Genomic DNA, 144,179 nt, shown 5'->3' on the forward strand with positions numbered 1-144,179 from the left:
GGTGGGACAGGACTTCAGAGTATGTGCAAGCGCCTACGGAATCCTAGTACAGATATTCTGGAAGGATCGGGAGGAAGCTACTTATCTATTTCCTTGATCCAAAGATTCTGTATCTCATTTTTAATGTTTAAGCAAGTCTGTGGCAAATACTGACAAGAACATAGAATTAAACTTGGTTCCTAAAAAAAAAAAAGTATTCAAAGTAAAGCAGATAGAGACTTTCCTGGAAGTCCAGAGGTTGTGACTCTGCCTTCCAGTGCACGAGGCGGGTGGGGGTGGGTTCGATCTCTGGTCAGAGAGCTGAGACCCCATAGGCCTCACAGCCAAAATGCCCAAAACACAAAAAACAGAAGTAATATTGTAACAAATTCAATACAGACTTTCAAAATGGTCCACATCAAAAAAATCTAAAAAAAAAAAAGAAGCAAAACAGACATCTTCAGGTGACTAAGCATTGGGGGCATTTTTAATATGGAGCTATAAAAGATAAACATATCCATGTACACACACACATACACATACATCCACACGCGTGTATGTGATGGCAGACTTCCAAAATGAAATCTAAGAGCCATAATTTCAAGAGATGTCCTTTCTCTGCCTCTAGCAAGTAAATAATGATGTTAAGATCCTTTCGGGGAAAGGAGGACAACAATCATCTCTTTCACTGTCCTAAACAACCCTGAAGCAGGTGTTAAAAACCATCACCATCTTAGAGATGAGTCTGGCCTCCTGTTTCCTTCCTGGTGGGTCATGAAGGATGCAGGAGGGAATACGGCGTGTGCTGCTCTTTGAACCAACCGAACAGGAATTAAAGGGGCGACTTTAGAACCAGCAGATACACAGACACATCTTGGTACAACTTTCTTAAAACACGTCAAGTAACACCTTTCAAACCAACGACAATGGTTTTAGGGGGTTTGTTTTGGCTGCACCATGTGGTATGTGGGATCTTAGTTCCCCAAAAAGGGATCAAATCCAAGGCCCCTGCACGGGAAGCAAGGAGTCTTAACCACTGGACCACCAGGGAAGTCCCTAACAATGGCCTCTATTCCTGTTTCTAATCTGATTCCTCTTTTGGAATTTGCTTTTCGAGAAACCTTAGGCTCAGAAATGAGGATTCCGAAAACCAAGAGCCCCCAGATCCTGCTGAAGAACCACAGCACAACTTTCTGTGAAACTCCTAATAAACCATTCAATTTGGCTTTGAAGCTATTGAATAACTGGGCATAATTTAGAAGCTGTGTCGCAAATCATTACCCAGTGCCTCCACAGGAGAGTACCATTTACCCTGAGAAGTGTTCGGTTCCACCCAGCAAGTCCCGAGTAAATTGGCATTTCGTTCCTGCCAGGAGGGGGCTCACATCAAAGCTGTGTTCACTTCCAGGAGTCCATTCTCAGCCCGCTGCTGGTAACGGTCCATTCACCAAGCCCACCTGGTAAGTGCCTCCACTGAGAACCCAGGACCAGTCCACCAGGCCTCCGGACGGACAGTAAAGAGGGAAGCAGTGGGAGAAGAGAAGAGCCAGAAGCACCTGGAGGCTCTGTTGCCAGGGTGACACACGGTGCCCAGGAGGCCATCCTCCAGGCACACCCTGGGGTTTGAGCACACTGACAAGAAGGAAGGAAAGGGCTGTTTATTGAGCATCTACTGTCCGAGGCCCAGTGCCATGTATCCCCCCAACACCCTCTGCATCAGTAGTAACATGACCTTGCCTGATGCAGTGGGCAGCTGCAGCTCACATCATGGATGACCAAGGTAACCTGGCTAGCAAAGGGGTGAGGGAGGACTCAGTCCTTGCTGCTGAAGCCTCACACTCTTCTCACATCACCCCCAGAATGTCCTAAGCACGAGCACTAAGACGCTTTCATGAGGAGCCTGTGGAACAGGCTTTTCTCTTCCATCACCATGAGGGTGAGAGATTGAGCAGGTATCAGACACTCGGTGGATAAAGCTGAATCACAACAGCCTGTTGGTCCAAAGACGGTGTCTAAGACTGTCCACACGTTTTGGGCAGGAAAGCTTGCTTTAGGCTGGGAGAGTGGAGAGGACGAAATTAGTGTTTATTAAGAACCTGGCATGCCCTGGCCCGAGGCCCTGCCCCTGACTCCTGCCCCAGTGAGTGTCCTGGGGGCGATTGCCTCCAGGCATCCCCAGACCAACAAGCTCCTTTGAGAACCAGCCTCTGCACTTGATAAAAACTTGAGCAAATCTTTTTCCAGGGCCATGGCACATGTCTCCCTCGGAGGCACACAGAGCTTCAGCTGGAGCCCTTCCTTCCAGCAGCTACTTCATCTTCTGAGAGACTCACTCCAAGGGGCTGCATGTCCCCAGAACACGCCTTCACAGTCGGAGTGAGTCACGCAGCCCGCGAGATTAAACAAGTGCTCCTCTCCCCACAAACCTCCCCCAGTCAGCAGTGATCATGGAACAGACACCCTTGGAACAGCTGCCAGCCATCTGACTTTAGAAAGGGGCCCGTTGCATCCAGCAGGCAGGGCAGCAGACGATGCCCGCGGAATACAACAAAGCAGCCCATCCAGCCTGCACCCAAAACTCAGCTGGACTGTGCCTGCCGGCCCCTCTGCAGGACAGAACAAAGCCTGAGCTGGACCTCCAAGTCCAGGTCTGTGGTGCTCTTTGCTCACCGGTGTCTAAAGCGCTTGTGGACAACTCTTAGTTCGCTGTAACAGACCGATTAATGCCTCCTTTCTGGCCCTCTCGAGATTCTCTCCATCTTAAAACAAGCCAGTCAAATAGCATGATTTTATTGAGAGTGATTCACAGTGGGGAATGAAGGGCAAGGTGGACAAAGCCCCGGGGACTGGGGGCCAGAGGGACACTGCCCAGCCAGAGGGAAGACCCCCACAGACAGACAACACCTTCTTGTGGTCCCTGAAGAGCAAAGACTACCTCCTGGCAAAACAAGACAAACGTCCAATTTAAGGCTATTATCTCCTTTATTCAAAAAATAAATATTTCACTTTTGAATCGACATATATTTCAAATCACATGAAGCACAGAGAAGAATTACAGTCCCTTCGGAAATCGTGAACACGTGTAGCAAAGAGTCATGTTCAAAGCAACAGGGATGGGGTAAGAAGCACTGATCCCAACTGATCCGTGACCCAGAGATTCCTCCTCTCACCAGGTGAAGCTGTCGACATATCGATTAGAGGAGAGAAACACACACACACACACACCACACACACACATACACACACACGGCTTTGAAGTCTGAAAGGCACATGAAGTGGACCATAAGGTGTATGGCACATTCAGTGATAAAACGTTCCCTATTCCCTTCCCGAGAAAAGTGGAGAAACTTTAATCAAGTCACAGACCAGAGAAGACAGGGGGGCCCCTGCTTAGAGCTCAGGAGACCCTGCGCACGGAAGCCGCTCGTCTGCGCCCTCATTCGGCGCTGGCAGGGCGCGTGGCCACGTACACGAACACCACGATGAGCAGCACCACCACGGCCAGCGTGGGCAGCACCACTGTGGTGATCTGCCGCCGCGCCTCCTGCATGGCCTGCTTCCGCTCCTTCTTGTCGCGGGACGTCTCCTTCTTGGGCTTCCCCTTGAGCTGCCGCATCTTCCCGGGCTGCTAGGAGGGCGCGTCTGGAGCCGGTTCTGACGCGAGGACCACACCCCTCAGGTCAAGGCGCCGGATCTCCTGCGAGAGAACCACGGTCAAGAACCAACAGAGGCAAAGGGAAAAGGAATCCAGAGTGAAAGGCAAACGCTAAACCAGGAGGAGGATCTGCGAGTCGAGGCCCAGGGGGAAGGACAGAAGAGGCCTGACCATGCCTCCGGACGGCGGGCGGCGGGGACTGCGCAGGGATTTCCTGGGCAGTGAGACAGGGCTTCTCAGCCCCACGGCAGCCGGCTGGGCGTGGGCACAGATGGACACCAGTGCAATGGCACCCCACTCCAGTACTCTTGCCTGGAAAATCCCATGGCTGGAGGAGCCTGGTGGGCTGCAGTCCATGGGGTCGCCAAGAGTCGGACACGACTGAGCGACTTCACTTTCACTTTTCACTTGCATGCATTGGAGAAGGAAATGGCAACCCACTCCAGTGTTCTTGCCTGGAGAATCCCAGGGACGGGGGAGCCTTGTGGGCTGCCGTCTATGGGGTCACACAGAGTCGGACATGACTGAAGCGACTTAGCAGCAGCAGCAGCAGCAGCTTTCGTGGTATGAAGAGAGCGCTGACTGCCGCCTCCCCTCAGCGGGTGCAAGGCACCCTTCTCCCACCCAAGGCTCCATGTACTTACCTCGTTCTAAACCCACCATCTCCCCAGCCAAGCCCAGCGCCGTACCGCCCACGGCTCCCCCCGACCGGGGCCGCCTCAGTGGGGCTGCAGAGAGCCGAGGCACCGCTGCCTCTGCCTCTCCATGGGTTCCCTCGCCCGCCCACCCACACCTCCTATGTGCCAGGCTCTGCTCGCCGGGCTGAGGAAGGCGTGGCACCCTCGGTCTGTGCGCACGGAGAGCATGCTCCAAGGATGCACCCTGGGCTGCAGGCAGAGTGGAGAGCTGGCACAGACAGACATAATGGGAGACCGGCTGAACCCAGGGCCCCACCGCCCACTCAACCCACGTCTGTAAAGTCTGTGCCGCGGGGAGGCGCTCCGGGGGTGCAGCGGTGCTGTTGGGGGCCGGGGAAGGAAGGAAACCCGGGGGTAACTCCGTGCAAATCCCATCCTGAGTTTAAAGCAACAGAAACAGGCTGTGGCCGAGTTAAATTGAGTTTAGGCCTTGGCCTTGGGCACTGCACGGGATCAAGGACAGTGTGACAAGGGGCTTCCCTGGTGGCTCAGTGGTAAAGAACCCGCCTGCAATGCAGGAGACAGGGGTTCAATCCCTGGGTTGGGAAGATCCCCTGGAGGAGGAAACGGCAGCCCACTCCAGTATTCTTGCCTGGGAAATCCCATGGACTGAGGAGCCTGGCTGGCTGCAGTCCACGGGGTTGCAGAATCGGACACGACTGAGCACTCCGGAGCCAGCGGCCATCCCGGGAGCCCACTGACACCTTCAAGGCGGCCTCGGGCTGGAGCACAGCCTGGCCGCTGCCTGGACCCCGGCGGGGTGAGGTGGACCAGGCAGGCCGCTGTCACTGCTCCGGAGGACCCCCCGGGGCCCAGCTTTCCTGCGTCACCACGTGTGCATGACCAGACACACTGAGGCCCAGTACACCCGCAGCCCAGCCATCTAATGTCCACAGCGAGGCGAGTGCTCTCTGAGTACAGTGAAGGAGCGGAGGGTGAGTACTGGGCAGGGAAGTAAAAGAGACAAACGCCAACCAAAACCTCCCAGGCCCTGGTAGGAGTCAGGCCCTTTGGGAGGCAGAGGAGCAGCGGGCACCCAGTACTCCTCTAAGAGAGACATGTGAAGTGGCAGGACATGGAATGTGAGTTCCCAGCTGGGAAAGGACGCCGTTCTTAAGAAAGGAATAATGGCTATTTTCCAAAGCCTGATGGAAATCATACGTTTGCCTAAATGGGGCTGCCTGGAACATTTACTATTTGCTGTTGGCTGGCATCATGTCATCCCGCTACAGGAACATCAGCCCTCTTGCACTTTGAGAAACTCCGCCTGACTATGGATAATACAAAAAAGATACTGGGGTCTGGGACGAGAGGAGTGGTAAGAGACTAGGAGCCCTCTACCAACAGGCCACTACTTTTTAGGACCTGACAGGTGCAGGAGCCCCTGGCTTTACAAACTCTCCTTTTTACAAACCCTCCTTTTCAAATCTTTCAGAGAACTGGCAGGCTAACCTGGGTTCAAACTGAGGACAATCACTTGCTGGCTGAATGGTTTGGGGCTTCACAAAGCCTCAGTGTCAGAAGTTCCCCGAGGCTTAAAAAAGCCTCATTCCTGAGGATAGTGCAGGTCTGGCCAGGACTTAGAGGACAAAAACAGGCTCAGTGGTGGCCTCCCTGCTCTCAGTCACCTGTGCCATGGGCCTGAAACACAGCCTGGAGTGCTCCTTTGGCCGAAGATGGGGTGATGGGGAGGGAGGGGAAACGCCTCTGAGCTGACAGCTGAGGGGAGGAGAAAGGGTCCAGCAGGACGAAGCCCAGGGAAGGGCGGCAGGCAGAGGGAGTGGACAGAGCCCAAAGGGTGACAGGAGGGGACATGGAGATGGCAGTGAGGCCAGGCCACCCAGGGGCTGCTGGACCATGGCTAGGGGTCAGGCTTCACTCTCAGAGCAGCATGAGGGCTGCATACAGGGAGGCGCAAGCTTTAAAAAGCTCTTCAGGCCTGTCCGTGGAGACTTGGGTATAGGGGCATGAAAAGGAAGGTGCTTAGAGCTGGCCAGGGAGGGACAAGGGTGGCTCAGACATGGTGGGGACAACCAGTAGTGATAAAGACAAGGGTAAAAGTGAAAGTTGCTCAGAAGTGTCCAGCTCTTTGCAACCCCATGGTCTGTAGCCCGCCAGGCTCCTCTGTCCATGGAATTCTCCAGGCAAAAATACTGGAGTGGGTAGCCATTCCCTTCTCCAGGGGATCTCCCCAATCCAGGGATCAAACCTGGGTCTCCTGCATTGCAGGCAGGTTCTTTACCATCTGAGCCACCAAGGAAGCCAGGTTTGATACAACGAACAAGACCTAACGACAGATTAGACATGGCGCGAGAGGGAAAGAGAGTCATGGGAAGACCTCAGGTTTGGAGCTTGAGCATCTGGGTGGATGGTGACCACCCTCATTGAGGTAAAGGGGAATCATGGGAAGTGGGGCTGGATTTGAGAAAGGCCATCAGGGCTCTGCTTGCACCTATCCACACATGAGGTAGCCTGTCAGACATCAGCGTGAAGACACTCAGGAAGTGGGGAGGACAGGAGTCTACAGCTTGGCCTGGGCTGAAGGTCTGTACTGGAAGTCACCAGCGATTGAGGACGAGAGCTCAGCAAGGACAAGGCAGATGCAGAAGAGGGCCTGGCCCGAGCATCTGACAGAGAGCACAGGGAGCGTGTGTGTGTGTGTGCCTGTGTGTGTGTCTGTGGGAGTGGGGGGTTTGGGGGACGGGGGAGCCTGTGGAGAAGACGTGAGTGAAGAAGAGGAATGTCCATCAGCAGATGAATGGATAAGAAAGCTGTGGTACATGTACACAATGGGGTATTACTCAGCCATCAAAAAGAATACATCTGAATCAGTTCTGATGAGATGGATGAAACTGGAGCCGATTATACAGAGTGAAGTAAGCCAGAAAGAAAAACACCAATACAGTATACTAACACATATATATGGAATTTAAAAAGATGGTAATGACGACCCTGTATGCAAGACAGGAAAAAAGACACAGCTGTGTATAACGGACTTTTGGACTCAGAGGGAGAGGGAGAGGGTGGGATGATTTTGGAGAATGGCATTCTATCATGTATACTATCATGTAAGAATTGAATCGCCAGTCCATGTCTGACGCAGGATACAGCTTGCTTGGGGTTGGTGCATGGGGATGACCCACTGAGATGTTATGGGGAGGGAGGGGAGGGGGGTTCATGTTTGGGAACACATGTAAGAATTAAAGATTTTAAAATTTAAAAAAAAATTAAAAAATTAAAAAAAAAAAAAAGAAGAAGAGGAAAGACTCTGGAGCCCTGGGGACCAAGAGTCGAGAAGAGCATGCTGTAAAGCAGGAGCCTCTGGACCTGGTGACTCGGGGAGCTGCCAAGAGGAACTTCATTTAGGGGGCGGGAGGGGAGTGCCCAGGCTAGGGCTATTACAGGAGAGGTCACACACTATCTCTGAGCAGACAGAAGCTGTGCCTGACTGTAAATGACACACCTCCTCCTTCATGGAGAAAGTTTCACCATGAAAAAATGTCAGCTGAACCAAAGTGTTTGCAGTGCACAGCTGATCAACATCCCATCACAAACTGCTTTGTCCTGTGAGGACTCGTGGCCAGAGACTCACACCCCAGCCCTGGGCCTGGTCCTTGGACAGACAGCTGGTCTGAAGCTCTGCAGGAAGCCCCTGGGGGGTCCAGAGAGAAACGTGAGGATGTATGAGGGCTCCCACAGAAGGGAGAAAACCTCAAGGCTGAAGAAAAGGAGGGGTATCTTCAGGAGAAAGCTGAGAGCACAGAAGGACAGCTCTGCCTTTGAGAGAAGCTAAGGCAGGAGTTGGGATCCAGTGGGAGGCAAGACAAAGACGACGGGTTCAGGGGGCAGGTCTGAACGGCCTGGCAGGGATGAGAGGCTTTCCCTTCTCAGTGAAAGAGCGGAGGGCTTCCGGGGAAACCTAGGGAGCTGGGAGGTAGGCTCAAGGGAAGAGGAGGCAGGAATAATCCTGGTGGAGAGGGAGAAGTCAAGCCGAGAAGGGAAACACCAGCCCTCACGGCCAACTCCGCTGCGTCCTCTGTGTCCGTGCCCCGCCCCCGGCAGGCTGAGGACCGGCTCACCCACTCTGGCCGCAGCCGCCTGGACCAGGGGGCTAGCCAGTCCCGGGGTGGCTCCCCCACATCTGCCAGATCTTTGAAATGTGTGGCGCTGCCTGGAAAGGAAGTCGGGCCAATTCGCCTCTATTTCAGGAGTCTAAACTAAGAAACCTGAATGGACACTGAAGCTGGAAAACCATGCAGTGGCGGGAGCCAGGGAAGCAACCTGAGGCCACACGCAGCAGCGGGCAGAGGAGGCCGCGCTGCGGACAGGAGCTGGGGTGCAGGGGCTCCTGAGAGCTGAGGAGCAGGTCCGCTGCTGTCTCCAGCACAGCCTGCAAGGGCCTGCTGGCCACAGGCTCCCGAGCTGACCTGTGTACACATGCTTCTGAATCCTACCATAGACATCTCTTTGAACTGGAGTTATTTCCAGTGGGTCACTGTGGCCTCTAATGAAGGAGCCCTAGCTAAAATGATTGCTCCAGTTTTACAAACAAGGAGACCAAAATGAGGGAGTGGCGGAGTCCTAAGTCAAACCCACAGCAGTCTGACCCTGAAGCCCAACTCCTCACCATCCTCCGGTGCCTTCCCCATGGACCTTCCCAACCCTTTACCCCCTTTGCGGCAACATCACTGCTCACCAGCCTCCATCAGAGAGAAAGTCGAAGATGAAGCTCACAAGGTGCAGTCTGGCTCTTTCCCAGCAAGCAGCCCAGGCCGGATCGAGGCCATTAGCTGAGTTCTAGCTTTAGAGCCCAACTGTGACTGCCCCCTGGCCACCCCGCTGTCTCGAGCTCCCCGACCAAAGAAATGGAAGACTTCACAAACACTGGAGTTCCACCAATGCCCCTCCCCCACCAACAGGCCCATAGCAACTGGTCAGCACTGGAACATTCCAACTGGTCCCCAGTGCGTGGATAGAAGGGAGGAGGGTAGAGAAGAGGAGGAAACACATCCTTTAGTTTTGACTCGTTTTATGGATTTTCGTGAAGCTTTCCAGTCTTTCTGCTATATTTTTGTTCAGTCACTAAGACTGAACTTGTGTCTGAGTAGTGTCTGACTCTGCGACCCCATGGACTTCAGCACAGGAGGCCTCCCTGTCCTTCACCATCTCCCAGAGCTTGCTCAAACTTATATCCATTGAGTTGGTGATGCCATCCAACCATCTCAACCCCTTCTCCTCCTGCCCTCAATCTTTCCCAGCATCAGGGTCTTTTCCAATGAGTCGCTCTTTGCATCAGGTGGCCAAAGTATTGGAGTTTCAGGATCAGTCCTTCCAATGAATATTCAGGGTTGATTTCCTTTCGGATTGACTGGTTTGATCTTGCTGTCCAAGGGACTCTCAAGAGTCAAAAGCATCAATTTTTTTGGCTTCAGCCTCCTTTACAGTCCAACTTTCACATCCGTACATGACTACCAGGAAAACCATAGCCTTTTCTATATATGCGTGTGCATGTGTGTGTATATACATGTGTGCATACATGTGCTTATTAAAAGCTTTATATATATTTCTTCCAACTTAGAGATCATAATGTGTATAACATCGTTAGAATTTATGAGGGAAACAGTCAGGAGCAGAGATTAGAACGTGGGTTTGATACCAGGTTTGAGCCTCAGCTGTGCCATGTCTAGTTATACAATCCTGGACAATGTACTTAAGCTCTCATGGGCTTTCCTCTGTAAAATGGGACAAGAAAACCTGTTTTGTGGAGTTACTAGAAAAAAAAAAAAAGAGAAAGACCAAAGTATTGATTAACAGGCCAAACTAGATGCTCAAAAACAGGCCAAACTAGATGCTCGCGAGCCTCAGCCACGCCATGTCTAGTTATACAACCCTGGGCAATGTACTTAATCTCTCATGGGCTTTCCTCTGTAAAATGGGACAAGAAAACCTGTTTTGTGGAGTTACTGAAAAAAAAAGAGAAAGACCGAAGTATTGATTAACAGGCCAAACTAGATGCTCACGAGCCTCAGCTGTGCCATGTCTAGTTATACAACCCTGGGCAATGTACTTAATCTCTCATGGGCTTTCCTCTGTAAAATGGGACAAGAAAACCTGTTTTGTGGAGTTACTGAAAAAAAAAGAGACCGAAGTATTGATTAACAGGCCAAACTAGATGCTCAATAAGCTAATGCAGAGTAACACAGTCTCCAGGGATGTTTGTCCAGTGCAGATGCAGGTAAGGAGGGAGACACCAGGGAACTCTGCCCCTGTTTTGGTTTTGAACCATATAATCCCTGGATGACAGAATCCCCCAGTTTTTCTCTCTTCCCTGCTGAAAACCACCAGTTACCAATCTGCTGTTGGGCAGGTTTTCCCAGAGGTTTAATGGGAGAAGTAGGCTGGCATGGCAACTGAAGGAAGGTTCAGAATCACGGAGACCATGCCCAGCTCCCGTATCCCAGATGGGCTAGGCCTGCACTGCCCAGTATGGCAGCCAGAGTCACATGCAGCTAGCTATGAGCCCTGAGACATGGTGCAATCCAAACTGAGCTGTACTGTAATTTGAAATATTTGAAATACCCACCAGAGATTGAAGACTCAGTACTAAAAGAAAGAATATAAAAGATCTCATTAATATCTTCTATATTAATTACAAGAAATGATAGTATTTTGGAGATACTAGGTCCAATACACTATATTATTAAAGTTATTTCACCTGTTTTCTTCTTACTGTCTTAATGTGGGCTACTCGGAAGCGTCAGATTCCATGAGTGGCTCACATGGCACTCTAACTGAGCAGTCCTGTGCCTGCCCCATGCAAATAAGCACCAGGTTCAGCCCCTGAGAAGTTCCCACATCACAGCCGTAACTCACAACGGCGAGGACTTGAGACCTCTCACAGTCCAGCCTGTGGATCTCTCCAGCCTCCTCACACCTCCTGCGACCCACAGCTACCGACACACCTGAGCACTCACCCCACGCACTCACACCCCACGTCCATGGTCATACTCACGCCGGAGCTCTGTCACGCGCCCTCCCCCTGCGTAACTCTCATGCCCTTGCCCATGCACTGGCGTCCTCTCGGTGCACTCATCCGTGGTCACCCTATGCCCGGCCTTCAGCACTCCCTCCTTGGCACTGGCTCAGCACTCAGTTTATGCCTTTATTGCAGCACTGGCCTCTGAGGTTCCCACAGGACCATGCACTTCCCCTAGGCTGGCCGGATGCCTCTCACATAACAGGTGCTCAAACAAGCACCTCTGGATTGACCATCAAAGATGGAAGAGTTTAATACAAACAGTTATCTTACATACTAACCACAGAGTTACAGCAGAAAATGCCTCAGCAGAGGAGAAAAAGTTATAGCAGAAAATAACCAAGCAGCTAGCTGCCACTTAGAAATGCTCATCTCATTCTCAACACAAGGTTGGTATCCTCACTCCCATTTTATATGAAGAAACTGAGTTTCAGAAAGCATGGTGATTTGCCCACATCAAAGACTAATCAACAGAGTCTCCATCCCAGTGTAAATCCCATAATGTGTGTATGTTCAGTCACTAAGTTATGACTCTTTGCAACCCCATAGACTGCAGCACACGCCAGGCTTTCCTGTCCTTCACCATTTCCCAGAGTTTGCTCAAACTCATGTCCATTGAGTCGGTGATGTCATCCAACCATCTCACCCTCTTCTCCTCCTGCCCTCAGTGGTTCCCAGCATCAGGGTCTTTTCCAGTGAGTCAGCTCTTTCCATCAGGTGGCCAAAGTATTGAAGCTTCAGCTTCAGGATCTGTCCTTGCAATCAATATTCAGGGTTGATTTCCTTTAGGACTGATCGGTTTGATCTCCTTGAAGTCCAAGGGACTCTAAAGAATCTTCTCTAGCACCACAATTCGAAAAACATCATCACTCATTAAACACTGAATGAATGAATGGACTGAGGATTTGAACTTGGACTTAATTCCAAGTCCATGCGTCCTCTTTCCATGACCCCACAGTGCCTCTCGGTCACCCTACAATTAAGAATGTCACCTATCACATCCTGAAGACTCACTTCCTGCTGGACTACTGCACTAAACCCCTCTGCATGTATGTGTGCTCAGTTGCTAAGCTGTGTCTGACTCTTTGAGACCCCATGGATGTCTGCCAGTATCCTCTGTCCACGGGATTCTCCAGGCAAGAATACTGGAGTGGGTTGCCATTTCCTTCTTCAGGGGATCTTCCTGACCCAGGGATCAAACCTGGGTCTCCTGCATTGCAGTCAGATACTTTACCACTGAGCCACCTGGGAGGCCCCACTAAATCCCTCTACAAATACGCAAACCTATATCCCACTTTGCAGACAAGGGAACTGAGGCTCAGAGAAGAGCCAGGCCAGAGTGCATCTGGGATTCTGCCCCACCTCTGCCTGCTCCAGTCCTACAGCGGCCTCCAGGTGGCCAGGCCGTCCCTTAGAAGCACACGGAGTGACGGGGCACAGGGTCAAGGGTCCACATATGCTCCTGCCTGTTAGCTCCCGAGGGAGGCTGTGTGAAGCGGGCAGGTGAGCGGGAACCAGGCCTTCCATAGCCTGCCTCACTTGGCAGAGGGTAAAGCCTGTTCCCGACCTGCCCCGAGTCCTGGACGGTATCCTGCACACCCCCCACAGGCTGGACCGCTGTCCTGGGTTTAAAGACACACTGCCTGCTGCTTGGACTCACCATGGGTTAGGCGGCCTGAAAGGCCCCCAGGACGTCCCTGGCCGTTCAAAGGGCGCCCAAAGGAGCAGCATGTCCGGGTGACCATGTGGAGGGGCTGTGGGTTGCAGCCCTCCTCCCCACACCAGCGACGGGAGAACAGAAACCAGGCCCAGGGGCAGCCCCGGGGAGGCCACTCCCGGGGTGACGGCTGGAGACTGCCGCCCACCTCCGTGCTGTCCACCAGTTCAAAGCCCCTGGACCTCCTGTCTCCAGAAAAGGCAGTGAGCATGAGGTGCTCATGGAGAAAATGCTGCAGGCTTCTCCTACTTCCAAATCAGGAATGCAAACAAAAGAAGATCCCCTGGAGAAGGAAATGGCAACCCACTGCAGTACTCTTGCCTGGAGAATCCCATGGAGGGAAGAGCCTGGAAGGCTACAGTCCATGGGGTCGTCGGACACGACTGAGCGACTTCACTTTCACTTTCAAACAGCACAGAAGACGGGGTAGGCTTCCCTGGTGGCTAGGTGGTAAAGAATCCGCCTGCAACGCAGGAGACCCTAGGTCGATTCCTGGGTCAGGAAGACCCCCTGGAGAAGGAAACGAGAGCCCACTCCACTAATTCTTGCCTGGAGAATCCCATGGACCGATGAGCCAGGAGTCAGACACAACTGAGCGACTAACCCACCACCACCAAGAAGGGTGTCTGCGCAGGGGGCGCGAGACCTCACCAGCTCTTCTCCTGGCTGCATCACCCGTGCAGCATCAGGAGGCCTACCTGCTCCACGCTCCCGGCCACGAACCCGTCCTGAGTGCAGGGAAACGTAAGCAGCTCATCGGGGGAGCCTGCTTCACTTTCTATCCTCAGATTTAGCCACAAGGGGCCAGTGATGACCCCACTCCCGCCTGCCGGCTAGAAGGGGCAGAGCCCGGCGGATCTCCGGGAAAACTGAGCAGGCTGGGAGTCTGCACGTGCGGCTGACATTTGTGCCTCCCGGGGGCGCAGCCGTGAGTGCACAGAGACAGCCCCCCAGGCTGCAGCACCCCGCTGACCACGGCCTCGGGGCGTCGAGCAGACAGACAGACGCTGACAGACGCCAACCCGCGTGCACGCTTCTCTCATCAAGGCTAGGAAAAGAAGAAAATAGGTAATTGGGTGGGGTAAAATAGGTAATAGCAGGGTCAGCTACTCCTAAATAAAAATCTGGAACACTGAAAGAACCTCGGGGTGGGTTGCTGAATAACACAGACGTAAAAAGTTGAGGGTCTCAATAAGCGGGATGAGGAGCCTTCCTGCCAAGTGCTTCTGCCTGGAATCTGTCTCCTCACGCGGTGACTCTGCCCTTTTTAATGAGAAAGAGGAGTGTACATGGCAACTTCATGTCTGGGTTCTAACTCCCATCCTGGCACTTGTAGGGTCTAGGCAAGGAACCTTTAGTCTCTTAGACCTTCAATGACTGTTTCTAAAACAGGGATAAAAATTCCTAGCATTCAAATATTTTTTGAGCATCTATGTCAGGAGACATGGTGGGTAGTTTACAGGAACATGGGGGATGGACAACCCACAAATGAATAGACTATGTGTCAGATGATGCTATGCTTTAGAGAAAATAAAGATGAGGGAAACAGAAGCTGAAAATTTAGAGAAATCAATCAAGGAAGGTTCCTGAGAAAGTGGACCAGAGACTCCAGGAGGCGAGAAAGTGACCGAGGCAAGTCTGGAGTCACTGGATGGCTCTGCCTGTGATGAGAAGAGCAACGCTGGGCTGCTGGCTGTGGGAAGCCAGGGCTGAGGCCAGGAAAGGGGTCAGATGCCAGTGAGCCACTCAGGAGGGACGTGGTGGCTTGGTTCCTGGAGGGGCAGGTATGCTGAAAAGCAGCCGGGCACTGAGTGCTTTCTGAAGGGAGTGCCAACATGACTCACCAGCAGACTGGAAAGGGAGCGTGAAATAATACAACGACTTACGGTTCTGTGGCTCAAGAAGAGGCACACACGGGGCAGGGGAAAGATGGGGGGCGGTCATGAGGCAGGCAACGCGATGGACGCCCAGACACTGATGGATCTCATCACTAACCCGTGACGGCCCACTGCCCTCCTTTGAAGACAAGTCAAATTTACAGTGATCAGAAACTTCAAGCACAGCAATTTGTTTTAACTAGTTGACCTGAAGCAAACTCAACCACAGAAAGAGCAAAGGAGACGACTAAACAGAAGCAAAGGAATGTGAAAGTCCTGTAAGAGGATCCAAAACAGTAACTTCTGAAATGGTTAAGATGCCCAGAAAGAAATAGTTAACAGCCGCACATACCACACAAATTAAAACCAAAGTTTTACGGATGATATTGGATACGACTTAGTGACTGAACACCAATGCAACCTTATTATGTGCAGCATGCTCTGATATTTCATATTTTGTTTCCACTTCAATCCATGGAAAATGACTTGCAGTCAAAAATACACTGGAAGGAGACCAGGAAGGGCTGGTAAATATTTCAATCTCATTCCCAGAAGAAGTCGCAGAAACAGCCTGACAGCCTTTTTCACCTTGATGAATAACAAGCTCTTATGAGAATGAAATGAAAGAAACAACATGTGAAGTTACAAGCTCTTCTAGGTATTGTCATTCCTTAAGTGGCAATTCTTGATTCAAACCTGCAGGTTCCCTGAACCTCATCTGCTATTCAACTAGGTCCTCTTAGATCCTAGGTACTGAAAGTAAGCATCACTAATTTATCACTTTGGTAATGAGAGCTCAACTCTGTGACAGGTGAAAACTAAGACAAGGTTGAAGGAAAATTCCTGAAGATAATCATACCAGCCAATTACATGCACTGCACTGGATGTCTATTTTTTTAAGGCAGTGTTTCTCTAACTTTTCCATCTCAAACATGGCAGAGAGGGGTGGAGAATCAATCCTGGAGGCAAAGCCAATACAAGACTAAAATTGTAATTGTCTCCTCTTTTATTTGAACGTGTCAAGCAATTATATATATTAGCCCTTGCTGTTCACTTGGGATGTGCATGGCACTGTGCTAAGGGGGCTCTCAGTGTCCCAGGCAAGGAATGTTTTTGTTTCTTTTTTTAATTGGGCTGTGCCAGGTCTTAGTTGTGGCACATGGGTTCTTCAGTCTTTGATGTGGCATGCAGGATGCTTAGCCGCAGCATGCGAACTTAGCTGTAGCATGTGAACTCTTAGTTGGGACATGTAGGATCTAATTTCTGGACCAGGGATCGAACCTGAGTCATTGGGAACCTGAGCAGTGGGAGCTCAGAGTCCTAGCCACTGGACCACCAGGGATGTCCTGAGAAATGAGGTCTTGAAAGTCAGTGTAACTTGCCCAGGACCACGAAGCAAGGAAGTGATGGGACAGATTCAAATGTACCCAGTCTAGCTTCAGAACCCTGCTGTAACCACTAAGCTATTTGAATTCCCCTCCAACAAGGAGCCATATTTGTTTTCAGTTCAGTTCAGTCGCTTAGTCATATCCGACTTTTTGCAACCTCATGGACTGCAGCAGGCCATGCTTCCCTATCCATCACAAGCTCCAGGAGCATGCTCAAACTCATGTCCATTGAGTCAGTGATGTCATACAACCATCTTATCCTCTGTCATCCCCTTCTCTTCCCACCTTCAATCTTTCCCAGCATCAAGGTCTTTTCCAATGAGTCGGTTCTTTGCATCAGGTGGCCAAAGGACTGGAGCTTCAGCTTCAGCATCAGTCCTTCCAATGAATATTCAGGACTGATTTCCTTTAGGATGGACTGGTTGGATCTCCTTGCAGTGCAAGGGACTCTCAAGACTCTTCTCCAAAACCACAGTTCAAGAGCATCAATTCTTCGGTGCTCAGATTTCTTTGTAGTCCAAATCTCACATCCATACATGACTACTGGAAAAACGATAGCTTTGACTGGACGGACCTTTGTCTGCAAGGTGATGTCTCTGCTTTTTAATATGTTGTCTAGTTTGGTCATAGCTTTTCTTCCAAGGAGCCAGCGTCTTTTAATTTCATGGCTGCAGTCACCATCTACAATGATTTTGGAGCCCCCCAAAATAAAGTCTGTCACTGTTTCCATTGTTTCCCCATCTATTTGCCATGAAGTGATAGGACCAAATGCCATGATCTTAGTTTTCTGAATGCTGAGTTTAAGCCAACTTTTCCACTCTCCTCTTTTACTTTCATCAAGAGACTCTTTAGTTCTTCTTTGCTTTCTGCCATAAGGGTAGGGTCATCTGCATATCTGAGGTTATTGATATTTCTCCCAGCGCTCTTGATTCTAGCTTATGCTTCATCCAGCCTGGCATTTTGCATGATGTACTCTGCATATAAGTTAAATAAGCAGGATGACAATAAACAGCCTTGACATACTCCTTTCCCGATTTGGAACCAGTATGTTGTTGCATGTCCAGTTCTAACTGTTGCTTCTTGACCTGCATACAGATTTCTCAGGAGGCAGGTAAGGTGGTCTGGTATTCCAATCTCTTGAAGAATTTTCCACAGTTTGTTGTGATCCACACAGTCAAAGGCTTTGGCATAGTCAATAAAGCAGATGTTTTTCTGGAACTATCTTGCTTTTTCTATGATCCAATGGATGTTGGCAATTTGACCTCTGATTCCTCTGCCTTTTCTAAAACCAGCTTGAACATCAGGAAGTTCATGATTCACGTATTGTTGAAGCCTGACTTGGAGGATTTTGAGCATTACTTTGCTGGCTTCTGAAATGAGTGCAATTGTGTGGTAGTTTGAGCATTCTTTGGCATTGCCATTCTTTGGGATTGGAAAGAAAATTGACCTGTAACAGTCCTGTGGCCACTGCTGAGTTTTCCAAATTTGCTGGCATATTGAGTACAGCACTTTCACAGCATCATCTCTTAGGACTTGAAATAAGTCAACTGGAATTCTATCACCGCCACTAGCTTTGTTTGTAGTCATGCTTCCTATGGCCCACTTGACTTCACATTCCAGGATGTCTGGCTCTAGGTGACTGATCACACCATCATGATCATCTGGGTCATGAAGATGTTTTTTGTATAGTTCTGCTGTGTATTCTTGCCACCTCTTCTTAATATCTTCTGCTTCTATTAGGTACATACCATTTCTGTCCTTTATTGTGCCAATTTTTGCATGAAATGTTCCCTTGGTATCACTAATTTTCTTGAAGAGATATTTAGTCTTTCCCATTCCATTGTTTTCCTCTATTTCTTTGCACTAATCACTGAGGAAGGCTTTCTTATCTCTCCTTGCTATTCTTTGGAACTCTGCATTCAGATGCTTGTATCTTTCCTTTTCTCCTGTGCTTTTCTCTTCTTTTCACAGCTATTTGTAAGTCCTCCTCAGTCAATCATTTTGCCTTTTTGCATTTCTTTCTCCTGGGGATGGTCTTGATCCCTGTCTCCTGTACAACATCACAAACCTCCATCCATAGTTCTTCACGCACTCTGTCTATCAGATCTAATCACTTGAATCTACTTGTCACTTCCACTGTATAATTATAAGGGATTTGATTTAGGTCATACCTGAATGGTCTAGTGGTTGTCCTTACTTTCTTCAATTTGAGTCTGAATTTGGCAATAAGGAGTTCATGATCTGAGCCACAGTCAGCTCCTTGTCCTGTTTTTGTTGACTGTATAGAGCTTCTCCATCTTTGGCTGCAAAGAATATAATCAGTCTGATTTCGGTGTTGACCATCTGGTGATGTCCATGTGTAGGGTCTTCTCTTGTGTTGTTGGAAGAGGGTGTTTGCGTACGACCAGTACGTTTTCTTGGCAGAACTCTGTTAGCCTTTGCCCTGCTTCATTCCGTATTCCAAGGCCAAATTTGCTTGTTACTCCAGGTATCTCTTGACTTCCTACTTTTGCATTCCAGTCCCCTATAATGAAAAGGACATCTTTTGGGGGTGTTAGTTCTAGAAGGTCTTGTAGGTTTTCATAGAACTGTTCAACCTCAGCTTCTTCAGCTTTACTGGTTAGGACATAGACTTGGATTACTGTAATACTGAATGGTTTGCCTTGGAAATGAACAGAGATCATTCTCTTGTTTTTGAGATTGCATCCAAGTACTGCATTTCGGACTCTTGTTAACTATGAGGGCAACTCCATTTCTTCTAAGGGATTCTTGCCCACAGTAGTAGATGTAATGGTCATCTGAGTTAAATTCACCCATTCCAGTCCATCTTGGTTCACTGATTCCTAAAATGTCGATGTTCACTCTTGTCATCTCCTGTTTGACCACTTCCAATTTACCTTGACTCATGGACCTAACATTCCAGGTTCCTATGCAATATTGCTCTTTACAGAATCGGACTTTACTTCCATCACCAGTCACATCCACAACTGGGTGATGTTGTTGCTTTGGCTCCATCTCTTCATTCTTTCTGGAGTTATTTCTCCACTCTTCTCCAGTAACTTATTGGGCACCTACTGACCTGGGGAGCTCATCGTTCAATGTCATACCTTTTTCCCTTTTCATACTGTTCATGGGGTTCACAAGACAGGAGTACTGAAGTGGTCTGCCATTCCCTTCTCCGGTGGACCATGTTTTGTCAGAACTCTCCACCATGACCTGTCTGTCTTGGGTGGCCCTACAGGGCATGGCTCATGGTTTCATTGAATTAGACAAGGCTGTGGTCCATGTGATCAGTTTGATTAGTTTTCTGTGATTGTGGTTTTCATTCTGCCTGCCCTTTGATGGATAAGGATAAGAGGCTTATGGAAGCCTCCTGATGGGAGAGACTGACTGATGGGGAAACTGGGTCTTCTTCTGATGGGTGGAGCCATGTTCAGTAAATCTTTAATCCAATTTCCTGTTGATGGGCAGGGCTGTGTTCCCTCCCTGTTGTTTGACCTGAGGCCAACTATGGTGGAGAAAATGAAGATAATAACCTCCTTCAAAAGGTTCTGTATGTGCACTGCTGCACTCTGGGTCCCTGACCCTGCACCAGGCCACCACCAACCACGCCTCCACCAGACACTCCTGGACACTCACGGGCAAGCCTGGCTCAGTCTCTTGTGGGGTTACTGCTCCTTTCTCCTAGGTCCTGGTGCACACAAGGTTTTGTTTGTGCCCACCAAGAGTTTGTTTCCCTAGTCCTGTGTAAGATCTGGTGGCTCTATGGTGGGGTTAATGGTGACCTCCTCCAAGAGGGTTTATGCCACAGGCTGTATGAGCCAGGTCTGCTGCACACAGAGCCCCCGTGGCAGTCCACTGCTGACACGTACCTCCACAAGAGACACTCAAACACAGTTCTGGCTCAGTCTCTGTGGAGTCTCTGGGTCCTGGTGCACACAAGGTTTTGTTTGTGCCCTCTAAGAGTCTGTTTCCCCAGTCCTGTGCAATATTCTTTAAATGTTGTTTCCCTCAAACCTTTAGGTAAAACAGGACCCACATCACCCCAAGGATCTGCCCACATGATGGGCAGCACCTTGGGCATGTGGAACCCCAAGTCTGCCAGAATGCTTCTGGCTTCCTCATACTCTGTAGCCAGGTGTAGGCTACCAGCCCTTCTCTCCTAGACACAGGACACCATCCTCGTGTTCTCTTAGACATGAGCTTCATTGACAACCAACATATCACCAGCGCCAGTTGTTTGTGGCATCTTTAAAATGAAAAATTCATCTCTATGCTAAATCACAGCAAGTTAATTGCAGCACCTGGCTGATGGCAGACATACTGAGAGAGTGTGAAGCATTGACTGAAACATCAAATGCAAAGAACAACTGCAACCACATGCACCCAAGACTGCATGCCTGGGCCCTTCTCTCTGTTGTTGTTTTTTTTTTTTTTTTTTGCCCTTCTCAAGCACAGTTACTGGGGCTGACCCCACAGAGGGCCAGCCTCAGAGAGAGACGGGCAAGTTCTCTAGACCACTCATCTTTTCAACAGACACTCACTGGGCACCTAAGTGCTGGGGACTAGCCAATGACACAGAGTCACTCACTCACCAGTTCATTCCATCAAGCACTTAGCAGGCAGCTACTCCATGTCAGGCCCTGCTCGTCTGCACATACAGACAGATGAACTGACCAGTCCATCCCAACAGTCACTGATTCACCTGGGTGCATGAGTCATTATCCTGGCAGTGGAGATGGAATCACGAACAACACAAAGTTCCAGCTCTGATGGAACATACATTCCAGGAAAGGCAGACGGACGAAAGACAAATCAATACATAGCGTGTCAAGGAGTGAAGTGCTGTGAAGAAAGACAAAGCAGCATAAGGTGACAGCAGAGGGCATGCTGCAATACTAACAGCGTTACAGGGGCCCATATCAGATTAGACAGCAGAGACCTCAAGGAGAGGCAGGATTGAGGCTTGAGCAGAACCAGGGCAGGAGGGCCTGAACAGATGGCACCTTTGCAGCACCACAATGTGGGCCCACAGGCGCCTGATGCCTGGTGAACGAGAGGAGGAGCTGAGAAGGCAAGAAGATTACACCAAAGCAGAAGCTACAGACCCACAGCGAGGTCTCCAAGCCTGTTGTTTGTGCTTCACTGCAGGCCCTGACCACTGACAAAGTCCAGGTATCCTGCAAAAGGCATCAGTAAACCAGGCTGCTGTGCAGAATCTACCCAGTGGCAACACTGCCCGGTTCCCCGTATGGCATCCAGCACCCCTGACATGGTGACAGAAAGAGCCCACATGCCCTCAAGCTCACAGCTTCTCATCTCGGCCAGCTTTACTCACACACAGATGAAAAAGCCTGCCTGAGCCCCTTAGTCAAAATCAGGTGCCATTTTGCCTACATCTACATCTTTAAAATAGCCCTTCTTTGCTCCACTCTTTTCTTTTTAAAGAGTTCATCATTTTTGTCCACCTCCCCCACCAGAAGAAGTTCAGTAAGCATTTACTGAATTTTAAACCTGTTCCTCTTACTAATGTCACCCAAGGCAGAAGTTTGGGGGGTTTTTGGATGCCTCCCCTTGCCCCAGTTCCTTGTATCAAATTATCCCCCAAGACCTATGTTAGGGAAATTAAAATAGTGGAAGTCTTGTTCAGGCTTCAAAGCAGGAGAGCAGGCCTCTGACCTGCCTGGACACTGCCCAGATTCCCTGCCTGCCGGCAAACACAGCAAGTCAGGCAACACTTCAGATAAGAAAGGGAGTTCAGTTCAGTCTCTCAGTCATGTCCAACTCTTTGCGACCCCATGAATCGCAGCACGCCAGGCCTCCCTGTCCATCACCAACTCTCGGAGTTCACTCAAACTCAACGTCCATCAAGTCGGTGATGCCATACAGCCATCTCATCCTCTGTCGTCCTCTTCTCCTCCTGCCCCAATCCCTCCCAGCATCAGAGTCTTTTCCAATGAGTCAACTCTTCACATGAGGTGGCCAAAGTACTGGAGTTTCACCTTTAGCATCATTCCTTCCAAAGAAATCCCAGGGCTGATCTCCTTCAGAATGGACTGGTTGGATCTCCTTACAGTCCAAGGGACTCTCAAGAGTCTTCTCCAACACCACAGTTCAAAAGCATCAATTCTTCAGTGCTCAGTCTTCTTCACAGTCCAACTCTCACATCCATACATGACCACTGCAAAAACCATAGCTTTGACTAGACGGACCTTAGTCAGCAAAGTAATGTCTCTGCTTTTGAATATGCTATCTAGGTTGGTCATAACTTTTCTTCCAAGGAGTAAGCGTCTTTTCATTTCATGGCTGCAGTCACCATCTGCAGTGATTTGGGAGCCCAAAAAAATAAAGTCTGACACTGTTCCCACTGTTTCCCCATCTATTTCCCATGAAGTGACGGGACCGGATGCCATGATCTTCTTTTTCTGAATGTTGAGCTTTAAGCCAACTTTTTCACTCTCCTCTTTCACTTTCATCAAGAAAGCGAGTGGGTCTTGGAATTTTTGAGTCTCTGGAGGTCTGGCCAGTCCCCCAGGGTCTAACGAAATCCCATGATTCACAAACTGAAATGAACACTGTAAAATGGTTACAGTGTAAAACCAGAGCTGTGTTTTTGCATGCAAACTGATGATGATATCAGTTTGCAGCCTTGGATTACAAGTGGGAGCCCACAAAACTGCAATTTGAAATGTCACCCATGGGATGACACACCACCTTGGAACCGTTTCCCAATTGGGACCCCAGATTGCTGTTAATGAGGGCCTTTCCAGCGCTGCTGAAGTCTGGATATAGGTGGGCCCAATTTGGTGATGTTTATGCTGCTATTTCTATTGTTTCTATTTCTTTTCTTTTAATGAATGCATATTGGAATTAAGTCAAATAATCCTCTACAAAAAACTGAAATTGTTTATGTGTGTAAAGAGTGGTTTCTTTTGTTAATCAATCCTTTGAACCTAAAAGGAAAGTACAACTTTTGGCAAAACAGACCTACTAATCCCTTTTCCTAAACATTTCTCAACACATTCTCCTGCTCCATTCCCACTACCACTAGGTCAGGCCCTTGTCTGGTTCATGCAGATTTTTGCAACCTGTGTTTCCCTGCCTTGCCTTGCTACTTTCTCAAGCTCTAAGTAGTACAAACATTACTAAATCTCTCTAAAATCACTGCCCATGGATGGGTGTGGACCCACTCCACACACTTTCCCCTTCTGAGCAAAACATATGCAGTAGTAGTTGTGAAGAATCACTGTAGAAGCAAATGCAGGAGATGTACCCATTTAAGGTATGGATGACTCATTCCCTGGTGGCTCAGACAGTAAAGAATCTGCCTGCAAGGCACATGACCCAGTTTGATCCCTTGGTAGGGAAGATGTCCTGGAGAAGGGAATGGCTATCCACTCCAGTATTCTTGCCTAGAGAATTCCATGGACAGAGGAGCCTGGCAGGCTACAGGGCATGGAATTGTAAAAAGTCAGACATGGCTGAGCAACTAACACTTTCACTTTTTCACATGGATGACTCATTTAAGTCAAATGCATGTTTTAAAGTCTATGGCATCACCAACTCAGTGGGCATGGGTTTGAGTAAACTCCAGGAGTTGGTGATGGACAGGGAGGCCTGGCATGCTGCAGTCCATGGGGTCACAAAGAGTCGAACATGACTGAGTGACTTAACTGAACTGTTGGAGGTAAACAATCAACCAAATAATAATGAGAAAGCCAAGCTATCAGTGATTGATAATTAAACATCTAGATTTCTACCAATTAAAAATTGCCACAAATTCAAGATGCTGGCAACAGTACACTCTTATTACAGTGCTGTTTGCAAAAACCTATGGGAAATTCTACGGCCTGTGTAAGTTCATGCTCTATGGGAACCTGAAATGCATGACTGCTCACATGGTGAGGAACTAGCCTCCAAGTGAAGGACGAGACAGACTCATCCAGAAACTCCAGCAGGCAGGACAGTCATCCCTCAGGATCTGCAGGGCGTTGGTTCCAGGACCCCCGTCTTCAATGTGCACCCAAGTCCCTGGTATAAAATGGCATAGTATTTGCATGTAAACTATGGCACAGCCTCCCATATACTTTAAATCATCTTTAGATTCCTTGTAATACCTAACATAATGTAAATGATATGTAATTAGTTGTTGTATGTGACAAATTCAGCTTTTGCTTTTTGGAACTTCCTGGAATTTTTTTTTCTCAAATATTTTCAGTCCAAGGCTGATTAGAGTCACCAGTGGAGAACCCAAGGACAAGGAGGTCAGACTGCAACACCAATCACATTTCAGTAGCTTTTAATGACATCCTTGTGATCACAAGTAGATAGCCTGCAATCATACCTTGAACTTGGAAGTCTGTGGAATTCCGAGACCCACACCCTTAGAAACCGCTGAAAGAAACTGCATGTCTGAATCAGATCATTGCCATCCAGGAGAAACCTTTTAAGTAAAGACCCAGACTGTAGAATCCCTACTGTACAACCAAACCTCCAGGATCTCCCTTGTATAAAGTCCCATGGGGACATTCTGCAGAATGACCTAACCCATGCCCATCTTTCAGCCCCCAGCCCAGTCCACGCCTCTAACTACAGTGGTTATGCAGCCTCCTTGAGCCCTCTGGGCATGGCACCCCTTTGCTGACCACCCAGGCCTCCACTCATGCAGTTATCTGAAATGCCCTCATACACCTCTTTTCTCCCAGCCACCCTTCCACTTGGCAAATTCCTCCTTCAAGACCCAGCTCAAGGGTCACACACTCCAGAAAGCATTTCATGACTCCCCAGTCCCTGAGGTGAGTGGGGGGGCTCATCTCTGTGCTCCCATTACATCTGGGGACAAACTGAACCCCAGTGCTCACCATGCTGCGCTAAGAGCCCACGTCTGCTATTCCCATTATGTTATAATCTTTGCTTGCAGCTCATCACAGTGATTCATCCAAGTGGTACTAGAAAAAATTCCAGACTAAAGGTCACAGAAAAGTTGTCCTCATTTGAAGCCAAAGTGCACCAAAAATAAAGCTGGAATTTCAGTAATTCCCATTACCTTGACTGAAAGGCTCGAGGAGAATGGAGAGTGTCACTGGATTCAGACAGAACCCACTTTTCAGGTGGCTACACACACACAAACACACACACACACATAAGCAAAGTTCAAAGGTGAAAGGGAAGAAAGCAAGTAGGCATCACAGTAGGAGAAATGTGTATAAAAAGAAAAGCTGTGTACTGGTATTTTGTCTGTCTCTTTTTTTCCCTTGTAGAAAGTCAGTCTTTTCTTCTACTGGCTTGGAACAAAGTTTCATTCATGATTTCCTGAGCTAAAATGTTGTGTACATTTTTATGTCAAAATATTAGGGGGAGGAGCACTTGGAGAATAGCACAATATTAGGTTTTAGAATTTTTGTTAACTACATATTGATTATTTACTTGTCAAGGCTTTAAATGAAATAATGGTCCACCTCTGTGTTCTAAGCATTGATAGGGTTGATATTCTGGGGTTTGAGGAACAAAGCACTCACCATTTCCCAGAACTCCATATCCACCCTAAGTGTACCTTAGCCAGCCAGCAGGTATTTTATTGCACTAGGAAAATCAGAGTCACTTCGATCTGCCCAGGAAGTCAAAAGTGAAAGGGCAAAGCATCTCACGAGCTACTTTAATGCAACAGCAACAATGCTGTGGCATCTCCAGCCAGGCCCGGGGCCCAGACATCACAGTCCCCTCCACGGGCCCTGCTGGGTGCATGGGCTCCATCCCAGTGTGGGAGGAGGTCATTGAAGCTTTGAGAAAGAAGTGAATGATGAGAAAAGCATTGCTAAAGATCCCCTGGCTTCAACATGGTGAGCAAAATGGAGGAAAAGTAGAAGCAGGGCAACCAGTTCAAGGGCCTTTGCAGTGACCCAGGCAAACAATGACATCACCAACCTGGGAGACACATGAGGAAAGGTAGCAGATAAATTCAAGACCTGCTTCGGAAGCGCCACTCGGACTCGGCAATTTGGAGGAAGAGAAAAGTAAGGGATAACAGGTGACTCCCCAGTTTCTGGACTGAAAAAGTGAGCTATCAGTTGTGCTCCTTAATGAGATGGGGGGAAGGGAAGGCTGGAAAGAGGCTGTGGCAGAAGGGGACCAAGAGTTAAAATTGGGACGCATTAAGCTTGAGGGGCCCATGAGACAGCCAAGTTCACTAACTCCTATCAAAGGTATAAGCAGAGTGAAACCGCTGAGCTGTGGCAGACTAAGAGGAATGAGAATCAGACAGTCCTTGCCACAGGCATGCACACCCTGGACAGGGATGCAGGTCCCCTAGAAGGCACAGCAGCTGAGAGCTGGAGTTCAGGGATTGTGGAGCAATCCCAGGGAGAGGGCTGCTGTTGACTGTGGAGAGACGGATCAGGGGATGTGAGGGAGGAGATCGTGGTGGGAAATGCGGGTGGAGGAAAGCCAGGCACCATGGAAGCAAGGTGATACTGCTGAGTACACATAGGGGGTGGAGCCATCACCATAGCCACTCTCCCTACAGGCCAGGATCTGTAGGTGAACAATAGAGAGGCTGACCCATCAAACACCTGACACACTGAACTACAGGGTAGGATCCCGCTCAGGGTGCCCCTTTAAGTGACTGATGCACCAATCTACAGAGTAGGACCCCAGGCAGGGGGTCCCCTCTATGTGTCTGATGCACTGAACAACAGAGAAGGACCCCAGTCAAGGGAGCCCTCTAAGTGCTTGAATGGCTGGAGCTACAGATGAAGACTGGCCAAAGAGGCCTTCTGATCACCAGATACAAGAGGCTGGAAAAAAGACTCTCATAGAGCCATAACTCCTGCAGCAGAGGCAATCCGTGTCCCTACACACTTGATGCCACCAGAATCCCCACAAGTCAAGCAGCTGCACCAGCTTCATGCTCAGCCCTCACTGGGGCAGAGCTGCCAGAGGCAAAAGAAGTCTCTCGTATATGCCTGCAGTGTCACATCAGTCATGTCCAATGCTTTGCAGCCCTGTGGACTGTGGCCTGCCAGGCTTCTCTGTCAGCGGGTTCTCCAGGCAAGAATACTGGAGCATACTGTCCAACACTGGTCGCCATACCCTTCTAGAGCACTGTATTTCCTGCTGCCCTAGCCGCCAACCCCCCCGAGTACCTGGTGCTGCCAGAACCCCTCTCTGTGTCTATGGAATACATAAAGGCCATTGAGAGCTCCCACAAAAGAAAACACACTAGTTCTGACAGGTGTGGACACTGGCGGCAAGAACACACAGGAGCAGGACCAGATTAGACTCTGAGCTGCCCACACAGCAGGTCCAGAGGTCGGCAGAGTGCTGGAGAGCATCACAGGGAGGTGAGGGAGGCTGTGACTCCCAGCGAGGGAAAGAACTCTGACAGCAGTGACTCAAGAAAAACATTTATTTCTTATGTTTTGACTTGTTCTATAGATTCTTTTGGATTTTTTTTTCTTTTTTTCCCCTCCTCTGCCGTAGTTGTCAATTTTATTGGCACTATGAAATCTAATTAAGCTTTTGAGCTTTTTTTTTCCTAAGTCATATTTTTTACTGTTGGTAAAAACCTCTGCCTTTACATTGGGCTTTTGCAGTTCTGTGGAGTTATCCTTTTGTTTTTTTCAATACTCTTCCTTTATTTCCCACTTTTTCAAATTTTAATTTTTAATTTTTTAAACCTATTTTATTTTTTCTACATTTATTCCTTTGTTTGCTTTTCCTACTGTTCTTTACCCCTTGGAGTTAATCTTTAATGTATATAAATCTTATTTATCTACCTCTGTTTAACTTTGCATATCTATTCTTTTTTTCTTTGTTTCTTCCCATTCCTCTCAACAAATCTGTTAGTTTTGTTTTTGTCACTTTATTTCCCACATGGCACCTTGCTTCAGTTTTATTTTCCAGTTTGTGCTTTAGTTAGTTTTGTTCTTAACTCGTAAATATAATTTTTGATTTTCTTTGTTCACCAGGTCAATTTATTGTACTTTATTTTTGATAGACTGTTTTGATTTGTTGATGGGTGTCTATGTATATGCGTATATTTCATTATTTTACTTATTGTTCCCTGATTTTGTAACTGCCATTTGCCTGGGGTTCATCTTCAGTTTTTTGTTTTAGGGTATTTGTTTTAATCTCACTTAATGCCATAACAAACCGCTTGTGGAATCTTTGTTCCTGACCAGAGATCAAGCCCTGAGCCTTTGGAGTGGGAGCACTGACTCCAAGACCCTAGATACCAGAGAGCTAACCTGAGGTGCTATCAAATGCTGAGAACTCGCACAAAGGCAACCACTTGCATACAAGACCTGGCATCAGCCAGCCACCAGTAGCACCCTGTGCAGGACACCTCATCTAAACAACAAACAAAAATACAAGCCCCATCATCAGCAGAAAAGTACCACTTCACTCAACCTTGCCCATCAGAGGAAAAACAAACAAACAAAAAACTCAGCACAAACATCACCTCATACGAAGCTTCCACAACTGAGGACAGTCTCTGAGACCCCTGAAACGGCATCAAACGAACCAGCATTCAAATTACAGGGGTCCCAGAAGAAGAAGAGAAAAAGAAAGGGTATGAGAAAATTTTTGAAGAGATTATAGTTGAAAATTTCCCCAACATAGAAAAGGAAATAGTCAATCAAGTCCAAGAGGCGCAGAGTCCCATACAGGATAAGCCCAAGGAGAAACATGCCAAGATGCATACTAATCAAACTAACAGACTAAACATAAAGAAACAATATTAAAAGCAGCAAGGGAGAAGCAACAAGTAACATACAAGGAAAACCCCATATGCTTAACAGCTGGTCTTTCAGCAGAAACTCTGCAGGCCAGAAGGGAATGGCAGGAAATATTTAAAGTACTGAAAGGGAAAAGTCTACAACCAAGATTACTGTACCTGCAAGGATCTCATCCAAAATTAATGAAGGAATAAAAAGCTTCTCAGACAAGCAAGTTAACAGAATTCAGTACCACCAAACCAGCTTTACAACAAATGTTAAAGGGACTTATATAGTCAAGAAATACAACAGAAGAAAAAAGATCTACAAAATCAATCCTGAACAATTAAGAAAATGGCAAGAGGAAAAAAAAAAAAAAATATATATATATATATATATATATCAATAATTACTTTAAATGTAAATGGATTAAGTGCTCCAACCAAAAGACACAGACTGGCTGAAGGGATATAAGAACAAGACCCATATATATGCTGTCTACAAGAAATCCACTTCAGACCTCAAGACACATATAGACTATAAGTGAGAGGATGGAAAAATATATTCCATGCAAATAGGAAGTAAAAGAAAGCTTGAGTAGCAATCCTCATCAGAACAAATAGACCTTAAAATAAAGAATATTACAAGAAATAAAGAAGGACATTTATAATGATCAAGGGATCAATCCAAGAGGAAGAGATAACAATTGTAAATATCTATGCAACCAACAAAGGAGCACCTCAATACACAAGACAAACACTAACAGACATAAAAGGAGAAATTGACAGTAACACAAAAAAAGTAGGAGACTTTAGTAGGAGACACTGTGAGATGCCACTCACACCAATGGACAGATCATCGAAACAGAAAATTAATAAGGAAACACAAGTCTTAAATGAGACATTAGATAAGGTGGATCTCACTGATATCTTTAGGACATTCCATCAAAATGCAGAATACACCTTCTTCTCAAGTGCACATGAAACATTCTTCAGGATAGACCACATCTTGGATCACAAATCAAACCTCAGCGAATTAAAGAAAATTGAAATTGTATCAGGCATCTCCGACCACAATGCTATGAGACTAGACATAAACTATAAGAAAAAAACTGTAAGATACAGAAACAAGTGGAGATTAAACAACACATTCCTAAATAACAAGTTATTGAAGAAATCAAAAGGGAAATTAAAAAATTTCTAGAAACAAATGGCAATGAAAACATGACAACTCAAAACCTATGGGATGCAGCAAAAGCAGTTCAAAGAGGGAAGTTTATAGCAATACAGTCTTAGCTCAAGAAACAAGGAAAACATCGAATAGATACCCTAACTTTACACCTAAAACAACTGGAAAAAGAAGAACAAAAATCCCAAAAATTAGTAGAAGGAAAGAAATCATAAAGATCTGAGCAGAAATTAATGAAAAAGAAATGAAAGAAACAATACTAAAGATTAATAAATAAACAAAATTGACAAGCCTTTAGCCAGACTCATCAAGAAAATAAGAAGAATCAATTCAACAAAATTAGATATGAAAAGAAGAGGTTACAACAGACAATGCCAAAATAAAAATAATAGACTATTATGAATGACCATATAGCAATAAAATGGATAACCTGGAAGAAAAGGACAGATTCTTAGAAAAGTTCAATCTTCCATGACTGAACCAGGAAGAAATAGAAATCATGAACAACCCAATTACAAGCACTGAAACTGAAGCTGTGATTTAAAAAAATCTCCCAAAAAACAAAAGCCCAGGACCAAATGGCTTCACAGGAGAATTCTATCAAACATTTAGAGAAGAGCTAATGCCTATCCTTCTAAAAGTCTTTCAAAAAACTGCAGAGGAAGGAACACTTCCAAATTCATTGTACGAGGCCACCATCACCCTGACACCAAAATCAGACAGAGACAACACACAAAAAGAAAACTACAGGCCAATATCACAGATGAACATAGATGCAAAAATCCTCAACAAAATTTTAGCAAACAGAATTCAGCAACACATCAAAAAGCTGATACACCATCATCAAGTTGGGTTTATTCCAGGGATGCAAGGATTCTTCAACATATGGAAATCAATCAATGTGATATACCATAGTAACAAATTGAAAGATAAAAACCATATGATCATCTCAATAGATGCAGAAAAAGCCTCTGACAAAATTCAGCACCCATTTATGATTAAAACTCTTCAAAAAATGGGCATAGAAGGAGCCTACCTCAACATAGTAAAGGTCATATATAATAAGCCTACAACAAACATTATTCTCAATGGTGAAAAACTGAAAGCACTCCCCCTAAGATCAGGAACAAGACAAGGGTGTCCACTTTCACCATTATTATTCAACATAGTTCTGGAATTCCTAGCTAAGGCAATCAGAGAAGAAAAAGAAATAAAAGGAATCCAGATCAGAAAAGAACTAAAGCTCTCACTGTTTGCAGATGACATAATACTGTACATAGAAAACCCTAAAGATACTATCAAAAAATTACTAGAACTAATCAGTGAATTTAGCAAAGTTGCAGGATACAAAATCAATACACAGAAATCACTTCCATTTCTGTATATAACAATGAAAAATCAGAAAGAGAAATTAAGGAATCAATCCCATTCACCACTGCAACAAAAAAATTAAATATCTAGGAATAAACTTATCTAAGGAGACAAAAGAACTGTACGCAGAAAATTATAAGACACTAACGAAAGAAATCAAAGATGACATAAACAAATGGAAAGATATTCCATGTTCTTGGGTAGGAAGAAACAATATTGTGAAAATGACTATACTACCAAATGCAATCTACAGATTCAATGAGATCCCTATGAAATTACCAATGGCATTTTTCACAGAACTAGAACAAAAAATTTCACAATTCATATGGAAACACAAAAGACCCCGAATAGCCAAAGCCATCTTGAGAAAGAAGAATGGAGCTGGAGAAATCACCTTCCTGACTTCAGATTATACTACAAAGCTGTAGTCATCAAGACAGTATGGTATACTGGCACAAAAAGAGAAACACAGACCAATGAAGAAGATAGAAAGCCCAGAAATAAACCCACGCACCTGCGGGTACCTTATGTTTGATAAAAGAGGCAAGAATATACAATGGGGCAAAGACAGCCTCTTCAATAAACGGTGCTGGGAAAACTGGACAGCTACATGTAAAAAAATGAAATTAGAACACTTCCTAACACCATACACAAAGATAAACTCACAATGGATTAAAGACCTAAATGTAAGACCAGAGTGTAACTCTTAGAGGAAAACATAGGCAGAGCACTTGGTGACATAAATCAAAGCAAGACCCTCTATGACCCACATCCTAGAGTAGCAGAAATAAAAACAAAAATAAACAGGTGGGACCTGATTAAACTTAAAAGCTTTTGCACAGCAAAGGACACTATAGGCAAAGTAAAAAGACAACTTTCAGAATGGGAGAAAATAATAGCAAATGAAACAACTGACAAAGGATTAATCTCCAAAATATACAAGCAGTTCATACACCTCCATACCAGAAAAACAAACAACCCAATCAAAAAATGGGTAAAAGACCTAAACAGACACTTCTCCAAAGATGACATACAGATGGCTAACATATACATGAAAAGATGCTCAATATCACTCATTATTAGAGAAATGCAAATCAAAATTACAATGAGATATCACCTCACACCACACAACAAACGTACATCTCGTCAAAGCTATGATTTTTCCAGTAGTCATGTATGTATATGAGAGCTGGACTATAAAGAAAGCTGACCACCGAAATATTGATGCTTTTGAACTGTGGTGTTGGAGAAGACTCTTGAGAGTCCCTTGGACTGCAAGGCAATCAAACCAGTCAATTGTAAAGGAAATCAGATCTGCCTATTCACTGGAAGGACTGATGTTGAAGCTGAAACTCCAACACTTTGGCCACCTGATGCATAGAACTAACTCATTTGAAAAGACCCTAATGCTGGGAAAGATTGAAGGCAGGAGAAGGGGACGACTGAGGATAAGATGGTTGGATGGCATCACCAACACAATAGACATGAGTTTGAGTAAACTCCAGGGGTTGGTGATGGACAGGGAGGCCTGGCGTGCTGCAGTCCATGGGGTTGCAAAGAGTCAGACGTGACTGAGAGACCGAACTGAACTGATCACCTCACACTGGTCAGAATGGCCATCATCAAGAAGTCTGCTGCTGTTGCTGCCGCTGCTGCTGCTAAATCACATCAGTCATGTCCAACTCTCTGCAACCCCATAGATGGCAGCCCACAAGGTTCCTCTGTCCCTGGGATTCTCCAGGCAACAACACTGGAGTGGGTTGCCATTTCCTTCTCAAATGCATGAAAGTGAAAAGTGACAGTGAAGTCTCTCAGTCGTGTCTGACTCTTAGCAACCCCATGGACTGCAGCCTACCAGGCTCCTCTGTCCATGGGATTTTCCAGATAAGAGTACTGGAGTGGGTCGCCAGTGCCTTCTCCTCAAAAAGTCTACAGACAATAAATGCTGGAGAGGGTGTGGTGGAAAGGGAATGCTCTTGCACTGTTGGTGGGAATGTAAGTTGATACAGCTACTATGGAAGACAGTATGGAAATTCCTTAAAAAACTAGGAATAAAATCATCATATGACCCAGCAATCCCACTCCTAGGTATATACCCTGAGGAAACCAAAACTGAAAAAGACACATGTATCCCATTGTTCACTGCAGCACTGTTTACAATAGCTAGAACATGGAAGCAACCTAGATGTCCATTGACAGATGAATGGATAAAGAAGTTGTGGTACACATACAGGATGGAATATTACTCAGCCATAAAAAGGAGTACATTTGAGTCCGTTCTGGTGAGGTGGATGAACATAGAACCTATTATACAGAGTGAAGTGAGTCAGAAAGAAAAGAAAGAAATATCATATTGTAACACATATATACGGAATCTAGAAAAATGGTACTGAAGAATTTATTTGCAGGGCAGGAAAGGAGAAACAGACATAGAGAATAGAATTATGCACATGGGAAGATATATGGAAAGAGTAACCTGGAAACTTCCATTACCATGTGTAAAATAGATAGCCAATGGGAATTTGCTGTGTGTCTCAGGGAACTCAAACAAGGGCTCTGTATCAATCTAGAGGGGTGGGATGGGGAGGGACTGGGAGTTTCAATAAGGGAGGGGATATATGTATACCTAATCCCAGGGATGGGGGAGCCTGGTGGGCTGCCGTCTATGGGGTTGCACAGAGTCGGACACAACTGAAGCGACTTAGCAGCAGCATGGCTAATTCATGTTGAGGTTTGACAGAAAACAGCAAAATTCTGTAAAGCAATTATCCTTCAATTAAAAAATAAATAATTGTTTTAAAAAAAGATACAAAAAGAGCCGTGAAGCACAGAGGATAGAGTAATGGAAGCCTTGGGCGGATCTCACAAATGATCATTCCTGCCCTTCTCTCGGGGTGCTCATATGACCACCTCTGTGCCAGCTCAAGGTGGGGTGCACCTCATGGGGAGCTCATGTGGCCAAACTCAGCCAGGACACGTGCAAGCTACTTCTAAGATGACCTTCAGTAAAGCAGACGCCAGCTTTGGGGCTAAGAAAACAGTCCTGTTAATGATAAAATGGGCTTTGCATCACAGCACAATGCGAAGTAGAGCGTGTGTGTGTGTGTGTGTGTGTGTGTGTATGCTAAGTCACTTCAGTCCTGTCCAACTCTTTGTGACCCCATGGACTGTAGCCCGTCAGGTTCCTCTGTCCGTGGGATTCTCCAAGCAAGAATACTGGAGTGGGTTGCCATGCCCTCTTCCAGGGGATCTTCCTGACACAGGGATCAAACCTAGGTCTCCCACATTACAGGCAAATTCTTTATCATCCGAGCCTCCAGGGAAGCCCGAAGTGAAGTATACAGCCTGGTATTTTTTTCAATTACAATCATCGTAACAGGTGTGCTGATTTCCTGACACTGACATTTTCAAGGCGTCCAGGCAGAAGGGTCTCAGCATCTCGCCCTGTGTCCTGACAGTTACGTCGCTGGGGATACTGCCTTGTTTGGGGGATTCCAAATAGAACCTCCCCAGGGAAACGTCAATCTAAGGTGGTACAGATGCAGGAGAAGGTCTCACAAGAAAAAGCCCAGAGTAGATGGCCTGTTTTAGGGAAACAATGACTCTGAATTTGGCCTGTTTTAGGGAAACAACGACTCTGAATTTGGCCTGTTTTAGGGAAACAATGACTCTGAGTTCACATCCTGCTCTGAAGTTAATATGCCTTCTTCGGGACCAGCACCTGGTTTCGTATCAAAATGGATCTATTTTTCCAGTTTTGCCACCAAAGGACAAATCAAAATGCCATTCAACATTCTGTTTTCCAATTAAAAGTTGAGCCATTTCTTTAAAAACAAAAGAAAACAAAACACATTTAACCAGATAACCGCACAAGGCAATAAAGCGCTGTGCTCTGCCTCCTTGATGCATGGCCCCATCTGCAGTTATTTAAAGGCGCTTCCCTGGTGGCTCAGAGGGTAAAGCGTCTACCTGCAGTGCAGGAGACCCGGGTTCGATCCCCAGGTTGGGAAGATCCCCTGGAGAAGGAAATGGCAACCCAGTCCAGTACTCTTTGACTGGAAAATTCCATGGATGGAGGAGCCTGGTAGGCTATAGTCCATGAGGTCACAAAGAGTCGGACACGACTGAGCGACTTCACTTCAGAGGGGAGGCAGGAAGATCATTAGAGACAGCCAGATTAGGCTGCCCCAATCCCTGTTAGCGTCTTCCTGTGCTCCCAGAGTAAGACAGTGCAGCATTCATGTAAACTAACTCAATTTCCTGCATTTAAATAAGCCCGAACAAAAAATAAAATTCACGAGACTGACTGGAAGCTCTTGGGAAGAGGAGATCTACTTTTTTTTAAGAAAGTGTCCTGGCTGGGGGGTAGAGGAAACACCAGGATCAGACCTGGCTGGAGGTAGAGGAAACGCCAGGATCAGGCCTGGCTGGGGGGTAGAGGAAACGCTAGGATCAGGCCTGGCTGGAGGTAGAGGAAACGCCAGGATCAGGCCTGGCTGGGGTAGAGGAAACACCAGGATCAGACCTGGCTGGGGTAGAGGAAACACCAGGATCAGACCTGGCTGGGGTAGAGGAAACACCGGGATCAGACCTGGCTGGGGTAGAGGAAACACCAGGATCAGACCTGGCTGGTGGTAGAGGAAACACCAGGATCAGGCCTGGCTGGGGTAGAGGAAACGCCAGGATCAGGCCTGGCTGGGGTAGAGGAAACGGCAGCATCAGACAGCATCTCGGGTCAACAGGCCAAGGCTCCCCACCGAGAGGACCCTGGAGTGGGTGAAAAGGGCCCCCTGGCTTTGTGACAGAAGCAGCTTCCAAGAAGAACTAGCAAGACGGTGCCAGGGAGAGAAAAACCAGATGCTGTTCACAATGGCAACGGGCCTCACATATCCAGTACTCTGAGTTTCCGGGAATGGGAAGTTACCATTTGCCCCTGCCTATTTCCTAGGATTGGTGGGAGAAGGAACTCTGGTGGTGTGCACAGAAGCACTTTCTGAAAGGGGAAGAACTCATCAAATGTAGCAGACAACTGCTGGTTACTGTCAGGTAGGAAAGGCTGGAATGAGTCCTTTTAAGAGGATTGTGACCAACAAAACAGATAAAATAAGTAAGGAACATCTTTGGGATATTCAGCAGGTTCAGTAAAAGCAGGTGAGAAAATGAATCTACTGACAATAATTTAAAGCAAAAAAAAAAAAGATTAGGAGCAGGAAGGTGGGCTCAGATGCAACTCTCTGATGATTGAGGCAGTCTGGAGGATTATATGGATGAATAGATGGATGGGTGGGTGGGTGGAAGAGGGGTCTGCCATCCAGCAGACAAGAGGGCCACCGACACAGCATGACCAAACCCCACCTCGTGCAATCCCATTCAACACCAGCCCCAGCAAGGTGGAGTGGGGTGGGGAGCCACGCTTCCAAGGTCACTGGTTCCCTGACCTGCCCGTCACCTCCCTTCCCCTCAAGCTTCTGGACCACAGCTCTTAACGTGGAACCAAATTGCCCATGAAAAATAAAAACTAGATATGAAAGCTTTGCTTCATTTCCCCAATAGCCAAAACGCAAAAAGCAACTAGAGATTAAAAATCTCTGATGAATGCTCAAAGAATAAAATCGATTTATAGTACAGGCCCTATATGGGTCAAACGGTGGAGGTACATAGTGAATCCACATATGAGGTGACCACTGCTCATTCAATAAACATTTATGAAGGCATCTTCTATGTCTGAGGCACTGTTCAGATGCATCTTAAGGAAGTGACTGGGGGAAACACGCAAACAGGTAACTATAATCCAGTACGGAAGTGCTACAGTGGGGTGAGGGCCACAGAAAGCAGCCCCCACATCCCACCCGGCTGTAGGAGGACAGAGAGGAGAGGCACGGAGTGCCGCCCGGGATACAGGTCAGTAAGGAGAACGCGGTACAGGGGGGGTTCAAAGGCAGGAGAACCACATCAGCCAGAGGGGAAAGCCCTCATTTCCAAGATGGCAGCCACTGGTGAAGGTAAACTAGGGCGAGGCCAGGCAGAAGGTAAAATATTACATACAGGGATGTCTGAGAAACAATAGGGGCCCTCCAAACATGGGTTTCCCTCTTAAGGGGACTTTAGCAGACACGAATTTGCTTCTATTCACCTTTTCTTCAACTTCCAGGAACTGCTGCTTCAGTAGTTTCAGCAAACTGACTTCCAGGAAAGGTGATCTGGATTATTCCTGTTGAGAAATCAGAAGAGGTATAATAGGTTCGGTTGGTTTGCTTTCTGCAGACCTCCTGTGACACCTCCACCAAGTCCCTGCTGAGAGGGCAATTGCGTGGCTCCCCCGGCTGCTCCTCACCAGCACTCATCCGGCCCCACCCCGCCCTCCCTCACACCAGGCAGGACCGGAGGAGCCTGCCTCTCCAGCCCCCAGCACGCTGGTCAGGCTGTTCCCTGCATTCCTGAGGTTCCTGCAACAGACCGTCTGCTGACTTAAGCTGGAAAGAGAGCATTTCTTTTCTTGCAACCAAAAGTTACTTATTGAAAACTACAAGATCCAGGGTTAGGACTAAAAAGCAAAACACAAGTAGAGGGTGATGAAATAAAGACTTCTGAAACAAAGGAAAAATAAAAGATGAGAGACAGTGACTTGGGCCTCTCAACTACCATCCCATAATATCTGAGAGGAGAGGAAGAGAGAGAGGTGGGAAACCCAGAGAGGAGAACCAGCAAACAAGTCATAAAATCTCAGCGGTATTCAGGACTAAGATGGAGACCCAGGGAAGAGAGGGCTCCTAATATGGATATTACCCATAACAAAATAAAAAAGAATTTCAGTGAAAATATAAACATGAGAGACTCTGAAAGTGTCTACAGCACATGAATAATTGAGTAACCATACAGTGCCTATCAATACTACAATGAGAGGTGAAATAACTTACCGATAAGTCTTGATTTACTGTGCTGTCCCTTTTTTGGTCTTAATAAACATTTTATTTACTCATGGTTGGTGGGTCAGCAGTTAGTGCTGGGCTCAGTGGGGTGGTTTTTCTTCTGGTCTTGCCTGGTTTACTCATGTGGCTACAGGCATCTGTGGTTCAGCTGAGCCAGATGGTAGACCAGATGACTCAGTTCACATACTAGTGGCTGGTACTAGCTATTTATGCTATCTTTAGAGTCTATTTTAGTGAACATGAACATTTGTTTCGCTAAGATCTTGAAACATTTATGCCCACTATCCCCCTGACCTAATTTTCCATTGGTTTCTCAGTGGATCAACCATGAAATCACCTACTGCGGGGCTTCAAGACTCTAAACCCTTCTAATCCCTCTATTAGGGAGTAAGATTTTCATGAAGTTTAAAGATAAGGGCTATAAAAGGGAGGGCTGGGAGGCAGGGCTAGAAGGTAGATGGTTTTTCAGGGGGTCTGAATTTCAAGTTAAATTGCATGCATGCTCAGTCACTCAGTCATGTCTGACTCTTTGCAACCCTATGAACTGTAACCCACCAGCCTCCTCTGTCCTCTGGGATTTCCCAGGCAAGAATACTGGAGTGAGTTGCCAATTCTTACTCCAGGGGGTCTTCATGACCCAAGGATCAAACTGGCGCCTCCTGCACTGGCAGGCACATTCTTTACCACAGTACCACTTGGGAAGCCCCAAGTTAAGTTGGATTTTATTCAAGCAGCTTAAGAGTCAAGATGACTACAGGCTAATCCCATTCTCTGAGAGAATTATTACCACTCTGAACATGTAGAATGTTAAAACTGGGCTATGGAGGGAAAAGACAACCCAAAGCACCAAGACGAAAGCAGTCAGCTGGAAATTAAGTCGACGATAGCCATGGTCTTTACCCTTGACAGGGTACTTTGCCTGCTTTACAAAGAATTTCTAATAAAAACCAACTACAATAGCAACAGCTAATCTTTACATGGTAAAAACACTGTCCTAAGCTTACAAGGTGCTTAACAAACATTAACCCTCCTAATCCTCAGGTTGCTAATGTTGTTATTCCCACTTTACAGATCAGAAAATGGAGGCACCAATACTTAAGACACTTGCTCAAGATCACCCTGCTAGTAAGAGACCACACAGGGTTTTGAGCCCACCCCGTCTGGTTCAAAAGTCTATGCTCTTAAATCCTCTGACAGTCTGAATAATGGTCCCCAAAGATAATAGGCCCTAACTCTGGAACCTCTAAATGCTACCCGGGGTAGATATGGCACCTCTGCCGGTGAAGAATCTTAAGATGCAGAGACATCCTTGATCATCGGGTGGGCCCTAGATGCCCTCCCAAATGTCTCACAAGAGAGGCAGAGGGAGATTTCTTACACACACACAAACACACACAGGAAAGGCAGGTGAAAACAGAGGCAGGCGTTGGAGAGTCGGGGCCACATGCCAGGAACGCCGGCAAGCACCGGAAACTGAGGGTCGAGGGTGCACTCCCCCCAAGAGCCTCCAGGGGGCGCACCCTCCTCAGGCCCGGCTCAGACTTCTGGCCCCCAGAACTGAGGGAATCCATTTCCATGGTCTTAAGCCATCCAGTTTGTGGAAATCTGCAGCCAGAGGAAACTAATACAAGTTCCCATGCTGTAGTGCTCTCAATGCAAGATAAAATATGCTAAATGGGAAAAGGGAAAATCAAAATTTATACACAATGATCTTAATTATGCATATAAAAAGCATGCAAATGCAACAAAACGTTTTGTAGTGATTATCTCTGAATACTAGAAATTATGGGTAATTTTCAGCATTATGCCTTTTGATATTTTTCCAACTTTCTACAATTAATGTGAATTTCTTTTACAAAGAAATGAAAAAAAAACCCACTTTTTAAATTAGCAACTCATGATACTTCTGCAACTCTAACTCAATCACAAAAATGAAAACTCAAGAAACCTCCCTGAGGATTTTCCTAATTCGGTCTCAGAGCAACACCTGAAGAAACCAACCACCTGAGTGCATTTCATCTCCTAAGACTCTAGCCAAACCTCGGCCTCTCTAAAGCTTACCAGTTTCCAGACTCTGGCAGGACCTTGATGTGGCTAAAGAAGTTTCAGGCTTGGAAAGAAGAGGACAGTCTGAGTGGGTGCATGTTTTCTTATCTATCCATCCACACGAGGTGGTGGGGAGAGGGGAGCACTGGGAGAAGTCCTCACGTTCCCAGAGCCCATCCAGCTCATCCAGCCCAAACTGGCATGGGCCACACTCCAAGAACCAACAGGACTGGTTGCTAAACATGGAATGTTTGTCTTCTCTGTGGGTGACTTCACAGAGTGAAACAACACACCAAACATGGGCTTAATCTTACTGAAGTCCGGACTCCGAGACCATTCTGTTGCAAAACCATCCTGCTATCATCTGTCCAGGAAGTCAGAGGACAAAGGCCAATTTCACTGTATCGAAATTATATCCTTTGATTAAATACTTTCATATCAAGAGTGTGTTAACATCTTCTCCCAGTGTATGGACAGAACTGGATCAACACAGAAAGGAGGGCAGGCTTCACATTTTGTTTTGCATGGCAGAGAAGGTGGAAGAGTCACTGGTTCCCTACAACACAGGCTGGGTCAGACCCGAGGGGCGTGAAAAGCAGGTACAGGGCTTTATTCAGCCCACCCTGTATGGTGGAGCAAGCTCAGGCACAGGGTTGATGGGATCACAGTGTGGAGTTTATCCTTTAGTCTCTGAGCACACTTATTCACTCACTGTTCAGCCAGTCAACATACATGAACCTACTACATGCCAGGCTCTAACAGGAAGCTGGTTCACATTTCTGAAGGCCTAGTCTCCAACACGCCATCCCCTCCGATGACACGGCCAAGTGAGGCCCCATCATTACGCAGCCTCTTCATCAGCCTTCTGGATCCCAAGAATGCCAGCAGCAGCAAAATGCAGACAGGGACACCTGAACAGGCCCGGTGGAGGTTTGAGAAGGAGAAAAACAAAAAGCAAATGCTTTTGCACTACGGACCATCCACCCTGTCTCTGCAGGTTCCACATCCAAGGATTCAACCAACCGCAGATGGAAAATACTATAAAAAAGAAATTTCCAAAATGTCCCAAAGAGCAAAACAAATTTGCCACACACTGGCAACTATTTACATAGTATTTACATTGTATTTATGACTACCTGGGCTTCCCTGATGGCTCAGATGGTAAAGAATCCACCTGCAATGCAGGAGACCTGGGTTGGATCCCTGGGTTGGGAAGATCCCCTGGAGGAAGGCATAGCAACCCACTCCAGTATTCTTGCCTGGAGAACTCCATGGACAGAGGAGCCTGGCAGGCCAGAGTCCATGGGGTCGCAGGGTCAGACATGACTGAGCGACCAAGCACACATATGACTGTTTACACAGGATATACAGATGATTTAGCGTATACGGGAAGGTGCTACAAATATTCTATAGATTTAAAGTATATGGGAAGACGTCGCAGGTTTTATGCAAATACTAAGTCATTTTATGCAAGAAACTTGAGCACCTGAGGATTCTGGTATCTGCAGGAGTCCTGAGACCAATCTCCCAGGGGTACCTTCAAACATACCATCAACCTAACACCTGTAATTTGCAGGGATCAGTTGATGATACTTGAATCTCCCACTTGACCATCTACTCCACACAGTGGTGTATGAATATTTTCTCAAAGTATTTTTTCTTTTTGCTAGCCATTGAATGTCTAAATCTACCAGTGTCTAGCCTTCAGAAGTACTAACTAAATACAGGGTATAAATTAATGCATGAATAAACATGTGTAATCAATTTACTAATCTGTAAAAACTGAAAAAGGCAGTTTACACAATTATTTCCTAAAGAAAATTCCAAGGAAACTAACCCTGTGAGACATGCCAAGAAAACTTTCCTGTGTTATTCAACTGGCGAGAAATAGTACGTTCTGTAGCCTCCCATCCCGCTTAAAAATTCACAGTGCACATCATACAATGAAGAATATGGGAAAGCCTTCAATTAAACACTTTTTGAACTTCCCAAATCAACTTAACCACAGATGCCCTTTCATGCTTAACACTTGCTGATATAAAAGAACCAACATTCTAAGAAAACCCTGGGAAAATAGTAACCCAATTCTTTGTTTGTTCAAAAAACATTTATTAAGCCCTGGAAACAAAAATAATATAAGGGTGATGAAGACAGGCAACATTAAACAAGTTAATATGTAATACGAATGATACTTGGCGCTATCACCACCTATGATAAATGTGAAACCTGGCTCACGGTCTACTGTCTACTGGAAGAGACCCATGAACACGTGATGAGTAGAACCAATATTAACTGAAGTGACAGAGACAGGCACATATATGCACATATAGCTACATACACATATATGTGTATAAGTGTGTGCATTTGCACACACACGGAAAGGGAGAGGGTTTTCCAGGCAGATGAGAAGCAAAAGTGTCCAATGTGTGCAGAGGTTTTATGCACACATTAGTCTTATCCAGTGGTTTCCAAAATATGGTCCAAAACCCTCTCTGGGGGTGCTGCCAGGTCAAAACTATCTTCATTGTGTGACATTTGCACTGACGGTGCAAAAACAATGGTGGGGAAAGTAGCTGGAGCCTCAGCCAGTAATAAGGCAGTGGTATCTGACTGTGATAGCCGTCACTGTAATCTCCACCACCACACTCACACAGTTTTAAAAAAAAAGGTCAATTTCATCTAAGAATATACTAATGGAAGCAGTAAAAGTTATTAATTCCACTAAATATTAACCTTGAGTACGTATCTTTTTACTATCCCATGACAAAACGAGAAGGACACACACAGCACTTCTGCTACAAGCCCAAGCGTGGTGGTTCTTGGCAGGAAAAGCACTCGTACAACTGAGCGGCAAGCCGAACTGGCCACTCTTTTCCACTGAAGGCCATTTTAACTTGAAAGAATGACTGACAGAAAAGCTACAGTGACTCAGATCTGGGTGTCTTTAGAATGAATAAAGGGAGCTTGTTAGTTCAAGGAAAACTGACAGTATTTGTTACTAAAGAAAAATTTGAGCTTTCAAGCAAAAATTAAAATTTGGAAAAACTCTATTGGCCACTATGAGCTTTAGAGTCTTTCAATACTTTAAGGCTTTCCAGAGGAGAGTGGTAGTGACAGTAACTAATGTGATGTTATTCAAATGACTCATGCATGATGTTACAAAATGCATACAAGACGTTTTCAAATGCAAGACAGACCAAAAGATTTTAATGTAATGGAATACGAGAGGCTCTTTGATATAAGATTTCAGATTCTATGCTGCAACAAACCTTGAAGAAACTACCATTTATCAAGCTCTGATGTAGTTGCAAAGACTATCCACAATTAACTTAATAGGTTGTTAAAACATTCCTCCCTTTTCCAAGTATATCCAGGTAAGGCTGTATTTTCTTCATACATAAAACACAACAGGGCTTCTGTGGTGGCTTAGTGGAGAGGAATCCACCTGCCAATGCAGGAGACACAAGTTGGATCCCTGATCCAGGAAGATCCCACGTGCTGCAGAGCAACAAACCCCATGCGCCACAGCGGCCGAGCCTGCGCCCCAGAGGGCCGGAACCTCAGCTTCTGGGCTACGCGCCCTGCGGCCTGTGCTCAGCAACAGGAGAGACCACCACAGTGAGCAGCCTGTGCGCTCCAACAAAGTGAAGCCCCCACAACTAGAGAAAAGCCACGGAGCAATGAAGACCCAGCACAGCCAAAAATAAACTAATTTTTTTTAATTCTTAAAAGAAAAACACACACACATACAACATACTACAACAGAATGAAGGTAAAACCATTGATGAGAATCCAGCTCTCTTCCATTAAGGTAGGCAATAAAGTTATCTGGAAAGAAGCAAAACAATGCGGCCCTTCATTTTCTGCTTTGGAAACAGTTATTTTTCATTAAAAGTGTTATCTGTATTATGTAATGGATTTATTACATATTTAAACTAATAAACACTTTAAAATCTTTTCAACTTCAATTTCTAATATTATAAGTACTGCTAGATATAACCCACATTTCAGTTGAAAGCTCTTTGGGGATCTCACTAGCTTTTAAGAGTTTTAAAAGGGGTCCGAAATGAAAAGTTAGAGAGCTGTTGGTTGTGGGGGGTGGGGAGAAGAGGGTGAAGAAGCAGCTGGAGGGCCAGGAGTGACCCCCACTGTGGTGAGGGGTCAGGGCTGATCTGACAAGAGCCAGCAAAGGAGTGGGGAGCACCAAGAGGGTGCAACAGACGTGCCTGCCAAAGAAAGAGCAAGGACACGGTAGAGCTGACCAATGCTCGATGAACATCCGATTCTAAACGCCAGTCAGTCTGATGGGAAGTCAGACTGCAGGACACTGAAGGTACATTACTACAATCTAAAAAAAAAAGAAATACAAATTCCTATAAAAAAGGAGGAACAGAAAAGTATTAAAATTTAATGACAGAAGGGAAAGGAACAGGGTCTCGCAAAATAGACTTACAACCAACTGGAATTCTGCAAAATGAAGGAAATCATCAGTAACAGTATAGGGCTTTAAAGATCTAAAGATACCAAAATCAAGGTGCACTTTGGGCAAGGCTGAAAAGTAAAAACAAATGAGCAGTAAGCTGCAGCAGTAAAGAGGGGAAACGAGTGCAGCCCAGACAAGACAGATGGAGTCTTCACAAGTAAAAAGCCGGGAGGAAATCAGCTATTTCCAGAGCGTGGGCTCCATCCACTCCAGGGTGGGGCGGGGGCTGGGGAGCTGCTGGGGGAGCGGGCACAAAGCACTTGCTGAGAAAGGAGACCCCTGCAGGGTCCAGCACAGGCAGAGGCCAGGGATCCTTACCTGGAAGACCAGAGTCTTGCCCAGGAAAAGATGCATCACGCCAATCAAAAACCCAGACGACCGAGAACAGACAAGACAACTATTAGAATTTGCTCTCGAGGAGCTTATAATCATTATTTTCTAAGTCAAAAACGAAAACCAAGGAACTTCCCAGGCAGTCCAGTGAAGTCCGGTGATTAAGACTCCAGGGGCACAAGTTTGGTTCCTGGCTGGGGAAGATCCTGCAGTGCTGCAAACGAAAAAGACAAGAAAACCTAACCCCACAAACATCTTACAGGCTAGCTGTAAGGAAAATGCAAACGGCATGCTCTGAGAACAGAAGAGGTTGGCAAGTTTCTCAAACTCCCTGGGCCTCGGTTTTCTCTTCTGCCAGGTGGGGAGTTCTGTTCTCTCAAAGCCTCCGAGCCGAGGAGGTCAGCAGGACCAGGCTTCACAGGCCCTGAGACCACACAGACTGCACACCCTCCCAAAAGTGCCGGACCCTGCAACAGAGACCAGGAGCATCCAGGCTGCAAGGATGCAGGTCGGAGGTGGGAGAGGACAAGAGGACAGGTTCAGACGTCTGTCGAACAGAAACTGTCCAACTTCTGTTTTCACCACAACCTGCAGAGTGAGAAAGACACTTCACTTGGCAACCCAGCAGCGTGCGCACACACATGCGCGCACACACACACATCTCTGAGACGCAGGCTTCCAGTCTGACCCTGGTCAGTTTCTCCACTTCCCACAGTCCAGTTCCTCCCCTGTGAGTCAAGGACAGGGAAAACGACACCACAACTTCAGTTGTTGTGAAGAAATAAGTCAACGTGTGTAAAGCGCTTCATGGCGTCAACCTTTCTCTGTAAAACTCTTACTATACACAACTTTCACAAAACTAAATCTGACTATGTGTATTCCACTCTCATGCCTTCCTCCCATTCTATTTCTTCTTCTTTTTTAATACTGGCAGAGACCCTCTGGATTAACTTTGGAACCCCGTTACCAGGGTCCAGTTAGAGACAAGGGCTTGGACCTGGGTAATAGCAACAGAGGAGACAGAGCTGATAGTTTTGGGGTGACTGGTTACAGGGGAGGGGGTGTCAGATGACTCAGTCCTCTGGGATGATGACGTTGTTGGGGAAAAACCGACTGAGACCACCAACCCTGGCCAGGCACCGTAGTGACCACTTGCAGGAACAGGAGGTTCTAATAATGAACGAGGAGCTACCAAGCTGCTGCTGCTGCTGCTAAGCCGCTTCAGTCGTGTCCAACTCTGCGACCCCAGAGACGGCAGCCCACCAGGCTCCCCTGTCCCTGGGATTCTCCAGGCAAGAACACTGGAGTGGGTTGCCATTTCCTTCTCCAATGCATGAAAGGAAAAGTGAGAGTGAAGTCGCTCAGTCATGTCCGACTCTTAGCGACCCCATGGACTGCAGCCTACCAGTCTCCTCCATCCAAGGGATTTTCCAGGCGAGAGTACTGGAGTGGGGTGCCATTGCCCTCTGAGTCCATCTGCCCATCTGCTTCCTCCACTAAGTGAGCTGCTTCGGGGCAGGGACCACCCTGGGTCATGCATCCCCAGGCCTACCCAGCACGTGGCCCTGCCCACTGCCTCTGGGAGGTCCTCAATTCAGTGATTCAACGTGATAAAAACCCCCAAAAAGGCCACTTACAGTTCAGGACACTAAGATAAGGTACAGCAGATGGGACAGGCAAACAGAACCTGCCAGGAGAATTTGTGGTCACTTCAGGATGTGGGCCAACAAATTCACAGACAAAAGGAACCTGCAAAAAACTGTGAAAACGCCGCAATTCAACTGTGGATCTTCATCATAATGATGAGAGGTATTAAGCAGGTCCTGGAGGGAATCAGGAAGACAAAGGAAAAATAAAACTGGAAAGATGGGGTGTAACGTGTGTATGTCATTCGACCTCTTCCAAGGTCACCCTGGATGCTGGATTCATCTCTTCACTCCCCTTGCTATATATTTCCATCAACTTGAGGCCTTCTCAGGCGTGCCTCTGTTTCCAATCCTCTGCCATCCTCCAAAGCCCAGCTCCTTGGAGGTTATCTATTTTTCTTACATGTATGTGACTCGTTCCGCCAACCAACTGGGATGGTAATACACACCTTCTTATGCAAACACCCCCATCCTTTGCACAGACAAGGCACCCAATAGCCATTGAGTGACTGGTTTTTATACTGATTATGTTTGCATTAAATACCAAATTCAGATTCAGATTTTCTAGTCTTACCCCCTTTAGTTGCAACTGTTACTAAAGCTGTCATTTTAAATAGTAACAGCTAAATTTATTAAGCACCTACCATATATAATGCACAACTAAGGACCTTAAATACAGCATCTCCTGCAATCTTCAACCTGCAGGGTAGGGATTATTATTTCCATTTTACGGATGACAAGATTGAGGCTCAAAGAGACAAGATAGTTGAGTAAGTGGCAACACTGGAATTCAGACCTAAGGTTACTTAACTCCAAAGACAAATAAACAATCACTCTGAAGTTTCTGCCCTCATTTTCTCTGGCACAGAGGCCAGATAACAGCCCATATGATATGAAGTCCACAGTCAATACTCACCAAAGACCTAAGCAGGGCTCAACTCACAGAAAGCTTTTTTAGGCTTGAGAAAGCCACAGCTTATCAAGACTCATTTATTCATCTCTTACCAGCACATGGGTCAAGTCAAGCTTATTTTAACTCTACGACTTAAAAAAATAAATGGAATGTGCTAATGGCCTCATTTATTTCTGAAAGAACATAGGAATTCCCTGAGGGTCATGATTAGGACTCCATGCTTCCACTGAACCAGGCCTAGGTTTGATCCCTGATTGGGAAACTAGGATCCCACAAGCCTCACAGCATGGCTAAAATATATCTTTTTTTTTAATTTAAAAAAAGTGTTTTTTTAAAGAATGTTTAGTTAAACTAAGAAACTACGCTCAGACTAATCAAATTATTAGTGTCAGGTCGTTAGTAAAACAGTCACAAAACGTGCAACAGCTTCCCTATCTGCTGTGTTTCAGTCTGCCCAACTCCCTGACATGCATGACTTCATCTGAGCATCTCAGTAACTGTGGGGTGAGAACAAAGCAAGACTAAGAGACGTCCAGTGAGTCCCTGGAGGTCACAGTTCCTGTGACTCAGGACCTGGTTATAAGCTACAAAAGAAAGTGCTCTGAGCAGCAGGGTCACAGGAGAAAGAAGGAGGGCCCCGGGCAGCAAGGCTCCCAGTTCGCCCCCCACCCCCACCCCGCAGCGTCCCCCACCCCCCCGCCCCACCCCGCCCTGGACGGCCCAGACCTCCCCTGCAGACAGGAAGCCGGCACTGCAGAGCCCGCGTCCCTGCCCACCACCTCTGACAAAGGCTCTGGGGCCTGGAGTTCGGGAAGCCAGGGGGTGAGTCTGAAATGCCTCCCTGCTCCCCAGCACTGTGCTGGGTAGGGGGTGGGGGGGCGGGGGATGGATAGCCCCCAGAGGCATCCCATCATCACATCCTCTCCACGTCTGCAGCCCTCCCCTTCATCTCTCTGACCTGGCTGAGGGGTCCAAAAGTGGCAAAACCAGCGTTATGCTTTCCCCTTGTAATTTCCACACAGGAGGCTGCCTCAGGCTTGCAATGGTACAGGACAGCCCCGCACTGGCAGCTCCGGATAAACAGAGGCAGGAAAAGAAAACCATGTTAACATCCTACTGTTAGTGTGCTAGTCGCTCAGTCACGTCCAACCCTTTGTGACCCCATGGACTGTAGCCCGCCAGGCTCCTCTATCCATGGGGATTCTCCAGACAAGAATACTGGAGGGGGTTGCCAGGCCCTCCTCCAGGGGATCCTCCTGACCCAGGGATGGAACCCAGGTCATCCATATTGCAGGCAGATTCTTTACCATCTGAGCTACCAGGGAAGCCCACACGACTGCAATCACTGCCTTGGAGTGAGATACCTGGGGCTTCATAATAAATTCTTCCCTTTTACTAAAAAAAAAAAAGATTCAAGGGGAGCCCTGCCTGGCCCAAGTAGGTCAAGGGTCTACTTACAGCACAGGGACCAATCAAGAACCACTCCTGGCAGGTCCCGAGTTCCGACAGAGGAAAAGTGCTTCCCCAGAAAAACAGGAAGGGTGCACCAGTCTCCAACAAAGGAAGAAGGCGTATTTAAGGCAGATGAAGTAACACCATAATCATAAGTATGCAGAAACACTACACACACAACTGCTAAGCCACTGCTCTTCAGATCCCAAGTCCAGTAATCTCACTCATTCTGCACCACAGCTGACATTATTTGGGCACTAAATTGTAAAGCAATAACAGTACAGAACAGCCAGTGTAGAGTAAGGTGCTAATTGTGCAGTAAAGACGCTTAGTGCAAACAGCATTCAGAGAAATCAATGCACCTATTTACATCCACGGAATATTCTAAAACTAGAGATCTCTGAAGAATTGACACTTTTGAACTGTAGTGTTGGAGAAGACTTTTGAGAGTCCCTTGGACTGCAAGGAGATCCAACCAGTCCATCCTAAGGGAGATCAGTCCTGGGTGTTCACTGGAAGGACTGATGTTGAAGCTGAAACTCCAATAGTGTGGCCACCTGATGTGAAGAACTGAAACTCGTTTGAAAAGACCCTGATGCTGGGAAAGATTGAAGGTGAGAAGAGAAGAGGATGACAGAGGATAAGATGGTTGGATGGCATCACCGACTCAATGGACATGGTTTGGGTGGACTCCGGGAGTTGGTGATAGACAGGGAGGCCTGGCATGCTGCGGTTCATGGGGTTGCAGAGAGTCGGACATGTCTGAGTGACTGAACTGAACTGAACTGAGAGATCTCCACACCACAGTTTTGTGCTAGGATGAAACAGAAACCATGTTTCTTCATCAGTGAGAGCCAGGCCTGCCTCCCAGCTCCCTGCTGACTCCCTACAGCTGAGTGAAAGGTCTCTCCTTGGGTCCACGACTTTTTACTCCTCTCTGCCCAGGTGAAAACTAAAAGCCCTGCTTCTCAGGAAGGAAGCAGAAATCAGAAACACAAACCCAAGTCAACCAAGATGAAGGCAAGGGCCCAACTCTCTGAAGAGACTAAAGGGCCAACACAGGAGGCAGGGCCCGTGGGAGTGAAGGAAGTGGAGGAGCGGGGGCCCTGCAGCCCGCCTGGGGTTCCTTCTTCTTCATCAAACACAGCTCTCATCCTCGCTGCTGCTTCACAAATGTTCTTTGCTGTAGCTGCTTCCACTGGCTGCGTGGGGTTATGATGACTTCTAAAAGCAATCCAAGGAGTGGGAGGTTCTGATCCTTTTCTCAGTGGTCTGACCTAAACCTGGATCACTGGAATCACCCCCATGTCTCTGCTTCCAGCATCTTGCTTCTCTTCCTGAGCTGCGGCCACTTCATTGTCTCCCTCCACAGACCAGAGACAAACGCTGGTATTTACTGGGCGCTTCCCTGGTGGCTCAAATGAGAAGGAATCTGCCTGCAGTGCAGGAGATGCGGGTTTGACCCCTGGGTCAGGAAGATCCCCTGGAGAAGGAAGTGGAAACCCACTCCAGTACTCTTGCCTGGAGAATCCCATGGACAGAGGATCCTGGCGGGCTACAGTCCATGGGGTCGCAAAAGAGTCAAACACAACTTAGTGACTAACAGCAAACATGGTAATGCTCTGTTTAACTTTTAAGGAACCCTTTAACATGTCTTGAAAATAGGAAATGCTACAAAGAAAAGCCAGGACACTGCAAGCAAAATGCAAAACCTCAGTGAGATCAAAGAAGTTTAAAAAAAAGTTTTTCTAGTCTCACCCCTTCTTTCAATAAGCTCAAGTCTGGGCAGAAGGAACCGAAACAGTACACTTCTTCTTAAAAGGCTAAGAACACTAGCAGGAGAAAGCTAAGATATGTAATCCTTGTTGTTTGGAGCAAGCCGAGAGCGGCCCACGGTGCAGACACAGCCTCTCTGCACCTGCCTCACAGGCTTTCATGCGGCTGATCACCGCCAACGCTTTAGCAGGACAGCCAGTGGCAAGACGGAAACGGGGAGGGACTGCACCAGAAGGGGCCACGTCGACACCTTTAAATTAAGTGAAGAAGAAAATAGCTCGCTGAAGACAGAGTGAGCTAACCACAAATGACAAAACCGACTCTTCTGACACAAGCAGAACACCAGCGTGATGGGGATGGCGGCGAGCCAGGAGACAGGCAGGAGCGCCCGCGGTGCTCAGGGGCAGGGGGTCCATAAACAGCAACTCTGTCAGCTGGCTGTGCGTGGCTCCCCACAAAGACACACCTGAAACACCAGCGGTGGCCTGAGGTTAAGTCCATAGCCCCGCTTTTGGCCAAAGCAGAGTCTAGCAAAGATGCATGTGCAAAAGGCAAAAGAACTCCCAGATTAGCTCTAGCAAGCCCTTTAAAGTTCAAACTAAAACCAAGGCCAGGAAGGAAACAAAGCAAAAGGTAGCTTATTATGAATCAAAAAAAGTCATTCCTTTCTCGCGAGTGGCTCTGCCTGGTCGCTTCAGATACAGGCAGACCCGGTACTTGGACTGGGGAACGTGATAAAGACAAACACGGACGTGACTTAAAACCCAACAGCAAAGTGGGCCTCCCGGGTGGCGCTAGTGGTAAAGAATCCTCCTGCCAATGCAGGAGAAGCAAGAGACACGGGTTTGATTCTTGCCTGGAAAATTCCAGGGACAGACGAGCCTTGTGGCTACAGCCCTTAGGGTCCCAAAGTGTTGGGCATGACTGAGCATGCATGCCCGCACACATACACATAAACACACACACGCGCCCTTACTTGTAACATCCCTCATGTGTGAGCCTCTGGAAAGTCAAGACTTAACTCCCACCTACCAGGCAGACCTATGGTCTGAATACATGGGAAAGAGTATAGAAAAGCACAAGGACTCATTTGACAGAGGCAAGGGAAACAGACATACGCTGAGAATAATATAAAATCTAGGTGAAAAAGACAAAGGTTATCAGGACAGAGAGCTACAGGTCCTTGATAAAGTGGGATTCTCCTGGCACCCAGCATCACATCACTCAGGCCAGAGAAAAAACAGAACACCTGGCTGCAAAGCGGAGTATTAGACCTAGAAGGAGTGTGTGTCGTCTGTGCCCCTCCTTTGTTTTCGAGAAAACAATACTGAGGTTTGGAGAGATTCAGCAACATATCCAGGACTGACTGTTAACAACGGCAAAGCCAGGCCTGTAACCCTGGTCTCCTGGAAGGCCTTCCACTAAACAGTATTGATGATGGTGGTGCTGGCGCTGAAGAATTTACAAGCAAACATTACAATGAGGGCTTTACATGTATTATCCCATGCAATCAATCCTCAACAAACAAGAAGGCAGTAGTAGTACTTAGGTGGTGCCAGTGGCAAAGAACATGCCTGCCAAGACAGGAGACACGGGAGACCCCGGTGCAAACCCTGGGTTGTGAAGATCCCCTGGAGGAGGAAATGGCAACCCACTCCAGTGTTCCTGCCTGGAGAATCCCATGACAGAGGAGCCTAGGGGGCTACGGTCCACAGGGCCGCAAAAAGCTGGACAGGACTGAAGTGACTTAGTGCACGTGCAGTACTGTTATTAGCCCATTTCACACGTGAGGTTCAGAGAGGTTAAGCTACTGGCCCAAAGTCACACAGCTTGGTAGAAGCGAGATGTGCAACAGCATGGATGAACCTGGAAAGCATTATGCTAAGTGAAAGAAACCTGACACAGAAAAACAGATAAAACAGCATGATCTCACTGATATGTGGAATCTAAAAAAGTCAAAACCCATAGAGAAGCACAGAGCAGAATGGTGGTAGCTAGGGTGGGGGGTGGGGAGATGATGGTCAGAGAGAACAAACACTCAGTTATGAGATGAATACATTCCAGGGTGCAATGTGCAACATGGAGTCTACAGTTAGTAATACCCAATGCCTAATTTGCTACTAGCGTAGATCCTCAGTGTTCTCACCACACACAACAGCAGTGGTGACTATGTGAGGTGACACATGTTAATTTACTTGATTGTGATAATCTTTTCACAATGTGTATGTACATCAAATCACCTCGTGGTACTCCTTAAAAATATACACTTTTTATTTGTTAATTATGCCTCAGTACAGCTAGGAAAAATAAGAGGGGAAAAAAGCAGCACATGAAGGATGGAAACCTAGGTCTAGCTGAAATCCATGCTCTTGACCCTTATATTAATATCTGACTGCCTCCAAACAAGAGAGGAAGTCACATTTTTAACTAAAATGTACACCAGAAACTTATCACTGGGTAGTTTTTATTGTCTATCACCTTGCCCTTCAAGATTTAAAAAAAAAAAAAAAAAACAACCTGCACTAAGAGATATAAAGAACAAAAATATTTTACCTTTGGTGAGACGGCTTAAGACTCTCCAGCCCAGACAACAGAACTGATTAGACTCAGACCTGAAAAATTAGAGGCTGGAGCCAAAACATGTCCCTTTGGGATTTTGTCTGGCATCTTGCACTTTCAACAAGTTCCATATTTATTTTCACAGAGTTAATTCTGACTGGATAGTGGTGCTGCCAGGCCCGGTTGATTTCAGAAATCAGTGTTTACCAGATCTTGGCACTTCCACTAAAAACATCACAGAATCACCAGTTTAATCATAAGCGTGCCTACGTTTAGTTTTTAAAAAGTTATTTTTGAAAATTGTCAAAATGTAAAGAATGACATTAAATGAAACTGATGCTTTTTGATTAAAAAGCATCTGACTTTTGTAAGAAATGCCATTTATCTTCTCAGATACCACAGTGAGAGTGCCATCTCATCGTACATGGAGATGCTTCGCTCTGTAAGCTGCAGAACCAGACGTCTCCCTGCAGACACCTGGCCCAGTGCAGTACCATGACCTTTCCCTGCACGACCTTTCCCTGCACAATCCAACCGCACGCTTGGGCTTCTGGTCCCTCCACGATCTACACCCATTCCAGAACTGCAGCTCCACGAGGGCCACCTGCCGCAGGCCCCACGTGAGTCACAATCCTCAACGTGCATCACAAAGACGAGGGCAGCAGAGAAGGCTTCCTGCACGTGATCAGAGGCCCAGCGCTGTGCGAAGGCCCTGCGCTCAAACTATCTCCTTTCACAACCCCCACACTCTGCAGGAGGTGCCCCTCTTACGGCCAGCTTTAAAGACAGACACTGAAGCTCAGCAGGGTTAAGGGAGCTGCCCAGGGCCGCACACCCAGATGCTGCACACACACACAACCCAGGTCCCTCAGACGTGAGCGCCCAGCCCTCGGCCCCCTCACCCCACGGAGCTCTTCCTCCCCTCAGACATGAGTGCCCAGCCCTCGGCCCCCTCACCCCGCGGGGCTCTCCCTCCCCCCATGCACAAAGCCCAGGAAGGCCCCCCTGCCATCTCCTCAGACAGCGCAGGGCGGGTTCTCACTTCCAGTCTGAAGGGAAAATGCTAGCGGTTCTCCCAGACAAACCAGCTGGATAAAGGGAGCATAAAAGGAAGAGAAAACATCTCTGCCCTTAAGAACTCAACCGTCTAAGCTAGAGAGATCTAAACAAACCCCTGTATCTCTAGGGCATTTCCGGTCAGCAATGTATTTCCATCGTCATCGGGGACACACGCACACACATAGAGCCTGACCATGTGTGACGCGCTGACACTTCCTAACCCTCTTTCCTTTTCTTTTAATTCAAGTATAGTTGGTTTACAATATTACAGTTGTTTCAGGTGTACAACATAATGATTCAATACTTTTATAAATTATATTCCATTGAAAATTATTATAAAATATTGGGTATATTTCTGTGCTGTATATATCCTTGTGTGCTCAGCCGCTCAGCTGTGTGGGACTCTTTGCAATCCTGTGGATTGTTGCCCGCCAGGCTCCTCTGTCCACGGGATTCTCCAGGCAAGAACACTGGAGTGGGTTGCCAGGCCCTCCTCCAGGGGTCTTCCTGACCCAGTGATCCAACCCCTGTCTCCTGTGTCTCCTGCACTGCAGGTGGATTCTTTACCGCTAAGCTATCGGGGAAACTCCACAATATACCCTTGTTGCTTATTAATTTTATACACAGTAGTCTGTATCTCTTAATCCCATACTCTTAGGTCCCTTTGCTATTTTTTGCTGCACCACATGCACAGTTCATGCAGGATCTTAGTTCTATAACCAGGGTCGAACCTCTGCCCCCTGCGTCGGGAGTGAAGTCTTAACCACTGTACCGCCAGGGAAGCCCTTTTTTTTTTTCAGTGTGTCAACCTACTAAATTGACTCTGTGACTGTAGATTCTGGATGATAGCTTGAAAAGCCCTGCTCCAGAATGCCCTATTTTAGCTCTAATTTTAAAAATAAATAAATAAAACAGCAAAAAACAATCAGGAAGCTGGCCCTGACATCTAGCTTAAGTTTCTTAGGCTGCCAGGTCACTTCAATGCGCACGGCTGCACACCTCCTGGGGGCGGACTCAGCAGTGACCAGGCTGGCCGAGGTTCTGCACCTGGAGTCCTCTGACCCGCACCCAAGTGCTGCCCGAGTCCTCCAGATTCTGGCCTGTAAACTGGGAGCCAGTGCCACTCACCCCCAAGCTTGTCGCAGGCCACCTGCCCGGGAGCTGGTCCTCGATGTTCAGGAGGCCTAGGACGCGGGCGGGAGGGGGCCAAGCCTAGCCTGCGGGACAGGCCCGGACCCCGACCCCGGCCTCCGCCCCACAGCGCCTGACGCCCCCCAGTGGTCGCGGACAGCTCTGCGGCTACAGAGTGGCCTGCAGCCCCTCCACCGCGCCGAGGGCCGCCTTCAGACCTCACCTCTCGGGGAGGAAAGGTCTGTTTTCTACAGGAAGCATGACACGTGAGGTACCTAAGCTACGACGGGGCCTCGGCCAGGCGCCTGCCCTCAGAGCACGCCCTCAAGCTGGGCAGATGGACAGGTAAACAGGTGACCGTATAACCCACTGGGCCAGGCAGTGTAACTGAAACCCAGGCATCCAGGGAGAGCGCAGCTCATGCTGGAAGGCCCACTCCTAAATCCTAGCTGACTTTTTTTAGCAGGAAAAAAACCACAGCTCACAAATTGCTAATGCATTAAGAATCAGAAACTACCACCTCCAAGCCAAGTCTCAAGCCCGGAAGAAAAGCATCCTTGCCTGCTCTTGCTGTTGTTTAGTCACTAAGTTGTGTGCAACTCTTTGTGAACCCCATGGATTGTAGCCCACCAAGCTCCTCTGTCCATGGGATTCCCCAGGCAAGAATACTGGAGAGGGTTGCCACTTCCTGTTCCAGGGGATCTCCCCGACCCAGGGATCGAACCCACATCTCCGGCATTGCAGGCAGCTTCATTACCAAGCCACCAGGGAAGCCCGTCCTTGGATATTCCTACAGCAACAGCAAGCAGGACTGTCACAACTCCAGCGCTGCCTCCCTGATGTGACTGTAAGCGCTCTGAGGCTGGAAGTAAGGTCACCTGTTCAACATCACATGACAAATATCACAAGACTGGAAGTTCAAAAGATGGTAAATCACTGATTGCCTTTCCAGTTCCTCTGGAACTTGCTCTATATTTGTCCAGAATCAAAATTACAAGAGGAAGGAAGGGTGAGTAAGATGAAAGGCCTTCCATGAGGTAGTCAAAAATAAGACTGAATCTGCTGGATGCTTAAGTAGGTCTTCTGAAAGGTGAAGCCAGAGGCCACCAAGTTAGACTTTAAAAGTCATCTTAAGATTATAAAGCTACTGTATATGTGTGTACTAAAAGTATTCATGTGTCCAATGTGCACACTTGAAATGCCCGTTTCTCAGTATGAAAATTCGTTGAAAATCTAAAAAGAGGGTTACCACATGGCCCAGCAATCCCACTGCTGGGCATATATCCAGAAAAATGGAAACTGTAAAGATACATGCACCCCACCATTCATAGTGGCACTGTTTACAACAGCCAAGACATGGAAGCAACATGACAGATGAAGGGATAAGAAGATGGGTTATATATATACAAAGGAATATTACTCAGCCATAAAAAAGAATGAAATGATGTCATCTGCAGCAACATGGATGAACCTAGAGATTACCCTAAGTGAAGTAAGTCACACAAAGAGGGACAAATACCATGTGATAGCACTTATATGCAGAATCTAAAAAATCACACACACAAATTTATTTACAAAACAGAAACAGACACTGCAAATAAAACTTATGGTTACCAAAGAGGAAAGGGGAGGAGGAAGAGATAAATTAGGCATTTGTGATGAACACATATAGACTACTATATATAAAATAGATAACCCACAAGGACTGTATATCACAGGGAACTACATTCAGTATCTTAAGCTGTATGTATGTATGTATGCATGTATATAACTGAATCACTTGGCTGCACACCTGAAACTAAAACAACATTGTAAACCTACCGTGTGTGTGTTATGCTTAGGCGCTTAGTTGTGTCTGACTCTGCAACCTCATGGACTGTAGCCGCCAGGCTCCTCTGTCCCCAGGGATTCTCCAGGCAAGAATACTGGAGTGTGTTGCCATGCCCTTCTCTCGGAGATCTTCCCAACCCAGGGATTGAAACCAGGTCTCCCGCACTGCAGGCAGATTCTTTACCATCTGAGCCACCAGGGAAGCCCAAAATATCACACTTCAATTAGAAAAAAAAAAAAAAAAAACCTGTTTCCAACATCCTATTTTGGCATTTCTTCATTTTTTCAATGAAGAAATGGGCCTGGGCACTTGAGAGTGGCCTTGTGGTTAACAAGGACACCCTTAGAGCTCTGGTCCCAGCAAATGAAGCAAATGTCAGCTACCCAGCTCCCAAACCAACAACCTTAGAAAATACCTGGCTAAAGCAGGACTCTTTATGCTCCGTCCTCTCTCTCTCACTTTGGAGAAGGGAGTGTACAGGGGAGGTCAGTTACTAAGGCTCTCGGGGCGGTGGGAGCGTCTCAGGCCTCTGCACCCGAGTTAAAGGTCTATGATCTCTCCAAGTCATGCTGGCTTAAAATAAAGACAGAAAGTAGTAACCTGTTCATTGAGTTCTGGGCGATTTCATGTACGCTGTCTCGTTTATATCTACTCAGCTCCTTCAGATATTATAATGATGCCTGGCTTAGGGGACACAGACGCAGAGGTTGAGTAAAAAGCCAGGAGGTGACTGGGAGGGACACTCAGATGGGCCCAGACGCAGCCCCCAGGCCCCACAGCATGCTTGCCAGCAGGGGCAGCACACAAAGGGTGCACACGTTCACTCTCAGAAGACGACTGAGTTTCATTTTATACCCCTGCTAATACTTTGTCTGAAACATCAGAGAAGCCTAAGCAGTATGCTACCTAAAGTCTGAGGTTTGTGATGTCCCCTGAGAACCCATCCGGGGATGTCCCTGGTGATCCAGTGGCTAAAAATCTGCCTGCCGGAAGATAGGATTAGTGAAGTAGAAGATAGAATGGTAGAAATAAATGAATCAGAGAGGAAAAAAGAAAAACGAATTAAGAGAAATGAGGACAATCTCAGAGACCTCCAGGACAATATGAAACACTCCAATATTCGAATCATAGGAGTCCCAGAAGAAGAAGACAAAGTGAGAAAATACTTGAGGAAATTATAGTTGAAAACTTCCCTAAATTGGGGAAGGAAATAATCACCCAAGTCCAAGAAACCCAGAGAGTCCCAAACAGGATAAACCCAAGGCGAAACACCCCAAGACACATATTAATCAAATTAACAAAGACCAAACACAAAGAACAAATATTAAAAGCAGCAAGGGAAAAACAACAAATAACACACAAGGGGATTCCCATAAGGATAACAGCTGATCTTTCAATAGAAACTCTTCAGGCCAGGAGGAAATGGCAAGACATACTTAAAGTGATGAAAGAAAATAACCTACAGCCCAGATTACTGTACCCAGCAAGGATCTCATTCAAATATGAAGGAGAAATCAAAAGCTTTACAGACAAGCAAAAGCTGAGAGAATTCAGCACCATCAAACCAGCTCTCCAACAAATGCTAAAGGATACTCTCTAGACAGGAAACACAAAAACGGGGTATAAACCCAAACCCAAAACAATAAATAGCTATGGGACCATACTTATCAATAATTACCTTAAACATAAGTGAGCTGAATGCCGCAACCAAAAGACAAAGACTGGCTGAATGGATACAAAAACAAGACCCCTATATATGTTGTCTATACGAGACCCACCTCAAAACAAAGGACACATACATACTGAAAGTGAAGGGCTGGAAAAAGATATTCCATGCAAATAGAGACCAAAAGAAAGCAGGAGTAACAATACTCATATCAGATAAAATAGGCTTTAAAACAAAGGCTGTGAAAAGAGACAAAGAAGGACACTACATAATGATCGAAGGATCAATCCAAGAAGAAGATATAACAATTATAAATATATATGCACCCAATATAGGAGCACCGCAATATGTAAGACAAACGCTAACAAGCATGAAAGGGGAAATCAACAATAACACAATAATAGTGGGAGATTTTACTTTTGAACAGTGGGGTATTGGAGAAGACTCTTGGACTGCAAGGAGATCCAACCAGTCCATTCTGAAGGAGATCAGCACTGGGATTTCTTTGGAAGGAATGATGCTAAAGCTGAAACTCCAGTACTTTGGCTACCTCATGCGAAGAGTTGACTCATTGGAAAAGACTCTGTTGCTGGGAGGGATTGGGGGCAGGAGGAGAAGGGGACGATAGAGGATGACATGGCTGGATGGCATCACTGACTCGATAGACGTCAGTCTGAGTGAACTCTGGGAGTTGGTGATGGACAGGGAGGCCTGGTGTGCTGAGATTCATGGGGTTGCAAAGAGTTGGACATGACTGAGCGACTGAAATGAACTGAACTTAATACCCCACTCACAACTATGGATAGATCAACTAAACAGAAAATTAACAAAGAAACAAACTTTAAATGATACAATAGATCAGTTAGACTTAATTGATATATATAGGACATTTCACCCCAAAACAATGAATTTCACCTTTTTCTCAAGTGCACACGGAAACATCTCCAGGATAGATCACATCCTGGGCCATAAATCTACCTTGATAAATTCAAAAAAATTGAAATCATTCCAAGCATCTTTTCTGACCATAATGCAGTAAGATTAGATCTCAATTACAGAAGAAAAACTATTTAAAATTCCAACATATGGAGGCTTAACAACACTCTTCTGAATAACCAACAAATCACAGAAGAAATCAAAAAAGAAACCAAAATATGCATAGAAACTAATGAAAATGAAAACACAACAACCGAAAACCTGTGGGACACTGTAAAAGCAGTGCTAAGGGGAAAGTTCATAGCAATAACAGGCATACCTCAAGAAACAAGAAAAAGTCAAATAAATAACCTAACTCTACACCTAAAGCAACTAAAAAAGGAAGAAATGGAGAACCCCAGGGTTAGTAGAAGGAAAGAAATCTTAAAAATTAGGGCAGAAATAAATGCAAAAGAAACAAAAGAGACCATAGCAAAAATCAACAAAGCCAAAAGCTGGTTCTTGCAAAGGATAAATAAAATTGGCAAACCATTAGCCAGACTCATCAAGAAACAAAGGGAGAAAAATCAAATCAATAAAATTAGAAATGAAAATGGAGATATCACAACAGACAACACAGAAATACAAAGGATCACAAGAGACTACTATCAGCAATTATATGCCAATAAAATGGGCAACGTGGAAGAAATGAACAAATTCTTAGAAAAGTACAAGTTTCCAAAATTGTCTATTAAGAAATAGACAATCTTAACAGACCCATCACAAACATGGAAATTGAAACTGTAATCAGAAATCTTCCAGCAAACAAAAGCCCAGGTCCAGACAGCTTCACAGCTGAATTCTACCAAAAATTTCAAGGAGAGCTAACACCTATCCTACTCAAACTCTTTCAGAAAATTGCAGAGGAAGGTAAACTTCCAAACTCATTCTATGAAGCCACCATCACCCTAATACCAAAACCTGACAAAGATGCCACAAAAAAAGAAAACTACAGGCCAATATCACTGATGAACATAGATGCAAAAATCCTTAACAAAATTCTAGCAATCAGAATCCAAAAACACATCAAAAAGATCATACACCATGACCAAGTGGGCTTTATCCCAGGGATGCAAGGATTCTTCAATACCTGCAAATCAATCAATGTAATACACCACATTAACAAATTGAAAAATAAAACCATGTGATTATCTCAATAGATGCAGAGAAGGCCTTTGACAAAATTCAACATCCATTTATGATAAAAACTCTCCAGAAGGCAGGAATAGAAGGAACATACCTCAACATAATAAAAGCTATATATGACAAACCCACAGCAAACATTATCCTCAATGGTGAAAAATTGAAAGCATTTCCCCTAAAGTCAGGAACAAGACAAGGGTGCCCACTTTCACCACCACTATTCAACATAGCTCTGGAAGTTTTGGCCAGAGCAATCAGAGTAGGAAAAGAAATAAAAGGAACCCAAATTGGAAAAGAAGTAAAAGTCTCACTGTTTGCAGATGACATGATCCTCTACATAGAAAACCCTTGAGACTCCACAAGAAAATTACTAGAACTAATCAATGAATATAGTAAAGTTTCAGGATATAAAATCAACACACAGAATCCCTTGCATTCCTATACACTAATAATGAGAAAGTAGAAAAAGAAATTAAGGGAAAAATTCCATTCACCATTGCAATGAAAAGAATAAAATACTTAGGAATATATTTACCTAAAGGATCTAAAGACCTAGATATAGAAAACTATAAAACACTGGTGAAAGAAATCAAAGAGGACACTAATAGACAGAGAAATATACCATGTTCATGGATCAAAAGAATCAATATAGTGAAAATGAGTATACTACCCAAAGCAATCTATAGATTCAATGCAATCCCTATCAAGCTACCAGCAGTATTTTTCACAGAGGTAGAACAAATAATTTCACAATTTGTATGGAAATACAAAAAACCTCAAATAGCCAAAGCAATCTTGAGAAAGAAGAATGGAACTGGAGGAATCAACTCGCCTGACTTCAGACTCTACTACAAAGCCACAGTCATCAAGACAGTATGGTACTGGCACAAACATAGAAATATAGATCAATGGAACAAAACAGAAAGCCCAGAGATAAATCCACACACCTATGGACACCTTATCTTTGACAAAGGAGGCAAGAATATACAATGGGTTAAAGACAATCTCTTTAACAAGTGGTGCTGGGAAAACTGGTCAACCACTTGTAAAAGAATGAAACTAGATCACTTTCTAACACCGCACACAAAAATAAACTCAAAATGGATTAAAGATCTAAACATAAGACCAGAAACTATAAAACTCCCAGAGGAGAACATAGGCAAAATAGTCTCCGACATAAATCACAGCAGGATCCTCTATGAACACCTCCCAGAATACTAGAAATAAAAGCAAAAATAAATAAATGGGACCTAATTAAAATTAAATCTTCTGTACAACAAAGGAAACTATAAGCAAAGTCAAAAGAAAGCCTTTGGAATGGGAGAAAATAATAGCAAATGAAGCAACTGACAAACAACCAATCTCAAAAATATACAAGCAACACCTGCAGCTCAATTCCAGAAAAATAAACGACCCAATCAAAAAATGGGCCAAAGAACTAAATAGACATTTTTCCAAAGAAGACATACGGATGGCTAACAAACACATGGAAAGATGCTCAACATCACTCAATATCAGAGAAATGCAAATCAAAACCACAATGAGGTACCATTTCATGCCAGTCAGAATGGCTGCGATCCAAAAGTCTACAAGCAATAAATGCTGGAGAGGGTGTGGAGAAAAGGGAACCCTCTTACACTGTTGGTGGGAATGCAAACTAGTACAGCCACTATGGAGAACAGTGTGGAGATTCCTTAAAAAACTGGAAATAGAACTGCCTTATGACCCAGCAATCCCACTGCTGGGCATACACACCAAGGAGTACCCCCAGTGTTCATCACAGAACTGTTTATAATAGCCAGGACATGGAAGCAACCTAGATGTCCATCAGCAGATGAATGGATAAGAAAGCTGTGGTACATATACACAATGGAGTATTACTCAGCCATTAAAAAGAATACATTTGAATCAGTTCTAATGAGGTGGATCAAACTGGAGCCGATTATACAGAGTGAAGTAAGCCAGAAAGAAAAACACCAATACTAACGCATACTAACGTATACTAACGCATATATATGGAATTTAGAAAGATGGTAATGATAACCCTGTATGCGAGACAGCAAACGAGACACAGATGTATAGAACAGTCTTTTGGTCTCTGTGGGAGAGGGAGAGGGTGGGATGATTTGGGAGAATGGCATTGAAACAGGTATAATATCATATAAGAAACAAATCATCAGTCTAGGTTCAATGCAGGGTGCAGGATGCTTGGGGCTGGTGCACTGGGATGTCCCAGAGGGATGGTGTCAGGGGGTAGGTCGGAGGGGGGTTAAGGATTGGGAACACGTGTACACCCGTGGTGGATTCATGTTGATGTGTGGCAAAACCAATACAATATTGTAAAGTAAAAATAATAATAAATTTTAAAAAAATCTGCCTGCCAATACAGGGGACACGGGTTCAGTCCCAGTCTGGGAAGATTCTTCATGCTGCGGAGCAACTAAGCTGTGTGCCTCAACTACTGAGCCTGTGCTCTGCAACCAGAGAAGAGAAGCCACGGCCTCTGCCCCTGGAGAGCAGCCCCAGAGCTCTGCAGCTCGAGGAAGGCCACATGCAGCAACAGAGGCTGAGTGTGCTCAGTAAACAAACAAATAAAATTTGTAAAAAAAGAAAAGAAAAAGAACCAGTCTGTGAGCTGAGATCAACGGTGGCTCACTGTGAGGCAAGTCTGTGCACAGCACCTGAAAAGTGCTACACGCCCGCGACGCAGACACCACACACAGCAGGCTGACTGCCGGGGCTCTGCAAGAGGCTCAGAGGGAAGAACTGCAGAGAGACGGGCAAACACACACCCGAAAGCTTGTGTTTACTCCCCAAAAATGCAGGGAAAGTAGAGTCCTGAGGACAAAAGGATGTCCAGGCAGACAGGCCCTGCATCCTGAGGAGTGGGTGGAGATGACTCCATCACCACCTGCGTCTCTTCATGGACCTCACCGCCCCACCACACACACCCAAGGCCTTAGGCAAGAACACCTACAGAAAAAAGAGGGAAAGGGGAGAAAACGCCAACAAAGAGCAAAATTCCCATGATTCTGCGGTCCGTCAGATCAGAGAGCTGGCCTGAAATTTGGCTCTATTTGCACACAGAATGTCTGAGTTGCGAGGCCGGCGCCCCAGCGCCCACACCTGTTCCCCTCTGGGGGGAGGTCACTCCTGCCTCCAAACAGGCCCAGGAGCCGCTACCCGACTCCCTACTCCCAGATGGGCTCCCAAGAGCACGCAGAGTGAAGCAAGAGGCCACACTGGGCAGACAGACGTGGTTCCTCTGCTCAGTGTTATGCGGCAGCGGGAACGGGAAGGAGCCTGGGGGAGAATGGATACATGTACAACTGTGGCTGGGCTGCTGTGCACCTGAAACTATCACAGCACTGCTAATCAGCTATGCTCCAGTACAAAATTAAAGGTTTTAACGAAACTAAAACAGAAAGACCTGGGTTCAAATCTCTGGTGCTGCTACTTACACACCAGGTCTGTTGCCATCAGCTGATTCTTGTCTTACAAAACAGGGACAGTAATTTCGCATTTCCAAAGTTGTTGTAAGGAGTAAATAAAACAATACACCTAAAAGACTTGATCGGCAACCAGCCACTCTTACTAACATAAGCAGAAGCCACCCAGCCCTGGGTAATAACTAGATCTCATTCTTTAAAAGAAAAAGATTTCAGGAAGTTAATGAGGACTGACCATTTTCAGAAAAATCAAGGCTGCGGGGTGGGGAAAACTATACTCCCCCGCCTTCTGGAAGGATTCTGAAACCTCTCCACCACCGGCGCCCCTACCAGATGAGAAATGGCTGGGAGGTCTCCTTACCTCCAGACTCTTCACACTTTATAAATATACCACACGACCCACCAGAGAGTGCTCGCTGCCAACCTCCTGGGCAAACAAGCCCAACAATATTTGATCCGGAAATTAAACGTCCAGGCAGCCCGGCCACACTCAGTTCAAAATAGATCTCTGTGACCTACTTAGTCTTCCAGTACCATTCCCAACGCTAGACCCAGGGGGGTGGGCGGGTCCGCTGACTTCCGCAGGGCCCTGCACAGCACCCCAGTTTTCCTGTAATTCAAAACATGCACTGAAACAGTGATGGCTTGAGAAATTATCTTGGGAGGGGCCAGACAGAAACCTTAGCTTATAAACAGCTGATTCAAACAGTTGTTAAAAAGCAAAGAGTCTCAAAGTCATGACAGTGCACCCCTCTGACCAGCTCTCATGATGTATTTTCATTCATTTAAACAAAAGGACCTCTCTTGACAGTCCCTTTTCAAGCTACCTATCCCTCACCTTCACAGTTGTTTCTGGAGTATCTGTACCTTCTCCAGGACACAATGGGCTCCTCGGGACCCTGTCTTCTTTATCGTGATATTTCACAGCGTCTTGGTGCAGCGAGAAGCAAGCACTGCATTCACCACCACTGCCTCGCCAGCAAGTCTTCCAGGTCCCACCCACTCCCACGCTTGGCTCCTCAAGATTAGGGAAGAGCAAGAGACAGACTTGGCTGGCTATAAAGATGAGAAAGGCACAGAAGACCAGGGAAAGCTGCTACATAGTTTCAACCACCAGGTGCTACAAAACAGACCTCCTCTATCATAATTCATTTCACTAGGGCGGTGTGACCCTTGGGGCAGGAGATGGGGAACCAGGAAAGTGAATCCAAGGGCCTTGGCAGAGTCAAAGCCAGTAAAATCTCAGAGCATTCCAATGTACAGTACGAGGCAGACAATGGAACACTGTCTTTCACCAACTAGGCAACGGTGGAGGGAGCAAGCTGATGGCCAAAACCAAAGAGAACAAGTCAGAGCAAAGCTGCTAGTCTTCACATCCAAATCCACCCTCCCCAGGGCTCCAGCATCAGCACCATAGACTCCTCTCCCAGACTGAGCTCTCAAATACCCATCCCAGAAACTTACTTGGTAGGCCTTTAGTTTGTTTAGCACTTTGACCCCATCATGACATTTAATCCTCTGCAATCACGAGGCAAGCAGAACAAGCACTTTCATCGCCCGCTTAGAAATGAGGAAATTGAGGCCACAGCATGTCTACCCCATGGTAAAAATCAGGTCTACTGCACAGACCTTCTAACTCCAAGTTCAATGCCTTTTCTCTAAAATCACCCGCACAGTGTGCCCAGGCCTGGGAAAGCCAGGTATCTGAGCTCCAGCCCTCTGGTCTCCAGCCCACTGGCCCCTATGACTGAAAACCTTCTGGAGACAGAACGCTAACACACAGGCCACACACACACACACACACACACACACACTTCCACCTGCTTAACAAACAGGTGCAGAGAAATCATCAACCGTGGTGTCACTTATGTCAGCCACTTGTGCCCCAAGCCAGGTGACCACCCACCTCCCTGTAAACACACTAAACCCAACTCCAGAGCTTTCAAAGGAGAGAGACACACACACTGCTTTCCACAATCAAATGGCAATCACGGTGCAGGGTAGGTAATCACAGATCCCAGAGATCTCCCACAAGCCAGAGATCCTAGACCTCCGAGTACCAGCACCCTGGGTCTACATCCTGTTTCTGGGACTCCTTACTCTCTGTGACCTTAAGCATCTTTGTTTCTCTAAATCTCAGCTTCCTCATTTCTAAAATAAGGAATTCAAAAAAAGGATCTCATGGTGAATGTTTCATGTCACAGAACTTAAAAATGGTTAAAGAGATAAGTTTTGTATATTTCACCACAATAAAATAAAATGGGCTAGCATTTATATTGTTAGAGAACCTCACAGGTTCATAACAAGGATTAAATAAGAGTTTAATGGCAATTCTTCTGTGTGTAGCACATACTAAAGCATAATAAATAGCTATTTATTATTCATAGTAACTTTAATATTAATAGCTTTTATTATCTAGGCAATATGTGCTCAACATGGAAAATGCTGAAAAACAAAAAGATAAAAAGAATCTCCTTTAATACTGAAATCCAGAGGCAACCACCGAAATAAAATTCTTTATGGTATTTTTCCAAAGCATAGATATTTTGTAAATTTGGAATATAATAAATAGCCAACTTTGTCATCATGATCCATTCTTTCCTGCAAAACTGCAGAAACAACTCTCTCTACAACACCCAGAAATAAAGGGACTTTGTTCAGGGCAAGGATCAAAAGTTGCATGAAACTTGAGGCAGGAACACAGAGCTCACGCTGAACAGCTGGGGACACCTGCCCCCAAAGCCAGGAGGGAGGTGTCCATCAAACCCTGGCCACCTGTTCCTCCCTCCCCATCGACGCTCACCCAGAAAGCAAGACCCTGGGGGTCTGGCCAAGCAGGACAAGGGCCACGGAGGAGCCCGTGGGAGCTCTGCACACCATGTCCCCGCCCTCGGGAGCTCCTGCAGTGACAGAGGAGCCTCTGCAGGCAAGTCACCCTGCGGCCTGTGCCTCAGGCTGTGGGGGCACAGGAAGGAGACACGCATGACAGCCATCCCACCCAGCCCCTGGTAAGGAGGAGGTCACCCAGGCCCAGGAGACAAGTGACGGCCCCAAGGCTGCAGGGATGAGACCAGTCCTGACTTCAGGCCAGAAGGCTGAGTTCTCAGGGTCCTGAGGTAGCTCACAGATGCCCAGTTTAAAAAAACACACACAATAAAAAACAAAAAGAAACCATCAGGGCCAATATCCAGTATGTACGTACAAGTCCTTATTTACTAGGTGCTTGGGGCACATCCCCAGTGGCTCAGCATTAAAGAATCCTCCTGCCAATGCAGGAGACACAGAAGACACAGGTTCGATCCCTGGGTGGTAAAGATCCCCTCAAGAAGCAAATGGCAACCCGCTCCAGTAGTCTTGCCTGGAGAATCCCGTGGACAGAGGAGCCTGGCGGGCTACAGTCCACGGGGTCACAAAGAGCCAGACACAATCGGGCAGGCACACACTGCGAGCGTGTCAGCACAGAGACAGTGGCGCCTGGGCACAGGACAAGGAGCTTGTTTTACCCGGACCCTCAGGCTCTGCCTGGCTCCCGTCCGTGGGCAAGGCCTCTCTGCCTCTAATGCGGAAACAAGGCCAGACTCCACTGACTCCTGGGGATGCTACATGGGCCAAAACCTCCCGGAGCGCCTGGCAAAGAAGGAAGCTCTTCTGCTGGGCTGGGGAAGCAGCCCCAGGACTAACTCCAGGGAGTTAGTGGAGAAGGAACCACGATCCCACAAAACGCACTTAAAGGTTCTGTCCCCGGTGAGGCATGGCCTTCCCCCACTTTCATTTTGGATGGGTGAGTATTCTGTTGGGAAGCAGGGCCAGGGAGCGAGCGGCACCCCCAAGGCAGTTCCTGAAATCCAACAGAGGAGCAGCTGCTCCGGGCGCTGGGGAGTTCTATTTCCATCTCTGCTTACACGTAATTATCTCTACAGCGGCACTCCCTGGAGGGCTGGCAGCACCAGCGGCCCCAGGTCACCTCCTGGACCGGCTGCTTCTGCACCAGCATCACAGAGAGAGGCCTGGAAGACAGCCCAAAGCACGGCCACCCGTGGCCCACTCCTCCCAGGCCCGGATCGCAGCCGTGCCAGGCCCTTTCCTCTGGAGACGCAGAGAGGAAACCAAACGGGAGCCAGATAAGGAGCTCCGACGCCGAGTAATCCACAGTTATGAGTCCCCAGGGGCCACACAGGCCAAACCAGCCCAGACCGGGCCAGCCATGCCCGAGGCGCCTTCCTTCCAGCGATGACGGGGCTCGGACGTGGGCCCGAGTGCTTTCACAGCAAACAGGAACGACAGCGCACAGCTCTGTGCACCCACGACAAGCTGGGGGCAGGGAGGGCCTGGGTGCCCTGACGCCGCCCGGGCGCCTGGCCCGTGCCGCACTCCTCCCGGCCGTGCGCTGACTCCACTGTTCTCACAGTGACAGGGTCCACGGAAAGATGTGGGCCCTGGGTGTGCCGGCCTCAGTCGGCAGTTTCTACACCTGCTGGGGTGCAGGCACCATCCCAGGTGGTACCCCTCACACCGGGCTGGCGGCAAGACATGCCCCAGCCTCCTCTGCTCTCTCTTCTTGCCTGTGATTTCCGCGTGGGGAGCGGGTGGTGTACAGGCATCTATGAGGAGGACACACAGGAGAGGGCAGTGGGTCGAGGGTCAACAGAGCAGAGAGAGACAACTGCCACAGAATACCCTGGTGCCTGAACACTGCACTGCAGTGGCATCTAAACCCGGAAAAGCCGCAACCGGCTACCCACCTGCCAATGATTCTCTCACTGTGCTTGCGGACTCGACACTGGCTCCCATCCCATGGGGGCAAAAGGCCCCCACCCCAAACACACACATGGACACACACAAACACACACACACACGCACACGCATACATGCACACATGCACGCATGACTTCCATCTCCATGCCCCCACACCAGCCTGGCAGGCGCACGTGTCCACCTCAAGGCCTCTGTGGCAGCTGTCCCCTGGCCGGACCACGTCCCCTCCACACTACAACTCCCCTCAGACACGACTGCTCAGCAAGGCCTGCCTGGACCCACTTTCAGCGCCTCTCCACCCCCTGCCCTAGGCGCTCCCCTGACGTTTCAGCGACTATCCCCACCTCACACACTCTTCTGGGTCCACCAGTGTCCCCACAAACCCATACCCACCTGGAACCACGTGACCCCTTCTGGAGAGAGGGCCTTCAGATGTACACGGTTAGGGCAAGGTCATGTGGAGGAGGGGGCCCGCAAAGAAAGAGGGGCCACAGACACAGGGGAGGTGCCATGTGGTGACGGGAGGCCGGGAGCAGAGGACGCAGGCACCCCCAGGAACGGCGGGAGCAAGGGACAGGTCTGCCCTCAGAGCCCCAGGACAGCAAGAGAACAAGGTCCTGGTGTTTAAGCCATCTGGTTGCGGTCCTTTGTTGCAGCACACTAGGAAACTGGGACGACCATGGATTGTGACCAGCTATTTATGGTCTGTTGCCCCTCACAAGAAAATAAGCCCCAAGAGAAAAGGATTTTGATGTCTTTTGCTCTGTGTAAAACGCCCAACGCATGGAATAGCATCCACCTGAAAAAACGTATTTGCTGAATAGGTTCTGAGTGAATGAAGATAAGCCTAGAAGGGAGGTGGGGTGCTGTGCCCACCCTACAGAGGGCACAACTGAGGGGCCAGGGTCCCAGCTCCACCCAGAGACAGAAGAGCCAGAACCAGAACTGAATCAAGACCTCGTTCATTCCTTTGGGAAGCAACCTTCAGCTCCTCCAGGTGCCGAGCAAGGCACTGCCACGCGAGCCCTTGGTGAGCATGCGCGTGGAGCAGAGTGCAGGCAGCACAGGCTCCAGGCGTCCCCTGGGCAGGGCTGCGTCCTCGCCTGCAGAGTGAGGGCAGCCGGCCGGCCGGCCTGCTGGTGAGGATGCAAGCGAGGCCTGTCTTCCCACACTGCTTCCGCGAGGCCCTCAAGGGCCCAGAGGCCAGAGGACGGCTGTCCAGCGGCTGATGCAGGCGGCGCCTCTGGCGCTCTCTAAGCACTACTCTGAAGTCCAGCTTGCACTACAGGGCACTCGTGCTTGCACGCCCCACAGTCACACCCTGTCACATGCACACACGCCTAGACTCACCGCACCCGTGGCTCTGCAAGCCCCGCGGTCTGTGAACCACCTCCGTCCCCGCCGGGCGGGCGGCCCTGTTCCTCCCCCGCACACATGGGGCTCCCCCAACATGCTCTGCTCTCAGGACCAAGGTTCCCTTCTGCCCCCTGGACCCAGGCAGCCACGGTCCTCTGGAATCCTGGGCACAGCCCTGCCCACACTCAGCCGGCAGGCCTCTCTGGTTTGGGGGAACCATCAGAAAACATAGCAGGGACTTCAGAAGAGCGTGCCATCACACTTGCGTGCACTGCACACACATGTGGTCAGGGCAGGAGACCCGTGATAACAGCACCCCAGGGCCAGCGCTGTTGGGAGCACAACCAGGCAGGGGGTGAAGCGAGAGCCCCCCACCTGCGGGCTGCACTTCCTGGCCCTCCCTGCAGCGACCTCAGCTCACAGGGCCCCAGAGCAGCAGACGGCAGACTCTGCAGGGCACCCCGAACACTGCATGGTTCTATTTTCCTGCAGCTAGAAGAGGCAGCACGTGGCCCATTTACCCTGCGTGGAGAACAGGATAAAGAGCCCCAAGCCTCGAGCCCAGAGCCCCATCCCACCTGCACGCGGAGCCACCAGGCTCACAGCTGCACGTCCCCTCTCACAGCTGGGCTCAGCCTCTGAAACAAAGCGGAGAGGCTGTAAGAGGATCCGCAGGACTCAGTCACCCTAAGCAGGGGGCCTCTGCTCTGACACCCCACGGCAGGGCTGATGCAGGAAGAGAGCCCCAAACTCTCCACCCCGCGGCACTCCCACAGCCCTGCCTGACGCGGACCTGCCTATATCCTCCTCGACGTTACCAGACGATGCGCACTGCTACACTTACCGAAGCCAACACTCATTTGTTCATTTAGAAACACTAAGTAAGGAAAGGGGCTTCCCAGGCGGCTCAGACATAAAGAATCCGCCTACAATGCAGGAGACGTGGGTTCAACCTCTGGGTGGGGAAGGTCCCCTGGAGAAGGAAATGGCAACCCACTCCAGTAATCTTGGGCTTCACTGGTTGCTCAGCTGGCAAAGAATCCGCCTGCAATGCAGGAGACCTCGGTTTGACCCCTGGGTCAGGAAGATGCCCTGGAGAAGGGAATGGCAACCCACTCCAGTATTCTGGCCTGGAGAATTCCCACAGACAGAGAAGCCTGGTGGGTACAGTCCATGGGGTCACAGAGTCAGATACGATCTAGTGATTAAGCCACCTTTAAGGAAAGGAGAACACAAATCAAAGTGGCAGCTGCTTACTATTGCTGAGTGCGTGCTAGTAGTGTGCTGATCTTCACAAACATGACTCTCTGAATCCCCGCAACAGCCCTGTGGGGTGGGTGCTGATATTATTCCTGGTTTACAGATGAGGAAACGGAGGCCAGGAGAAAAGACAACTTTACTTACATCGCACAGCCACAAACGACAGAGGGGGAGCTGGAAGTGAAGCCTCCTCCCACCCCACCAGCGTCTCCATCACTCCTGCCTCCTGGCCTTCTTTGACCGGCAGGTGCAGGACGCTGTCATTAAGTCAGAGCCTCCAGAGCACACTGTGCAGCTCAGCCCACAGGGAAAGGCCAGGGGAGGCCTCAGGACATGCTCTCTGCTGGCCCAGGCAGCTCAGGGACCGCCCATCACTCTCTTCCCAAGCGAGCTGGGAGCGGGCGGAGGGGCACCGCCTGCTGCAGGGACAGCCCCGCCGCAGGGTGCTGCTTCACACCCAGAACAGAGGCTGTCCCGAAGCCAGAGCCTCTGACTTTCTGGCATGCACTTCCCTAGCTCAGCTCCCAGGCCTGGCACCTCTGCCTCGGCTACGCAGAACAGAACTGCTATCAAAGCGCTGCTTACAAGCACTTGGCTCCTTGGGGAGAGGCTTGCTGAAAGACTCTGGCAGGTCATGCCAGAATTAAAATGATCCATTACAGTGCCCAGCCTCTGGGAAAAGTGGAGAAAACATGAAACCAGAAGCACTTGCTTCCACTGCCACATTCCCACCCCTGTCTGCAGGACACCCTGAGCAGAGCCATGGTCCTGGGGGTTCAGTGTCCCCATCCTCTAGGGCTGTGATGCCTGCCCCACAAGTAAGATCTGAAAGCCAAGTGAGTCTCATAGTCACACCAGCGGTGGTGAAATGCCTACTAAACACTATCCGTTTCTATCGTCTAGCAGAATCGCAGTCCAGGGGGAAGGGGCGGCCTCATTATCTATTGGTACTTTAAACCAGCCCAGCCCTCAAGAGCGCAGCGTGGGGATTTGCTATAACAGTTCAAACATGTAGAACCTGTGGCATACTGATTCCACTCCTAGAGAAATACACATGTGTACAACAGTATGCATGTATGAAGATATAACAGCAAAACTAAGGAGTTAGATTATGTCTATCAATGGGGGACTGACTCATAAATTATGATACATCTATACTATAAAATATTTTGTAGAAAAAGTAAAAGAGAGAAGAATGCATGAGAAGATCTGTAAGACCCATTATATGAAAAGATAAAATAGTGAAATGACATATATGATGCAATGCAATTTATGCCTCAGAAGAAACAAAGCAGTATGTTTCTGGGTCTGGAGAGGCTGATGGACGTTCCAATCGGTCAGGGCTGAGGAGTTAGCAGGGAGGGGCCCCTTGAGAGAGGGGGTCCCAGGGGAAGGAGAACTCTGTATCTGCTGCTGCAGACTTCACTAAGTGATTGGGAGGGTGGGGTGCAAGAGTGTAACAAATTAATGTATGGCTTAGAAAAAAGGCAACAAACTGATTGCAAAATACCACTACCACCAAAACAGGGTTCCTTGGTGTTCTGGCTTGAAGCTGCCTCCGCAATTTGAACAAGTTTGGGGCCACACTCCAAGGTCTTCGCAAGAATGAATAATGAAGTTCAAGTGCAATCTCTAAGCCACAGGGACAGACAGGATCAGGGTTGACAGAGAAGAAGGGCAAGGTGGACGGCAGCACTGTGGGAGCTGCAGCTGTCCCCCTGAAGCCGCTGGGCTCCAGGAGCCACTGTTCCGAGACTTGCCTCCCTCTCACCCCATGGGATAAGAAGAAAGTAAGAACCAGGGTGAAGGAGAATTCCTTTTCCCACAGCAGAGGGGCGGTCATCCACTGTCAGCAGCAGAGCCACCCCCGAGTGACGCTGGAGGAAAAGGGAAAGCAGGGAACGTATCAGCTGTTAAGTTGCGTCACTCTCTGTGACCCCACGGACTGTAGCCCGCCAGGCTCCTGTCCATGAGATTCTCCAGGCCACTGGAGTGGGTTGCCATTCCTTTCTCAGGGGACTTTCCCAACCCAGGGATCAAACCCAGGTCTCCTGAACGGCAGGTGGATTTTTTACCATCTGAGCCACTTTGCTGCCAGGCTCCTGAGGCTCCAAGGACAGCCAGGCTGGCAGCCCAGCGTCCACACATTTAACTCCCTCTGAACAACCAGTCAAGCCTCACTTCACATTCAACACTGAAACTGAACCGGTACACACATCAGAGGGTTCTGCCAACAGAACAAGAACAATGTGGTACAAGGAGAGATCAATCAGTGATATCCTGGGTAAAGACAGTTACTCTTTCTGCTTGCCAATAGTAACATGTCTGTAAAATTAAAGATTTGATAAAGACCTTGTTTGCTTCCTAATAATAACTAAAACGAACACACAAGTACACAGCTAAACACAGAGCAAAAAGAAAAAGAGAAGGGCTTTGCTTAGGACATGATGTTCAGGAGGCAGGCTGACAGCTCACATCCCCAGGTCAGGTGCTTCCCTCCCATTAGTACAGGTACTCCATTAGTGCACCAAACACTCTGGGCACTGGAACAGCCCACGGCTAGGGGACCACCCTCAGGACAAGGAAGAGAAACCCCATCTTGGGGGGAAGGGGTGCCCCCTGCACAGCGGGGCAGCGGAGTCCCGTGCATGACTCACTGGGGTGAGGCCTTGCCTGCAGAAGCCGGGAGCAGGCGGGCCCAGCGAGGATCCTCGGCCCCCTCGCAGTGAGAACGCAACCCAAGAAAAGCCAGGACCTGGCCAACAGGCTGGAGCTCAGCAGGAGCTACCTGAAGAGTCCCAGTGTTTACGCAAAGAAAATGGGAAGCCTGGGCAAGTTTGCACAGACACGGGCACTGGGAGGGGAACAGCCCGGGGCCAGCGCACTCCTGACCTGCCGGCAGGCCCCGCGCGATGAGGACACGCAGGCCCGGAGAGCACAGGCACCGCGCAAGTCCCTGGGCTTTGGCGCTGCTTCCCCCAAGAACAGCCCGGCTCCCCATCGCGCTGCACCCCTCGGGCGGGGGGTGGGCTCACCTCCCGGCAGGGCCGGCCACCCCGAGAACTCGCCCACCAACCAGCCTCGGATGTGTGATGACCACCTGCCACCCGTGTCCAGAGATGGGTCAGGCCCTGGGGGACCTGTCAGAGGTGAGGCCCACAGCCGGCACAGTCCGCTGGGTCCCCCGGGAACAGGAGGGTGTGGACCCCACCCCGGGAGGTGGCCTCCACGGGGCTTTTCCCCTGCGATCCTTTCACCTGAAGTGTGAACAAGCAAGCTTGCACGTCCCTCATGGACTGGGGTCTGAGAACCTGAATTCCATCCCAAGCTGCTCCAGGAAAGGTGGCAATGGAGGCCAGGTAGGCGGGTGAAGACAGGGGAGGGCTTGGGGTTTATGCCAGCACCTTCCTCCAGCCTGAGAGAGAGACCACAGGAGGCCACCATGGTTTCTAGAGAGGCCCTCGGTCTGCACATAGCATCCATACCCTGCCTGCGGCATGAGACTGGCCGTGAGGGGCAGGGGGAGAGCGGAGACTCGGCCCCGCATCTCTCAAGCCCAGGTCCAAGGATGGAACATCGTCCATGGCCAGTGCCCCCTGTGCCCACCAGCTGCCAGCCTCAACGCCGTGAGGCCAACCCTCACGCTCTCTCAGGCCAGTTACCCTGATGGCCTCAAACCTCTGCCACCCCTTGCGGACTCCACACAGCCCCGACCCAGCCCCGTCTCTGGGACAGAGTCCAGCGCTGGCAGGGCGGCCTGACCCCCGCCTCCCAGGCTCTGGACTCACAGACATCTGGGCCGCCACGCAGGCGAACATCCCGCCCCAGCTCCGGGGACACAGGTGCTTCTGAGCCGTCTCCTCATCTGAGCAGGGGGATAACACGACTGACCTCCGGAGCCTCTGTGAATTCAGCAGAGGACACCCCGGCTCTCCAAGAAGGACCATGACTCTCCCCATCCCCAACCGGGCTCCAGAGTCTCCGCTCCTCACGACCTCGCCGTGCTGCTTCCTCACAATGAATGAACATGGGCAAGCTCAGAAAAAAGGCACATTCGCGATCTAAAGGTGAAGGGTCAGAAACATAAAAATCAGGTTCCCAAGACGTGAAAGATACCAAAATTAACTCATTATCAAAATAATGGGAGAGGAGGGAAGAGACAGGGAAAAAAGAAAAACAGCACTTCAGAGGAACTGCTTTTAAAATATACAGCTTTGCGACTTTTTCTTAGACTTCATTTTTTCCAAAGATTTAGGAAGATTACATTTCAAAAGCTCACAAAGGAGACATTTCTGGGTTTTTTTTTAATTGTTTCTTAATTAAATATCTTCAGAGAACTAAGAAGTACTTTTACAGACTGACTGAATCTTAATAAAATTCTCAGAGAAATTCTGGCATCAGTCACAACAAACACCCTCTTGGAATTTCATTTCATTTTCTGCATACAACTTACTATGGAAACTCATTTATGATGATACCACTACCAGTCAAAATCTGCCTGGAGCACAAAAACTTCAAAGTGCCACAACAGATTCCTTTAGGACTTGATGGAAATTGGTCCCATATTTAGCCAAATCCTCATCTAACAAAGAACTCCCCCATGACAAACTGTCCACTTTTTACCATCAAAATCACTTCTTCCATCCCCTTCGCAGCCCATAGCTTCCCTTCCCTCCCACCATATACTACAGCTCTAACAATGCCTCCTTCCAGCCAGAAGTCCCCAAATTCAGTCTCTTTCCCTTTTTGCACAAAACGGACACAAGGTAACTAGCCACATCCATCTTTAGCCCCTACCAAAGACCTGTTCCTTCTGGCTTCTAGTTTGCTTCAAGCCCCACCTTTCTTTTAATTCTCACCTGAAGTATAGTTGATTCACAAGGCTGAGCTAGTCCCAGCAATGCCCTCCTTTCAGATGATGCTAAGACCCCGAATATTCACTGTGTGTGTTGAGGGTGCAGTGGGAAGCCAAAAGCTAAAAGAATTATTTATAAGTACAAAATCATACTTTAAAGCCTTTTTCCCTGGAGGACAATTCCTACTGGAAGACTTAATCAATCCCATTATTCCAAGTGCCCATGGGCAAGGGGAGAGGAAGGGGTGAATGCTAACCATCACTGAGTACTTCTGCAACTCACAAGTGCATCTCATTTAGTGCAAGGCAGATATTATCATCTTAATTTTACACACATGGAAATCAGGCTCAGAGGGATTACGCAATGGGCTCAGCATGTACACCAGGCCCACCAGACACTGGGCTCCTGAGTCATGGACTCATATGCTTCCAGAGTCTTCGGGTGCTTAGTGTAGAACCTGTCCTGGGTATGAGGGCACTTTACAGTTTACACATTGCTTTCCACATATAAGATCTCATTTAATATCCCAATCCTGTAAGAAACAGTTAAGAATTACTTTTCCATGGCAGAGGAGCTTGGGGGAGAAGGGGTACATGCATACGCATGGCTGAGTGCCTCTGCTGCTCACCTGACACTACACAACGTTGTTAATCACTACATCCCAAAACAAAATAAAACATTTAAAAAAAGAATTACTCTTCCACTATCATAAAACATTACATGCGTGCAGCCTGTCATGTCCGACTCTTCGTGTCCCCATGGACGGTAGCCTGACGGGCCCCTCTGACCATGGATTCTCCAGGCAGGAACACTGGAGTGGGTGTCATCCCCTCCTCCAGTGGATCTTCCCCACCAGGGATCAAACCCACGACCCCTGCTGCATCTCCTGCATCACAGGCAGATTCTTTACTGCTGAGCCCCCGTATCTTGTCCTGCCTGATACATGGTAGGGGCTCAAATGACAACTATTATTAGCACCAGGATTTTTATTAATTTAATAGCTCTCAGTTACAGTAAAAATGTATACAAGAAACTGACAGAAAAGGATTACTGAAAATGATGTGGTCAAACCCAATATGGATTTGAAAGCTACTAATGGAAGAGAACAGAAAGACAGAAGCATTCAGTTATGATAAAATACACACACACAGAACTCTTCCCACCCACCAGCACCATGACTTGGTCATGAATGTGCCATTTGACCCAGCCATGGCATTTCAACCTCTCAGCATCCAAAACAAGATGGGCAGGAAGTGCCTCTGAACTTCTACTGAGAGGTTGTCCAGAGGATCTAGGGAATAGGGGTGGAGCAGACACATTATTACCTTGAGCTATTTTTAATGTGCTGTATCTAATGCACTATTTGCCTATTAATTTCACTCACTCGAAACCTGGGAGGTTCAGAAATGTCACATGCAACAGGAATCAGCTCCCCACTTCTCAAGTCAGAACAGAAAAGTTGACAGAAGTGTGGTGGTACAAGGACGGCAGCATCAGTCAGACAGAAGGAAACCTATGGTCATATGGCAACGAGAGAGGCTTCCGGGCGGCTCAGTGGTAAAGCATCAGCCTGCAGTACATGAGACCCAGGTTCAATCCCTGGATCGGGAAGATCCCCTGGAGGAGGGTATGACAATCCGCTCCAGTATTCTTGCCAGAAGATCCTACGGACCAAGGAGGCTGGTGGGGTCCTCCGGTACAGAATGGGGTCACAGAGTCGGGCACGACTGAGCACTCACCCACGGCAAGGAGAGATCCTGGGGGTATTCTTCGAGTAAGGCTGCTCCACGTGGAGCCACTGCGCATCCACTTCAGGCTTGAAGGTTCAAACAAAAGAAAAATTTCAGGTCCTCAGATGAGACATACATAGTTTTTTAAAACACATTTAACTACTTTATGATAATGATAGCTGAACAGGCAATACACTAATCGTCTGCATAAGAACAGTATCCTGACTGCAAATCCAGTACCAAGTATTATTAGTTTTTGGTTTTGTTTTGCCTTATGCAGCCTCTCTTGCTTCTGAGCTGTGTTAAGTCCATCCTAATTTCTTTATAATAGGCTGAGGTGGACTTTGTGTGGCTGATCAAGGTTCACAAGGAAAAAGGTTCCCTCAAACACCTACTCCTGCCACCTGAGACTGTCTAACTCATTCTGTATACCGAATTTTGCAGATAAAGAAACTGAGTTCCAAAGAGGGGAAGTGATGCATTGGAGGCCATCAGCTGAGTCGCTCAGTCATGTCTGACTTCGATCCCATGGACTACAGCAAGCCAGGCCTCCCTGTCCATCACCAACTCCCGGAGCTTACTCAAACTCATGTCCATCAAGTTGGTGATGCCATTATTGGAGGCCATAATCCTTGCTAATACATCTAGGACTAGGACAAGGTCTCAAGGCCTACAGTGTGGGTCTCCAGCTCTACCACTGTTGCAAATGACCTAGTGCGCTTGTGTCTTGAATACAAAATTTATTTGAAGGGGAAAAAAAAAAAAGCTAACATGAGTCATCTCCACTGTCAAGGGGCACCACACAGATTATTCCAATAAAGCATCTGCAGAACCACTTGTTTCTGAAATAGCCAGCCTCAGCCCGAGAATCAATGGCCGTGTCTTTCGCCCCTTCAGGATGACCCTGACTCTAGGAACAGAGGGGCTGCTAGGCTTTGCGGATCCGTAGCCGAACCCTGGGAATACCGACGTGGCTTGCGCTGGAGAGGGGAATGGGGGTGGGTGCGTGGGTGTTAGAGGGGGTCAGAGCTGCGTTCTCTCCTGGCAACGGTTAATGATTGCATGCAGCCCAATCCTACTGCCCACGGGACCCCTAAATATCCCATCCACTCAGGGGTCCCTCGTCAACTTCCCAGACAGCAGCGCCGCAGTCGGGGAGGCGAGTCTGGCAGACGGGGAGGGGAGGTACTTGGCCCAGGCGGTAGAGGAAGCGCGGCTCGGCCGCCTCCTCCAGCAGTTCCAGGAACTCCCCACCGGGTCTCCGGGAGCCCACGGGCGTCCCCAACTCTGAGCCCGACCCCTCCCCCGCGTCCGCCGGCAGCGGGGAGGGGGCAAGCCCACCGCCGTTCCACTCTGCCCCCCGGCCCCCGGCGCACCCAGCGGGCCTGCCTTCCCCTGCTCACCACCGGCCGCGCCGGGCACCTGCGGGCTCCAGCCGGGGACCCCAAGCGCGCCCCTCCCTCTCCGCGCGCAGAGCACCCGCGCCCGCCGCCTCCGGCGCCCCCCGTGCCCCCGTCCCCCGGGGCCGCCGCGCGCCCGCACTTCCCGCCCGGCCCGCGGGGCTCGCGGTCCGCCCCAACTTTCCCGGCCGCGGCCCCAGCCGGCAGCGCGGAGACCCCGGCCCCGCGCAGAGACGCGCGGCCCCGCGGCCCCCGCCCGCGGCCGGCGCGAGTTGCGCTCGGGACGCGCTCGGGGCCCGGGCCTCGGCGGCCGCTTGGCTCTGCGCGGGGCGGGCGCGGCGGGAACCGTGGGGCCGCCGCCCCCAGCCCGGCCCGGCCGGGCCCGCGCCGCCGCTCACCTCCGCCCGCGCCGCCGCTGCCGGGAAGACGTGGCGGTGGCCGCCGCTCGCGCTCCCCGCCTCGCCTCCCGGCGCCCGGGCGCGCGGCCCCGGCCGGCAGTGCCAGGCGCCCTCTGCCGCCGGGAAGCCGAATCCTCCCTCCCTAACCCTAACGCGCCCGCCCAGCCCGGCCGCCAGCCCGCGTGGCGCGGCCCCTCGCCCCGCTCTCTACCGCCGCTGCTCCGAGACGCTCCGCCGGAGGCCGCGGGCCCGACTCGGGGAGCCCGCCTCCGGGCGCCCGTCCCGGACAGCCGCCGCTCGCCGCCCGCCCGCGCCCCGCCGCCGGTGCGGGTCGCGCCCCAGCCGGCTCCATACCGTTTCTGCTTCCCTTAACCCTAACCCTTGCCCCGGAGAAAGTCAAGTCAGGCTGGGGAGCAGCCGGCTCGCCGTCCCCTCTCTCCTAGTTTAGCGCCCCGCCCGGAATACCCAAGTGCGCCACAAACACTTCTTACGGGATCCAAGGAGCGAATGAATGAGGACAGACTTTGGCAGCTCTCCACCACGCAGGCTTCTAAACTTCCAGAGAACAGATACCCGGACCTAGATTTGTTTTTTCGTTTGTGAATTACACACTCAGACACGTGCTCAACGTTGCATAAATAAATAAGATTCACAGTTCCCGAACTCAGACCAGCACGGAGCGGCACAGGGCCCACCGCCGTTACTCCTGGCTTTTAGTCGAACAGACTTAGGATTTAGATCTTCCACTTAAAAGCTGGGAGCTCTTGGGAAAGCTAATCTCTCTGAGCGGGTTACCTCGTCTACACACAGAGAATAGTAAAACCTACTTCCCTGGGCTGTTGTGAGAGCATTGAGACCTTGCATTGTATGTTAAGTGCCTTGCTCGGCCCCTCCACCCACCTATGCTGCAGAGCTAAGTGGTAGAAGCCGTTATTACGATCATTAACAGGTAGCTACTGTTACTATTATTACTGATCCGGTAGGTAATAAAAACTATATGCAAAATGTAAACTAACGGCCACCTTTTCATCTGAGAACACCCCTTGTGAGTGTGGAATTGTCACCTACCCAACAGGGCCTCTCCAGTCCCTCCTCTTCCCCATCCCCAAGAATTAACGAATTGGTACTGGGTTTTTTGAAGACCTGTAGAACCAGCTCTCCTACTGGTTTTCCACCTGGGTTTTGGTGGCCAGTCTCTTAATTAACAGTGTTTATTTTCTTGTAAAGGCAGTGAATGCTTAAGGGTTCTGCAAGCTACAGCCTCTACTGTTTCCTCATTGCCCCTCTCTCAACACCTGGAGGTGTCTTTTCACTTCTGACAGTCTCCTTCCTGCTCTGCATGGAAAACAGCAGTGAGTGCAATGAAGTCGCATTAGACAGAACTGGGCTGGAATCCCAGCCTGTCCACCTTCGGTTTTCTGTGCCTCAGTGCCCTGAGTTGTAAACTGTGGAGAATGATCCATCTGTGGCATTGAGAGATTGGTGATCCAATCTGTGAGTGAAGTGCTTGGAACATAAAGGTGTTTACTAAAAGGCAATTGTTGATTTGTTTATTTAATCAGCATTTAGGGAGCATCCTAGGTGGTGCTAGTGGTAAAGAATCTACCTGCTCGTGCAGGAGACGCAGGTTCAATCCCTGGGTCAGGACAATCCCCTGGAGGAGGAAATGGCAACCCATTCCAGTATTCTTACCTGGGGAATCCCATGGACAGAGGAGCCTAGTGGGCTACAGTCCATGGGGTGGCAGAGAGTTGGACACGACTCAGCATCGGAGCCTAGCATAGCACAGCTCGAGGAGCATCCACTGAGTGTCATACATTCTGGGAGAATGAGAGAAAGAAACATGGGTGAGGTAGGATTCCTGTCCTCAAAAGAGACTGAGGTCTGCTCGACGAGAAGGGCACCCACATCCTTGGGCAGAGGGGTTGGGAGGACATAGACGCTGCTAATATGAAATTAGAAAGCCTTAGTTCCAAACTGAGACAGTGGTACAGCAGTAAAGATTGCTTTAATTCATTATAATTGCAAATGATATTTTCTTCTAAATATGTACATAACTTTCCAAGGCAACTGCAAAAATTAATGAATAATTTTATGAGGCAAGCAGAACCACTTGATGTAGGATTTAGTCCCTTAATAAGGTGACTCCAAATGCTTCCTTATACTAGTAATAACATGAACATTGTGTCTTTGTGAAACCACCATATAGGTTAAACTTGCACGTCTTGCAATGCATATCTAAGAGGGACAGTTCACACAGTCACCCTAATGGCCTCTGATGACTCTCACCTCCTTATGCATGTCCTTGGTGTCGAGCCTCCTCTGTTAAGCCTGGGCTTGGCCGCTGGGACATCCACAGACATGGCAAACGAGGGCTGTTTGACGAGCACTTGTGCCTCGCTCCTTGCCTTCTGGAAATGCTATGAAGAAAGTGAAAAAAACCTGGTCCAACCTCCTCAAAAATGAAAGCCTGAGGCAGAGAGAGGTTTGTCATCCCAGCTGTAGCAGTTCCCCAGCCAACCCACCAGCTGAATGCCGCCATATGACAGAGGCCAGGCAAGTCTAGCCAAAATGACCCAGCCGTCCGAAGAGTTGTGAGAAATAAAATGGTGGATGCTTTAAGCCACTGAGTGTTAGCAGCAATAGATAAACTGATAGATGATGCAGGAGGAGAAGGGGGTGACAGAGGACAAGATGGTCGGATGGCATCACCGACTCAATGGACATGAGTTTGAGCAAGCTCTGGGAGTTGGTGAAATCAGGGAAGCCTGGTGTGCTGCAGTCCGTGGAGTCGCAGAGTTGGACGTGACTTAGTTACAGAGCAGCAGCAGACATATCACACGCAGCCATTTCCACAGTTCCAAGATCTTGGCTAAATTCAGCCAAGAGTCAATACTCTCACTCGTGTTTTCTGTCACGGAACACTCAGTTGAAGTTAGTATGTCTCAGCTTAACAGAGTATCACACTTCAAGTACTGCCTTCTCTCAAAGTTCTACATTGAATGACTACTCAGCCTGGTTAAAATCCTTCTGCAGCCAACAAGACAATGAGCTGGCAAAACCAGCTTAGAAACCACTTTAAACATAGATCCTTGGAATACAGCAGGGGTTATAGAGGTTGGGTGTTCGTATCTCCCGTTTGATTATAAACTTCTTGATGATGAGCACTTCATTCTATTTGACAGGGTTTCTCTGTAGATCATGAAACATCCAAGGAGAAAGGGAAATTAAAGGTCAGCTAATCCCTTACCTCATTTTGCAGAGGAAGGCACTGGGGCTCAGAGAGATTAGAGATGAGAAGAGCCTGACAAATTCTCAGGGTCCTGGAGCTAGCTTAGGGCAGAACTGAGAAGACCAAAGATCTTCACACTGTTCATTGGACTGGATTGTTGGTTGGGTTGTTTTTCCCCTGTGACACTGGTTGCTCCCAAAAATATCCTCCCTATGCTCAAAATAGCTTTACAACTTTCCTTTGTATTTAGGATAAAATCCAAAGCCTTCATCTGGCCCCACGAAGCCTGGTGCAGCCAGCCCATCGTTTCAGCTCCTGCTGTCACTCGGCACGCCCTGCCCTCTCTGATTGTCTTCCGTCCTGTGTCACTCCGCTCAGAGTCCAAGCCCTCAATGAAAGCCAGCTTGACCTGGCTTGGTCACATGACCTAGCTTGATCACAGCACCAACCTAAGAAGAATGGGACTCCCATAAAGAAAGCCCCCAAAGACAATCATCAAGTGTTGTCATCAAAAGAAGAGAAAGCGAACCAAAGGTGACCAAAACCAGTGGACATCTACTACATTATCTCAGGCCTCAGCTCAGCAGTAGCTTTCTCAGGAAAGCGTCTCTCACCTTCTGCATCTCTTACTCTGTCATAACACTCCTGACATTTCACTGTGCTCATCACATTTCAAGATTACATATTTGTTTGTTTGTCATGTTCTCCCCCCATGCGAGAAGCGACTGTGCTGTTTGCCCACTGCTGTATCCCTGTAACCTGACGTAAAGCCTGCTGCATAATCGGCTCTCAAAATTTATTAAATGAACAAATCAATGAACGAATAATATAGGCCTTTGACTCTTCTGACTCATTCTATATGACATTAGCTTTATAGAAATGGCGAAAAAATAAAGAGAATGTGGTGGGTATAGATTTGTGGAAGACACACCATGCTGGGTCCATCCGTGATCCTGTGAGGAGGACACGTACTCACACTCAGGGTGAAGGAGGAAATGATATCTTGCACATCCGAGATGGGCCGTGTTGTGCTGGACCATGCCAGTCTTTCTTTTTTAGTTGTATTTCTTTATTTTCAGCCGTGCTGGGCTTTGGTTGCTGTGGATGGCTTTCTCTAGTTGCATCAGGCAGGGGCCCCTCTGTTGCAATGTGGGCTCCTCAGCAGGGGGACTCCTCTCATTTCGGGGCTTGGGCCCTGGGTGTGCGGGCCTCGGGAGTTGGGACTCACAGGCTTAGCTGTCCTCGACATGTGGGGTCTTCCCAGACCAGGCATTGAATCCATGCCCTGTGAACTGGCAGGCAAACTCCTAACCCCTGGACCACCAGAACAGTCCTGTGCCAGTCTTGGGGAATGAGTTCTAAAAGCTGAGAAGTAAGAAAGGGCAGGTCTGAGGAAGCAAGCCTGGGCGCTCACAGACAGGAGTCCTCAAAACTGAGACTGGGCGCACCCTGGCTACAGCCGCCGGAGCACAGCTCAGCGCCTGGTCACGAACCTGGTCCCTTAGGCCTGGCCCTGCCCAGCTGTGTCATCTCTACAGTAGGATCCCAGGCTCATTGCTGATGGCTGCAGACCCGTGGAGAGGTTTCTGCTACTCAGAAGCAAAATGAGAACTTGTTAGAGCAATGTAAAGCTAAATGCATTCAATCTTTATATCAGTGAATATTATACTCATGATGGCTTAGGGTTTTTTGTTTTCAGCAAAATAGAACATTGACAGTCTCAGTTTGCCCCTTAAATATTTTCGTAATGTTACAGGGCTGTGCCATCTGAAAGCCTTGGACGTGACTGCCTTACAATCACAGAGATCTGGGTGACCCCCGCAAAGGCTCAGCAGACTCAATACACCGTTACTCGTTCAACTGCTATTGTCTGAATCATGCCTCTGTCTCCTTCTCTCTCACCTACGTGGCGGACACATTAGCAGGTTAGAATATGGAGCCTCAAGAGGCATCGCTCCAGGGACTGCGTCCGTGGCTCTGGGTTAGGAAGAAACTGGGGGTGACTCAGGACTGAGACTTTGGGCTTGGGGTTTGGTCAGTGACAGAGTATGTGTGTGTACGTGTGTGTGCCCACGCATATGTGTGCACCCTTATAGGTGTGTGCTTGTGGCAAGGGGAGTCCTTCTCAGGTCACCAAAACTGTTCACCAGAGGGAGGCTACTTGACCCTAAGAGAAGATGTTGTTTTAATCTTACAAACGGGGAACTTCCCAGGCGGCTCAGCAGTAAAGAATCCACCTGCAATGCAGGAGCCACAAGAGATGCGAGTTCGATCCCTGGGTTAAGATCCCTTGGAGGAAGGCATGGCAACTCAATTCAGTATTCTTGCCAGGATAATCCCATGGACAGAGGAGCCTGGTAGGTTAGAGTCCATGGGGTCACAAAGAGTGGGACATGATTAAGGTGACTTAAAACCCACCCTTACAAAGGGGAAAACTGAGGCTTAGCACGTTTGAGACCAAGCCCAGCTGAATACAGAGGCCAAACACTCAACACCTTCGACAATGCTTCCTTCTGCAGGTACTCAACTGGTTAAAATTAAATCCGATGTGAATTCCCAGAAGCTGACATTTCAGAAAGACTCTTCTAGAGCTAAAAAAGGGGTGAAATTTATCTTCCCTAAGCTGCGAGAGGAAAATATCCAACTTCTTGTGTTTTCAAGAGTAGCATAAAGTCCCAAACTTTCACATTCTCACCAGGAGCAAGCCTACCCATGTCATACACTTAGCTGGAATTTTTGAATTCCACAGAGAAGACTGCTGCATAAGTATCAAGTCTCACAATAAAAATGTCTTTTTTCTCACTGATAGTAATATCAGACATACATAGTTTCTAAAAACTAAATAAAAAGACTTTGAGCCAAATTATACCTACTCAGTTCTACAGTAAAGGAAGGCTTGCTCATTTTTATAAAGCTGTAAAATCCCATATAAGGAAACTTTCAGGATCTCTGCTTTCAAGAGTCTGCCTGCAATGCAGGCGATCCAGCTGGGTCAGGAAGATCCCCTGAAAGAGGAAATGGCAACGCACTCCAGTATCCTTGCCTGGAGAATCCCCATGGACAGAGGAGCCTGGCAGGCTACAGTCCAGGGGTCGCAAAGAGTCAGACGTGAGTGACTAACACACACATTGGAGCAGTAATGCAAAGTTCAACCAAGACCTTTATGCTCACTGCCTCTGATTTTTGAAGTTTAAGTCTTCAGCTAAAAAATGGAAAGGAATCCCTGCTCCACCCCACTGCCAACAACCAAAGCAAACTCTCAAGCCAGGAATGCCAGTGGATTCTTTCAACTTCAGTTCTTCACAACTTTCTACCTGCTGGCAAATGTTAAGTTTCTGTTTGAAGAGAAATAAGAGTTTCATTAATTTGCCTGTCTTTGTAGTCGTCTGATTCCTTTCAGTGTTTTATGGCTTTTTTTTTTTTTTTTTTTTTTGGCTTGAGAAAATAAGACCACAGTAACACACAGCTCCCCAGAGTTCCATTAAAGGCAGAACAGTTGAAACAGTTGGCATGGATGCAACAGAGCAGGAGCCTGTCCACTTTATTCCATAGGTTGTATTTCACTACAGGTTTTCAGCTCCAAACCGGAAAGCAATGTTTCTTAATTGCCTTAACTCTCAGATTCATAACCCTTAAGATCTGCATCAGTGACATATATACCAGCTGTCCTTTTGGTCTGGCACAATTTTAACATCAAACGATGTTTCCTGTCAGTGGTGCCCTTGTCCTCAACTGAACCTCATCATTATCAGAAAACACTGACATGGTTTCTGAAACATAAATCACTCAGTCATGTCCAATTCTTTGTGACCTTGTGGACTGTAGCCTTCCGTGTCCACGGAATTCTCCAGGCAAGAATACTGGAGGAGGTTGCCATTCCCTTCTCTGGGGGATCTTTCCAACCAAGGGGTTGAACCTGGGTTTCCTGCATTGCAGGTGGATTCTTTACCACCTGAGCCACCAGGGAAGCCTGTAGCCTACACTTAAATCTCTAATCACTCTGCACGTATTTCCTGAGCACTTCAAAGATGCAGACACTGCACTGAGTTTTGTGAATGCAGAGGCAAGCAAAAAAGACACAGTCCTTTGCCTACCTAGAAAACCTTGCAGACCAGGAGAGAGAAAAATAAACATGTAATTACAAATGATCTTAAGTGTTTTGAGGAAAAACACAAGGTACTATGAGAAAGTTTCATAACAGGATTTAGTTCTAAATTGAGAGGGTGGAGAGGAACTTTCTGGAAGTGACCTTAAAGCAGAGACCTGGGAGGTAAACAAGGGGTTGGCCCTGTGAGGGGCCCAGGGGCCACATGGTCTTCCTTACTCAAAGATTCTGTGTTTCTTGTATCATGACCAAGACAAGGAGTGCAACCTCTCAAAGACTCGTTGCTTTCAGAGAGATGTCCAGAGAGCCCCGTGTGCACACAGGCACAGACCCAGGACAGGATGCCCAGGGTCTTGCTTTGCTACTCAACCCGTCCCCTGCTGTCTCAATTCCTGACTCCCAGCAGCAGCTCGTAAAGGCTCACCTAACCATAAAGAAGGCTGAGAGCCAAAGAATTGATGGTTTCAAACTGTGGTGCTGGAAAAGACTCTTGAGAGTCCCTTGGACCACTAGGCAATCAAACCAGTCCATCCTAAAAGAGATCAATCCTGAGTGTTCATTGGAAGGATTGATGCTGAAGCTGAAACTCCAGTACTTCAGCCACCTGATGTGAAGAGCTGACTCCTTGGAAAAGACCCTGATGCTAGGAAAGACTGAAGGCAGGAGGAGAAGGGGACGATAGAGGATGAGATGGTTGGATGGCATCGCCGATTCAATGGACCTGAATTTGAGTAAGCTCTAGGAGATGGTGAAGGACAGGGAGGCCTGGTGTGCTCCTGTCCATGGGGTCTCAGAGCAACATGGGGACACGACTGAGCGCCTGAACACCAAAGTGTGCATCACTTAGGCTAGCAGTCCAGATGAGTGCTGTACCTGGTTCCTGTGTGTGTGTGCAGCCTCCACACCTATGCTGTAAGCTCTCAGGGAGCAGGTGACTCTGCTTTATTCTCCCTGTCTGATGCTCACAATGCTCAGAAAAGAGCTGAATTGGTAGCTGCTCTTCAGAGGACACCTGCTTAATTGAATCAGGCTTCATCTCAGTGTTTAGTCATATGGTAAACATCTGATATGAAAAAGGAGCCAAACTAGACAAATAAAGTATGCTTTAGAAGAGCTAAGATGAAAAGAAAATAGCATGAAGAGAATAGGAATGGAAGGACTTTCTGAAGCTTCTGGAAATGTAGCTTGTATGACTCTGTGAGGCCACAGTTCTAAGACTCAGCTGTAAGACACAAAACTGATTTGATATAACAGCAGTTTACTTGTCTGGGCGTGGGGAGAAGAGTTGGGGTGCTTTCAATGTGTGTTTATATTGAGAGTTATATCCTGATTGCAGAAATATTAAAATGTTCCCAGAAAGTATCTTATAATAATAAAATAGTACTTGTCTATGGTTTTCATGGAACTTAAAAAATTATTTTCTCTTTTTTCTGCCTCATATCCACAGCAATTTTTTTTCTGTTCTTTCTGTGTGTGTGTGTGTGTGTGTGCCTCAAATTCCTTCTGAGAAATGCTTCTTCCTCATCACAGACAGCCTGCTGAGGTATCTGATCAAGGTACCCAGTTCTCCTCTAGTGCAGCAATGGGCTCCTAACCCGACCGAGGACACGCAGATGTTGGAATGATGATTGAGGGTCAAAAGCCTGGCCCCAGATGGAACCTACTTATTCTAGATGTGGAATGCAGATAAGACTGTCTAGAAGCTTCTGCTACAGCCATCCTCTAGAACTGCACTCTCCAGGCAGTTATCTACAGCCAAGAAATGCTAAGACATACAGTGCCCTTGACTATTGGTGCAGGTAAAACTGGTGGTCTTAACCTGGGGTCCATGGGCTTGGAAATGGTCCACGGACAGGTGTCAGGAGGTCCACAGACATGATGTAATTTTTGTACATGTACTTGTACATGATGTAAATTTTGTACTAATAAATGCATTTGCAGGAGGGTGAGATGGCGTACAGATAGCTTTTGTTAGATTCTCAAAGACATCCATGGCTGAAAATAGATTAGAAACCATTGACTCCAGAATAAGGATTCTTAAGCAACATCAGTGGATGAACTTGGTTGGGGAAAAATGATAACTTTGTTTCCCCTAGCTTCCATGCATGTTCCTTTCCATTATGAATATAAGTGACAAATCACAGTAATATTAGCAATATCTGTGACTTCACCACCAACATAAGATATTTTCATACCACTTTGTAGTGTTACAGATACCTCCAAATATAATTTGCACCTCTCCCTACTTTAAGATTACAGTATTACTAGACCCACAACTAGGTCTCCTTATTCAATACATTAATAAAGAAGCATTAAATAAAACACGATCACTAAATACTTTAATATTTTATAACTGAATCTCAATATAATTAGCTTCCTTTGTAATCCTCTATGCTCTATTTTATCCAAATCACCATCCTGAGAGAAAGTCCAAGAGCTTCGTCAGACTGCCAAGGGGTTAGTCACTAGTCATACAAAAAGGTTAATAGCCTCGCTTGGGAAAAATTTGGTAGGATGGGAGGACCATCTCCCGCCTTGCCTGTGTTGGCTTCTGCAGCGTTACCTGTGTAGCATCCTCCCTGCAGTCCCTCTCCTTTCAACAACTTGATGTCTTGGCGACCATTTTGCAATCTCTGAATCCCTCCAAAACAGCAGGCATTATTGCCTGTGGTCCAGAGAAACACACAAACACTTCTATGAATCATAAGACAGAAACAAAAGCCAAAAATTAATAAGACATTTAAAAATAGAAGGGTCTGGAATAGGTAAATCCATGGAGACAGAAAGCAGATGAGTGGTTGGTTGCCAGGGGCTGAAGCGAGGAGGAGAGGAGGGGTGACTGCTTAATGGATGCAGGGCCTGCTTCTGGGTGATGAAAATGTTACAGAGCTAGGAGCCGATGACGGTCGGAGAGCACAACCCTGTGCATGCACTAAATGCCGTTGTATTACCCACCATAAAAGGGCTAATTTTATATGAATTCTCTCTCAATAAAACATAAGATAAAATAATAAGTGCAAAGAAACTCCATTATAAAGTCACCTGGGAATTCAAGGCCCTGCTTAGGGGGATAAAGTAAAAAGGTCCCAAAGTTTCAAGCTCTTTTGCTCCCTCTCCTCCCCATCCCGCCCCTCAGGCGGCCCATGGACACTCGTGAAATTGCTAATGTGTACCCTAGGCTACACATGAAATTCTGGTCTGCACTTATGCATATTAAAACACACCACTAAATACTCATCTGACAAGCTATATTTTAAACTTCAAACAAGGCTTTATTGTGCCTGGATGCATTTTAATATACCTACTAAATTTTCACTGGAGTGAAAAACGGCTGACAGTGATGACTGAGAAGGGAGGAGAGAGTCTCTCCCATCCTACCCACACATTCTGCTTTCGCCTTGAGGAACTAGGGATTGGCAGCCCCTACCTCCTGAGAGCTCTAGAGAGTTTTCAGGGAAGGTTTCCAGCATGATCTGATGGACTCAAGCAGGGTCTGAGACGTCACTGGAAGGCTTCCCATTCCGGTAGCTCTAGGACTTCTGCGTCTCCCACCAGGGTTCTCAGTCCTTGCTGGCCTCCGTCAGAGAAGGCTAGGATTAACCTTCCACAAGGCCCTCTCACATCCTTTATAATTCCCTTTCTGCCTGAGCTTTGAAATCCTTTTCCTGTTCACCAGCTCTTGTGACTCCACACAGCCTGTGGGATAATGCCCAAGTATCTCAGGTTGAAACCGTTTACCTCAGATTGGGACTCGAACTCACAAGACCAAGACACAAACCCAGTCCAAACCCATGGTCCTCCAACTGAGATCACAGACCTGCTTTCAGGACCCGGTGAAGCTCAGGTTCTTACTGGCTTGTGGCAGAAAGAATTCACTGAGAGACAAAGTGAAAGGTAAGGAGTGGTTTTATTCAGAGAGAAACACTCCACAGAGCGTGCTGCAGAGGCTGTTGCAGAGGACAAGTGCAGCCTCAGAACGTGCTGTGGTTACTTTTCATGTTATTGTTGTTTAGTCGTTAAGTCATCTCCGACTCTTTTGCGACCCCATGGGCTGTAGCCCACCAGGCTCTTCTGTCCATGGGATTTCCCAGGCAAGAATACTGGAGTGGGCTGCTATTTCCTACTCTGCAGGATCTTCCCGGACCAGGGATTAAACTCACTCCTCCTGGGTCTCTTGCATTGCAGGTGGATTCTTTACCACTGTGCCATATGGGCTGGGTAATTTCATAGGTTCATGAGTGGGAAAATTATTCCAACTATTTTGGGGAAGGGACGGACATGACCAGGAACTGGGCCACTGCCCACTTCTTATCTTTGACGGTCGGCCTTGGAACTGTCATGGCACCTCTGGTGTCAAGACATTCAGCTTGCCGATGTCACAACAAGTATATACTGAGGGTCCAGGTCTAGTCGAAGCTGACTTGTCTGTCATTCTGGACCCATTTGATTCTAACTAGTGTACATCGTCGGAGAAGGCAATGGCACCCCACTCCAGTACTCTTGCCTGGGAAATCCGGTCGACAGAGGAGCCTGGTGGGCTACAGTCCATGGGGTCACGAAGAGTCGGACACGACTGAGTGACTTCACTGTCACTTTTCACTTTCATGCATTGGAGAAGGAAATGGCAACCCACTCCAGTGTTCTTGCCTGGAGAATCCCAGGGATGGGGGAGCCCAGTGGGCTGCCATCTATGGGGTCGCACAGAGTCGGACACGACTGACGTGACTTAGCAGCGGCAGCAGTGTACGTTGTGCCCTCAGGCTTCCAAGGTTGTGCCCTGTCTCCTCTCTTCCTGTTTCGAGCCCAGAACTGTCGTTTCAGGAGGGCCCAGACAGTGCTGGTTGCTGGGCTAGGTTTCCAATTGGGTGTCTTCAGCAATGCTTGTGAACATCATGGTTTTCTCACGGTCGTTCACAGATGCAGAGACTAGGCTGGGGTCGCACTCGTCAAGCCCTCCCCGTGTCCCGCCACCTCCCTTCCATCCTCTAGCTTCCGTTCCTGTGCTCAGCTTCAGCCGGGCTTCCCCTCCTTGGCCCCTGACTGTATCACAGCGGCTTCACCCAGACTGTCTCTCCCCTCTGCACCCCGAACCCCCTCATTCCTCAGGGTGTGGCTCCCCCTCTCCAGGAAGCTTTCTCAGCCCATTGGGGTGCCGGCCTCCTCTGAATGCACTTCTTACACCAGCACACACCAAGCATAGCAGGCGTCATCTGCAGCCATGCTGGGTCTTGCCTCCCTGCCCTGCCCCATACCACGCCCAGAGCAAACCCCTCACTCAGAGCAGGGCCTGTGTCTTTCTCCTTTGTCTTTACTGCATGCAGTACCTGATAGAATTGAGAGATGGAAATCGCTTGCTTCTCTCCCATCAGCAGGAGATGGATTTTTTTTCAGACTGAAGCTTCGGGCCTGTTTCCCTGGCCCCTTTCCTTGCACCGGGAGGACTGACAGGGCTCCGAGTTGCTCTACACCGCCTCCCCCCTTCCACCCCCCCCCTCCCCCCCCGCACAGGGGAGCCGGCCACACTCAGGGCTTTGTCCCTGCTGCAAGGCCTCTCCCAGATGTGGCCTGTTGCCTTTGCAGCTGGACGATGAAAAGGGCTTTCTCCCTTTACGTGTCCAATGGCATCACCCCTCTCCGGCAGGGACATCGGGGGATTCACGGAAGTGAAGCATGGCTGCTTATTCGGAGAAGGAGCAGGTTGGGCCCTATGTCCCAGCGACAGCAGGCTGCCAAGCAGGTGGAATGTGAGAGGCAGGGGTAGAGAGGCTCCGGGTTGAGCAGCTGGAGTTTGTCGTCTAAGGATAGATGTTCTAAGAGGAAGATAACAGGAGGATAATAGGAGAGACTGAGCCCTGCCAATAATAATAGAGACAAGATACTTCTCATTCTTGATGTCAAGATCATTCCAACCACACATGCACAGAAAAACTCCTTGGAGGTCAAAAGGTGAGTGATGACAACCCCATAAGCCTCTTCGCTGGAATCCACCTTGGCTAAGACATTCAAACGCACACCTAAGAGGATCCTGAGATCCACCAAGTACAGACTTGGAATCAGACAAGGGAAGGTGATTGGCCCAAGGAAATCTGGAAAAAACACCCCATATAAGTGATTTGAACTTCCACGTGGGCGCGATGCTCTCTGAGTCTGCCTATGTGTCTACTGACACACACTGTACTCTTTTTCTTCGTAACAAACACTTTACACGTTTTATTACTTTCCGTCTTTGTGGGAGTTCATTTCTGCAAGGTCAAAGGGCCTGAGCCTGTCATTGGGCACCGGTCCCAGGTGTGGTCCAGCGGTTAGGATTCAGCACTCTCACTCCCATAGCCTGACTTCAGTCTCTGGGTGGGAACCAAAATCCTGCTTCAAGCCACTTGAGACCACGAAAGATCATGTGGATCATGCTGGCAAGAAGAAAGGGTTCAGTGGCATTAGGCACCCACAGGAGAGGACAGGCCTTGGGTGGAGGTGGTGCACCGGAAGATTTCACCAGGCGATTTCACCAGGCGGAAGACCCTGCGGGGCTCCTACCACGTTCCTCTGACCTTGTGATGGTTTCTTCTTCTTCCTTTCTGGGCTCAAATCTCCTACCATGTTCAGTTTTTCTCTGTTTTATATTATGTGGCTTCTTCCCTTCTACACTGTCTTGCCTTAGACCCACATGTTGTTGGCAAGGGTAATTAGGAGCAGAGTGGGTATGATGACACGTGTTTTCTGAGATGGGTCCAGCTGGGAAAGGGCAAGAAAGCCCAGAATGAGTAGGCTTCACCCAATTTCCACACAGGACTGATCGTCCGGCTGGAGACACTCTGACAGGTACCGGCAGTCAGGGGTACAGTAGGAGGGGAAGGCAGCGTCTGTGGGGGAAAGGGCGTGAGACGAGGGGCAGGGGGACAGAGGAAGCGTCTGACGCGGGTCAGCCTGAGCAGCTCCCTGGGACAGGCAGCACCGGCCACGGAAACTCCGCCCTGCAAGGTCAGGCTGAAGATGAGCGCTTAGAAGGGGAGCAGGTTTCTGGCGGGATCGCAGAGCGACGGAGGAGCAGCCCGCCTACAAGCAGGCAGGAAGTCGGAATGAGTGACGTCATGCACCCGCCCACCCCCGCCCCTGTTGGAGGACAAAGCTCCAACCCAGCCCCTGTGGGGAGGGGCGAGGCCTGGAGGGGCGAGACGTGGGGGGCTGGCGTTAAAGAGTACAGCCCGTGCTGCAGGGGCGGGGACTGGAAGGCTGAGCAGCTTTTCCACAGAGAAATCGCTGTGAATCAGGGACACAGCAGAAGCACTGTTGTATGAGAGAAACAAGGTGTGAGGTTTTTTAAATTATGGCAGGATACACATCACCTGCCATAAACTGATAAAATTTATCAGTTTAACTGATTTAAAGTGTACAATTCAATGGTATTCGTTACATTAACAGTGCCACGCAGCCAGCAGTACTGTCTAGCTGCAGAACATTTTCCACACCCTGAGCAGGAACCCTAGGCTTCCCATGTGGCGCTAGAGGTAAAGAACCTGCCTGCCAGTGCAGAGAGATGTAAGACACACGAGTTCGATCCCTGGGTCGGGAAGATCCCCCGGAGTAGGAAATGGCAACCCACTCCAGTGTTCTTGTCTAGGGAATCCCATGGACAGAGGAGGCTGGCGGGCTACAGTCCCTGGAGTTGCACAGAGTCAGACATGACTGAAGTGACTTAGCATGAAACAGAATCCCCGTACCCACGAATTAGTCACTGGCATTCCATCTCCCCACCAGTTCCTGGGCTGCCACTAGTCCGCTTTTTGTTTCTCTGGATTTGCCTGCTCTGGACATTTCATTTAAATGGAATCACACAACAGGTAACCTTTTGTGTCTGGCTTCTTTCACTTAGCATAATGGTTTCAAGGTTCATCTGTGGAGTAGTCTGTGATGGTTAATTTCGTGTGTCAACTTGACTGGGCCATAAGAGGCCCAGATATTTGGTCAAACATTATTTCTGGGTGTGTCTGTGAAAGTGTTTCTGGATGAGATGAACATTTGAATTGCTGGACTGAGTTATGCCCCTTTCCCTGCAGAGTGTGGGTGGGCCTCATCCAATCCACTGAAGAGCTGAATAGAACAAAAAGGCTGTGCAAGGGAAAATTCGCCCTCTCTCTCTCTGTCTGCCTGACTGATTTCAAGCAGGGATGCTGGTCTTTGAACTTGGACTTAGACTGGAACTTACAACATTGATTGTCCAAGTTCTCGTGCCTTTGAACTTGGACTTAAAACCATACCATTTTGGTTCCACTGAGTATCGGCTTGCAGGTTGCAGATCTTGGGTCTTGTTAACCTCCATCACCGTGTGACTTATTTCCCCATTTTGTAGGGATAACATAGTATGAATATATAATATATTAATATATTTTATATATTTTCCCAAAACTTTTTATTTTGGATTGGGGTATAGCCAATTAATAATGTTGTGGTAGTTTCAGATGAACAGCAAAGGGACTCAGCCATCCATACACACGTATCCATTCACTTCCAAACCTACCTCCCATGCAGGCTAGCATATAATATTGACCAGAGTTCCATGTGCTATACCATAGATCCTTGTTGGTTATTCATTTTAAATACAGCAGTGTGTACATGACCTTTTGAAAGTCACTAACTACCCCTTCCCCTTGGCAGCCATAAGCTCGTTCTCTAAGTCTGTGAGTCTCTTTCTGTTTTATAAGTAAGTCATTTCTGTCACTTCTTTTTAGATCCCACATATAAGGGATGCCATACAATATTTCTCCTTCTCTGTCTGACCCAAGTATATATTGATATATTAATATATTTTATATATCTCCTAGTGGTAGATGATATGTAGGTACATAGGTATACCAATATTAATATATTTAATTATAAAATGTATATTTTATACATATCCTATTTGTTCCATTTCTTTGGAGAATCCTGACTAATACATAACATGGATCAGTACTTCATTTATTTAAATGACTGAATACAATCACATTGCAAGGATATACCATGTTTTGTTTATCCATTCACCAGTGGATGGGTATTTGGGTTGTTTCCACCATGAACCAGATTTTGAATCCTGGTTAAGTTGAGTCACTTAATTGTTCTAGGCACCTGTTTCATCACACGTGATGTTTTTTATGAAGAGTAAACCAGATAAAGCATGTAGAAGCCTGACATAGATAGGTCAATCAGCAAGTTGGTTTCTTTACCTGGAATCAGAACCCAGATCAGAATGAGTCCAACAGCAGAGCTAACTTGCAAGGGACCTGGGTTCCTTAACTTTGCCCTCAAATCAGAACTGGGCCTGGAGCCAGGGCAGGGTAGACACCTCCAGGTGGAGGACAAGCAGTCTTAACTGTGAGTGTAAGAAGTCAAAACCTCCCTTGACCTTCCTGCTCCCAGCAGCATCCTTGAGGACTGAAGATTCTAAATCAGGGCTCCAAAGATGAGTATGGCTTTGTTTCACAGCATCTCAGACCAATAAATACTGTGAGGAAATATCTCACACTTGCACCATTAGAAATACCACACATTTTGCCAACATTTGAAAGATAAGGGACACACTGCCATCACACCTTATCCTAGAAATAAATACTCTTCAGGCTTATTTACAACTTTTGTTCAGATTATTCCAGAGCATGCATTCACATTACATAAAACTTGAGAAAAAATAACACCTATCATTCCCGAAATCACAGTAATATCAAAAGTTTACACTTACATTCACTTTTTTTCACGTGTTCTGTAACTGCAAATGCTGCTCTATAGATATCATAAAAGGCCATCTGAAAAGTGAGTTTAAATGCACTGAGCCTTCTTTGCTCCAGGTACACAGATAGAAGAGCTTACCACCTACTTCACATGCATGAGTGACCAGGTCAATACCAACCTAAGAGCTCTCAAGGCCCGTGTGATGCTCCGGGGGTCGTGCACATGTCCCCTAATGGCGTGGAGCCTGCTTCTGCACCTGGGCAGGCTATTCACTCAGCAGCACTCACCGGGGATCACAGGGAGCCGCCCACTAGGCCAGGGTCTGGGTTACAGAAGAAAGGAAGAGCTACACCTTCTGCTTTCACAGACCCAGTCAAGCAGTGATTTAGCTAGCACACTCAAGGTCTGACCATGTGCCAAGGGCTGTTCTTGCATTTCATACATATTAACTCATAAGATCCTTCCCACATCCCTACAAGTGGATACCATTACTCATACTATTATTACCTTCATTTCACAAATGAGGAAACTAAAGCACAGGGTGGTTCAGTAACTTATCTGGCTAGTAAGAGACCACTGTGCAGGCACTATGGGAAACAGAACTACCCCGTGATCCAGCGATTTCACTCCGGGGTATAGATCCAGAAAAAATAAAGACACTAATTCAAGAAAATTCATGCAGCATTATTTGCAATAGCCAAGATATGGAAGCAACCCATCAACAGATGACTGGGTTAAGGAAATGTGTATCTATTGTTGTTGTTATTCAGTCGATAAGTTGTGTCTGACTCTTTGCAACCCCATGGACTGCAGCAAACCAGGCCTCTCTGTCCCTCACCATCTCCTAGAGTTCACCCAAATTCATGTTCACTGAATCGGTGATGCCATCCAACCATTTCATCCTCTGTTGCCCTCTTCTCCTTTTGCCTTCAACCTTTCCCAGCATCAGGATCTTTTCCAATGAGTTGGCTCTTCACATCAGGTGGTCAAAATATTGAAGATTCAGCTTCAGCATCAGTCCTTCCAATGAGTGTTCAGGGTTTATTTCCCTTAGGATTGACTACATATATATGTGTGTATATGTACACACACATACATACACATGTATATATATACACTTTGTAAACAAAGAGTGTGTGTATATATATATATATATATATAGGAATATTACTCAGCCATATAAAAGAATGATATAATGCCATTTGCAGCAATGTGGATGGACCTCGAGAATATTATCCTTAGTGACATAAGTCAGAGAAAGAAAAATACTGTAGATATCATTTATATGTGAAATCTAAAAAATAATACAAAGGAATGTATATGCAAAACAGACCTACAAATATAGAAAACAAATGTCTGGTTACCAAAGGGCAAAGGGACAGGTGGGGGCAAATTAGGAGCATGGGAGCAATAGATACAAACTATTATGCATAAAATAGGTAGACAATAACAGTTGAGTGTATAGCACAAGGCATTATACCCCTTATCTTGTAATAACCTATAATGAAATATAATCTGCAAAAATGCTGAATCACTATGCTCTGCATCTAAAAGTAACACAAAATTGTAAGAAGTCAACTAAACCTCAGTTTTAAAAAAGAATCCACTCTGGACTATCCACTCACTGCAGACAGTGCCCCAGTGAGTATTCACATAATAGTCCTCCATCCAAATGACACAGAAACAAAGAGCTGAGATATTGATTTTACCTGAACAAAGGTAGGGGAGGCATCAGACATGACTCTGTATCTTGGCCAAAAAAATGAGTAGGGTCTCAGCAAGCAGGGAAAGGGGAAAGAAATCATCAAGAGCACAACTCTGGAGGTGGCGCACATGTGACATAGTCAGGGAATGCTAAGAAAGCCCTGGTGAAAGCAGCAAGGCTGCACAGGTGAAAATGAAGCACAGGACACAGGCCTACTCTGAAGACCCTTCTGGTTCTCAATACTGTGCCTTACTTACAAACTGTATCTATGATCCTTCATTCAAGGACACGCAATGCTTGTCTATCATGCTGGCCTTATGGAAGTACATACCTCTCTATCCCAACACCCAGATTTCCTTTAACCAGTTCATATGATATGTTGTATAATTCATCATGCATATTTCTAACATCTGCTGTTTCCTGAGCAAACACGTAGAGCATGAACCCAGTGCCCAGACCCTCTCCATTCCTACTGCACCGTGGGCCTCACATCGTGCCAGCAGGCTCTCTCTCTGCAGTCCGTGTCCTCTCTCCTACGTGGCATGGATCCACCATTCTCATTTCCTAAGCTCTTCCAACTTCCACAACCAACCACAGCTTCCAGTGCAAAGTCTGGCCTCTTCAGCATGGTACTTAGTACTTCTCCCCACCTTCTGTGTCTAACCTGCAACCTCGTCTCCTGCCTCCCCTCACCCCTCCATCCCCACTCCATCCTCCCCAAGGCCCACCCACATCAAACCACCCCTATCCAAAGAGCAAACACTGTCTTCATTCCTTGGGGCCCAGATGGCTGTCACTGCTCCATCCCACAGCTCTGCTCCTAAATGCACGGCAGTGCCCGCCTGACCATCCAGTTACCTCTGAAACACTGAGGTGCATTTCCCCAAATCTCCCCTGACCTGCTTTCTGTATGGTTACTCAGGCAACAAATGCATGCCTATCGAGGACCATACTAAAACAAGTCATGCTAATTTATGAATATTAACGTGGTTAGGTGGTCACTACTTACAAAGAAATGTTCGGGATATTTTTAGAATGTATTACTTAATATTCTTAAGACATTTACCAAATACATATTGAGCTTACCAGAGGAGAAGAGGGGAGGGATAAATGGGAGATCCAGACTGACATATACACACTACTGAATATAAGAAAATTAGAGATACCAAGGGAACATTTCATGCAAAGATGGGCTCAATAAAGGACAGAAATGGTATGGATCTAACAGAAGCAGAAAATATTAAGAAGAGGTGGCAAGAATATACAGAAGAACTGTACAAAAAAGATCTTCATGACCTAGATAATCACGAAGGTGTGGTCACTCACCTAGAGCCAGACATCCTGGAATGTGAAGTCAAGTGGGCCTTAGAAAGCATCACTATGAACAAAGCTAGTGGAGGTGATGGAATTCCAGTTGAGCTATTTGAAATCCTGAAAGATGATGCTGTGAAAGTCCTGTACTCAATATGCCAGCAAATTTGGAAAACTCGGCAGTGGCCACAGGACTGGAAAAGGTCAGTTTTCATTCCAATCCCAATAAAGGTAATGCCAAAGAATGCTCAAACTACCACACAATTGCACTCATTTCAGAAGCCAGCAAAGTAATGCTCAAAATCCTCCAAGTCAGGCTTCAACAATACGTGGATCATGAACTGCCTGATGTTCAAGCTGGTTTTAGAAAAAGCAGAGGAACCAGAGATCAAATTGCCAACACCCGCTGGATCATCAAAAAAGCAAGAGAGTTCCAGAAAAACATCTATTTCTGCTTTATTGACTATACCAAAGCCTTTGACTGTGTGGATCAAATAAGCTGTGGAAAATTCTGAAAGAGATGGGAATACCAGACCACCTGACCTGCCTCTTGAGAACTCTGTATGCATGTCAGGAAGCAACAGTTAGAACTGGACATGGAACAACAGACTGTTTCCAAATAGGAAAAGGAGTACGTAAGGCTGCATATTGTCACCCTGCTTATTTAATTTATATGCAGAGTACATTATGAGAAATGCAGGGCTGGAAGAAGCACAAGCTGGAATCAAGAGCGCTGGGAGAAATATCAATAACCTCAGATATGCAGATGACACCACCCTTATGGCAGAAAGTGAAGAGGAACTAAAAATCCTCTGATGAAAGTGAAAGAGGAGAATGAAAAAGTTGGCTTAAAGCTCAACATGCAGAAAACGAAGATCATGGCATCTGGTCCCATCACCTCATGGGAAATAGATGGGGAAACAGTGGAAACAGTGTCAGACTTTATTTTTGGTGGCTCCAAAAATCACTGCAGATGGTGACTGCAGCCATGAAATTAAAAGATGCTTACTCCTTAGAAGGAAAGTTATGACCATCCTAGATAGCATATTGAAAAGCAGAGACATTACTTTGCCAACTAAGGTCCGTCTGGTCAAGGCTGTGGTCTTTCCAGTGGTCATGTATGGATGTGAGAGTTGGACTGTGAAGAAAGCTGAGCGCCAAAGAATTGATGCTTTTGAACTGTGGTGTTGGAGAAGCCTCTTGAGAGTCCCTTGGACCGCAAGGAGATCCAACCAGTCTATCTTAAAGGAGATTCGTGCTGGGTTTTTATTGGAAGGACTGATGCTGAAGCTGAAACTCCAATACTTTGGCCACCTCATGCAAAGAGTTGATTCATTGGAAAAGACCTTGATGCTGGGAGGGATTGAGGGTACGAATCGCAGCATGCCAGGCCTCCCTGTCCATCACCAACTCCCAGAGTTTACCCAAACTCATGTCCATCGAGTCGGTGATGCCATCCAGCCATCTCATCCTCTGTCGTCCTCTTCTTCTCCTGCCCCCGATCCCTCCCAGCATCAAGGTCTTTTCCAATGAATCAATTCTTCACTTCCATCTTTCAGCTTCAGCATCCATCCTTCCAATGACACCCAGGACTGATCTCCTTTAGGATGGACTGGTTGGATCTCCTTGCAGTCCAAGTCTTCTCCAACACCACAGTTCAAAAGCACCAATTCTTTGGTGCTCAGCTTTCTTCACAGTCCAACTCTCACATCCATACATGACCACTGAAAAAACCATAGCCTTGACTAGACGGACCTTTGTTGGCAAAGTAATGTCTCTGCTTTTTAATATGCTATCTAGGTTGGTCGTAACTTTCCTTCCAAGGAGTAAGCATCTTTTAATTTCATGGCAGCAGTCACCATCTGCAGTGATTTTTGGAGCCACCAAAAATAAAGTCTGACACTGTTTCCACTGTTTCCCCATCTATTTCCCATTAAGTGATGGAACCAGATGCCATGCTCTTAGTTTTCTGCATGTTGAGCTTTAAGCCAACTTTTTCATTCTCCTTTTACTTTCATCAAGAGGCTCTTTAGTTCTTCTTTGCTTTCTGCCATAAGGGTGGTGTCATCTGAGTATCTGAGGTTATTGATATTTCTTCTGGCAATCTTGATTCCAGCTTGTCCTTAATCCAGCCCTGCATTTCTCATAATGTACTCTGCATATAAGTTAAATAAGCAGGGTGACAATATACAGTCTTGACGTATTCCTTTTCCTGATTTGTAACCAGTCTGTTGTTCCATGCCCAGTTCTAACTGTTGCTTCCTGACATGCATACAGAGTTCTCAAGAGGCAGGTCAGGCAGTCTGGTATTCCCATCTCTTGAAGAATTTTCCACAGTTTGTTGTGATCCACCCAGTTAAAAGCTTTGGCATAGTCAATAAATCAGAAGTAGATGATTTTCTGGAATTCTTTTGCTTGTTTCCTCTGCCTTTTCAAAATCCAGCTTGAACATCTGCAAGGGCACAGTTCATGTACTGTTGAAGCCTGGCTTGGAGAATTTTGAGCATTACTTTACTAGCGTGTGAGATGAGTGCAATTGTGTGGTAGTTTGAGCATTCTTTAGCATTGCCTTTATTTGGGATTGGAATGTAAACTGAATTTTCCCAGTCCTGTGGCCACTGCTGAGTTTTCCAGATTTGCTGGCATATTGAGGGTAGCACTTTACCAGCATCATCTTTTAGGAGTTGAAACAGTTTAACTGGGATTCCATCACCTCCACTAGCTTTGTTCATAGTGATGCTTTCTAAGGCTCACTTGACTTCACATTCCAGGATGTCTGGCTCTAGATGAGTGATCACACCTTCGTGATTATCTGGGTCATGAAGATCTTTTTCGTATAGTTCTTCTGTGTATTCTTGCCACCTCTTCTTAAGCAACTATACTCCAATAAAAATTTTAAAAATTACATATTGAGCGTCTCCTCTGTTCCTTGAGCACACTAGGTGCTGGTGATAGAGTAGTGGGCAAAACTAGTGAGAAAGCCACCATGAAGAGCTTACAAAATGTTCCAAGTGGAAAAGCAGATGAACACAAGGAAAGAAGTAGACATGACCACAGCAGGCCCTAATAAGTCTTCATCATCTGGAAACAGCTTACACCATCAGAACAGCCTCTAAGATGAGGTGACATTTGCGCAGACTCCTGACTGGGTGCACAGGAGCCAGTCATGAGAACTGGAATAGAGCGTCCAAGGTCCAGGGCACAGCAAATGCCTAGGTCCAGATTGGGAAAGGGTTCTCTAGGTATTTGGAATAAAAAGGAGCAGAGTGTGTGTGTAAATTTGAGGACAGGAGAGCTAGAGAAACAGCTAGGAGAGCTGTTGAAATGAGTCAGTGAGAGAAAGTGTGTAAAGTGCATCATGGATACTCAAAAAGTGCTATCTGTCTATCAGCTGTCATCATCATACGAGTTTGTAGAGTTAGGTCACCATGCAGGTCACTGCAGCCCATAGGAAATCTGAGTTTTAATCTAAAAACAACTGCAAGTCATTGATTAAGAGTTTGCAGGTAAGTGACATGGTCTAAGTCATTGTTTTGAAAAGATCCAGGGCTGCTCAGTGCAGCGAGATTAGAGCAGAACAAGAGTGGAAGCAGAGAGAGGAGTTAGGAGGCCTTTATAAGAATCTGGATGCAAGGTTTTACAACATAAAATGTCTGAACACCCATCTCTTATTTTGATCTTTACACAATTCATAAAAATCAAACTGTATGTACTTCTGAGTTGACTGCCCACTTTTGACAAATGTTTGTATCTTCTGACATTCTTCATGTTTAAAGATCAACAGCTTTACGTTGCTCTCTCAAGAAGGCCACCGGCGTGTTTTCCAACACCAGTGACCCATTCCGAGTCTCCAGGCACCAGCTGGGGAACCCACAGGTCAATTCTGATGCTACCAACCTGGAGTTAGCATCTGATCCCTGGTGGCTCAGTTGGTAAAGACTCTGCCTACCATGCAGAAGACCCGGGTTAGATCCCTGGAGAAGAAAATGGCAACCCATTCCAGTATTCTTGCCTGGGGAATCCCACGGACAGAAAAGCCTGGCAGGCTATCAACCAGGGGGTCTCAAGAGTTGGATGTGACTTAGCAACTAAACCATCACCACTCACAGTGCAGCGAGCTCAGTTCCTTAAGGCTGCCTGACTTCAGATGTCCATCACAAGTCCTGGGGCACCTGTACTTCTGAGTGATGGGCTTTAAGGTGGGAGTTCCCACCTCCCCCTAGTCAGCTTGATAATTTGCTAAAATGGCTTGTGGAACTCCTAAGACACTTCACTTATGATTATCAATTTAATATAAAAGCTAGAAATCAGGAAGAGCCCAAAAGAGGGCTCCCTATAGCTCAAGGTGTTTGCTTACTGAACCAGAAGCTTTCCAAACCCTGTTGCTTAGGGCTTTTTTTTCCTGGAGTTTTCATCAGGTAGGACTGATGGGTTAGTAATCTAACCCATCTAACCCAATCTCTAGCCCCTCTCCCTCCCCAGAGGCTGGGGAATGAGGCTGAAATTTCTAGACTTCTAATAAAGATTTGGTCTTTCTGGCAACACGCCCCCATCCTGAAGCTATCCAGGGGCCTATCAAGAGTACTTCATTAACATTCCTTGCATCCTTATCACTCAGGAAATTCCAAAAGATTTAGGAGCTCTGTGTCCAGAACTGGAAATAAAGGACACATAGATATTTCTGATTATGCTACACCCATCGTTGGACTAATCTAACTATTTTACCTGAGAATAACAGTCTTGCTCATTGAGTCTAAGACAATACGTCTTAATAGTCTGTAGATAACCGCTCAGATCTGCGGGCAGGGCATGTGTCGTGCCAGGCAGTCTTGGTTATTCTGTAAAGTCATCGAAGAAAGAAAGAAAAGTGAAGTCACTCAGTCATGTCTGACTCTTGGAGACCCCATGGACTGGGGCCTACCAGGCTCCTCTGTCCATGGGATTTTCCAGGCAATAGTACTGGAGTGGATCGCCATTTCCTTCTCCAGGGGTTCTTCCCAACCCAGGGATTGAACCCTGGTCTCCCGCATTGTAGACAGACGCTTTACCATCTCAGCCACCAGGGAAGGCCTATAGGACAGTTAGCTGCTCCCAAAGAACAGACCTGGTGATCTTTTTGTCTTTCTCTTGGCAAATACTTAGCACAGTTCCTAGTACATAATAGGTCCTCAATAAATGTTTCCCAAATGCACCAATGAATATTATGTATTATGGACTGAATGCCTGAGTCCCCTTCCCAATCTGTACGTAAGAAAAATATTGTATGACATCTCTTGTATGTGGAATCTAAAAAGAAATGATACAAATGAACTTGCCTAGAACATAGAAAGAGACTCACAGACTTAGAGGATGAACTTATGGTTGCCAGGGGAAGGGATAGTTATGGAGTTTGGGATGGACATGTACACACTTCTGTATTTAAAATGAATAACCAATAAGGATCTACTGTATAGCACAGGAAACTCTGCTCAACATCATGTGGCAGCCTGGATGGGAGCAGGGTCTGGGGGAGAATGGACACATGACTATGTACAGCTGAGTCCCTTCGCTTTTCACTTGAAACTATCTCAACATTGTGACAGTTATACCCGAATACAAAATAAAAAGTGTTAAAATAAAGAACTCCTAACCCTCCACGTGATAGGATAAGGAGGTAGGGTCCTTGGGAGACTTGAAGTCATGATCAGGTCTCACCCGCCATGGACTGGATCTGTGCCCCTATAAGAAGGGAGAAAGGTCTCTCTCTGCCTGCACCCATCAAGGAAGAGGGCGCTCAAGAAGGATCTGATCAGGCTGGCACCCTGATCTCCAGCCTCCAACCTGAGAAATAAATGCCTATTATTTAAACCACCCAGCCTGTGGTATTTGTTACAGAAATCCAAGATGAAACAGACATTATGGGAGCACCTTGGTAAGAAATGGTCCCTTCCCTCAAGGAGCTTGTAGTACATTCAGGAAGGAAAAAAGAGACCTGAACCCTTATATAGTAATTCTTTTTGTGACCCTCACTCAAGAGAGGTGCTGATATGTGGTCAGAGCTCTTAGACCCGGAATTAACTCGGGTACTGTTCACCCCTTGGTGAATTGCTCCAGCTCTTTGAGCTTTCCTGTCGCTTTCTGCAAAGGGCAGCTGGGAGAAGTAGAAAATCTACAGAAAGTGCTTAGATAAGCACCTGGAACATAGAAAATGCTATCAATTTAAACCCCACAGAGGGGATAATTTTTGTGCTGAGTAGCACAGATGTCAAGGCTAAAGTGTTTGTTTGGGTTAATAAGAAACAAGGTTGATAATGAGATGATGGAAATCACGTGTGACTTGGCATCCTGTGACCCTCACAGGCATAATCCCAACCCACACAGAGGTGTCCGGTCCTCAAAAGAGCAACTGGCGTTGGCACCCCCTCTAGGTGGCCCGGACCTTGGCTGGGCCCTCCGTGGTTCCCTGCTGCAAAGCGTCCGCCGGGGAACAGTCCAGGCACGACTGTGACTGAACCATCTCCAAGAAGTCAGTCACTCTGCTTTTGGCTGAAGGGAGGTTTGGGTGGCCACGACTGCCAAGTTTAGCTGGACGCTGGCCACATGCTGTCAGTGAGGCTGTGGGAAAATGTGACCTCTTGCTTCATTCTCTTCTGCACGGGCGCATCTCCAGAGCTTGCTTTCTCTCTGGCATGGAGCTGGTGCAGAGCAACAGAGCAGCGGCCGCTCCTCAGGAAAACTGACTCACCAGCCTGGGCTCCATGCGGGTGACCAAGGAGGGGCCTCCTGCCCATCTGATCTCTCTTCCAGACCCTAGCCAGAACATGCTGCCCTCCCAGAACTCCACCCTAGCTGTTGTGGCAATACAGAGAACTGAAAACACCTCAGCAAGACTCAGAGCCAAAGGGGCAGGCTCCTCCCTCACTCTCACCCCAACCCCTTCCAACTATTGCCATCAGAGGTATGTCACACTTCAGGAAACACACATGGAGAAGCCCCGCAGAAAACAAAGGAGATGCGGCAAAACACTCAACCTATCAAATTCTTCAGCTGCACTGAAAATGGTACCTGACACATTTCCAGAGCAGAACACTTTACATAAAACTGGATACGATTACAGGGCAACATGCCCATCTTCTAAAGCTTTTCTTTCTGCCCCAAATCTAATTCAATGGCAGTCTACTACTCTTCCTTTGAATCATCTTTCACTTTTCTCTACTTTTATATCATTTAAATGGAAATTTATCCTATATCTTATGTTTATTATGTGCTAAGTTGCTTCAGTCATGCCCAGCTCTTTGCGATTCCGTGGACTGAAGCCCACCAGGCTCCTCTGTCCATGGGATTCTCCAGGCAAGAGTACTGGAGTGGGTGGTCATTCCCATCACCAGGGGATCTTCCCAGCCCAGGGAGCAAACCCATGTCTCTTCCATTTCCTGCTTTGGCAGGTAGGTTCTATACCCCTAGTGCCACCTGGGAAGCCTCTATGTTTATTAGAGGGAGGCAAAAGATCATGGTGATGGAGTCTGTTTGGGTTGGAATCTCAGTCTCACCACTTACCCACCAGTGACTGGATCAAGTCCCCTAACGTCTCTGCTGCACTGTCTGTAAAAATGGGGCTTTTATGAGGCACAAATTAGATCATCTTAAATTCCTTAAGAGGAGCACCTAACATAGAAAGCCCTCAGTGAGAATTTATCAATAATACTCTTCTTCCTAAAGTTTTGGTCAGTCATTCATATCATCCCCTCTTTTCCTTCTTTAGCTCCACTGACTACTAGCATAACAGGTATTTAGCTCATTCATTTATCATGCTTTTTAATGGATGAGTTATGTACTTTGATTTATGGTCATAATATTAACTAGCAGCAGTTAAATTTATTTAGTGTTTCCCATGTGCTGGGCTTTATGCTCAGCTCTTTACATGTATCATCTCATTTAATCCTCATAATGAATAGCTTCCAGAGGCCAGACATGGACCAGAGCTGGCATGAGACTAAAGTTTCCATCAGTCTAAAAATAAAGCCATTGGAAAACACTGTTCTTTCAAGCTATGTTCATTTAAAGAAATTAACTTTTCCTACTCTTTTGGTGTTAAAATACTCTTATCGTGAGGATAGATGATAGCTTATTTTTTGAAATATTCCTATCTGAAAAAAATAAAAGATTGGCAACCATGCATGAGTCACTAGACTGTTTTTGGCCCATTGAATCCAATAGTCTAAAACCTGTTCCTCACAACTCTAATGGATAGATATTACTCCTATTTTACAAAGCAGAAGCCAAGGCTCAGAGAGGTTATGGGACTGCCCAAGGTCACACAGCTAGAAAAAGGCAGAGCCCAGCACCCTAGCTCTAAGTCCTTAGTAATAACAGCTTACTGAGTAGCTACTGCATGCAGGACACACACCTCGTTTTATTCTCATAGCTGCTCTGTGAGGAGGTGTGATTCCCCATTTTACAGAATAATGAAATATGGGGGGTTTAAGAATTTGCTAAGGTTGTAGAGTCTGAAAATACAAGAACAGGGTTGGAGCAGAGAATTCTCTGATTCCAGTTCCTGTTCCCTCAGCACCTACAGTGTGCCAGACACCCTGAAGCACGGCCTGTGACAAACTCACAGAGAGCTGAAAGACGCGCTCCCGCCTCAGGGACTCACAGTCTCCACAGCTATCATGGTGCCCTGAGAAGCACTGAGAAGGTGAGTCTGCGAAACTTGGAGAGCGCAAAGAGGAGGAACTTATTTTAAGGCCCCTGGAAACATTTCTCCTGTACCTTTAACAGTGCCAGTTTGGAACTTTGGGAAAAGACTAGAAAGAACTTGATTCTGCTTCCCTTCGCCAGACTCAGAGCCACATTCTGAGTTTTATTTAATAGTTTGTAAATAATGAAATAGGAAATACAAACAGTAACTGAAGGTTAAATTATACCAGGTCAAAAGAGAAGTATAAAAGCTAAATTTCACTCTAAGCCCCAAAGAGGTAGCAGGTGAAATGTCTTCAGGCCAAATCCTTTGCTCCAAACTGCACTGCAGAGCCCAAGTCAGATGCTCTGGGCCTAAGGAACTCCCTCTGACGTCACTGAATACTTGGCGACAGGCTGTTAAAGCTACAGGCGGGCATACGGCAGCCCTGACAGCAAATCCTTGCCCTTGGACTTTGCCGTTGAGGGTTAATGTATCACCGTGCTTTCAAAAGTGTAGGCAGCCAGCTGGCTTCTGACAGGGTTTCGGGAATTGCTAAATCCCAACCTTTGAAGAGAAATATATTTTCTGACCTAATAGGATAGATGCCTCCACAATGTACAGTGTCCTTGAATCTTGTTCTTTCAAAGTTAAAGATTCTTTGACCCAAAACTTAGAAGCTAGGCTTGCATCATCCTATTTTACTTTATTTTATCCATTTCCAGCAATCTATTCATGATGCTCTTTAACAAATATTTGTTGAAGGACTTGCTATGGCACATGGAGAAGCCAACAGAGACAAGCATGTCTAAGCTGCACGAAGCTGAGAGTCTAATTAAAAGCCGGACATTAAATCAATCAAGTCAGTCACACTAGCTAATGTGTGCTACTGAATCCACAGACTCCGGAGTGAAATGACATCTTTAAGAGGGAGCAATCAGGGGCCCTGGCCTAGAATGAGGAGTTAGGAGTGGAGAGGGTGAGGAAGAGGTTTCCAAGCAAAGGCCAGGAAGCCGGGGGCCGAGAGACCGGAAAGCAGGCAGCTGATGGGAGGGGAGCTGAGAGCCGGGCGGAGTTAGCTCGAGCGGGGCCGTCAGGGCTCTGTGGTTCGTCTGGTCCTCGTCCTAAGTTCATATCTGATCAGACAGGCCTCTTGGCAAGACACCCTGGCAGCTGTGCAGAGAAGAGGAGGAGGGAGGTGGTCAGATTGTGATGTGGGAAGACCAGTTAGGAGACTCTAGTGGCGGTCCAGCCAAGGCCTGAAGACGCCTTGGCTGGGAAGATGGTAAAGAGAGTGGAGAGGAGAAAGGGGTATTTAAGTTAAATGTGATGAGGCTGAAGACGGTTGGATATAAGCCTGAGGGAGAAGGAGTCTTAAGGATGGTGCCTTGGCGTCTAGTTTTTGGAACTGGGTAGATGCTGGTGCCATTTAGTGAGATGGGAGCCCTATAGAAGGGCCAGATGCTTCAGTGGAAGGTCATTCCGTCTCAGCCACAGGGGCTCTATGGTATCTTGAGACAGATTAGTAAGGATGGCTGTCTCAGCACGAGACTGGAGACAGGCAGGCCAGAGCTGGAGGTGGAAACTTGGGCGTCACCAGGCAGTCGTGGATGTCTGAGATGTGAATGGAATCCTCCAAGCCAGGAGAGAAAAGGGTTTGGGGGTGTCTTCAGGGATTTGACCATGCAGCTTGGAAAAAGCAGATGAGTGTAAAAAGGCCTGAGGTGGTTTTGCCGGGAAATAATTCTCCCACTGGTATAAGCCCCATCCAAGGCCTTTTATTCATAATTTTGTATTCTTTTAAAGAAAGACCCCTAAATTGAAACTCTTTCTGTCTCCACAAAATCTGGTCGCACCTCTGGCATTCTTAGAGGTAGGAGGAAGTTCAGGAAAACAAACAATACACAAAACCAGCAGAAGATAGTGTCTTGTGCAGGAAGACTGGTTCCAAGCGTGTGAGGGTGCTGAGAGATTAAGTGAGGAGATGGCCACACAGGGAGGAGGCAGGCCGCGAGGCAGGAGAGAGGACCCTGGGCAGGCTTCCAGCTTTGGGACCGGGTGGGTGGTGTGCACAGGCAGGAATTTAGAAAGAGGAGCAGGACTGGTTCAGCCCTCTCTTGAGGCCACGGAGAACTTCTTTTCCATCATGGAAATCAAATGTCAAGATCCCTGTGGGCCTCAACCTCTTTTCTTGAAAGCAACACTTTTCCTTCAAATATCTTCATTACTTTCTTCTGATCAAGCTCCACATCCAGAAACTGAAGCCTGCCTCCCTGTGTGGTCCAAGCAGCCCCAAGAAGCATACTCCATTACCAAGCCCCCTCATTCCATTCTTCATCTCAGCAATTCCCAGCTGGGGCTTCCTTTCACAGCCTTGCTTGCTTGTCAACTAAAAAAATCCCATTTTCTGCTCATGTTTTGCTTCTAAGCCACATCTCCCCCTTACATTTGTGCCATTGGATTTCTTTTACCCCAATGTAGCATCTTCCATTTGTCTTCATTAAATTTCAAATCTGTAGATTCAGTCCATCTCCATAGTTTATGAAAGATGCTTTCCAGTCCTGATTCTTCATGTAATGTGTCTGCAGAGATATCTGTCCTGTACTGTGACATGGTCTCCAGTACAGCAGACAGTAGGCAAGCTAATGATGTCTCGTATTGTTGCAGGCAAATTAAGAGAATCATGACCGCACAGCATAAATCTGTTCTCTGCTTACAATGGGTTACACCTCATTTAACATTTATGCAGGCATATGTATTTTACATCACTTATATTAGAGTTGCATGTAGCAACATGGATAAATCAAAATATCATGTTGAGACAAAACAAAAGAACAACTTACAGAATAATATGTGCAATATTATATTATTTGTACAAAGTTTAAGTATGTAAAACCATCATGCACTGTTTGTGAATTCACTCATACATGGTATGCTCCTGCTGCTGCTAAGTCACTTCAGTCATGTCCAACTCTGTGCAACCCCATAGACGGCAGCCCACTAGGCTCCTCTGTCCCTGGGATTCTCCAGGCAAGAACGCTGGAGTGGGTTGCCATTTCCTTCTCCAATGCATGAAGGTGAAAAATGAAAGTGAAGTCGCTCAGTCGTGCCTGACTCTTCGCGACCCCATGGACTTCAGCCTACCAGGCTCCTCCATCCATGGGATTTTCCAGGCAAGAGTACTGGAGTGGGTTGCCATATAAAAATTTACAAATAAACAATAAATACAAAATTTAAGAGAATGAGCACCTTTGAGAGTGAGGAAAGGGGAAGGGAGACTTCAACTGTATCTACAAAAGTTCTGTTTAATTTTTCTAAACCTCTGAAGCAAATAGAGCAAAAATGCTATGATTTGACAAGAATGGGTACCTGGGAGTTTATTATTCGTTATACACTTTGTAAGGTGCTTAGAATATTTTGAAACTTTTAAAAAGCCCCAATCAAGTGGAAAAATGAAAAGCAATATAAAAGAGGCATTATTAAAAGATTATAGGAGGATAGGAGAAGAAAAAATTAATTCCTACAGGAGCTTTTATGATGCTAACTTCATCATCAAAAAAATATATGGCCAATGTGTCTGGTTCTTCTAATTCAAACAATATTTATTAAGCACCATCATGTTAGTTATTAGAGGCACAGATATGGCTATGGCATCAGATCATACAGTCTAAAAAGGGAACAGTCTCACAGATAGTAAAATGATAACTGGGCGATGTTACTTTAGGGGTAAGCAAAAGGTTTTGAGACACACACATCTGCCTGTAGATGGAGGAAAGCTTCACAGAGTGTGAATCTCTAAGAAATAGAAATCAATAAGAAGAAAGCACATGCATACTCAGTTGTGACTATTTGTGACCCAAAGGGCCATGGCCCACCAGGCTCCTCTGTCCATGGAATTTTCTAGGCAAGAATACTGGAGTGGGTTGCCATTTCCTACTCCAGGGGATCTTCCTGACCCAGGGATGGAACCTGGGACTCCTGTGTCTCCTGCATTGGCAGGAGGACTCTTTACCGCTGAGCCACCTGGGAAGCCCAAGAAGAGAGAGAAGGAAGAGCAAACAGGTGACAGGTATAGAAGGTACAAAGAAACGGAGTTGTGAAAGCTCCCAGGGACTAACAATGAGCCTGGAGGGAGACCAGGCCGTGAGAGGCTCCAGCCAGGGAGCATCTGTGAGAGCAAGAAGGGAGGGAGGAAGCGGAAGCATTTGTCTCAGCCTGTCAACAGAGTGCATCCAACGGGAGCGACTTCATAGGGAGTGCACGTGAACAGGAACAGTGTGGAGGAAAGCACTGGCTGGAGTTGAGGGGAGAGGGGTTGAGGAAAGACTGGAGGCTCTCACCTCAGCCCAGGGAGACTCTGAGGACCTGAACTAAAACCCAGGGACAGAGGGTGAGAGGAGAGATACGTCTGGGGAAAATGTCTGAAGTCAAAGCAGGAGACTTGAATAAATGATTAGTTGGAGGAGGTGACAAAAAAGAATAGAAGGAAGAGGTTGAAAAGTTCTTGTTGGCTGGTTAAATTAACTCTACAAAGTTATGCTTTACATAAAGTTAAAATGTGTCAATTTTGATATATGATTTTGATAAGTTTTGACAAATATCTACATCCATGTAACCACAGCCAAGACCTGAAATATTTTCATCATCCCAAAGGTTCTCTTATGCTCTCAGTCAGTAAACAGTTCCCCTGCCTTGCCCAGATTGCATCCAAGTACTGCATTTCAGACTCTTCTGTTGACCATGATGGCTACTCCATTTCTTCTAAGGTATTCCTGCCCGCAGTAATAGATATAATGGTCATCTGAGTTAAATTCACACATTCCAGTCCATTTTAGTTCGCTGATTCCTAGAATGTCAATGTTCACTCTTGCCATCTCCTGTTTGACCACTTCCAATTTGCCTTGATTCATGGACCTGACATTCCAGGTTTCTATGCAATATTGCTCTTTACAGTATCAGACCTTGCTTCTATCACCAGTCACATCCACAGCTGGGTATTGTTTTTGCTTTGGCTCCATCCCTTCATTCTTTCTAGAGTTATTTCTCCACTGATCTCCAGTAGCATATTGGGCACCAACCAACCTGGGGAGTTCCTCTTTCAGTATCCTATCATTTTGCCTTTTCATACTGTTTATGGGGTTCTCAAGGCAAGAATACTGAAGTGGTTTGCAATTCCCTTCTCCAGTGGACCACAATCTGTCAGACCTCTCCACCATGACCCGCCTGTCTTGGGTTGCCCTGCGGGCATGGCTTAGTTTCATTGAGTTAGACAAGGCTGTGGTCCTGGTGTGATTAGATTGACTAGTTTTCTGTGATTATGATTTCAGTGTGTCTGCCCTCTGATGCCCTCTTGCAACACCTACCATCTTACCTGGGTTTCTCTTACCTTGGATGAGGGCTATCTCCTCACCTCAGCCCCTCCTGACCTTGAACATGGAGTAGTTCCTCTTGGCCCTCCTGCGCCTGCTCAGCCACCACTCCTTGGATGTGGGGTTGCTCCTCTCGACCGCCACCCCTGACCTCGGGCGTGGCATCTGGTCCCATCACTTCATTGGAAATAGATGGGAAAACAGTGGAAATAGTGTCAGACTTTATTTTGGGGGGCTCCAAAATCACTGCAGATGGTGACTGCAGCCATGAAATTAAAAGATGCTTACTCCTTGGAAGGAAAGTTATGACCAACCTAGATAGCATATTCAAAAGCAGAGACATTACTTTGCCAACAAAGGTCCATCTAGTCAAGGCTATGGTTTTTCCAGTAGTCATCTATGGATGTGAGAGTTGGACTGTGAAGAAAGTTGAGCACCGAAGAATTAATGCTTTTGAACTGTGGTGTTGGAGAAGACTCTTGAGAGTCCCTTGGACTGCAAAGAGATCCAACCAGTCCATTCTAAAGGAGATCAGTCCTGGGTGTTCTTTGGAAGGAATGATGCTAAAGCTGAAACTCCAGTACTCTGGTCACCTGATGTGAAGAGTTGACTCATTGGAAAAGACTCTGATGCTGGGAGGGATTGGGGGCAGGAGGAGAAGGGAATGACAGAGGATGAGATGGCTGGATGGCATCACCGACTCAATGGACATGAGTTTGAGTGAACTCCGGGAGTTGGTGATGGACAGGGAGGCCTGGTGTGCTGCAATTCATGGGGTCGCAAAGAGTCGGACACGACTGAGCGACTGAACTGAACTGAACAGAACCTTGCCCAGATAGCCACTGATATATTTACTTTCTGTCCTTGTAAATCAGTTTTCTTCTTTTCTAGAATTCTACATAGGTAGAATCTTACAGCATGCACTCTATTTTTGTATATGCCTTCTTTCACACAGCACAATAGTTTTGAAATTCATGTAGGATGTTGTCTGTATCAGTAGTTTGCGCCTTCATTTCGCTGAATATTATTCTGTTGTTTTATGTGCCCCGTTTTATTTGTTCAGTCACTCACCAACGGATGTTTGTGTTGGTTTCAATTTGAAGCTGTTACAAACAAAGCTGCTTCTTTGTGTGAAATATGTTTTTAATTTCTTATCAAGGAAATAGCTTGGAGTGAATTGCCAGATTACAGAGTAAATGTAAAAGTAACTTTATAAAAAACTGCCAAATAGTTCTCCGAAGTGGTTGCACCATTTTGAATTTCCACCAGCAATAGATGTTGCTCCATGTCCTTGCCAACACTTATGTTGTTGGTCCTTTTAATTTTAGACATTCTTGTGCACAGAGTCTGATATGACTGAAGTGACTTAGCAAGTACTCATGTGGGTATATAATGGTATTTTATGGTGGTTTAATTTTCATTTATTTGATGACTGATGATGCTGAGCAGTGTTTTCACGCACTTGTCTATTTGTATGTATTCTTTGTAAAGCATCTGTTCTGGGGGCTTTCCTGGTGGTCCAGTGGTTAAGAATCCACCTTGCAGTGCAAGGGGAACTGGTTTGACCCCTGGCCCAGGAAGATTTCATATGTTGTGGAGCAACTAAGCCTGTGGCTGCAACTACTGAGCCTGTGCTCTAGAACCAGGGAGCCGCCACTGCTGAGCCCATGCACTGCAGCTACTGAGGCCTGCGTGCCTCCAGACTGTGCTCCACGGCAAGAGCAGCCGTGCAAGATAGCCCCTGTGCGGCAACAAAGCCCCACAACAGCCAGAAAATAAACTAACTAAATAAAAATTTTTAAGGTGAAAAATATAAAGCACCTGTTCTGTCTTTTGATTATGAGTTAGTTATATACCTTGAGAGACGGGGAAAGTAGAGACGGCATTAACTAAGATAAGCGAGCCGTAGAGAAAGAGGTGGACATAGCATTCTCAAGCCTGCGAGAGAGTGATCCTAAAACAGGGTGAATTTCAAGAAGTAAATGCTCATTTAACCTTAAATATCACCAAGAGTTCAATTAAAAAAGACTGAAAAATGAATGGTTTGTTTTCAGCCATGGTTTTGAAACTGTGGATGACAACCTGTCAAAAGTCAGGTTAGTGGAGCTTCACCAGTATTTCTTTTAATGAAATAGATTGGAAAAGTACGTTGCAGTTACTGAGCTTAAGTACAGTTTCATGAAAATTATTTTGTTATATACGTGATTAGGTAATGGGTAACAGTGTAAGATATAATTTTTGCTTTGGATTATGGTGGAAGAAAATCTTGAAAGAGAGAGAGCACAGAAGTTCTTCCCAATGTTATCCTTGTACAGGGTACAAGGCTGAGGATATAAACTCATCTGTGTCTGGGTTTAAGCCCTGGTGTCTTCCTCTTTGTTAGATATTTGTATAATCTTGACTATTATGGAAACTCTCAAATTTTCCCTTTCCTTAAGTGTAGATTGGAAAAGGAAATGGCAACCCACTCCAGAATTCTTGCTTGGGAAATCCCATGGACAGAGAAGCCTGTGGGCTACAGTCCATGGGGTTGAAAAGAGTCAGACCCGACTGAGTGACTAACACTACACACTAAGTATAGTATGAGAACTAGGATAGTTAGAAAAAAGAAAATTAAGTTACTCAGTTGTGTCCAACTCTTTTCGACCCCATGGACTGTAGCCTGCCAGGCTCCTCAGTCCATGGAATTTTCCAGGCAAGGGTATTGGAGTGGGTTTCCATTTCCTTCTCCAGGAATAAAGATAATATTTACCCAAAGTGCTGGTGACAGAGTTGCCTTTGTGCACACTAGGGAGCCACTGTGTCTCCCTCAGAGCACACACAGCCACCAGAATCTGGGCTAGTTTTCAGATCCCAGCCCCTCTGCTGGGCCGTCTGATGTAAGGCTAACCTACATAAGCTTTTGCCTCATGAGGATTAGGTGGGGTTATACTCATAAACCGCTGTGCACAATACCCAGAACAGGGCAAACTCTCCATCACCATTGGCTGTAGTCGATACTAGCTGTTATTCTGGTAAAGGCCAAAGCCAGATCCCACTAGGTTAAGGAAGTGGAGATAATACATAGCGGCTAGCCTTAAAAGGTTTGGTTGGTGAACAGGGGATATAGCCAATATTTTATAAACAGAAAGTAAACTTTTAAAATTGCATAAAATTTTTAAATTTTTAAAAAGAAAAAAAATGGTTGGTTGATGGAAACAACCCAGAGTTCATCAACTAAAGAACAAAATGTGATGCAGTGGAATACCATTCAGTCATAAAAAAGAGTGAGGTACTAACACATGTCACAAAGTGGATGCACCTAGCTAAGCAAAGGCAGCTCTTTGAAAAAGGTCACAGACTGAATAATAAATATTCAGAACAGGCAAACCCATAGCGATGACAAGCAGGTCAGTGGTTGCCAGAAGGTGGTGGGAAGAGGGAACGGGGACAGACTCCTTAAAGGTGGGGCGGTTCCTTTTGGGGAGATGAAAGGCTCCTGGACCTGGGTAGTGGTGCTGTTTGCCCAGTATTGTGGATGAAGTAAGCGCTGTTAAACTGAACACTTTAAAACGGTCAAAATGTTACATTTCATGTGTATTTTACCATAATTTTTTACAGCACGATTCAACTTAAGGATGCTTCTTGGTTCTTTCAAAACACATCCCCAAGCTATTTCCAAAAAAGAGGGAAAAAAAATCAGTTTGATTGGGAGCACAATGAGAAAGATTAACTCAAGAAGGAAATTTCTGTACAGCTCTAAAAGCTTCTTATGGAGATATGTTACCTGCTAAATGGTCCTCAGTGCCAACCCAGGACAATCTCCCTGTTGAAAGGACCCTCAAACAGCAAGGGAGGCACGGATGGCGCCTTCCTGCCCTCATTAAATGTGGAGCATACACTGTGGCTCTTCCTCAGGGAGAGGGGCGGGATTGGGAGATAATTAACAGTGATCCCCTGTGACTGCCTCTCTGGCTGTGGCCTCAGGAGCTTAGAAGCTAAATAGCTCTTTATTATACACTGATTTCTCAGTGAATGAGGCTATTGGTATTAATAATTAGAGCTAATTTACCATTATGTACATTATCGAGTGGCACAATACTGTGTATAATTTGGAGCACATGATGACTTTTTTAATGCTTTGCATTGTGTTCCAGGTATTTAGGGGCTTACCTTGTGGCTCAGCTGGTAAAGAATCCGCCTTCAATGCGGGAGACTTGGGTTCAATCCCTGGGTTGAAAAGATCCCCTGGAGAAGGGAACGGCTACCCACTCCAGTGTTCTGGCCTGGAGAATTCCATGGACTGTATAATCCGTGGGGTCACAAAGAGTCGGGCACGACTAAGCAACTTTCACTTCACTTCACTTCCAGGGGTTTGACTCCCCTCTAAGACGTTTCCTTCTTTTAAAGTTAATTCATTTACTTTTGGCTGCACTGAGTCTTTGTTGCTGTGCACAGGCTTTCTCTAGTTGTGGTGAGCAGGAGCTGCTCTCGAGTAGCAGTGCGTGGGCTTCTCACTGGGGGGTCTTCTGTTGTTGCAGAGCGTGGGCTCTAGGACACGCAGGCTTCAGCAGTTGCAGTGTGTGCTCAGCAGTTGCGGCCCCCAGGCTCTGGAGCAAGGGCCTCGGAGCTGTGGCACTCAGTCTGAGTTGCCCTGTGTCATGTGGGGTCTTCCCAGGCCAGGGACTGAAGCCATGTCCCCTGCATTGGCAGGCGGATTCTTAACCACTGGACTTCCAAGGAAGTCCTAATACATTTCCTTTTCTGATTCTGTCTGATGCGGGATAATTTGAAAATCACTTTACATTCCCAGAGGTGGGCCATGCATACATCTTTCTTCTGGCTCCTTTCCTCCCCCAAACATGCATGGTATGGCCCATTCTAAGAAATTTTAGCCTTAGGCTAAAACCAGTGGGTTTTTTGTTTTTTGTTTTTTTTAATTCTGTAAATAAAATTATTGAGAGTGGGATATATTGGATGATTCTGACAGTAATTAATATGGCTCTGATTAATCTGCCATAAGACATTTTGGCAGTGCCTGCTAGTCAATATTTAAATCTCCTTGTTAAGTTATTCATTCAATATTTGAGGCCAAGTAGCAGGAGCAGGAGATGCAGAAGTAAGTAAGACGTGAGCATTGTTCTCCAGGAACCACTGGTATAGAAGAGGACACAGGCATAGAAAGAAATATATGCCCACAAATTTAGTAAGTATAAGGAAAAAGCAATCAACTCAACCTGGGGTGAGGCCTTCGGGGAAAACACACACGAGCACTGTCTACAAATATTGCCTCCCTGCAGCCCAAAGATATGATCCCACTTTCATTTATGTGGATCCAACCCAATCTGAGATTAAAATTCACCTGTCTTCAGTGAGCTGAGACTGTCTTCTTTAAACTGTTGCTGATAAATTTGTTTTTTTCATTTATTATTAGTCTGATTGCATTAACAGTGTTGCTTTTGTGGACACAGTCCAGCTTCTCTCCATCAGCCTAAAAGAATGACAGGCAATAAAAAGCTTCACTGTTTTCGTGGCAAATGTCTCAGGCCTGAAGTTTATAAAAAAGAGCTTTCGGCCAGCTGCGGGAAGACGGATGATCACATCCAGACGCCAGTTGTGGGCCATGTGTGTTACCACCCCAGGCTCTTGAAAACTCTTTAATCAATAGATGTTAATGAGGCCTTTCTGGGGTCGGGCTACAGCACAAGGGGATGAAAACAAGAAGCAGGTGTTCTTGTTCTCTATCCACCTGGGGCCAGAGGTGAGCTGGTGCCTTTTTATTTTTAACTTTTTATTTTGTATTGGAATATAGCTGATTAACAACGTTGCGATAGTTTCAGGTGGACCCCAAAGGGCCTCGACCATACGCACGTTTGTATCCATTCTCTCCCACACTCCCCTCCCATCTAGGCTGCCACATAACATGGAGCAGAGTTCCTTGTGCTATACGGTACCTTGTGATTATCCATTTTAAACGTAGAAGAGTTACATGTCAATCCAAAACTTCCTGTCTCGCCCCCCTATTCTCCCCGCCAAGTCCCCAAGCAACCGTAAGTTCCTTCCCTAAGTCTGTGAGTCTCTTTCTGTTTGTAAATAAGTTCATTTGTACCATGTCTTTTTGATTCCGCATGTAAGGGGTGTTATTTAATGTTTCTCCTCTCTCTGACTTACTTCTCTCAGCATGTTAATCTCTCGGTCCCGCTGTTTCCTTAACTGGGGTGAGGACAGGGGTAGGTCGGTGAGTGGGGCGAGAGGTGTAACTTAGGGGGTCTGCTCCCCACCCCCGGTGGTGTGCGTGCAGGGAGCATGCGCAGTAGCCCGCCTTTGCTCCCGGCACCTCGGGAACGGCCATTGGTATCCTGTTCTCCTAATTGTCCCAATTGCACATGCATGCAGTTATTTTTCGGTCCTCACAGTTTCTTTGTGTTTGGTTGCTGGAGGAGGCTTTGTCCAGGTGCAAGCACTCTTACTTTGGCAGCGGTCCCAGGTCCCAGCCTGTGTCACCCGCAGACTCCTGATCCGCGCAGGGCTCTTGACGGGGTGGTTGGTGGGTGACGCTTGCTCTCGGCTGATGAGCTGCCCTCCTCCGTCCCTGACCTGTCTCAGGGTCGTGCAGTCCGGGGACAATAGGTTCAGGGTACTGTTAACACTTTGGTGACCAAGACATTAGTAGGATGATAAGTGAGCATAAATTTCACCTCTCCCAGGCCTCCGTGAAGATATAATGGTGGATAGCATTCCAGATTTTTTTGCCTCTGGCTGGGGCAAAGTCTGTTCCACACTGTCCAAGTGAAAGGATAAAGAAGACAAGGTGATTCTGTGGTTGGAATGGACCTTAAAGGTCTTCTCAACTCAATTGTTCAGTCATTGATTCATGCATCAGTATTTAATGAGTGCCTACAGTATGCTAGGGACTGTGTGTGGTGCTAGGCTGATCTATGGAATTTACAGTCTAGCAGGGGAGAAAGACAGGAAATGAGGAAACATAAATAAGTCAATACAAGACCTCAAATCAGTGTAGGAGGATGGGGGTGGCAGGCACCTTAGATAGGGTGGTAGCAGCAGTTAGGGCCAGGCGATTAAGGCCAGCTGTCACCAAAGTAGGATTGGGAGTTCTGGCTGGAGAAGTGGAGAGACTATAAGTTTCACTATTCCACCCTGGTGCTACAAGAAGTCTCAAAAAGGAAGCTGAGGGACTTACCTGCTGGTCCCTTTCCAGGCAGTCCAGTGGCTACTTGTCTGCAGTCCCAATGCAGGAACCTAGGTTCAATCCCTGGTCAGGGAACTAGATCCCCATACTGAGGTTAAAGCTCCCATGTGCCGAAACCAAGACCCAGCGCAACCAAATACACAAAGAATAAATATTTTTTAAATAAAGAAGCTGAGCCTGGAGAGAGGTATTACCTAGCTTTCATCAGTCATAGAATTGTAGAGATTATCTAGCTGTTAGGGGCCAAAGTTTTCCTCCTACCCAAATTCATATTTTGAGCCCCTAGACACCAGAAAAAAGACTTTGTGAACAAATAGCAAGAAGCTGCCATTTGCAAGCCAAGAGAAGAGGTTTCTGGAGAAGCCAAGCCTGTCAATCACTTATCTTGGACTTCTACCCTGCAGAACTGCAAAAAGACTAATTTCTGTTGCTTAAGCCACCTAGTCTGTGGTCTTTTGTTGTGGCAGCCCTCCCAAACTAATACACTAGCCTAAGGGTTATTCATATCAGGTGTTTATTAATAAACATAACTTTGGGTCCTGTGCTCCACTCCACGTAAAAATAAAAAATAAAAGTTTACATGGGGAATCGGATGTATGTATGTGCTCAGTCCTGTCCAACTCTGTTGGACCCCATGGACTGTAGCCCACCAGGCTCCTCTGTCCGTGGCATTTCCCAGGTGAAAGTACTGGAGTGGGCTGCCATTTCTTCCTCCAGGGGGTCTTCCTGACCCAGGGATCAAACCTGATCTTCTGCATTGGCAGGCGGATTGTTTACCACTGCGCCACCTGGGAAGGCAGGGAAGGGGCTAGAAAGCTGGAATTTAAGCAAGCACCCTCTCAAAAATAAATAAATAATCCAATAATTGTCAAAATTTTCATCTGCACTGAAACTTGAAAAGCGCTACAATTAAGATCAACCTGCTCGTTTGATCCCAGGAGGCAGGCAGGTTGGGGAGCAGGACGTGCCAGCCAGGTCTCCCGAGGCTGAACTCACTGCCCTGTGCCCTGCCCCGGCCGGGCCTGGGAGGTGCGCTGCTGGGAGTCAAATCCCAGACTCAGCAGAGGCCGCCGAGCAAGCATTGCTCACCAGGTAGTTGGCAGGAGCGCCTGCAACCATCTGTCCCCTGGAGCTGAGACTGAGGGCGTGTGGGTGCGGTGGGTAATGAGATCAACAGAAAGCAGCATGAGCGGGTCCTTATCTCAGAGCCACGCCCTGTGCTAACACTGCAGTCACATGGATGCTTAGTAATTCTGGAATGAGGTTCCACTGTAGCCTCTCAACATTTCTGGCTATAGCTAAAACCTACTCCTTTTTTCCTCTTGGCAAAGAAAAATAACTGACCACTATTGTTTGTAATAACCTGCCCTATAACAATGGAGAAGGCAATGGCAACCCACTCCAGTACTCTTGCCTGGCAAATCCCAGGGGCGGAGGAGCCTGGTGGGCTGCAGTCCATGGGGTCGCACAGAGTTGGACACGAGTGAAGCGGCTTAGCAGCAGCAGCAGCAGCAGCAGCAGCAGCAGCAGCAGCAGCCCTATAACGAAAGCCACTGACTGGTAAATTTCCATTTTTTTCCCCTGAACAAATACCCATCTTTAACCTTTCAGCAGAGCTCATTTTTTACAAGAGTCTTTATCAATTTGTTGGTTTTTATAGTCTTTCAAATGCTTCCCATATTTGGGGACCCCAAACTAGCCAAAATAAAAATGTAATCCATGACAACTGAATAATTATGTCAATAATGAAGAAACAATTCTCCTTTTTACTGCTCCGTTCTTCTAGGCCATGTTTGTGGTTTTAAAAAAAAAATCTATAAGAACATAAAAGAACCCATGCATTTACTCACAGAAGATTCATCATGCAAAATGTTAATTTGTGAGACATAAATGCTTCAGTCTTAACACATAATTACCAGATTGCACTGACCTGGTCTCTCACGGCTTTATGCAGTTCTTTAGATGCCATGTTCGTTTCTTATTTTCTGATCGCCTTGTCTTTTACCTCAATCTTGTTTTGATCACTTTTCATTATAAAGCACTTTTTCTTTCTTTTAGATAATGAGAAAGTTGTTGTCATGGGAAACCAGAGTTCTGCTATTTACTTAGCTGGAGCAGGGGCTCCCAGACAGGGAGGGAGGGATCTTTGGGGACGGGAGTAGATCCCAGGCACCAGCCAAGGTGCTTTCACATATCCAGTCACTCGACCCTCTCCCCAGCCCCAGTCCCTGTCATACAAAAGGAAACTCAGCAAGACTAAGTGACTCTTCAATGCACAGGAAATGGTGTTGCTGGGATTCCAACTGTGTGACTTTCAAAGTCCCAGGTGGCACTAGTGGTAAAGAACCTGCCTATCAGTGCAGGATGTGGGTTCTATCCCTGGGTCAGGAAGATCCCCTGGAGGAGGGCATGGCAACCCACTCCAGTATTCTTGCCTGGAGAATCCCGTGGACAGAGGAGCCTGGTGGGCTACAGTCCATGTGGTCACAAAGAGTCGGACTGAACGACTAACACTTTCACTTTTCACCCACATGAGGACAGCTATCAGGAGAGAAAACAAATGGAAGCAGAAAATCACTCATCAAACCAATTTTGCTGCATTGTTGTTTAGGTGACTAATCTGGGGGTTGGGTCAAAACTGGAAGAGAAGGATCTGAATGCCAGACCCTGTGAACTTTGGTGTTTGCTTTCCAGAGACTCGGAGTTTCTGCAGCTGGTTAGACTTGTGGGCAGCTACTGCTGGTCGGTTGCGGGTGTGATGCAATAGGGCAGGGGGAGGGGCTCCTGAGGAGCTGGTTACTGCCAAGTTTCATCCCTCACAGGCTTGTGAAAGCACGTCCTCAGCCGCCCAAGGGACGACTGGTGCTGTTGTGTGGTGTCCAGTAGGGGTCAGCAGAGAGGACGAGCAGGACAGTAGGCAAGCTCGTGCGTGTGTGTGTGTGTGTGTGTGTGTGTGTGTGTGTGTGTGTGTGTATGTGTGCGCGCGCGCGCGCTTCAGGACTCGGTAGCTCAGTCGTGTCTGACTCTTTTGTGACCCCATGGACTGTAGCCCACCAGGCTCCTCTGTCCATGGGATTCTCCAGGCAAGAATACTGGAGTGGGTTGCCATTTCCTCCTCCAGAGAATCTTTCCGACCCAGGGAACGAATCTGCGTCTCGTGCACTGGAAGGCAAATTCTTTACCACTGAGCCACCAGGGAAGCCCTAGGCAAGATTGAGGACACTCGAAAAAATGAGCGAAAATGTGATTGGGCTGGCTGCCAGTAAGACAGAGGTTACAAAGCAGAGCTCTGGAGCCTGACAGAGTGAATCCCAAACAGCTCTAGCACCTAAATAACCATATTTAGGTTCTCTCCCCTTCACTTTCCTCCTCTATAAAAGTAGTATAAGAATGACTTCTACTTACACCCTGGTTAAAACAATTTACTGAGATAAATATACTTCAGGTATTTAGAAAAGTGCCTGGTATTAGTTGTAAGTAACTGAGAGTTTCTCAATACATAAAATTCTCACAGAGTCTTTGGGCAGCTATTATTAGCCCTCTTTGATAGCTGGCAAAGTAATGCTCAAAATTCTTCAAGCTAGACTTCAACAGTACATGAACCATAAACTTCCAGGTGTTCAAGCTGGATTTAGAAAAGGTAGAGGAACCAGAGATCAAATTGCCAATATCTGTCAGATGACAGAAAAAACAACAGAGTTCCAAAAAAAGCATCTACTTCTGCTTTATTGACTTTGCCAAAGCTTTTGTGTGGATCACAACAAACTGTGGAAAATTCTTCAAGAGACTGGAGCACCAGACCACCTCACCTGCCTCCTGAGAAATCTGTATGCAGGTCAAGAAGCAACAGTTACAACTGGACATGGGACAAGACTGGTTCCAAATAGTTATGGCTGTATATTGTCACCCTGCTTATTTAACTTATATGCAGAGTACATCATGCAAAATGCTGGGTTGGATGAAGCACAAGTTGGAATCAAGATTGCTGGGAGAAATACCAATAACCTCAGATATGCAGATGACACCACCCTTATGGCAGAAAGTGAAGAGAAACTAAAGAGCTTCTTAATGAAGGTGAAAGAGGAGAGTGAAAACGCTGACTTAAAACTCGACTTTCAAAAAGCTAAGATCGTGGCATCTGGTCCCATCACTTCATGGCAAATAGATGGGGAAACAGAAACAGTGAGAGACTTTATTTTCTTGGGCTCCAAAATCACTGCCAATAGTGACTGCAGCCATGAAATTAAAAGATGCTTGCTCCTTAGAAGAAAAGCTATGACAAACCTAGAAGCATATTAAAAAGCAGAGATATTACCTTGCCAACAAAGGTCCGTCTAGTAAAACTATGGTTTTTCCAGTAGTTATGTATGGATGTGAGAGTTGAACCATAAAGAAGACTGAGCACCAAAGAATTGATGCTTTTGAATTGCGGTGTTGGAAAAGACCCTTGAGAGTCCCTTGGACAGCAAGGAGATCAAACCTAATGGAAATCAACCCTGAATATTCATTGGAAGGACTGATGCTGAAGCTGAAACTCCAATACTTTGGCCACCTGATACAAAGAACCGACTCATTGGAAAAGACTCTGATGCTGGCAAAGACTGAGGGCAGGAGGAGAAGGGGATGACAGAAGACAAGATTGTTGGATGGCATCACTGACTCAATGGACATGAGTTTGAGTAAACTCTGGGAGTTGGCAATGGACAGGGAAGCCTGGTGTGCTTCAGTCCATGGGATTGCAAGGGGTCAGACACGGCTGAGTGACTGAACTGAACTGAATGTGCATAATGTCAACACTGTACACAGAGTGAACCTGTTGACTCAGAAAGTGAAGAATCTGTCCACAATGCAGAAGACCAAGGTTCAAAAACTGGGTCAAGAAGATCCCCTAGAGAAGGGAATGGCTACCCACTCCAGTAATCTTGCTGAAGAATTCCATGGACAATGGAGCCTGGTGGGCTACAGTCCATGGGGTCACAAAAAAGTCAGACTTGACTGAGCAACTGAACAACAACATAGCTGAAGAAACAGAGATTTAGAAAATTACGTAACTTGCCCGAGGTCACTGAGGAGTGCAGATTTGATGTCTCCAAGGCCCTCTTTTCACCTACATTTATAATCAACAAGAAAGCTCACAGCCCAGGAAAATCAGCTCCACCAGGTCAGGGAGTTGAGTGGTGAAGAAGACGGAGAAACGGAAAGCGACGAACATAACACAGGAATGAAACCAGGGATTTCAACCACTAGAAGCCCAAATTAAAGCCTAGTTAACAGAAGGCAAGTTCAATGGCTTAGATGAAACCAATGCAAACGTGTTGACTGGGGAGTATGCTGTGCAGATGACCAGTACCTTGGTCCAGAAAGAAAGCCCTTCTAGCCTCCAGGTTCCTAACGCCTTCATCCAGATGGGATGTGGTCCCCAGGGATTCTGTCTCTGGGCCCCAGCACCCTCACCCCTTTAATATAAAGGTCCTTTAATAAGGAACTGTAAGGATCAGAATATGACACCCTAAAATGTGCCATTTTGGCATAGGGATTATTTCTGAGTTAAACAATTTAAGAAGTGGCAAATTCAGAAACAGCTCTTTGCCCTCACCCTACCTGCCTGAAAGCTGACTAAAAAGTTTTCTTTGCGAACATTTTCTCCTTCCTCTCTTCCACACCAGGAGAACAGCCAGGAGGAGACAGAGAGCCCCAAACTTGTTTGGGTCTGCACAAACAAATCTTGCTAAAATAGCACCCGACTTCCATTAGTTTTCCCCAGGTTCCCTTGTGGCTCAGCTGGTGAAGAATCTGCCTGCAATGCAGGAGACCTGGGTTCGACTCCTGGGTTGGGAAGATTCCCTGGGGAAGGGAAGGGCTACCCACTCCAGTATTCTGGCCTGGAGAATTCCATGGACTGTATAGTCCATGGGGTCACAAAGAGTCAGACACGACTGAGTGACTTTCACTTTCAAATATTTATCTTTCCACAATTTATTGCCCTTGTCTTGTCATTTTTCTATAAATAATTGCCCTTTGATACAACAGTATGTAAGCCCCCAGGTTTAACTGCCTTGTTGAGCCTTCATTTTTCTGTGAAGGTCTCTGTGCATGTAAAAAATAAAATATTACCATCAAATAAAATTTGTGTGTGACGTTTCTCCTCTTTATCTTTGTTTTAATGTTCTTTATTGTGATGGAAGTCACATAATATAAAGCATACTATTTTAACCATATTTGACGGTACAGTTCAGTGGCACTAAGTACATTCTCATTGTTGTGCAACTCTTACCTTCATTCATCTGCTGAATTTTTCATTTTTCTAAACAGAAACTCTGTCCCCACTAAACACCAAGTCCCCCTTCCCCCACTGCTATTCCCAACCCCGAAACCCTGGCATCTACCAATGTCCTTTCTGACTCTATGAAGTGGAATCAAACAGTATTTGTCTGCACCTAGTGTTGGATGTGACTGAAACAGTCGACTTAGCAGCAGCAGCAGTGTTTACTGAAATGCATTTTTCAGTTCAGTCACTCAGTTGTGTCCAACTCTTTGCGACTCCATGGACTGCAGCATGCCAGGCCTCCCTGTCCATCACCAAATCTCAGAGCTTGCTCAAACTCATGTCCATTGAGTCGGTGATGCCATCCAACCATCTTATCCTCTGTCAAACCCTTCTCCTCCTGCCTTCAGTCTTTCCCAGCATCAGGGGCTTTTCCAGTGAATCAGTTCTTTGCATCAGGTGGCCAAAGTATTGGAGTTTCAGCTTTAGCATCAGTCCTTCCAATGAACGCTCAGGACTGATTTCCTTTAGGATTGATTGGTTGGATCTCTTTGCAGTCCAAGGGACTCTCAAGAGTCTTCTCCAACACCACAGTTCAAAGGCATCAATTCTTCGGCGCTAAGCTTTGTTTATGGTCCAACTCTCATATCCATACATGACTACTGGAAAAACCATAGCTTTGACTAGATAGACCTTTATTAGTAAAGTAACATCTCTGCTTTTTAATATGCTCTTTAGGTTGGTCATAGCACTTCTTTCAAAGAGCAAGCGTCTTTTAATTTCAAGGCTGCAGTCACCATCTACAGTGATTCTGGAGCCCCCAAAATAAAGTCTCTCACTGTTTCCATTGATTCCCCATCTATTTGCTATGAAGTGATGGGACCAGATACCATAATCTTAGTTTTCTGAATGTTAAGTTTTAAGCAAACGTTTTCACTCTCCTCTTTCACTTTCATCAAGAGGCTCTTTAGTTCTTCTTCGCTTTCTGCCATAAGGGTGGTGTCATCTGCATATCTGAGGTCACTGATATATCTCCCAGCAATCTTGACTCCAACTTGTGCTTCATCCAGCCTGGCATTTTGCATGATGTACTCTGCATATAAGTTAAATAAGCAGGGTGACAATACGCAACCTCGATGTACTCCTTTCCTGATTTGGAACCAGTCTGATTTTCCATGTCCAGTTCTAAGTGTTGCTTCTTGACCTGCATACAGATTTCTCAAGAGGAAGGTCAGGTGGTCTGGTATTCCAGTCTCTTGAAGAATTTTCCACAGTTTATTGTGATCCACAGAGTCAAAGGCTTTGGCATAGCCAATAAAGCAGAAGTAGATGTTTTTCTGGAACTCTCTTGCTTTTTCAGTGATCCAGTGGATGTTGGCAATTTGATCTCTGGTTCCTTTGTCTTTCCTAAATTCAGCTTGAACATCTGGAAGTTCATGGTTCACGTACTGTTGAAGCCTGACTTGGAGGATTTTAAGCATTAATTTGCTGGCTTGTGAAATGAGTGCAATTGTGTGGTAGTTTGAACATTCTTTGGCATTGCCTTTCTTTGGGATTGGAATGAAAACTGACCTTTTCCAGTCCTGTGGCCCCTGCTGAGTTTTCTAAATTTGCTGGCATGTTGAGTGCAGCACTTTCACAGCATCATCTTTTAGGATTTGAAATAGCTCAACTGGAATTCCATCACCTCCACCAGCTTTGTTCATAGTGATGCTTTCTAAGGCCCACTTGACTTCACATTCCAGGATGTCTGGCTCTAGGTGAGTGATCACACCATCGTGATTATCTGGGTCCTGAAGATCTTTTTTGTACAGTCCTTCTGTGTATTCTTGCCACCTCTTCTTAATATCTTCTGCTTCTGTTAGGTCCATACCATTTCTGTCCTTTATTGAGCCCATCTTTTCATGAAATGTTCCCTTGGTATCTCTAATTTTCTTGAAGAAATCTCTAATCTTTCCCATTTTATTGTTTTCCTCTATTTCTTTGCATTGGTCACTGAGGAAGGCTTTCTTATCTCTCCTTGCTATTCTTTGGAACTCTGCATTGAAATGGGTATATCTTTCCTTTTCTCCTTTGCCTTTAGCTTCTCTTCTTTCCTCAGCTATTTGTAAGGCCTCCCCAGACAGCCATTTTACTTTTTTGCATTTCTTTTTCCTGGGGATGGTCTTCGTCAATGCCTCCTGTAGAATGTCACAAACCTCCATACACAGTTCTTCAGGCACTCTGTCTATCAGATCTAAACCCTAAATCTATTTCTCACTTCCACCTTATAACTGTAAGGGATCTGATTTAGGTCATACTTGAATGATCTAGTGGTTTTCCTTACTTTCTTCAATTTCAGTCTGAATTTGGCAATAAGTTCATGATCTGAGCCACAGTCAGTTCCCAGTCTCGTTTTGGCTTACTGTATAGAGCTTCTCCATCTTTGGCTGCAAAGAATATAATCAATCTGACTTTTGTATTGACCATCTGGTGATGTCCATGTGTAGAGTCTTCTCCTGTGTTCTAGGAAGAGGGTGTTTGCTATGACCAGTGCATTCTCTTGGCAGAACTCTGTTAGCCTTTGACCTGCTTCATTTTGTACTCCAAGGCCAAATTTGCTTGTTACTCCAGGTATCTCTTGACTTCCTACTTTTGCATTCCAGTCCCCTACAATGAAAAAGACATATTTTCAGGATGTTAGTTCGAAAAGGTCTTGTAAGTCTTCATAGAACCGTTCAACTTCAGCTTCTTCAGCATTACTGGTTGGGGCATATACTCAGATTACTGTGATACTGAATGGTTTGCCTTGGAAGCAAACAGAGATTATTCTCTTGTTTTTGAGACTGCATCCCAGTACTGTGTTTCAGACCTTTGTTTACTATGATGGCTATTCCATTTCTTCTAAGAGATTCTTGCCCGTAGTAGTAGATATAATGGTCATCTGAGTTAAATTCACCCATTCCAGTTTATTTTAGTTCACTGATTCCTAAAATGTCTATGTTCACTCTTGCCATCTCCAGTTTGACCATTTCCAATTTGCCTTGATTCATGGACCTAACATTCCAGGTTCCTATGCAATATCGCTCTTTACAGCATCAGACCTTGCTTCCATCACCAGTCACATCCACAACTGGGTGTTGTTTTTGCTTTGGCTCCATCTCTTCATTCTTACTGGAGTTATTTCTCCACTGATCTCCAATAGCATATTGGGCACCTACCGACCTGGGGAGTTCCTCTTTCCATACCCTATCATTTTGCCTTTTCATACTGTTCATGGGGTTCTCAAGGCAGGAATATAAAGTGTTTGCTATTCCCTTCTCCAGTGAACCATGTTTTTTCAGAACTTGCTTTGTCAGAAATGCATTTTTAAGGTGAATTTAATATATGTCCTATAAATAGATTGTACCATCTTTTTTTCCCCCCTGTGCTATACATAAGTTCTCATTGGTTACTTATTTTATGCATGTGCTAAGTCACTTCAGTCAGGTCTGGCCCTTTTTGACCCTATGGACTAATACCCGTCAGGCTCTTCTGGCCATGGGATTCTCCAGGCAAGAATACTGGAGTGAGTTGCTGCATCCTCCTCCAGGGGATCTTCCTGACCCAAGGCTCAAACCCACATCTCTTAAATCTCCTGCATTGACAGGCAAGTTCTTTACCACTAGTGCCATCTGGGAAGCCCATTTGAGACACAGTATATATATCAATCCTGCTACTGTTGCCGCTAAGTTGCTTCAGTCGTGTCTGACTCTGTACGACCCCCTAGATGGCAGCCCACCAGGCTCCCCCGTCCCTGGGATTCTCCAGGCAAGAACACTGGAGTGGGTTGCCATTTCCTTCTTCAATGCATGAAAGTGAAGTTGCTCAGTCGTGTCCAACTCTTCACGACCCCATGGACTGCAGCCTACCAGGCTCCTCCGTCCATGGGATTTTCCAGGCAAGAGTACTGGAGTGGGGTGCCATTGCTTTCTCTGGGAAGTAAGTAAACAAGTAATGATAGGACTTCCCTGGTGGCTCAGATGGAAAAACATCTGCCTACAATGTGGGAGACCTGCATTCGATCCCTGGGTTGGGAAGATCCTCTGGAAAAGGAAATGGCCACCCACTCCAATACTCTTGCCTGGAAAATCCCATGGACAGAGGAGCCTGGTAGGCTACAGTCCATGGGGTCACAAAGAGTCGGACACAACTGAGCAACTAAACTAAACTTTAAACAAGTAATGAAATAAACAAACAAATAATATCAAAATATTTTCTGGGCTTCCCTGGTACTTTGGGGTGAAGAGACCACCTGCCAATACAGGAGACACAGGCTCAATCCCTGATCCAGGAAGACCTCACATGCCTCGGAGCAACGAAGCCCGAGCGGCCAGACTACTGTGCCTGTGCTCCAGAGCCCGGGAGCCGCAACTGCTGAAGCCCTTGTGCCTTGAAAACTGCAAGTTGCAACTAATGCGCCCGCATGCTGCAGCTACAGCAGCCTGCAAACCTGCAGCCCACATTCCACAGCAAGAGAAGCCACCGCACTGAGAAGCCTGCACACTGCAGCTGCAGAGAAGCTCGTGCGGCTGTGAGGAACGGGCACAGCCTAAAATAAGTCAATAAAATTATTTTTAGTATTTTCTAAGATGTTTTAATACCAGCAGATAGTAAGTGCTCAATAAATAAATGAGGAAATTAATAATGAGGATAAATGAGGAAATTAAAAGATGTTACAAGAAAGGCAAGTCATGAAAGCAAATTAAATCAAGTGAGCCCCTTTCACAGTTTTATTGAATCAGCTTTGTGACAGTTACTTTTGGCTGTGTGTGGAAGACTTGATGTCTCTGGCTTCCAATTGTTTAGGAGAAGAAGAGACTCCAAAAAGAAAATAGCAGGACGGTTGGGGGCGGAGGCTGCGCCCTGCACAGACAGAGAAACAGGAGACCACACTTTCTCATCCTCAGTCAGAACTCCCTGCGACACTGCGCAGAAAGGCTCCCTGGAGGTCAGACAGGAAGGGAGTGTGGAGCCCGGCAGAAGGGCAGAGGTGCGGAGGCCTAGGAGAGGTGCTCCGCCGGAGCCGTGCGGCAAAGCTGCACAGTCCTTCCCGATGGAAGGTCTGGGGACACTGCTCTCTCCCTCGTGTTGTTGAAAGTTTCTGCAGTAATAACGAGATGGCGAACAGGGTCATACCTTTCCGCAGGACCTTGCCAGGGGAATCAAAGATGCCATCTGGGGAATCTGTGCCCTCTCAAAGCTGGATGCTCAAATTCAGCAAAAGAGAGAAGTGGCTTCGGAGAAGGGCAAGAGGTGTCCTGGCTCAGAGAAGAGCCCAGAGCTAGGGAGGAAGCAGGAGGGTGAGCCATGTGCTGTTAGCAGAGATTTTCAGTACTGTGCTTGGAAGGGTGGAGTCGTCTGGTTCCGGCTCCTCTTGTTTTATCCAGTGTTTATTTCTGTCCTCAGTAACGGCCCAGATTGGTGATCTGGGTGACCCGGATTGGTGATCCGTCACTACCCAGGGATGTCTGCTGGTGGCTGGGGTTCTTCCTCACGTCAGTTTTCAGGGCTGTCTGGATGCTCCCCCTCTCTGTGCTCAGCAAAGTCCTCGGTGCGATTTGCTTTCAGGACATAGCTGACCTGGAACTCGAGCTATCAGCGAGGAGGCCTCCCCGTTCCCTGGCGTGGCTGACACGCTCTTCAACCTCTTGCTTGAGGCCCTCTTCCTCCTGCAGGAATTGAAATGCCCCTGGGGCTGTCAGACATAGAAAGGAACTGGCCTTGCCACTTTGGATTGGTTTGTCCGACTTTCCTCACAAGGCAGTCCTCCCGCGTTGACAGTGATCCTCTTCTCTGGCCTCTTTCCTCTAGTCATCATCAGTGACAGTGAAGCAAAGACCCCGGCACAGCATAGCTTTTCCAGGTGCGCCTCTTCTCCTTGGTGGTTTTCTTAAGCAACAGCCTCTTCCACAAGCTGGTCTACCTGCGAGTGGCCCTAAGGAGCTCCACTTCTGTGGAAAAACTCCCCTCTCCACACTGAGACTAGGACTGAAGGCTGCTGGGGCCGCGGAGGGGGTCGCCTGCCACCCACCACCCGGCTGGGCTGGAGGGCCCCCGGCTCCCCTCCACCCTCTCCCAGGAGAGGTACGGCCTGCCTGCCAAGAGCCCTGCCCGAAGTCCCTTCCCTCTGAGGAATCCGAATTTTTGTCTCTGGTGCATGTAAGGCAGAATCTTCCTGACACCAGTGTGGATTTTGAACACCAGCGAGTCTGAAAGGACCGCAGGTTTTTCTGCAGCTCTTTTCTAGCGTTTGCCAGCCCCATGCCTGGACTGACTTGAATACCATTTCCCCTCCCACTGCCTCTGCCTGCCTCCTACCACCTTCCTGCCACCCTTGGATGAATGGACTTTTGTAATTCTAGCTGTTGTATTTTGTGGACCTGTTATTGTTATTTTTCTGTGAAGCACATATGTTGGATGCTGGAGGGACGGAGGGTCCGCTGCTCCTGGTCACTCCCTTTACAGGCATCTACATTTAAAGTTCCCCCAAAGATAGGGAGGCACCAATTTCCGACAAGTGCCACTGCAACACAGAATGCTCAGAGAAGCTGAACTTTTAAACTCTGGCAGTCTGAAATTGACTGTTGGCCACTGCTGGGTCTGTCTGGTGTTTCAAAGGAATATTGGGTGCTGCAAATAGGAACTGAAGGCGTAAACTTATTAAACCCGTTAAACCTTTAAAAAAGGGGGGGAGAGGGGGCATCACCTCATGTAAGTGGTGCTAACTACCCACAAGCCTCTTCGTTATACCCCATGTTGGCTAAGAGATGCATGTGCACACATGGGAGGAGCCTGAGACATACCAAATATGGACTCAGAACCAGGCAAATCAAAATGACTGGCCAAGGAAACCTGGAGAAAATGCCCCAGTTAAGTGATTTAAAGTACCACAAGGGCACAATTGTCTCTGAGTCAGCCTGTATGTCTACCCACATGTACTATACACTTTTTCCTCCTCATAAATACTGTACTTGTTTCATTACTTTTTGTCTTTGTAGGAATTCTTTTTCTGCAAAGATGAAGCACCAGGCCTTGTCACTGACCACCGATCTAGGGGCTAGGATTTGGAGCTTGCACTGCCATGACCCGCCCTCAATCCCTGGCTGGGAATCAAAATTCTGCTTCAAGTCACTGCAGACCAAGGCTGTCAGAGATCAAAAAGACAGTGATCACAAAGAAGTGGTACACTTGATTAGGATTATTTAAAAGTAATACAAATGTTGGCATATGTGTGTGTCTCTCCAAATATTTTTGGAGCTAATTGGTAAGGGATAGTTTTAATAGAGTGCATAGATTGAATAACCCTACAATATTTTAAGGCTAAATAAATGTCTGCGATATTAGCTGAACACAACTGAAAACATAAATGAAACCCAACTTTGAAAGAGAGTTTTCAAGCAGAGTAAGCTTTGCCTTAGAACATGGTTCAGACTGGTTTTCTGTATCTCTTGGGTTGGTACATTATTTTGGTGCAGCCGAAGAGTTTACCCTGAGCTGAGAAGTAGCTTGATTCTCTGAAACAGGCCTCCTCCTGTTTTAGTGTTTTCTTCCCTTTCTTTCTTCTCTGTTTCTCCTCTGTTCCTTTTCCCTTTTATTCTTTTAAATCTATAATATTACCCCAAATGATTTTTCTCTGTTTATGTACACAGTTCAGTTCAGTTCAGTCGCTCAGTCGTGTCTGACTCTTTGCAACCCCATGAATCTCAGCCCGCCAGGCCTCCCTGTACATCACCAACTCCCGGAGTTCACTCAGACTCACGTCCATCGAGTCCGTGATGCCATCCAGGCATCTCATCCTCTGTCGTCCCTTTCTCCTCCTGCCCCCAATCCCTCCCAGCATCAGAGTCTTTTCCAATGAGTCAACTCTTCGTATGAGGTGGCCAAAGTACTGGAGTTTCAGCTTTAGCATCATTCCTTCCAAACAACACCCAGGACTGATCTCCTTTAGAATGGACTGGTTGGATCTCCTTGCAGTCCAAGGGACTCTCAAGAGTCTTCTCCAACACCACAGTTCAAAAGCATCAATTCTTCGGCACTCAGCCTTCTTCACAATCCACATCTCACATCCATACATGACCACAGGAAAAACCATAGCCTTGACTAGATGGATCTTAGTAGGCAAAGTAATGTCTCTGCTTTTGAATATGCTATCTAGGTTGGTCATAATCTGTACTAATAACAGAGCATTCATTTACTTACAACTAAACTTTCCCCAAAAGAAATGCTTTGGGCTGTGATCTGGCTCTTATGGCTCACTCATAGCTCTTCATTTTCCTTTCATCCAGGAAACATTTCCCCAGGTCTCATTTGCTAGATCTGTGTAAGTGGTTTAAGATCAGTTGGAACCCGCCTTCCTTCAGGGATCTGAGACTCTTTTGCCACCAGGAAACATGGGCGCGGAGGCCCTGCTTCTCCCATGCTTTCTGGGTCAGGACACTCTGAACAAAGCCACTCAGAAAATTTGCAGACAGGAGGAAACCATTATTTGAAAGTTTTAGAAACCTTGTGGTTTTTGGAAGCCCTGAGCCAGTGGAAACTCCTGGCTGTTTTATCTGAGGATATTTGCTGATGACAGCGCAAGCAGGACGCAGGGACCTGGGGAAAGGCAGCCACACCAGCCACCTCTGCCCAGGACCTCAAGTTACTTCTTCTTTCTGGGTCTAGGAACACAATCACGCCCTCCCTGAAGATGTCCGCATCCTAATCCCCAGGATGTGTGCTCCCTTACAGGGCAAAAAGGCCTTTGCAGATGAGGTTTAATTGAGGGTCCTCACAGGAAGGAGCCAGGGGAGGCTCAGAGGCAGAGGAGTTGTGACAGAAGCAGAGGCTGCAGGGATGTGCTTCCAAGGGAGAGGCCACAAGCGGAGGAACGCCTCGAGGGGCTAGACAGGCGGGGAACAGACCTTCCCCTGCGGCCTATGGGAGGAGCATAGCGCTGCCCACACCTTAGTGTTAGCCCAGGGAGACGCATTTTGGACTTCTGAGCTCCAGAACTTGAAGATGATCGATTTGTGTTGCTTAAAGCCGCCAGTTTTGAGGAACTCTGTTCATCCGTTCTTTCAACTATTCCAGCAGCACTGGGGACGGAGGCAGTGAAGCGGCGACGGGAGGAGGGAAAGCAGAGGTTAAGACCCCTGGGCCTCCCGCCCTATCGCCCCTCCGCCCCAGATTTCAGGTGCTCCCTTCCAGCCTTCAGGTGGGGGCGATGTCACTTACCTGGCGGCAGAGAGAGGCAGAAGGCTGTGCTCAGCGTCCACCAGCCGGCGGATTCCACATAGAGGATTCTGGCGTTGGCAGCCCAGGCAGCGCGATCGCAGGACTAGCAGAGCTGCTCAGCCAGTCTGCCCAGAACAGACGTGATCAACAAAGATGTCCTCTGCGGCGGGACGGGGAGAGAGGAGGGGATAGCTTTGAGGTGAATCTACCTGCTGCTCATTCTAGGCGCCCAGGCCCCGCCAGGCAGCAGTCACATGCAGTGTCAGGCTGGCCCGTGGCCAACATTGCAAAAGAGGAAAGGCCTGGTTCCCCTGCTGTGTGCTCAGCATTGCCCAGTGCAGCTTGTGGGGGGGTAGGGGGTGGGGGTCTCAACTCAGCCTCACAGTGGAATTGCTGGGGAACCTCAAAGACCCCCACACCCAGCCTCCAGCCCCAGGATCTCCCCCTCACCAAGGCTGGGGGGGCCTCTGGCACCAGAAATTTTTTCTGAGTTCACAGATGGCTCTCGAGTAGGACAACTAAGAACGCCTCCATCAGAGCCTTCCTAGAGCGTGTGTGTCAGTCTCTATCCCTGGACCGTGAGGGGGAGCAGGGGAGCCAGCCCCCCGAGAACCCGGACCAGGCAGAGCCAAACAAGCAGCGCCAACTTCAAGCAGGCAGTAGACTGCAAGGCTTGGGTCATCTTCTCCAAATCAGGGAGGGATCTCCAATCCCACAAACAGGCAGACTGAGGCTCTTAGAGTAAGCTGCCACCTGCCCTCTTTCGTACAGCATTCTCAGGCGCTTGAGTCGTAAATCCCACGCCCTCAGACCCCCAGTCCTGAAGCCCTGGCTGCACCCAGCGAGGCGGGCTGGTTGAGGCTCTTCCCTAAGCTCCACCCCTCAGGGCTAGGCCCCGCCCAATCTTCCGTTTCCCTGCCTTTAAACTCCTCGGCTCGCTGCCTGCCATACCCTCCCCGCCTCTCTGTCTACCCAGGAATCCCCTCAAGTTCCCGCCAGTGATCACTGCCCCCTCTTTCCTATTGGCCAGCTATGATCCTGTCTCCTCCTGGTTTCTGAACCCCACTCCAGCTCTCCCACCCTGCCTGGCACCTTCTGGGTGTTCTGGTACACTTCACCCCTCCATGAGGATGGGGACCCCTGATGCCACCCCAAGGGGCTCATTCCCCTGGTGTTTCCTGAGAAAGCAGCAAGATGGAGGCCCTGTACTGGGGAGGAGACTCTCACCCCAGCAGGAGGCCAGGGGGAACCTATCAAAAGAGGTTCTTGTTTGGCCAAGGTTCATAGGATACACAGAGAGCCCCCCACCCCTTACCTGGGGACTCAGGGGAGTCCTCAAGAGGAGATGGGGGTTTGCACCGGAAGCGTGTCCCAATCCAAGAGGAGAGATGTCTAAACAGGAGGAAGGTGCAGGGGCACGCTTGATCAGGCCAAGGCCCTGGAGGGGTAGGGGAGCGTCCAAGCGCGTGGGTCAGAGCGGCGATCCGGAAAGCAGGGGAGACGGGAGGGCAGTGGCCAGGGCACGGCTCAGCCACCGGGCACAGGTCACCCCCTCTCAGGGAACAGGCTGGAGAAATGGGGCGGTTCTGTTGTAGCAGAAGATACGATAAGTAACCTACATGTCCAACAGGGAATCCGTTAAACAACTCATCACCCAGCTATATGTGGCCATAGAGAAAAAATCAGCTGGAAATCAGACCACCTGAAAATACAGTATTTCCTTAATGTCTTAATATAGACATATCTCCGCCACATCAACTTTTGTTGAATGGATAAAAATTATGAGCAAGTAAATGACTGAGGAAAAGAATGAAATAAAAGAAAAACTAGTGTTTTTCTATCTCTGTCATAAATTAAATATCCCTTATCAATAAAATTTACAGCAGAGGAGGGATAAATTGGGAGTTTAGGATTAACACATACACATTACTATATATAAAATAAACAACAAGGACCTGCTGTATAGCACTGAAAACTGTTCTCAATATCTGTGATAACCTATAATGGAAATGAATGTGAAGTAGAATATATAAATGTGGAACTGAGTCACTTTGCTGTACACTTAAAGCTAATACAACATTGTAAATCAACTATATTTCAATAAATTTTTTAAAAAAATAAAATGTAAATGCGTTAGAAACTATACTCCAAAATATTTTGATATTTTGGATATCTTTCCCACCTTAACATGAGTTCAGTGGACATAAACCCTTCTTTGCTTGATGACTCAGAGTCATGTTTCTCTGTGCTATAATATAGAAATATATGGAGGGATTCTTGAAGCACTTCACCCTCTATGTCAGAGACTCTGAAGTGGCAGATGTTGAGTTTGGACATCTGCTAGACATAGTGGGCTACAGCTGCTCCTTCTATTAGAATTACAGGTGATAACACCAACACCTTAATGGAACAGGTTGCTGCTAATCTTTAGTTCGCTAAGAGACCAGAAACCACTCATCAAAGTGAGTTAAAATTGTGTCCAATATAAGAATAAAGAAAAATAGTACAGATGAATCTATTTGCAAAGCAGAAATAGAGACACAGATATGTACAACAAATGTATGGACACCAAGAAGGGAAAGGGGGTGGGATAAATCGGGAGATTGGGATTGATGTATACACACTGCCGTGTATAAAACAGCTAGTGAGAACCTATATATACACAGGGGATAGAAAAGGAAGGCACAAAACTGTTTGTAGGACATACATTGTTAACCCTAAAAACGCATTCCAATATACATTGCTCAGTCACTTCAGTCATGTCCAACTCTTTGCACCCCATGAACTGTAGCCCACCAGGCTCCTCTGACCATGGGATTCTCTAAGCAAGAATACTGGAGTGGGTTGCCATGCCCTTCTCCAGGGAATCTTTCCAACACAGGGATCGACCCTGCGGCTCCTGTGGCTCCTGCATAGACGGCAAATTCTTCACCATTGAGCCACCAGGGAAGCACAATATGCAGACAAATACTGTTTGATTCCACTTACTTGAGGTACCTAAACAGTCAAACTGAGAGTCAGAAAGTACATTGGTAGAGGCCCAGGGCTGGGTGGTGAGGAGGGGTGGGGAGGGAAAATAGGGAGTTAATGTTTAAGGGGGACAGAGCTTCAGTTTAGGAAGGTGATGAAAATTCAGGAGATGGATGATGATAAAAATTGTACAGCAATGTCAATGTACTTAGTGCCATGGAACTGTACAGTTAAATATGGCTAAAATAGTATGTTTCATATTATGTAAATTTTACTACAATAAAAAACTTAGAAAAAAAATATATCGACTCTGAGTGAAGAATCATGAAGCTGGACTCTTAAGAAAAGCGCGTGAGCTTAAGTTTGCTGATTTGAGTCTATGTGTTTTACTCGCTCTGTATTTGGTTTTGCTGCAGGGTTTTTTGTTACTGTTTTTGTCTTGAGGGACACTGGTTTTGGGGGTTTTTTTCTTCTTTGTCTTTATTCTAGGTCATCTACTTTTTTCAGTGAGTCAAGGCTGCCACTTAACTGCCTCCTGATTACTCGCTGTCCCAGGGCCTAATCCCAGGCTTCTCTGTGTCTTTTCAGGGAGCATATTTTGATATTAGATGATTAGAATACTAGATTACAAGAATCTCTTTTCCCAGGTGGTTGTCCTGACTGGAACAGACAGTAATTAGCATAGTGACTGTGCATGCAGTATGTCGAGATTTATAAATTCTGGATTCTAACACCAAATCACCTAATTCATGGTCTGGAGCACAGCATACATTCAAAAAAACCAATTCACCTCCCTTGAGACCATGTTCTTATCACTATGTCCAGACCTTATATGACATTGTGGCCTATAACTTGGTGATAACTTGTTGTTTTCTTTTTCTCTTTCCTGAGTTAAAAATAAAATGACTAAAAATATATATACAAATGTGCACACACACACATACACACAAATAAATCCTCCTTGAGGTCCCACTAAATTTTAATTCATGGAACAGAGACATGACGAAAGCTTATTCCTAAAAGTTTACTTACTAGAATAAACAAAGTTGCAGGAAGAATACTGAGAGTAAAAAGTGTGCTTAAAGACAGCCCTTCAGAAGCATCAACATATTGCACACACAGTCCCTATGCTAACTACAAATCATTGTCAGCTCCAGTCAGGACACCCACCTGGGAAAAAGTATACCCAGATTGAGCTATCATTGAGTTATTATTTGCGTTTAGGAGTATAAAAAGTGAATTTCTTTGAAAATATTCCATAAGTCAGACAATTCTTCTCCCTAGCTAGTCTCAATAAGCCAGGCTTGGCAGAGTGGCCTACAGAAAGGGATTGAACCAGAGCGATGCTGAATACACACTTTCTTCATCGTTCCCTTTCATCTTACGAAAGGAGATGAATTTTAGTCTTTTGATTTGCCTGATGTACTTTGACAGCATGGATGTTCAGCTGCTCTTCCAAAGATGCTGAGTCCCAGTCAGACCTCTAAAACAGCCATTAGTTCTTCCCCCTACTCCCAAGCATGGCATCCTCCCCAGATAATGATCCTTATACAAATAAGACAGTCTGTATTTTAAGAATCTCTTATGTAGTTCAATCGACATAATGGGTATACTGCAGGAGAGATGCATTTTAAAGTATTATTACCAGGAGAGTATTTCACAAATCCCTGAGTCATAAGGATAGATACAGCAATTTAGAAAGAGTTGAGCACAAAGTCTTTATGTGTGCATTTCATGAAGTGGATTGGACTTCATGAATTTCAATGTGGCAGAATCTTCACTCTGCTGTCCTGCCATTACCAAACAAGATGCTTGTTATAAAAAAGAAATATGCGTGACTGGTGAGGACATTTTGTTATTAATGACCGTGTTCTGGTCTCTGTAAAATCCTTCATTGGAAGTTGTCACCTGCGCTAAAAGATATGCACAAACTTTCTTACCTAAATTATCTTGCCGAAGACAGCCAGAAGATGCTAACTCCACAAATCTCTGAATAAAAAGGCAGTTTAACAAACCCTCATGTCCTTAGATTTAATGTAGGAATAAAATGCCAGAATTCTGACATCTATGGATGATTCTTCTCTAGTGAGCTGCAAGATATTTCTCTTTGTTAATTGCTCCATGAAGTTAGTTTTAATAAGCAAAAGCTGTGTAAAAAGCCAAGAGACTTATATTTTTAATTTGTGAAAGTATGATTGGCTTATGAGGTGCTGTTTGTAATAAAATGCATGGAGCTAATTACTCTGAGGATATTAGGGAGGACATCTACAGAAGAGGTCAGGATTACCTCCACTGTGGGAAGGGAGGGGGTGTATCTGTGAAAGAAGCCCATGTGTCTTCCTTCTGACAGCAACCCCTCCTTTTGCTGAGCTCTTGGTTCCACCTTTCCAGGCCCTTTCAGGGTATTGTCCTTTGTAACACTGCCAGCCTCTCTTTTTTCTATCGGCTCCTCCCTCTCTGCACACAATCCTGCTCAAATCTTCCCTCACCCAAGAACTCTCCATGGTTCTCCAGGTGGACAGATGGCTCCACTAGCCTACTTCTGCAGCCATCACTTTTTTAACCTGCTGCTCATTTCTTCAGGGCTTCCCTGGTAGCTAAAGAACCTACTTGCAATGCAGGAGATCTGGGTCTAATCCCTGGGTTGGGAAGATCCCCTGGAGACAGGAATGGCTCCCTACTCCAGTGTCCTGGCCTGGGAAACCCCACAGACAGAGGCGCCTGGTAGGCTACACAGTCCATTGGGTCACAAAGAGTCAGACACAGCTAAGTGACCAACAGTTCATTTCTTCATGTCGAAAGAACTGTGTTCATCTCTACCTCTCCTTGGAAATTACACTATGCAAAAACACAAATGGGCTTTTAATCCCAAATTTAACAGCAGGTGTGCTGTGTCCTCAATCTCCTAGTCTCTCTGGATCTACCGTATGGCTGGTGTTTCTGAGGAAGGAGGACCTCTCCGACTAAGCACGTGCAGAAAACCTCCTTCAAGGTCAAAATGGGAAGAGGGGTGCCATCCCATAGTAAGTGATGCTAACTACCCACAGGCCTTTTCAGTAGAATCCATTTTGGCTAAGATGTGCACACATAGGAGGATCCTGAGACATAGCAAATATGGACTCAGAACCAGGCAAATCAAAATGATTGGCTATAGGAAACCCAGACGAAATGCCCCGTTAAAGTGATTCAAACTAACATGAGGGCCCAACTCTCTCTCTCTCTCCCTCCCTCTCTCTCTCTCTCTCTCTCTCTCTCTCTCTCTCTCTCTCTCTCTCTCTCTCTCTCTATCTCTCTCTCTCTGAGTTCAGCTGTGTGTCTGTCAACGTGTCCTGTACTCTTTTTTTTCTTCCAAATAAGACACTTTACTTGTTTCACTACTTCCCCTTTTCATGGGAATTGTTTGTTTGCAAAGCTGAAGAGCAGGACCTTGTCACTGACCACTGGTCTCAGTTCAGTTTACTCACTCAGTTGTGTTTGACTCTTTGCAACTCCATGGACTGCAGCACACAAGGCTGCAGAACAAGGCTTCCTTGTCCATCACCAACTCCCAGAGCTTGCTCAAACTCATGTCCATCGAGTCCAGCCATCTCATCCTTTGTCATCCCCTTCTCCTCCTGCCTTCAATCTTTCCCAGCATCAGGCGCTTTTCCAACGAATCAGTTCT

General features: G+C 46.9%; 1 protein-coding gene and 1 pseudogene across 4 annotated transcripts; one reads left to right on the forward strand and one right to left on the reverse strand.

Annotated features, from left to right (window-relative positions):
- Positions 1 to 2,981: 2,981 nt before the first annotated feature.
- On the reverse strand, positions 2,982 to 81,291 carry SMCO4 (single-pass membrane protein with coiled-coil domains 4). Of its 4 annotated transcripts, none has more exons than XM_068978572.1 (4): positions 81,263 to 81,291; positions 78,983 to 79,059; positions 37,759 to 37,836; positions 2,982 to 3,676 (listed from the first exon to the last, which is right to left on the reverse strand). In XM_068978572.1, exon 4 carries the CDS (start codon positions 3,593 to 3,595, stop codon positions 3,416 to 3,418), a length of 180 nt encoding a protein of 59 aa, XP_068834673.1. In that variant the 5' UTR covers positions 3,596 to 3,676; positions 37,759 to 37,836; positions 78,983 to 79,059; positions 81,263 to 81,291; the 3' UTR covers positions 2,982 to 3,415. The 4 variants fall into 4 exon arrangements, with proteins under 4 accessions (XP_068834673.1, XP_068834672.1, XP_068834671.1 ...); XM_068978571.1 differs by lacking the exon at positions 81,263 to 81,291 and adding an exon at positions 81,126 to 81,213; XM_068978570.1 differs by lacking the exon at positions 81,263 to 81,291 and adding an exon at positions 80,772 to 80,835.
- A 51,461-nt stretch (positions 81,292 to 132,752) lies between these two features.
- Positions 132,753 to 134,309, forward strand: LOC138083543 (etoposide-induced protein 2.4 homolog pseudogene; annotated as a pseudogene).
- Positions 134,310 to 144,179: the final 9,870 nt, after the last annotated feature.

The sequence above is a fragment of the Capricornis sumatraensis genome, chromosome 8 (genome assembly GCF_032405125.1).
Source record: "Capricornis sumatraensis isolate serow.1 chromosome 8, serow.2, whole genome shotgun sequence".
Classification (NCBI taxonomy): Eukaryota; Metazoa; Chordata; class Mammalia; order Artiodactyla; family Bovidae; genus Capricornis; species Capricornis sumatraensis.

What these genes read in the sequence shown, in the direction of transcription:
- SMCO4 (XM_068978572.1), bottom strand. Translation starts at nt 3,595, where the DNA reads ATGCGGCAGCTCAAGGGGAAGCCCAAGAAGGAGACGTCCCGCGACAAG.